This window comes from Mustela nigripes, chromosome 2 (assembly GCF_022355385.1).
Source record: "Mustela nigripes isolate SB6536 chromosome 2, MUSNIG.SB6536, whole genome shotgun sequence".
Lineage (NCBI taxonomy): Eukaryota > Metazoa > Chordata > Mammalia > Carnivora > Mustelidae > Mustela > Mustela nigripes.
Genome location: NC_081558.1, coordinates 143,245,712 through 143,360,743, shown reverse-complemented (window position 1 = coordinate 143,360,743; position 115,032 = coordinate 143,245,712). Strand labels below are relative to the sequence as shown.

At 38.5% G+C, this 115,032-nt stretch overlaps 3 protein-coding genes and 1 pseudogene across 5 annotated transcripts in view; 3 read left to right on the top strand and 1 right to left on the bottom strand.

Moving 5' to 3' along the window:
* The first annotated feature begins 24,190 nt into the window (after positions 1 to 24,190).
* On the top strand, positions 24,191 to 50,699 carry LOC132010546 (cytochrome c oxidase assembly factor 8-like; annotated as a pseudogene).
* Positions 50,700 to 59,567: 8,868 nt separating this feature from the next.
* On the bottom strand, positions 59,568 to 63,636 carry SERP1 (stress associated endoplasmic reticulum protein 1). Its single transcript, XM_059391737.1, has 3 exons — positions 63,169 to 63,636; positions 62,795 to 62,870; positions 59,568 to 61,548 (listed from the first exon to the last, which is right to left on the bottom strand). The coding sequence occupies exons 1-3, from the start codon at positions 63,250 to 63,252 to the stop codon at positions 61,508 to 61,510; spliced, it is 201 nt and encodes a 66-aa protein (XP_059247720.1). The 5' UTR covers positions 63,253 to 63,636; the 3' UTR covers positions 59,568 to 61,507.
* Positions 63,637 to 63,827: 191 nt separating this feature from the next.
* On the top strand, positions 63,828 to 99,279 carry EIF2A (eukaryotic translation initiation factor 2A). 3 transcript variants are annotated; one of them, XM_059391734.1, is made up of 14 exons: positions 63,828 to 63,952; positions 74,757 to 74,826; positions 76,656 to 76,730; positions 79,976 to 80,094; positions 81,723 to 81,822; positions 82,177 to 82,259; positions 83,628 to 83,701; positions 83,834 to 83,978; positions 84,154 to 84,270; positions 86,903 to 87,474; positions 91,064 to 91,177; positions 97,102 to 97,230; positions 98,220 to 98,285; positions 98,884 to 99,279. In XM_059391734.1, exons 1-14 carry the CDS (start codon positions 63,925 to 63,927, stop codon positions 98,947 to 98,949), a joined length of 1,758 nt encoding a protein of 585 aa, XP_059247717.1. In that variant the 5' UTR covers positions 63,828 to 63,924; the 3' UTR covers positions 98,950 to 99,279. The 3 variants fall into 3 exon arrangements, with proteins under 3 accessions (XP_059247717.1, XP_059247718.1, XP_059247719.1); XM_059391735.1 differs by lacking the exon at positions 76,656 to 76,730; XM_059391736.1 differs by lacking the exon at positions 79,976 to 80,094 and having other exon boundaries at positions 63,860 to 63,952.
* Positions 99,280 to 114,493: 15,214 nt separating this feature from the next.
* Positions 114,494 to 115,032, top strand: part of SELENOT (selenoprotein T) — a 25,131-nt gene continuing 24,592 nt past the window's right edge. The window contains exon 1 of the mRNA XM_059391733.1: positions 114,494 to 114,737. Within this exon, the coding sequence (XP_059247716.1) occupies positions 114,601 to 114,737 (137 nt within the window). The 5' untranslated portion in view covers positions 114,494 to 114,600. The remainder of the gene's footprint in view (positions 114,738 to 115,032) is intronic.

The following is a 115,032-nucleotide window of genomic DNA, read 5'->3' as shown; positions in this document are numbered from 1 at the left end:
CTGGAAGTGGAGAAGTAATTTAGGAGAGACAATAATCCAGAAATGATGAACAGGCAGAATTACAAAATGATAAATAGGCAGATTTATGATGCTCATTAGGAAGTTTGTTTTGGATCTTTCTATACCATTCCCAACGTCAGGTGCCTATTTTTCTGCTTCCAAAGAAAGATCTGAAACCCCAAGTTCTAACAGTGTTTAAGTCAAAACTTTTCCTTCCAACATCCATATACCTCTATGAAATGAAAGTCTTTGTTTAATTAATTTCACAAATTCAGCAAAAGGGTAAGAGAATCAGAGGAGCCCTGGCTATCACATTTATGCCTCTATAAATTCAGCCCTATAGGTAAACCAATTTTTTTCCTTTTATGGTGACTAGGATTAGAGGAGCCCAGAAGCATGAGTCCAAAGCCTGTCTTTCAGGGCTATCCCTCCCCAGAAAAGACAACAGGGGTTCTGGCTCCATTGCAGATACCGAAACCCACGTCAAAATGGTTTTGCTGGCTTCAACTTTTTCTTCATTCTTTGACGCAGTTCAATTCAGAAAGAAGGTTTCTTTCTTCCCTGTAAGTCTGCAGCCTAAGCAAAACTGAACCTTTTCTCCTACCTCCTCCTGCCTCAACCTAGTAACTCATGTTTCTGTTTTCTAGCAATACTAATGATTTATTGTTTAGTGACGTATATTTGCTCCCTATTTTGCCGTTTTCAATGTTCTAGGAATCGTCCTTGTTACGTGTATTTCTATATCAAGTCACAGAATTTCTATAGCAAGATCTGTTCTTTGAATGTATGTACTCCTTTTTCAGTGAAGAATATTACTGTACAAGTGCTATTTAATGATTTCCTTAGTGGGCTGCAGTCGGTATAATATGCTATGTTTACAGATGAAATATGCTAAGTGAGGCACTATACAAAATAAGTTAAAGGTCACAGGCCTCTTTAAAAAAACAATCATAAATAAAAGTACAATAGTCTTTCAGGATTGGTAATAGTAAAGTATGAAGTTGGTATTTTGCACTAACATGGTCTACTTGGTCATAAAATATGTTCAACATACTTAGTGAGTTAGCTTTATTTTTTCTTCTTCTAACCAGGGAAATTGGTAGATTAGGTGATTTTGAGAATTTTCCCATGGTCTGATGTCATGGATTGAGCTTTAAAACAGAGCATCTAAATTTATGGACCAAGACTGCCAACAGAAGCTAAAGTTGCCCCTTTGAAAGAGGGAAGGAAAAGGTGCGCTAACTCAGATCATAAAAATAACTGAATTTTAAAACAAGGCAAATGCCACACTTCTCCTTTCCCCCCAAAAAAGTTTTTACCTTTTCATCTTTCTATATAACTAAAGTATTCTTGCCCACTGCAATTCGACTGTTTTCCAGATTACAGTTCTTACCATCATTTCACAGGCAAGCAACGCATCTATAGATAGATAATATCTGAGGAGGTCCCTGGACAGCAAGAGAATATTTTTCCCACACTTGGCATGAGATAATATCAGGTTAGTGTCTTATTCTAGTGTTTCTACTAAAATATATAATATCCAATTTAATCAGGTGTCTGATGAACAGGAAAAAATAAATATGTGTAACTTTGTAAATCCATAAAGGTTTTGTTTTGGAGAAGTTTTGTGTTTTATTTTTTTATTTTATAGAAACATTGTTGAATGCACTTCAAATCTATTTCAATTCAGGTGCCGCACCCTGTACTAGATGTTTGGGGATAGAAAGATAAAATCGAACATGAATTGTGCACTCCAGAGCTATCATCCAATGTAAAAGTAAAAACTCAAGTGCCATTGTTTATTCGAAGTGTATGTCATAGTTTGTGGACCCCCATATAATCTGTTGAATGGAAAGTTCATGCACATCAACAGTAATATTGCCATGCCACATAAAACCGTTTGACATTGCCAGGAAACAACCTTAAATCACCAAAAAGCTTTTACATCAAACAATACTTTCAGAAAGAGGGGACGTGGTGAAAAGCTTCCTATCTCTACATCGAGGCTGTGGGTTGTCCCCTAAAAGAGAGAAGTTTACATATTTTTTAATACTCTAAGTTTGTAGATAATGAAACTGATTTAAATTAAACTTAACTAGAATAGAATTTGTGTGTCATGAGTTATATTATCTATTGTCTCATAAGCAACACACTCAGTATCATGGCTGACAAAACCAGCCACCATTCAATGAACCAAGTTAAGAATAACTCAGGTGTCTGATGCCAAAAAATAAATCTGATAGAGCTGAGAATCCAGAAAAAACTATGTATTGAGTAAAGGATAAAAGTAACAATTCGAATCAGTAGGGGAAGAATGGATTATTAACAAATAGTATTGGGACAACATAACCATTCGGGGGAAAAAACTAGATCTGTAGTTAGCAAAAATTAATTCCAGCTAGACAAGCAGTAAGTCTTGCTTTTTGGTTACATATCCCTTATAGAAATCTCCCTGTGAAAATGCAGATAAAACGTTTTACAAGATTATGAAGAGATGCCCAACCTCAGCGTAATAAAGGGAATGCACATTAAAAAATAAGAAACTATTGCAAATCCAATTGGCAAATACTTAAGATATATGTAAATCACAAGCCTGCAAGGGTGCGGAAAAAGAGGAACCCTACATTGCTAATAAATGTATAAATTGGCACAGCTACCTTTAAAGGCAGTCGAATGATACCCATTAAAGTTTAAAATTCGCATGCCCTGTCACCCAGCATTTCCAATTTTTAATGAAACACACTTTCATACTTGTGTTCTCAGGATGGCTTGTACAATTGTATCTTTGTCATAGAATAAAATTGGAAAAAACAAAATACCCATCAAGAGGATGGAACACTATACAACACTGGGCATCAATGAAAAGAAAAAGATTCATACAGATACTGACATGTATCTCTAAGATACAATTTTTTTTGAAAGTTTGGAGGAAAATGAAGGCTAATACATGCAATACATGTGATACCATTGTTTTTAAGACACATATACACACACACACACAATACTGTATAGTGTACTTAAGTACCAATTTGTATAATATAAAAATGTACAGAGAAGGTCTGGAAGGATACTAACCAAACTGTTAACAGTAGTTTGGTGGAGTGCGTTAGCTTTAACTGTAATATTTGATGTTTTGAGTATGCATTCATGTATTGTTTGTGTAATGACAAATTAATAAATTAGAAATAAAATAAAATAGAAGGTGTTTTCTTCTTGTCTTCTGCTAATGTCCACCGTGGTGCTCTGGATCTCGTTTTCTGCCTCCTCCCCTCCCCTTACCCTCTCTCTCGTTTCTTCTCCTTCCCTCCCTCCTGGGACTTCATAACATCAGTGTTTATACAGGCTTAATACATAAATACATGATAAATAAGTGACCCTCCCTGCCTAACTGGGAATGTGCTTCCTTCACTTGCTTTTTCTGCTACCTATTCCGCCTTTCCATTTCTTCCTCTTCCATTCACTGCTTCTTGCACAAGGTCTGACCTGGTAGGAGCTCCCATTGTGCCCCCAAGCCATTTTTCACAAAATGATCTTTCACCAAAGATCACTGTGTTGCTAATTCTATCCAGGAAGTTTCAGTCCTTACCTTATTGAACTATTTTACCTGATTTTGGTTTATTATCATTTGTTTAGTCTAGCAGATAGGTTTCTACCTGTTCGTTTCCCATCTTTTCATTTCCTTAGGGGTTTCTCTTGTTTTATATATATATATATTTATAAATGTATATATAAATATACATGTGTATATGTATGATATGTATGTATGTGTGTGAATATATATATATGAGAGCTCAATTTCCAATTTGTGTTTAATAGATTAATCCATTTTCATGTATCATTACAGGCAGATTTGGCCGTATTTCCGCCATCTTATTTTGTGTTTTCTCCTTAGAATGCTATCTAGGTCTTACCCCCTACCCTTCTCCCTTTTCCTGGCTTTTAGTCAATGAATTGTTTTCTTATTCATATTTTACCCCTCTGATCTTTGGGAAGTTGTACATTCCATGTCCATTCTTCCAGTGGTCTATCTTCTAAATTTTTTATCATTTTGCTACGGAAATTTTTAGTCATATACAAAAGTAAACAGTATAATGAACTGCTATTTACCTGTCACCCAGCTTAAACAATTATCCACTCATGAGCGATCTTGTACTATTTACACTTGAACCAATTATCCGCACTATCCTCGATTATTTTGAAACAAATTCAAGATCTTTTTTTTTTAAGATTTTATTTATTTATTTATTTGACAGACAGAGATCACAAGGATGCAGAGAGGCAGGCAGAGAGAGAGAAGGAAGCAGGCTCCCCGCTGAGCAGAGAGCCCCATGCGGGGCTCGATCCCAGGACCCTGGGATCATGACCTGAGCCGAAGGCAGAGGCCTCAACCCACTGAGCCACCCAGGCGCCCCCAAATTCAAGATCTTATAACACTTCCTCCATTCCTATTATATCTCAGCACATAATTCTAAAAGATAAGAATTCTTTAAAAAATATACTTTTATCATCCCACTTCGAAATTAATAATTCCTTTAAAAATCTAGTTTGTCTACATTTTCCTGCTTGTCTTAAATTTTTTGTAGTGCAGTTATTGAAATTCAGATCAAAATGAGGTCTGTACAGTGCAACTGGTTGGCATGCCTCTGAAGTCTCCTTTAATCTATAGATTGCCTACTCTCCTCTGTTTCCCTTGAAATTCCTTAAAAATTTGTGTTGTTTGTCCTGTAGTATCCCTTATAGAAATCCCTTATAGAATTTTCCAAATTCTTTGGAAATTCTTTTCCAAAGTCTGATTTTCCCTGATTGTATTCTGGTAGAATCATCTGTTCCCTAGAATTAGGTTAATTAGATCTAGAAGCTTAATCAGATTCGGGTTCATATTTTGTCCAGATTAATTACTAAATGATGGTGTATACTTCCATCATATAATATCAGCTTGTCCCTACTTTGTGATTTGGGAAGCAATTAATAATCCCTGTCTAGACCAGTAGCCTGTTAATTTTATCATTCCTTCTCACTCAAAGTGAAATTACTTCTCTGAAGAGAAACTCGCTCTAATCAGCTATCCAGTTACCCTGAGGTACGGTTCATCTAAGGAAGACAGGGACTTAATTCTTTCTTTTTACTTCTCAGTTTTACTCCTTTGCAAACCTACAAAGGAACAAAAATAAATAAGGAGCGATTAAGGAAGACTCACCCTGATATTTATTCTGAGAAGAGGGAAGAGAGAACAAAGGGAGTTGATTTAGGATGCTGTATTTCAGGTGTTGGAAGGGAGAAGCCAGGACAATAACTCCCAAAATGTTGGGAGATGAGAGAAGGCAACCTAAGCACTGGTCTGTTGGCAGCTGAGTCTTGTGTGTAACTTTGAGTCAAGGGTACCTTCAAGAGAGTATGCGCAGGAAGTTGCAGAGTGGCGACTGGCTTGGAGGCACAATCAGCAAACAGGAAGACCTCAGGGTGCCCTGAGAATCCAGAGAATGAAGAGGTTCATAAACGAGCAGCGGGCTCTTGTGTGCTTGCTTCCTACTACATGGATACTGGAGATACTACCCTTCCAAGTAAGGAGGTTTCCTAGAAACACAGCGCGGATGGGGGATACCCAGCGTATCCAGGATTACTTCTAAGCCATGCAGTGGAGATCAGCAACACTGGTACCCTCTGTCCTATTGCCTTTGTTTAACCTTATCTCGACTCTCCATGAGAATCAGCTTATCATTTTTATGGTATTGCCCTGGACACAAGAGGAGGTTTCAGTGTTGGGACATCAGCTTAAGAACCCAGGCGGCTGAAACAAGACCCTCGGTCTGTACAGCCCTCCTAGAAACCACTCCTCTCATCCACCTTTCTCGGGCCCTACTTCTCTCCATTGCTTCTCCCCTTTCCCGCTGCATCCTTTCATGCCTCCAGTCAACTATCCTTGTGAACCACTCCCTAAGATTGAAAAGACACTCCTTTTCAGGAATACCAGCCTCTTTTTAAAGGGGACTCTTGGGGAGCCTGGGTGGCTCAGTCAGTTAAGCATCTTACTCCTGGATTCAGCTCAGGTTCTGATCTCATGGCTCCAGAGATCCAGCCCAGAGTCTGGCTCCTGGCTCAGCGGGAGTCTGGTTGGCTAGTCCCCCAGTCTGCCCCTTCGCTCACTCCCACTCTCTCGCACTCTCTCTCTCTCTCTCAAATAAATAAATAAATCTTTTAAAAAAGGAAATAAAAATAAGTGGGACTCTTGAAGGCTACCTTGTCCTGTGCTCCAGAAAGAATGAACAAGCAATGACTTGGCACTGGCTGCTGAAACACAGCCAGCCCCTTGCTTCCAGGACCTCGAGTTCCAAACCCGTGAATCTCGGCTTTTTCATTGACTTCAGCTTCCCGAACCCATCCCCTTTCCGGATTAGGTAATTGCTGTGATGACAGCTGACTCATCCGGGCATGCAGCTTTCCTGGAAATTTCCTCTGCTCAGATAATCACACTTGTGGAGAAAGAAACTGGCTATTATACAAGATTCTACTCCTGAATATTAAAAAATGTTGGCACAACATAGAGTGTCGGAGGAGAAGAAAGGGCATCAGGTTTCTGGGACCAATATGTGGGACTTGAACTAAGAAACATGGCACAGAAAGTTGCCAACGCCTAAGGGCCAGAAGCTGAGTGGTATAAAACTAAATGAGAATCCCCCTTTCACCCTTTGATAGCTGGGAACCTTCAAACCAGGTGAGAGCAGAGACCTCCTTTTCTATTCACAGCTGTATTCCTGGTACTTAGTACTGTTACTAAATGGGTGGAAGTCTGGGTGGGTGAATGAATGAGGGTTCATGTTTATGTTACATATTCTTTACTCTTGAGTTTTCTAAACTGAAAATGCAGCCTGAGATAACCAGAGCATAGGTTTGTTGTGAGGATTAAACGAGATAAAATATGTACATCACTTAACTGGGACCTGGCCCACTGTATGGGTGCAATAAATGTTTGTTTTTGCTTTCCTTTTTATCTCTTTCTGGCCATTTGATTGAGGTCATGTTCTCCTTCCACAACACTTTTGGTGGTCACCTCCGGAATCTTTTTTTCCCTCTGATCTCATCCTCATAATGATCCTATCATAAGGTTTGGAAAAGCAAGTACTTTGCTCATTCCACAGATAGGGAAACAGGTTTAGAGAATCCTGAATGCTTGTAACCTGCTGAAGGTCTCAGATCTGGCTAGATTCCAGACTGTGGGGTGCCAAGTCCCATGTTTTTCTCCCCATTGTACTCAAATGGGTTAGAGATCACTAGAAAAAAGTAATTCCTTTTTCTGGAACAAATTATATTGAAGCGGTACACAAATCATTTCTATTCATTGATTCATCTATTTCATTGAGGCAGCTCTGTGAAGATGGCCATACGGAATGAGCAAAACGAGAATATGTGACAATATAGCCTCCTTGGAATGAAGAAAGGTAAGTCACCATCCACAGAATACCAACCACACTGCAATCAGCCACTGATGTCTCTGATTTCTGGAGCCGCAGTGCAGGAGAGAGGTGCTATTTGTTTGTTAGAAATGTGTATCCCTGGAACACCTGGGTGGCTCAGTTGATTAAATGACTAAACTTGATCTTAGCTCAGGTCTTGATTTCAGGATTGTGAATTCAAGTTCCCCACTGGGCTCCATGGTGGGCATGGATCCTACTTTAAAATAATAATAATAACAATAATAATTTATAATAAAAATAATAATTTTAAAATTTAGAAAAAGAAAAATGTATTCCCCTAAGTGTCACATGATCATTGGAGAAGTCTAATAAAGAAGTTTATTTTTTTAAAAGGCAAAACCTCCCCTACCTACTCATTCTCAGCCCTGCTGAGAATTAGCAGAGATTAACTCTACAGTTGAGCTGCATATAATTCAGATACATTATGTGTGTGTGTGTTTTCTACATAAATGGGATCATACTAAACATATCCTTCTTTAACTTGCTTTCTACAAATCTACAATAATCAATAGACTTCCTTTTATAGTACACAGGGATCATCTTTATTCATTTAAATGGTTACATCATATTGTATAATAAACCATACCATAACACTTTCCTATTAATGGACAATTGACACTGGATTTTTTTCCTATAAACAAAATTATTTATCCATACATCTTTATCCAATTGCATGAGAATTTCTTCAGAATAAGAATGACATTAACCAACATTTCTTCAGTCCTTTGCCTTCACACCATGTGATTAGGAAAAGAGGATGGCTGTGTTGTGGCTATTAAGTCATTTCACTGTTAAAAGGTGGAGAAATAAGCCTCGCAAAAGGTAAAACCAGAATGTTGTCTTTGGGGATTTTTTTGCTTTTGTTTTACAACTGTATAAGTTATGCTACTCTACATTTCTTGGCTTCTGAGGAATTCTTCCCTGTTGACACTATGTCACCTTCTAAAAAGTCTTTCAAAATACTTGCCTGGAGCTTATGGTCTGTATATGTGCATGCTACATAAAATCATGCAGAATTAAAACGAGATAAATTTTAACTTGTGAAAAGCAAAGAATTGTACAAGTAATAATCTTCAAACCTAGCAGAGATATGCTAAATAATCATGTTCATTTATTTGTGGTGGGAGTCAGGCTTCAGAAAATATTATTTTATTTTATCATTTTTATTTTTAAAATTGAGATGTGACCTATAACATATATTAGTTTCAGGTACATGATATAATGATCCAATTGTGTACATTATAAAATTCATAAATGCACAATAAAAATGATACTTGTGTATGTTGAAAAATAATCACCACAATAAGTTAACATCTGTCACATAGATTCATAATTCTTTTCTTGTGATGAGAACTTTAAAGATCTACTCTCTAAGTAACTTTCAAATATGCAATACAGTATTATTACTATAGTTACTTGATATGTAATTAGAACAGAAATTTAGTTCCTCAGATCCAAAACTCAAATTCTATTTATCTTCCAAATATATTGATATTCTAATGATAAGATATCAAAAGACTCTTATTTCTTTTATGCACTCCTCTGTCCCACTTACCTACCAAACTACCTGCCTCTGAGGGAAAAGCTGAGTGTAATAAAAAAGGAAAAAATGGTTAAAATCTAGGTGTTTCAAGAAGACTGCTTAAAGCAGGGAAACAATATTTTGAATAACCTCTTTTTGTAATATATTTTAACCAACTTTACTGAGGTATAATCTGTACAATAAAATGCATCATTTTAAATAAATGGTGTGATGAGTTTTGACAAAGCTGCAAGTCACATAACCACAGCCACAGTCAAGACGAACAGTTCTATCGCCTCAGAAATTCCCTCCTGCCCTTTTGCAGTTGAGTCCCCACTGTCCCTTGCCCTACGCTGGGTTTTTTAACACTTTAGATTTCCCCCTTTTTAGAACTTCATTTACATAGAATCATGCAGAATTAATTTTTTGGACTTGGCTTCTTTTGCCTAGTACAATGTTTTTAGAGATTCATACATGCTGCTCTTCAATAATTCATTTCTTTGTACTTCTGAGTGGTATTCCATTGTGAGATGCTCCACAATTTATCCATTCAGTGTGGAATATTTGGGCTACTTCCTATTTAGGGGATTTTAAATAAAGGTACATGAACATTCATGAAAAATTCCTTGAATGGACATATTGCTTTCATTTCTCTTGGATAAATGCCTAGGAATAGTTCCTATGTTAAAGGTATATTTAACTTGATTTTTAAAACTGTGGAAATATTTTCCAAAGTGTTTATATGTGATGAGCATATTAACTGCAGGGTTGGTTTTTTGGGGTTTTTTTGTTTTTTTAATTATTTATCAAAACAAAATGCCCTTTTTTATTTCTCTCTTCATCATGTTAATGTTCTTTTCTTTTTTTAAAGATTTTATTTATTTATTTGACATACAGAGATTACAAGTAGGCAGAGAGACAAGCAGAGAGAGAGGGGAAAGCAGGTTCCTTGCCGAGCAGAGAGCCCGATGCGGGGCTTGATCCCAGGACCTTGGGATCATGACCTGAGCCGAAGGCAGAAGTTTTAACCCACTGAGCCACCCAGGCTCCCCTCATGTTAATGTTCTCTTTCAAATCATTGTGCATACTAATAATAGCTATTTTAAAACCTTGCCTGCTAATTCCATTGTCTGTCATTTCTGGGTCTGTTTCTATTTACTTATTTTTCTCCTGATTAAGGGTAACATTTTCCCACTTTTTCACATGTCTAGTAACATTTGACTGGATTCCAGACATTGTAAATTTTACATTCTTGACTTCTAGATTTTGTTGACTTCCTTAAAAGAGTGTCCGACATTGTTCTGACAGTCAGTTAAGCAAATTGAGGATAAACTTGATCTTTTTTAGCCTGATTTTTGAGCTTTTTAAAGGGCAGGCCTAGCATAGCCTTTACTCTGAAGCTAGTTTACAACCACTTCTAAGGTATAACTCCTCTGTGGTCTCTAGAGAAGACCTGGATGTTCAATGAGGGTTTTATACTCTGGCTGACTGGAATTCAGAATGAGTTCTGAGATATTTATCTCTCAGCTCCCTGGTGATTATTTGCCCTGTCTCATATAATTTTGCTTTACATGTATGCAATTTGATATTGAGCAATATATTCAGTAGGACCTCTATGCAATTATCTGGAGCTGTATCTCCATTTATCTCCTTTCTCTTCAGCACTCCGCTCTACAAATTCCAACCACCTCAGCTTTTCTTTTCCAAATTCCAATCACAGTCTTCTCAGTTCACTGAGACTGCTGTGTCCTATTTGAGTTTTCGCTCCTGGTGCAATGGTCTGAAAATTAACTCTATGCAAAAAGTCAGAGTGACCATAAGGCTCACTTCATTTATTTTCCTTCTGTCAGGGATCACAGTTCTGCAATGTCTTTTGTCCCAGTATGTGGAAACAATTGTTTCATCTACTATGTCTAGTGTCCTACTTGTTTATGACAAAAGGTTAAATCTGATCTCATTTTCTCTATCATTGCCAGAGGTAGAAATCCAATATTTTTTAATATTGAAAATTTACAACCTTATCTAAAACTAAAGCCACTTCTAGTCCTGTGACTCAAATTTATTAACTATCAAGATGAATAAGTTCTGAGAACCTAATATACAACATGGTGACTATGGTTAATAATACAGTATTATACACTTGGAAGTTGCTGAAAGCAGATTTTAACTGTTCTCACCACAAAAGAGAGGGAGGAAGGAGGAAAGAAAGAAAAAGAGAGAAAGAAAGAAAGAAAGAATGAAAGAAAGAAAGAAAGAGAAAAAGGAAGGGAGGAAAGAAAAGTTAACCATGTAAGCTCATGGATATGTTAATTATCTTGATCTTGGTAACCATTCCACAATGTATAAGGTATATCAAATCATCATGTTATACACTTTAAATATTTGTCAATCATTCCTCAATGAAGTTGAGTAAATAAACAAATGAAAAAATTTGTCAATTATCAATATTCTGCCTTCCATTCTACAGTGGGCTGACTGGTGGCCCTCCAAAGATATGCCTACAACCTAATCCCTAACCTGTGGTTAACATTGCCTCATATGGTGAAGAGTGTGTTATAAAACAAAGCGTGTGATTAAGTTAAGGGTTTGAGAGGAGGCACCTATGCTGACTTCCCAGGTGGACTCTAAATGCAATCATGTGTGTCCTCGTAAGAAAGAGACGAGGAAATCTTTTTTTTTTTTTTTTTTTAAAGATTTTATTTATTTATTTGACAGAGAGAAATCACAAGTAGATGGAGAGGCAGGCAGAGAGAGAGAGAGGGAAGCAGGCTCTCTGCTGGGCAGAGAGCCCGATGCGGGACTCGATCCCAGGACTCTGAGATCATGACATCTTAACACAGAAGAGGAGGAGGCAGTATGACCACGAAAGCAGAGCTTGGAGTGACATAGCCACAGTCCAAGCAATACCTGGAGTCGGTGGAAGCTGGAAGATACAAGGAATGAATCTTTGCCTAGAGAATTTGGAGGAAATCCAGCCCCACCAATACCTTGTTTGGACTCTTGGCCTCCAAAATGGAAAGAGAATAAATTTCTGTTGGTTGAGGGCTCCCAGTTTGTGGCGGTTTGTTATGGCAGCCCCAGGAAACGAATGCACATTCCTTCTACTTTTGTTACCTTGCCGAAGTATTTTAAAGCAGATCTTAGCTCCAATGCTATTATTTAATCTTTTCTTCTCTCCTCTCTCCCCTGCCTCCTGTAAATTGGAGTTACCTCTGGCGGCTAGCTTAGATGCAAGCTGTACGTTATTGGCAAGAAGCTTCCTAGATGGTGTTCTGCGCCTCCTGCTGTATCACATTAGCAGACACGCAGTATCTGATTGTTACTTAATGCATTTTTAATGAGACGAGACCCAACTTTCAAATAATTTATACAATCCCTGCTTAAAGACAATTCCCAAACTAATTTCAAACCCATGTTTAAAATGTGTCTTCTAAATCCAGGTATAAAATTGGTGTTTCAAATAATATGCGGTCTGAACATATTTTGCTACTCCTGTTCACACTTAATAAAATCATCCCCAGTCTTCCTTGCTTCTAATTCTAGATTAAATGCTTCTAAGCATCTGTCTCCAGCTATCATTTAATAACTACCCAAGCTTCAAGACACCCCAGAATGATCCAGCAAAACAGGAATTATATAGGGACACCTGAGTGGTTCAGTCGGTTAAGCTGCTGCCTTCGGCTCAGGTCATGATCCCAGCCTGGGATCGAGCCCCACACTGGGATCCTTGCTTGTCGGGGAGCCTGCTTCTCTCTCTGCCTCTGCCTGCCTCTCTGCCTGCTTGTGCGTGCTCTCTCTCTCTGACAAATAAAAAAATAAAATCTTAAAAAATAAAAAAACAGGAATAATATAGATAGCTATCAAATAACTTCATTTTTCCAAGAGGCCTACTGCAATTTTCAAGTATGGAGCTTCATTTTTCCTCCTCAGTTTTATCACAATGAAACAATAGAACCTATGGTTATTTTTTCTGGTCACTGTCTTTCTCCTTGGCACTTTAGTTTTGCTGCAAAACCCCCTGACCTCTCCCTGGAAACTGATTATCCAAGAGTTCCTTTCTCTAACCTTCCCTCCAGAGGCTTCACTGCCAACCACGAACCTCACAGAGCTTCTTCTCTGGACTGGTACCTGAGGTCCAGGTGTAATTATTTCAAAATAGAAGTTCTTTTGTGTTATGGGGAAAGTGTATTGGATGAAAACTCATGGGGATGAAAGGTCCAGCATAGGGAATATAGCCAATGGTTTGTGTTGTGTGGGGACAGATGGGAGCTACACATGTGGTGAGCAGAGCATAATGTATAGATTTGTCGAATCACTGTGTTGTACACTTGAAACTAATATAACATGCATGCCAACTATACTCAAATTCTAGAAAGGGGGAAAAAAGGAAATGTACTATAAAAAGAGTTAAAGGGCCTAGGTCCAAGCCCAGGCCCTTGGCTCTCTATAGCTTAAACCCTTTTCAGGGGAAGTTACCACTTCCCCTGTAGTGGTAGGCTAGCATTTCCCACCCTGTTGGATGACTTTAGGTACTGTGTAGACATTTACCCATAAAAAAAAAAAAAAAAATACTGACTCACATAGAAAGTTATTCAGATTTCTTTAACTTCTAACCCGCATGATTAAGTCACCTCAATTTTGTGTTACTAGGTCTTCAATGTCTCTTTTAACATTGGCTGCTCTTTTATTCTTTTTGTCTTTTTAATTGTGGTAAAATACACAATATAAAAATTACCATGTTAACATTTTCTTTTTCTTTTTCTTTTTTTTTTTTTTTTTAAGTAAGCTCCACAGCCAGCATGGAGCCCAACACAGGGCTTGAACTCATGACCCGGAGATCAAGAACTGAACTGAGATCAAGAGTCTGAGTCTTTGGAAGAAATCCAAAGGCCACCCAGGCACCCCCCACCATGTTAACCATTTTTAAGTGTACTGTTCTGTAGCATAAATTCCTTTCACATCTCTTGCTACCTTTAATATCACCCATCCACAAAACTCCTTTCATCTTGAAAAACTGAAACTCTGTACCCACTGAAGAGTAACTCCCCATTTTTCCCCTCTCCTACCCCAGCAACCACCACTCTACTTTCTATCTCCATGAGTTTGACTACCCTAACTACCTCATGTAAGTGGAATTATACAGTATTTGTCCTTCTGTGACTGGCTTACTTCATTTTGCATAATGCCCTCCAAGTTCATTCATGTGGTAGCCTGTGTCAGAACTTCTTAAGTATGAATAATACCCCATTGTATATGTATACCATATTTTGTTTATCCATTCATCCATCAGTAGATACAATGGATACATCCATCATCTGGATACTCTGGTTACTTCCACCTTTTATCTATTGCAAATAATGCTGCTATGAACATGGTGGTAACACTGGCTATTCTTCCCTTTTAATAAAGAGATAGTGAGGCCCTGGCCAGTCTTTAGTAGATTCCTAAGCATCTGGCTGGAATTTAATAACATTTAAGAGCAGTCTTGTTTTTATTGTATTTGTTTTTATGGTTTTATTTTTATGGCAACTATATTAGTTTATATGGGCTGCCATAACAAGGAACCACAAACTGAATGATCAAAGAAAAATTACTGGTTTACAGTTTTGGAAGCTAGAAATCCAAAATCAAGGTGTTGGCAGGGCCCTGCTGCATCTGAGACTCTGGGTAGAATTCTTCCTTGCCTCTTATAGCTTCCTGTGGTGACCAGCAAGTCTTGACATCCCTGGTTTACCATCAGCGCAGTCTCTGTTTCCCACATGTATGGCTATCTTCATTTTATTTTCCTTTTGTGTATTCTGTGTCTGTGTCCAAATTTTCCCTTTCTATAATGATGCCATCAGACCATATTAGGACGTACCCTAATAACTCCATTTTAACTTGACTATGTCTATAATGACCCTATTTCTAAATACTGTCATATTTTGAGGAAACTGGGGCTAGCAATGTATCTTTTGAGGAAATCATAATTTAACCCATAACAGCAAGGAAAATTGGTTTTCCATTTATATGATGATATAGAGCAGGAGAATCTAAATCTCATAGCAACTACATATCCATTATTAACTAAAGATGAACAAGCTCTCCTTTAAGAGGCAGAAACTGCACATGATTCCTTTTCTCTTTAATTTCTATTTTCCATTTCACTCCCCCCACAAAATTATAACCTAATGCAGTGGTTTTTAACCACTGGTGATTTTGTGCCACAAGGAACTTTTGGCAATATCTAGACACATTTTTGGTTGTCATAACTTGGGGAGTTGGGGGATATGCTACTGCTGTTTAGTTGGTACAGGTCAGGAATGCTGCTAATTATTCTTAAGAACACAGGAAAGCAAACCCCAAAACAACCAACAGAGAATTAACTGTCCTATAATGTATCATTGTTAAGAGACCCTGACTCCGTAACGTACATTCTTAAGCCTGAAAGTCTTTATACCTACTTACTGCAATGAAAAAGTGCTTATAAGAATCAAAATAGGGGTTCCTGGGTGGCTCAGTGGGCTAAAGCCTCTGCCTTCAGCTCAGGTCATGATCCCAGGGTCCTGGGATCGAGCCCCGCATTGGGCTCTCTGCTCAGCAGGGAGCCTGCTTCCCCCCCTCTCTCTGCCTGCCTCTCTGCCTACTTGTGATCTCTGTCTGTCAAATAAATAAATAAAATCTTAAAAAAAAAAGTTAAGGAACTAAAAATAAATTAATGAATTAATTTTTAAAAAAAAAAGAATCAAAATACATTTTTGCTATAGACTGTGGACACCCCCACACCACCACCAAATTCATATGTTGTAATCCCAACTACAGGATGATAGTGTTCAGTGTTTGGGAAGGGATTATGTCATAAGACTGGAACCCTCATGAATGGGATTCGTAGTCTTATAAGAAAGATTTCAGAGAGATCTCTCGTTCCTTCCACCATGTAAGGACACAGTAAGAAGATGGCCATCTATGAACAGGAAGTGGGTCTTGACCAGGCTCTGAACCTGCCTGCACCTTGATCTTGGGCTTCCTAGCCTCTAGAACTCTGTGAAATTAATTCTGTTGTTTGTAAGCCATATGGTCTAAGTTATTTTTGTAATAGCAGCCTGAACAGACTAAAACAATTTTTGTTACCCATGACCATAAAGTTCTAGGCGTTAAAACTTTTTTCAATGAAGTTATTAGTATATCATTGTATCAATATACAATTAATCAAAAAACCCCAGAAGATATTAAAAATTAGGATAAATTTTACACTTAAAAAGCTCTAGTAGAAATACATATCTTAATAGGAGAACTATTGCTGATAATTTTAAGTTAATTAATGTATCCATGGATTAATGTTATTTACTTGTTGAATGAGACAGATTTAGAATTAATTTCATTTTTATTTTTCATTTTTATAGATGTCAGCTCTGAAAAACCTTGTTGGCATAAGTAGATGGGAATGGGAGTTTAGTTATGACAACACCAATCGTTGAATTCATTTGAGCTCTATCTCAAAATCCACATAGTGATTACTCCTCAGATATTATTTTTAGTGATCAACATGTTGAAAATTCAATTAGGTCTTTCTTCAATTTTGTTGAAATAAAAATTGAGAAATTCCCACCTTGCAAAAGGACTTGTTACTCAAACAATCCCTAAGCTGTTTAGACCCCAGAGAATTTTATCCACCAGAGCAAGGCCTCACAGTAAGAATAGGACAGAGAGAGAAGAGAAGAGAAGAACGTGTCCCCAGGTAGACTTGTATTAGTAAAGAATACCTAAGGAAGGGACACCTGGTGGCTCAGTCATTTAAGCATCGGACTCTTGGTTTCAGGTCGGGTCATGATCTCCTGGGTGATGATCTCAGGGTCATAAGATCAAGCCCTACATCTGGCTCCACACTCAGCAGGAAGTCTGCTGAAGATTATCTTCCTCTGCCCCGCCCCTCTGAAATAAATAAATAAATCTTAAAAAACAACAACTACAACAACAATAAACTTCCAACTATGGATGTTGAGGATCTGAAAAGTAATCGCCTTAAAACTATCTTTTCTTGGTTCCTCTTGGAAACTCTTCATTCACCACTTTGAAGATTACTAATATAAAATGTCCTTTTTTTTTTTAAGATATGCTTATGTAAAACACACCAAAAAAAAAAATGAGTCAATTTAAAAGTATATCTTAACCAAGAAATAAAGCTGTAGGACATGCAATGAAAATGTTAATGGTGGGTAAATGACTCAAGCAGAGGGAATCCAGCCATGGTGGAGAAAGCAGCAAGCTTTGACATCACACAAATACACATGTGAATTTTAGGGACCTTGCACAAGTCATGTAAGCCTCTGAGCCTCAGAGTTTTACATTGGAAACTTCTTTCATCCTACAGTGGTCAGTGCCTGCCTGTGAAGCTGCTACATCCATCTAGCCATCTCCTCACACATTCTCTCCAGGACGACAACTGCTCTGCTTAATCCCCAGTGTCTTTTCTCATAGTTGCCATGTTCATTTGAGGTTATTATTTGAGGTTTATTATTAAGAACTTATAACATACAGAGTTGTTCCTCACAGACTGAAGGCTGAAAGAAGAAAGTTTCCAATGGAAAAACAGTCTTGTGGTTCAAAAGCTTTGCACAAATTAAAAGAGCAAAATGTTTAACTGGGTCAGCATAAAAATGAAGCTTGTATGCATCAGCTTCTAGAAAAATCAGCAGAGAGCTATCAAACTATCAAACTTTGATATTAAAGCTATCAATGGAGATAATGGAAGATTTTTAGAGCATCTAAATCAAGAATACACAGAGATTGTAAAATGTTTGTACTGTTTATGCACTTCTTTCCTTGGTTACAATATTTTATGTTTAAAAATGGGATTTTTAAAAATATTGTGTTGGAGACAACATATGTTATATCTTGCCACATATGAGATTTTTACCCCAAAACAGTATTGCAGCTATTAAACTATGTCATAAAGTAAGCCCAAAATGCTATCTTTAAGAGTTTGTTTTTATGTCACATTTTATAACAACATATAAAATGAAAACATTTTACTTAATCTCAGTATGCTTTGTTCTTTGTAAAATGCAATGATTTAATTTTTTTCCACTCTTATTATTCTTCCTGTTAAAACTTTTTTAATGCAATAAATTAAATTTATATCATTTCCTGCAGTATTAATGTGTTCAGGAAACATTGTTTAAGCTGCCTCATTTAATCCAAGCACATGTTGTCTGCCTCGAGTTCTTGTGGATAATTCACTCAAAATACATTCTCAGTTTAAAAGTGTTCTGAGGTCAAATAAGTTTGGTGTATGTTAAATTCAACATTTAAAATCTGCTGCTGTTCAAAAGATTTGGCGAGGTATGGAAAGACACAGGAAAATATTCAGGATCAGTTGTCTCCTGAAAAACTATAGAATGACTTAAATATTAATTTTGTTTTTTAAAGACTATATATATGTCTACTAAAAAGTCGGATAATAGCCTTCAAATTGCTAGCAATAGTTACTTGGGGATTGGGGGCTGAGAATGAGAGGATGTCAGAGAATTTTCAGATATTTATACTTATCTAGTATATAGTATTTTTTATAGTATACGCTTATACTATAGTATAAATAGTATATACATAAAATGTACAGACATTATTTTTCTAACTTATAAAGACTTTACTTTTCATTACAATCAACAGTGAATGTAGTTTAAGCAGTAGCAAAACTAAGTTGATTGTGATAGTTACTTTTCAAAGTGAGGTCTCTACCCCACCGGTGCATTTGAAATTTTGCCTGATTCAGCCATGTAGGAATTTGAGACCATCTCCTGCGACATCTACCCCAAACTCTGGAGCTCAGGAGCTGCTTGCCTCCCCAAGGACTCCATACCATGGGAAGGCAAGGCTCACTGCATGAGCATGTCGTGAGTGCCCACTGTGTGCTAGATCCAAAATGCTGCACAGAACCCCAAGGCAAGCTTTTCAGAGGAGTATCTCCTTTTCTGCTCACTCCAGATGAAAGAAAAGTCATCTCTCTCAGTTTAGAAATGTTTAGATAATTCTTAGCTTTTAGGCTTCTGGTTTGAATGGCTTATTTCCCTGCTTTCAACTTAACTTCTCTAAAACACTGCTTCTGCTCTGGAAAAGAGGTTCTGCAGACTCTCTCTTCTCCACATTCTCCGTCAGGTGTCTCCCAAACGCGACTGATCACAAGCATCCTCAGAGACACTTGTTAAAAATAAGATTCCAAAGCCCCATCCTAGACCTGCTTGGGACGTGAAAAACATTGCCTTAGTTAAATGAATATCTGAGTCTGAAACTTTTGTAACCACTTGGGTCCTAGAGATGCTCGGGGCCAGTGGCTCTGAACCTTAGGACCTCAGAATCACCTAGAGCACTCGTTAAACCACAGTTGCTGGGTTCCAGTCCCACTTTCTGATACCATCTGAGGTAGGACTGAAGAATTTGCCTTTCTAATAAGTTCCCATCTGCTGTTGCTGCTGGCCCCGGGGATGATGCTTTGAGAACCACTCAAGTCCAGTTCCTTCCTACTTTTTTAACCGCAAGCCACAACAGGAGAAACATTTTACGTTGGATCCCATGCTCACATGTGTTCATCTAAAAAGTTTCACGGAACAATACTCAATTCTTGCTCTTCTTGCTAGGAGCCATGCACTCTAGTATTTTATATTTTATTTCACTCTTTAAAAATCCCCTAGTTGTACATCCCAGCAATAGGTTGCAACCACCAGTTTGGAAAAACAAAACAAAACAAACAAACAAACAAAAAAAACAACAACTAAATCTAACCCAATCTTTGAAATGTCTAGATCAGTAATCACACTTTTTTTTATTGGATGCATTAAAAGTAAACATTTTTGAGCAGGCACTTCCCAAATTTGTACATTTATAAATTATACACTTGTGCTCTCATGATCTATATATAAAATATTAGTAGAGCTGAATATATTTCTTTACATTTTAGGTGAAAAAAATGTAAATAAAGATTCTAATACTTCTTCGAGCTCCTGAGTATATCATCTTTGCACACTGTTCCACCTTGGAGAGTCAGAGGCCCAGAAACTTCCAAGGCCACACAGCTGGCTTCCAGTGAGGCAATTTTGTTTTTGTTTAGGGACACTGGGTGGCTCAGCCAGTTAACCATCTGCCTTCAGCTCAGGTCATGATCCCACAGTCCTCGGATCCAGTCCCCATTTAGGCTCCCTGAGCAGGGAGCCTGCTTCTCCCTCTGCCTGACGTTCCCCTGCTTGTTAAAATCCTACTTTTTAAAAAAAAATTTTTTTTTGTTTAAAGTGCTTAAAAAGTAAGTAGAGGCTGGTTTATTAACAAGACAGTGTTGGCTTTTTTTTTTTTTTTTTTTGCTCTATTTTTTTAAATCTCCAAGGGGTATATGAAGAAATGGGAATACCATGGGATTTCTTTTTAAAGGGCCACCAACCTCCACATGATGTGACTTCACAGAAGCATCAAATATGATACACGGTGGTGATTCACAGTACCTATGAGATGGGCTTTTCTAAAACAATGAGACTGGGTGCGATATCCCCACTACTTTCTAGAGTTACAATGACAACTGTGCCAGACAGTTTGCTACATTTCATCTGAACAATGAGACCCTCACAAATAAGTTCTGCGCATAGCTGGGACCTGAGTCCTAATTTTATTGTGTCCAGTTCCTGGTAAATAAGGAGAAGTAAGCTACAGACACGGGGCCATTTCCCCCTCTTTGTGGTGAGCTGTAGTGACTTAAACTTTTGGATCCCTCAAGAGGCAGGAAGCAGGATCTGCCCTTAGCCTATGTTCCCAGAAGAAAATTTTTACCTTTGTTCCTGTCATAGAACATCTTCTCAAGGCTCTAATTAGGCAGCATGCACGTGACCCGCTATGGCTCTCACACACATGCGCAGACCATCGACTTGATTGGCAGTAAGGTTCAGAATAATTATGTGGCCACTAGAATGAACTATAACTTTCAAATATGGTAGAATGAGAAACCTCTAACTTTAAAAATATACATATACAGACCTAAAACTCCCTGGCTGCTTGTGAATAACAAATATCTCGCCCCTAAAGACACTTCTCAAGTTACAGAGGGAAGTTAAAAAGCTTAAGCGATTCCTTTACATGAGGTGGGAAGATCTTACAAGTTCAGTGGGGAAAAAAAAAATCTTCCCTTTAATATTGAACTTTGAAGTTTGCAAATAAAAGCAGACCCGATTCCCAGTTCAGAAAAGGGATGCTTGAAGGTTCCTCAGCTTTTGAAAGAGCTCTGTGGGGTTGCTGACCCGGATACCCTCCCCGCACAGGGACAAGGAGAAGGATCAAAAAAGTGCTGCCCCGGGGCAGTGGGTTAAGCCGCTGCCTTCAGCTCAGGTCATGATCTCAGGGTCCTGGGATCGAGTCCCGCATCGGGCTCTCTGCTCAGCAGGGAGCCTGCTTCCCTCTCTCTCTCTCTGCCTGCCTCTCCATCTACTTGTGATTTCTCTCTGTCAAATAAATAAATAAAATCTTAAAAAAAAAAAAAAAAAGTGCTGCCCCAAGACAGAGGCTGGGACACAGTCGGACTCAGCTCCCATTCCGTGTTTCAACTCAGCCTTAATCAGCTCCATGTTTCACTGTGTGTAGCCTGTGTCTTCTTCTCTTTCCTCCTCTTTCCCATTCTTTTTGCTGTTTTTTTTTTTTTTCTACTTCATCTCACCCATTCTCCACCTGGCCATAGCGTAGAACAGAAAGGTAAATATGTTTGCTTTTGTTAAACGGATTTAAAATATAGGTTTCCCGATGTTAATTTTAAAAGTCATTGATCGAACACCTGATGGTTCTCCTCGAAAAATGTTTGTTTTGAATTTGCATGTGGTCTTGGATCTGTGAGGTTTTATTCCCTAAGAGATCCATCAGTGGTTCACTCATAGGAGGAAAAAAATTCTTTGTGCCCCCTAATTTAGATTACGGAATCCCTCTCATTCCGGATAAACCAGAAGATGCTGGGAACATTTTAATTAGTTTTGTTTGGTCTCCACCTGGTGGTTGGAAATCAGAACACAAGCCGTGAATGGAACTGGAAAAAAGTCGTTTCAATTCCTCTCAAGTATATGAGATCAAATTCTCTAATAAGAAATGTTTCAAAGTGGAAAAAAATAAAAGGTAATTATTATGAAAATGAAGAAAAACTGTTCTATGCATTTCTTTCTTTATTTTGCTTCTTTATAGGAACCAAGAATGGAGAAGGCTTAATTTTCCAACTTCTGGGATGACTTTCTATCAGAGCCTGATATTCTCCCAAACTACCTATATTCATCTAAAAATGTCCCTGGATGCATTGATAGTTTTTAATGGAGATTCAAAATTTGTGACTGAAAAACACACAGTATTGAAAGTCCTATAGACCATGAAGAAGACATTGTTTAGAGTATGAGAACTGAACCAAGAAGGCAACAGTCACCCTGTTCGACTGCAACTGGGAACGTGATGTGTCGGTAACACAAATTTTGAGATGGTCTACTTATGTCTATTAATGACAAGTATGGATTTGGGGGTTAAGTAGATTTTAGGAAGGAGGCTGTCAAGTTTTCAATTGAGACTTCCCAAAATTGACCTGTTGAAGCCCAAACTCCCAACATGATTGTATTTAGATAGGCCCTTAAGGAGGCAATTCAGATTAAATGAGATCATAAGGGTGGGGTCTTACCCCAAAAGGACAGGTATCCTTATAAAAAGAGAAGGAGACACCCTCTCTCTTTCAGGTTCGTGGAGAAAATCTCATGTAAAGGCATAATGAGAAATCAGTCATTGGCAAGCAAAGAAGAGAGGCTTTGCCAGAAATTGAATTTTCCAGCACTTTGATTTTGGACTTAAATCCTACAGAACTCTGAGAAAATAAATTCCTATTTAAGACCCCCATCTGTAGTATCTTGTTCTAGACCTAGCAGACCATACATAGGCAAATTTGAAAATACAGAATCCGCCAGAACTGACTTTTTCTGAGGTTTGACTGTGTCTCTGAGAATTGACTGTATGTTTTTTTAATGTCAGCCTCCCTGCTTAATTGTAAGCTACATGAGGGCAGGAACTGTGGATCTGCCTGTTCACTACAATTTTTTTTTTTAAGATTCTATTTATATATTTGACAGAGAGAGACAGTGAGAGAGGGAACACAAGCAGGGAGAGTGGGAGAGGGAGAAGCAGGCTTCCCACTGGGCAGGGAGCCTGATGCGGGGCTAGATCCCCTGAGCCTAAGGCAGATGCTTAATGGCTGAGCCACCCAGGTGCCCCTGTTCAATGCAATTTCTCAAAGCAGTGCCTTACCTATAATAAATACTTAATAAATAGGGGCACCTGGGTGGCTCAGTGGGTTAAAGCCTCTGCCTTCAGCACAGGTCATGATCCCAGGGTCCTGGGATGGAGTCCTGCATCGGGCGCTCTTCTCAGCAGGGAGCCTGCTTACCCCTCTCTCTGCCTACTGTGATCTCTGTCTCTGTCAAATAAAATAAAATCATTTAAAAAATAAATAAATGAATACTTAATAAATATATCATGAACAAATAGATAAATGCAAGGTATGATATATAGTTTCATTTCCAGTATCTTTCCTTGCCCTCTCATTGTTCCTGTTCTTTTAATATACTATCATTATACTTTTCTTATGTTCTTCTTTTTTCACATATTATTATTGCAGAGAAATCAGAATGAGTCATACAAGTGATGGCCTCCTGTGTTTACTGTATTCCTGGCAGTGGCTGTGATCTAGCTGTCATCGCCTGTGTGTTAATGAACTTGGTTGCGGTTGTCACGTATTATCTTCTGTTAAGCTGTACACATTGTCCTATTGAATGCGTTAAGCTTTGTTGCTTTTTTAAAAGTCTTGAAAATGTTTACACTACAATTCTGTATGGAAAAAGTCATTGGATACAAAGGAAGGCCTGGCGGTGAAGGTGTGGGACCCAAGTTTGACGTCTGTAAAGCCAATATTTATTGTTGGAGGAGTTACTGCAGGCTCTCTCTTGTCTTGCGAAGCAACAAGCAAGTGCTGTCCGAGGCCTAAGAAAGGGAGATGTCCATGAGCAGATCAAGAGGAGTTACATTCTGTTAAGGAGGTCCATGTAAAGACTCCTTGTCACCTCGCTACCCAAAAATTGGTGGACAACCAGCAGCATCATTTATTTATTTGACAGAGATCACAGGTAGACAGAGACAGAATCTGCATTTTAACATGACTCCCAGGCGATTCATGTGCCCAGTCAAGTCTGAGAAGCATCGACATATTACATGCCAAGATTCGCACCTGAATGAATTTGGAGGTCTTGCCAAGTCCTTCGGACTAGATGAAAGAACTGTCAAAGTAATGAGAGGTTTGTGTGCCCAATTACTGCATAAGGACTCCAGCTGTGCCTCAGCTTAATTGGCAGCATTCTTTTTCTCTGCTAGTGATTCACAAAATAATGGTCCTTCCTACAATCAGTAGCATCTTGGATTTAAGGGAATACAGTAGTATTGGTTTAAGACCTTACTTTTGCTCTAAATTATCATGGTCACAGGTGTGGAGACCTAAGAGGCGCTAATTTGTCACAGTTTACAGTCACTCAAGCAGCAAACTCTCAAATCAATAATGTTTTTCTGTTTCAGCTCCTGGAAAAGCCCAGATTAAAGGATCAGCGGAGCAGAGAGAGAGAAAAAAAGAGACAAACAGCCCTTCTCTGGGAAGAAGCAAAGTAATAAGGCACATCTTCACAAATGATCATACTCCATGCTTGAAATGCTTCCATGCCTAAAGATTGATGGGGTATTTGAAAGAAATGGAGAAGAACCATGCACAAACACTCTTCATTTTGGGAGGTGAATCTTTTTAAAATTTTCAATTAGAAAATTTTATGATATTCCTCTTTCATTCTTCATTCTGGTTCACCGTTGGGGTGGTGGTAAGTAAAATGAACAGAGTTGGGGGAAATGCGATAACCGGCTTAATATATTAACAAGGATTGTTTTTCTTAATCATTTCTGAATGTTTACAGGTTCATACACAAGTAAATACAAAATGTATGTGCAAATATATTCATTTCAAAATACTCTACTTGATATCTTGGAGGTTAATTTAAACCCACGGGCTCTGAAACTGACTAGGAAGTTTCACAGCCCAGCACCAGCTCTTACTGTGTGACTTTGGGAAAGCTAGTTAACCTCTCTTTGATTCAGTCCTGAATCAGTCAATTTGAAAACAGAAAAAACTAAAAGCTGTTGTAAAGACAAATGAGCAAAGCTTGTAGAATAGTGTCTTGCATATAATAAGTGGCCAATAAACTAGGAGATGTGGTTCTTTCTGATGTGAATATTTTTAGCCTTGAGCATTTATTCTCGGGGTATGGTCCCTAGACTAGCAGCATTAGCGTCACCCAGGGAATTTGTTAGATATGCAACTTCTCTGAGTCCAGCCCAGACCCACTCGATCAAAAGCTCTGGGAGTGGGGCCTGGCATTCCTTCGCTTCAACATACCCTTCAGTTTGAGGCAGACTAACATTTGAGACGAGCCGCCATAGGGGACCAGCCCTTGAGGAGTGGTGATCTGATGGTTAGATTCCTCCCTCCTGAGCTTCCTGCTCTTCAGCTATTTGGGGTGATGGAGAGCTGGTGGAGACACCCAGCCCATGTACAGCCTTGTGCAGACCTACTCTGAAAGCTCGATGCAAACACTGCACTTAAATTAGAAGAAGCAAGGGACTGAAAAGCAGAGTATAGTCAAGATCAGGCTGCATGAAGAAGAGGAGCCTTCCAGCAGGAAGCCAGAGTCCCCAAAGGACTTAAAGCACAGCTAGGCAAGTATTAGGGTCCGTGATCAAAGGAGAGAGACTGATACAAAGCGAAGGTCAAGCAAAGCTTTATTTCACACCAGCACGGATAATCAAACCAACCAGTCGGGGCCACATCTCTTACAGAGAGCATGACCCCTCCCTGCCTCACAGACTAACTTTTATAGAGCAAAGGCCATGTGGTTGGGCCTGGCCACATGCAGGTGGCCAATGAGATTGTAACACACAGAGAAAGCTGCACAGTCATGCTAGGTCACACACGGGTGGCCAACTGAATTACGATTCACCCCCTAGTAGCTATTTGAACTAGCCTATCACCTTCGTCAGAATTGGCCCCCAAAAGGCGCATTCTTTAGGGAGATAGTGATCAGATGTCTCCACCTGGCCTGACTCATCCTTGCATTCGGGCTCTGTTATCTGGGACTGGTCAACCATATTTTACCGGTTTCCCGGACTTGCTTCTAAGTAAGTTCCTCGGTGAGGGGCGGGGGAAGGGTCAGTTTAAGTTTTACTGCATAAACAACAAAATCACTGTTTAACCAAGATGGAATCACTCTGGCTAAATAGGCCCTTACAGCGAGAAGAAGGAATGGTAAGATTGTTGTAATAATGTGTAATTACATGGCCGCTACCGCAGTGAATGATCAGGTATGAAGAAAATGAGCCAAGAGAAAAGACAAAATGGCCAGAGATGTCAAAGCAGCTAAATTGTGTAACACAACACTTCCCTAGCTCACGGTGAGACACTGAGCCCTACTGTGAATTCTGTGTAGTTATGCTTTGGGGACAGGTACCTTTAACATCTAGGTAACTGATGATAAAGATACTGACAAGGTCTGTGGCTTACTACTAAGGCTGCTGCACTGGTTACTTTCTGGGGCTGGGGGTGAATTCCTTCCTGGAGATTTGCACTTTGTTTCCCTGGTTATTCGACCGCAGTTGCTTGGGCATCGGCTGCCATTCTGTCGATGCCTGTGATTTTTAGTTGCTCCCCTTGGTGATGATGAAGGAAGGTCACTGGAAGGACTTTAAGGTAGCAAAGTATTGTTTACTGAACTTTAGATATAGCGGAGGAGTTGTTAGAGACTCAAAGGCATGTGTCCCAAAGCTAGTTTTTCGTTTTGGGGGGCCTTAGAGAAAATTTTGCTTTGTTTGTAGCATGTGGATTTCATGAAAGGGCATCAGGAAGGTCCTCTCCATCCCATTCTCTCCTCCCTCCCACCCCCCCGGTGCTGCTAGGACAGGAATAATCCGATCTCTTCATCTCCTGTTAGATCTAGAAATTTCACCATCCTCTGCAAGGCATTGAACTGATTAAAATGTAAATCCTCACAGGATTTTTAAGATGCTTGCCTGGCCAAATTGATCCGACAACACTTTGCAAGCATGTGGTATTACATAAAATCTCAACTAGAAAGAAATAGTACCTCTAATAAGTGTCCCTATCTGATGCTGCTGTGTAACGCTCTATTTTGTTCTCCGACAAACGGTCCCAAATTAGCCAAGGGACTCATGTTTCGTTAGACAGTAAGCGCAGAAAAACTGGGGACTGTACAAGGTTGGTAACACAAATGACCAGAGGGTCACAAAGTCTAACCCTAGGTACTGGTGTGGAAAGACTTTCTTCTAAGACTGTTTATCTGCTTAGAATAAATACAGAAATAACAGCAGTGGCCTGCCGTCCCTTCCTGCTCACTTTTCCTTCAAAGATATCTTGTCCCCAAACACAAAAATATTCCTTATAGCACAAATAAATCCCAATAGTCAATAGGTGGAAATTACTCAAGGGCCCGGCAATGGATAAAAGGGTGAACAGAATGTGGTTGAGAGCCACCATGGAGTATTATTCAGCCTTTGAAAGGAAGGAGACGGGGACACGCGCTACAGCAGGGAAGATCCTGGAGGACATGCACTAAGCAAAATAAGCCAGTCACAAAAAGATGAGCACCATATGATTCCACTTATATGAGGACTCTAACATGGTCAAGTCCATAGAAACAAAGTAGAATAGTGGTTGCCAAGGTCTGAGAAGGGGGGGGAATGGGGAGTAATTGCTTAATATAGAGTTTCAGTTTTATAAGACGAAAACATTCCAGAGATCTGTTTCACAGCAATGGGAATGTCCTCAACACTACTAAAGCAAAATGGCTCAGATGGTGAATTTATGAATTTATGTGTTCTTTATGTGTTCTTTACTACGATAAAAAGAAAACCAGGCTTCCCTTGGAAAAATGGCTAAAATGGCAAACTCTGTGTATTTTATCACAATGAAAAATAAAAACAAAAGGCAAAATATAATAGAAATAATCCAAAAGTTGTTAGAATAGAAATAATCCAAAGTGTTACATGAGAACTCTGTGCTTTTTCTTGATACCTGGATCCCAAGAGAGTCCTATTTGACAGTCGCTTCTATTTATTTTTTAAGGTTTTATTTATTTATTTGACAGAGAGAGACAGTGATAGAGGGAACACAGCAGGGGGAGTGGGAGAGGGAGAAGCAGGCACCCCACTGAGCAGGGAGCCTTATGTGGGGCTCGATCCCAGGATCCTGGGACCATAACCTGAGCCAAAGGCAGACACTTAACGACTAAGCCACTTAGGCTGCCCTTGACAGCGGCTTTTAATGAAATAATGAGAAAAAAACTGAAGCCAAGAAAGAATGGCTAACCTAAGTCCTCCCAAAATATAACCTAGGTGGTCTGCCTCAGCATGTGCTTTCATAAATGCTGAACTAAACAATGCTCCTGCAACGGAAAAAGACAAGTTTAAAAAGAAAAAACTCCTTTTTAATCTGGGGGACCCACTGTTGCCTGGAAGAGAGGGGACAACTGTGCCTCTGACCTTGAGTACAGCTACCATAGGGACGCATGTGCACGAATGCCCTGGGAGGGATGGTGAACAGCTGCTGCCTGTTTGATCTGAGACAGGGTGAGCTTGAATTTCATGGAGAGCTTTGGGGTGAATGTTTGCAAGAGACTTCTGTCTCCAGAATTAACCAGTGAAGGGTTCCAGAGAGAGGTGGTGGAATTCTCTGGAACAAGTTCTTCTGCAGTGTTCGTGCAATCCTGTACCAGGTCAAAAAAGAAAAAGTACTCATTAAGTCTCAAATTTTAACTCCAGAACTCTTTTGCTAACTAAGATGATTCACATCCTCAGGGACTTCAGCTGAGGTCAGCAAGAGTCACTACAGTTACCAATCCACTGGAGACCAGGGAAGAAGAGTTGAAATCAGGGTCATGGAACACAACTGCGGTGTGTGTACCTGTGTGACACACAGGAGTGGAGTCGGGCCCGAGACGAGGCTGGAGTAAAAGTGAGTTCATGTCCCAATTTTTGACTTAGTTTTTAGGTATATCCATGGTTCCAAATTTCCTACAATGAACACGTATTACCACTCTGCTGGGGGAGGGGGAAAAAGACCCCCTTCCCGATCTGCAGCAATTAAGCCAGCACAGATTAACCTGGCCCCTGTCAAAGGTGATGAAAAATCATAGACTGTTGTGGATTCCTTCCACTGTCAGAATTTTGATACCATGTGAAAGAAACGTAAAGCTAAATCTCTACTTCACACTACGCATGAAAATAAATTTCAGTTACATTATAGAACAAAACACATATAAAGAATACTGAGAAAAATATAGTAATATTTGTATAACTGTGGATGGGAAGAGTCTTTTTTAACACGGCATCGATGCCAAAAATCGTAAGGAAATGACTGGCACATCTATTCTCATAAAAATGAAAAGCCACCAAGATAGACAGTGATTCTGAAAAAATAGTATTTAAAAATATGAAGACGTTACAGATAATGGGACAATGTCTTTATGAATAAAGAGGGCTGAAAACTAATTTAAAAACCAGATTTTTGTTTGAAAAAAAATTAAAAAGTAGAAGGACCTGAACAGAAAAAATCACACAATACAAATGACAAAACTATGAAAATTTGTCTGAACATCAGTACTAATAAAAGCCAGAAAATTAAAATAACACTTTCACACCTTGCGTTGGTAGATGTTAAATCCTTTTCTTCCATCCTATGAATTGAATTCCCACCAAAGCCAAAATGGGAGCAGTGAATCAGGGCAATTCCTACGTTTGTCACAAGTCTGGTTACCACTGCCCACAGCCATTGCCCACACAGGGAGACCACCTTGATGGCCAAGGTGAGGAAGTGGTTCTCTCAGCCAGTGGTTTAATGCAGCACCGTCCCAGAGAGCAGCTGGAATCCTCATATAATGTTGGTGGAAGTGTTTACTAATAACAGCACTTTCAAAAACTGTTTGACAGTGTCTATGAAAGCTAAACTTAAGCATACCCAATGATTCAGCATTTCCACTTCTTGGTATGTACACAACAGAAGTGCGTGCTTCATGTGTACCCAACACAAGTAATGTACAAGAATGTGCATAATTTCAACAGCCCTTCATAGATAGAAACACTCACACAAGGAAAGGAAGGGAACTTCCTTGACCTGATTAAGGACATCTACAAAAAATTCACAGCTGTGTCCTTCACGGTGAAAAACTGAATGCTTTTCTCCTAAGACCAGGAAGGAAACAAAGATATCTATTCTCAAGACTTCCACTCAACACTTTATTGACTGGACCATTCTAGGCAGAGCAGATAAGCAAGAGAATGAAATAAAAGGCATAACGGTTGGAAAGAAGTAGAATTATCTCTCTTTGCGAATGACATGATCTTGTATGTGGAAAATCCTAGGAACTCTATTATTCTATTATTATTATTATTATTCTATTATTTTTGAAAGTGCTGTTATTAATAACTATAAGAAGTAATAAATGATTTCAAAGGGTACAGGATACAAAAATCAATATATAAAAGTTAATTATATTTCTATACAGTTGCAGTGAGCCAAGAGAAAATGAAATGAACAATTTTATTTATAATAGCACCAAAGAGAATAAAATGTTTATGAATAAATTTAACAAAAATGCAAGACTTATGCTCTGAAAGCTGCAAAACACTACAGAAAGAAATGAAAGAAAACCTAACTAAACCTACCTAATGACATCATGTTTTCATGGATCAGAAGACTTAATATTGTTAAGGATGTTTGGAGGATGGCAGCATCCTCCAGATTGAGCTACAGATTCAACCCAAAAATTTCAAAATACTAAGTGACTTCTTTGTACATATTAAAAAATTCATATGAATTGCAAGGGACCAACGACAGCCAAAACAGTCTTAAAAAAGAACAAAGTTGAACAACTCAAACTTCTAGATTTCAAACCTTACAATAAAGTGACAGTAATCAAGACAGCGTGGTCCTGATATAAATGAGGCATGTTAGATCAAAGGAATTGAATTGGAATCTAGAAATAGACCAACACGATTACAGTCAATCGGTGTTGGACGAGAGTGCCAAAAAGACTGAGTAGGAAAAGAATAATTTTCAGTAAATGATGCCTCAGCATGTTGGTATCCACACACAAAAGAGTGAAGTCTGACCCCTACCTCACAACATCGATGTTATATAAATGTAACATAAATGTAAGAGCTGAAGCTGTAAAACTCTTCAAATGAAAGACAGGCATAAACCTTTGTGGCTGGTTTCTTAGCCATGACCCCAAAAGCATAAGTAGCAAAGGGGAAAAATAAACCAAGGGGACACCATTAAAATGAAAAACTTTGGTGCTTCAAAGGGCATTATCAAGAAAGCGAAAAGAAAAACCACAGGGCGGGACAAAACTTCATCAGATCATGTATCTGATAAGAGACTTCTATGAAGAACGTACAAGAAACGATTACAGCTCTACGATCAAAAGGCAAACCACGAATTTTTTTCAAGAGGCAAAGGCTCTGCGTGGACATTTGTCCAGGGAAGATACAGTGAGGACAAAGCAGCACACGAAGGGATGCTCTGTATCATCAGAAACCAGAGCATCAGAAACCAGAAGGTCCAACCATCAGCGGTCGGGGAGACATCGGCTGCACCAGGTTACCTCTCTGTGGAGGCCTTCGTACTGACCCACATTTCAAACACGAAGTTCCAGCTCGCAGACCCCAGACACAGACTCTCCGACTGTCACTCAAGGTGGGCCTGAGGGGTTCTCGACCTCCACCCTTCTCAGGGTGTTGGGCAATCTCCTCCAAGGGGCCCCTTCCAGCCCCAGGAAACCCAGAGACCTGTGCCTCTGGCCTCTCTCACCCTCCTTAACCCCCAGCTTCATTGCTTCTCTAGGCTTTTGCAAAAGAACAGAGGAACATCGGACTTGTGGTTGCTTCTGCATAGCCTGCAAGCATCCCTGAAGCCTCGGAGCCCTAAAGAGCGAAACTGAGAGCAAACAAACTTGAAAATTCCATAGGTTATCTTGCCATAGGTATTTCCCATCCTCCCTTAAATAACCCACTATATCTTATTCACTAGACTTCAAGGGTATATATATATAACCTTGCATATATATATATATGTGTGTGTGTGTGTGTGTATACATGTGTATATATATAGGCAAAATGTGAAAGATTGCACTCTAAGTCATAATTACAATAACAGTAAGCAAATGCATTTTTTTTTCCTTGTGCTTTACTTTTGCTTTTTAAAATTATCCAGTTGGGTCCCTGGGTGGCTCAGTTGGTTGAGCGACTGCCTTCGGCTCAGGTCATGATTCTGGAGTCCCCAGATCAAGTCCTACATCAGGCTCCTTGCTCAGTTTAAAAAGTTTTTTAAAAATCCAATTATTATTATGGTCACATAGATCAAAACATAAATAATTTTTTAAAATACACAAGTAGAGACACCTGGGTGGCTCAGTCATTGGGCATCTGCCTTCAGCTCCGGTCGTGGTCCCAGGTCCTGGGATCTAGCCCCGTGTAAGTCTCCCTGCTCAGCGAGAGGCCTGGTTCTCTCTCTCCCACTCACCCTGCTTGTGTTCCCTCTCTCACTGTGTCTCTTTCTGTCAAATGAATAAATAAATCTTTAAAAAAATAAAATAAAATACACAAGTAACCCTATTCTGGTTTTTTTAAAAAAAGGGGGAGCGCCTGGGTGGCTCAGCAGGTGAAGTGTCTGCCTTCACCTCAGGTCATGATCCCAGGGTCCTGGGATCAAACTCCACATCAGGCTCCCTGTTCCTTGGGGAGCTTGCTTCTCCCCTCTGCCCCTCCACCACTCCTCCCGCTCTCTCTCTCCCTCAAATGAATACATTTTTAAAAAATCTTTAAAAAAAAAGTTAATAATATCCATATTTCTTTCCCATTTTAGTATGGATATATCAGTGTACATGTTATTTTACATCCTGCTCTTTGCACTTATTCATGATTTCCATGTTACCCTATAAATGGTATTACATTGATTTATAGGGTCTGCATGAAACGGATTAAAATCTGCACAGCTCTCTCAACCTCCTAATTCTATTCCTCAGAATTCTACTTCACACAAGTGTTTAAAGCAAACTGAACAGTCTTTCCTTCCTTGTAAATTTTCCATCGCTCCGCACATTTAAGAAAACAGGATGCTTCCGCCTCCCCCCACCCCCCTTAATCTCTTCTTGAATCGCCAACTGCCTCTGTCGAGGGCCTCTCTGGCAGGACACTGCAGTTGCCTCACAAAGGCATAAAATCAGTGAAAAGCAGTGCCAGCTGCTTGCCCGCTGCTACAGGAAGAGGTCATCTTTCCCGACTTTTATCCCACTGAACAAGGACTTTTCATCCCTCAAACTTCTTTAGAGTTCCCAGGGGCTGGGCAGGAAGGGCTCCCCCCCAAAGTGCTCTCAGCCCTCGGGTAATCATACATGAGCCAAATCTGCTTAATCTTCCTTCTTAGAAACAGAAACCAGAAGGTCCACCCCTGAAATCTAAAGGAAAATCCTGACTGTGATTTCATCTCCCAAACTCCTATTGTGGGTTTCGAAATATGCTCCATAGGAATGGTTCAGAGTAGTAGGTAGCTGGAGAATGGATTGTAATCCTAAAGTATTTGTACTCTGTGCATATTGTATAAATCAACAACTGCCCTCCCACTCTCTATCACCCACTCTTCCATAAATAAAGAACCTGATACATTAAGGTCCCAAGGGTGACTACAATCAAATGCTTATTTATGGCCCCTTCTATTTTTCTGAAACTCCGGGAGAACAGGAGGAAAGATTAAAGTTAATTCCTTTTCTTTCTTTATCCCTGACTCCCACTCCCAAGTCAGGCTCCATCAACTGAGCAAAAGATTGAAGAGAAAATACTCCATTTTTTATTATGAAGATAAGGAAATCATTATGAAGGTAAGGTGTTCTCTGCAAAATTACTTAAAAATCCAAGGCTGTGTTCACAAAATCTATTCATGACACTTGTTAAAGAATAGTAAAGCAGACTTCTGGACCATTTCTGTAGGTGTAGGGAGCACTGGGATGAGGTTTTGCAGTGGGGGAGAGAGATCAGGCTCAACTCCAAATACAGTAAGGAAAAGTGGGAATGTATAGCCAAGGATGGGGCAGGGGTCAGTGAATGGAAAATTACCCAGAGGAAACATCAGGGGATAGGGAGGACTCCGGCTAAGCTGACTTGACAGGATTCTTGCCGAAGGCAGGCAGAGAAATCAGACATCACCTAGGTGATGGTGGAGGCTGAGGCACCCAACCCCATTCCAAGGATAGGGGATTCTGGTCAAACTAACCTGGCAGGATTCTTGCTAAAATCGAACAAGGGAAAGGCAAACACAGCAGCCCAAAAGTCAGGTCCTACTTTAAAAGAGATGTTTGTTCTGTGGGTGCCCCAGGTTCTTGGTCACACATGCTCGAAGAGTGAAGGTAGACCAGGCAGAGTGGTGGGCAGCAAAGCAAGGTTTTTTGAGGGATACCGTAGTGACAGCACAAAGCTCCCAAAGAAGAAGGGAACTCGGGAGGGCAACAGGAGTTTCTAAATCTAGGAGCTTTTCTGGGCTTGTTGACAGGCTATTTTAATCTGATTAAACACCCCCCACCACTCCGCCTGTCATCCAGTTAGATATTTGTCATCTATCTATCCCATGGGAAAGGGTGGAGGACTCCTTCCAGGGTGGTGTAAAATCCTTTTAAGGGTGGTTTCCTCTTGGGGATGGGGTGGGGGACCTCTTCCCTGCCTACCTGCCTTCTATTACCCTTCATCAATAACACAAAGTAGATGGCTTAAACACCATTTATTTCCCATGGTTCTGGAGTCTGGAAAGTCCAAGATAAAGGTACCCTCATATTTGGTGTCTGAGGGGAGCTCACTTTCTGGTTCATAGATGGCTGTCTTCTCCATGTGTCCCCACGTGGGGGAAGAGGCCAGGGGACTCCCTGGGGCCTGTTTTATAAGGGCACTAATCCCATTCACAAGAGCTCTACCCTCCAGTCCTAATCACCTGCCAAAGGCCCCACTTCCTAATATCATGGGGGTAGGGGGGAATGTCCGGAATTTCAACATATGAATTGCAGAGGACACAACATTCAGTCCACAACCGCTGAGATTTGAAAGGAGACTGATTAAGGTTTGGTCATAGAAAGACCGGCAGTTGTAAGAATATTTGGGAAAGAGCAAAAAAGATTATTGGAATTCTTTGAGGCAAAACAAAGCCTTTTTAGAGCCCACTTTTGGCAGTTACTCAGATTCCAGCCTTGCTCTGCCCGCAGCTATGTTACAATTCTGTAAACTTGGGGATGGATGAGTGATTGCAAGGCAAAGTACGTGTTTTCTATACACATGCAAATATACTCAGGGGTGAGGGGTGTTTGGGATTGACTTCCCTCCCTTCCACGAAAAAGCCAGCTTTCCTGTTCATTTGTAAATTCATTTCCACACATCTTTTTGGTTTGTAAATTTGTTTGTAAATTTGTTTGTTCATTTGTAAATTCATTTCCACACATCTTTGATTTCTCCTTCAAACTAGTTAACATCCTACCAACTCCTTCATTAACAATGAATTGAATAAATCTTTAATACAGCCTTGTTAAAAAAATCATCCTGTAACAAGGTCGGGCCTCCCAGTTCCAATAAGAAGACTAGAAAACTCAATCCTTCCATTCAAAGAATTGCCAAATAAAACATAAAAATAATCCCCTCAAGAGAATAAATTCACAGGCTATAAGGCACCCAGTTCCACATGGGTTAAGGAGGTGGAGGTAAGTAAATTGAGACTTTTAAAGGTCTACACCCTCAGTGAAAGAGTGGATCAGAATGAAATGTGTCCACCAAGTCAGGAAGATGTCAAGGAAGTTTGTCTCTATTCTGGACTCAAAAAACACAGTCCCAGCTAAAGATGAGTTTACTGTAAAAAAAATTGTTAAAAAGCCATGAGAAATCATTCCACCACGAGTGACAGTCAGTGAACGGCAAGTACCAGAAGTTGAGATAACCAAAAAGACAAACTGAAGCAGAAGAAAATAATCATCTCTGAAATTATTAAAACTATTTTTAAATAGTCAAAACTAAATAAAACAAGACCCTATTTTTAAAAAACAGGCAGACTGAGAAGAAAATTTGAGAAAGAATTAAATAGAAATTTTAGAAGTGAAAAAAATTATTGAAATTAAGAAGAAATTCATACAACTGATGAGTGAAAAAACCCACTAAATAAAACTAAAGAGATAATGATCAGGTCAAAAGATAGATGTGAAAAAAATGAGCCAAAATACCACAGAGAGATAAAGAGAGATAATGATAAATACAGAGAGATAAAGAGAAGAGATTATGACCAAAAAATGAAGAGACATAGAAGACAGTGTGAGAAGGCTAAACATAGTTGGAATAGAAATTCTAGGAGAAAAGAATGAAAAGAGAGGAAGTTGACGAGAGAGATGGCAGAAAAATGTCTAGTCTTGGTAAAAGACATAAATCCCCAAACTCAAGGATCACTATGATCTAGAAATCAGGAAAAATAAAAATAGATCCACTGTCACAAACACCTTAGTGAAACGGAAAAACACCAAACACACAAAGTCTCTTGAGACTTGAGATCCCAGAGAGAAAATACCTGTAACTCACAAAGAAAGAGCAATAAACTGATGGCTGACTTTATGACAGCAATACTAGAATGGTTGGGAGATGAGAGAATATTATCCTCTCATTGCAGAAGGAGAGTAAGTGTCACTGTGGACATCAGTACCCAACTCATTCAAGAGAGAAGAAAAAAATTAAAACATTTTCATATAAACAAAAAGAATTTATCCCTCACTGTTAGTTACTGAAAGAATTACTGAAGGATGTACTTCAGGAAGAAGGAAAAGGAATTTGAAAGGAATGAGATGCAAGAAAGAATGGTGAGGGGCACCTGGGTGGCTCAGTGGGTTAAGCCTCTGCCTTCAGCTCAGGTCATGATCTCAGGGTCCTGGGATCGAGTCCTGCATCGGGCTCTCTGCTTAGAGGGAGCCTGCTTCCCCCTCTCTCTGCTTGCTTCTTTGCCTACTTGTGTTCTCTCTCTCTCTCTCTCTGTCAAGTAAATAAAGAAAAAGAAAAAAAAAAAGGATGGTGAGCAAAGAAATTGATAAACATGGAGCAATGTAAAACATGCTCATAAAACATGCTGATAAACAAGGAGCATGTAAAAACATGCTCATAAAAAACAATAATGGCTAATTTGGGCAAAAAAAAAAAAATACCCCACTATAAAACAGTAGTTGTATAACTATTGTTCCATAAAATATGGAAGAGGGAGATGATTGAAATCAAAGCATTTGAGCTCTTCCTTCCAGAAGGAAGATTAATTACAGATGAATTTTAGACTTCCATCAAATATACCAGGTTTGGTTTTTAAAGGGTTCGCTGAGACAATAGAAAAGGAATGTTTAATTCTGAGAAAGGTGGAGTGGCACAAAAGGGAAATAATAAGGAACCCCTAACCGGATGCTCTCCCACACATTAACGCTCTCCCAAACGAGGCCCCCAGCCTCCCATGGATCTGTTCCTCACGCAGGAGGGACAGAGACAGAGACCCACACCTCCATTGCAGCTGTGCCCAAGAATAGAGGTGGAAAGAGGTGCAGAGATAAGAATGAGAATGAGCCTGAAATAAGAGAACTAATGTTCAAGGACAATGGGCCAGTATGCCCTATGACCTAAAGGTTGACCTATGACCTAAAGGTTGGGAAATGGGCAATTGGAAGCAATATGTTTGGACAGTCAGAAGAAATCAAGAAAGAAAGGTTAGGATAAGAACTTTGGACATTTTATCTGTGAGTTTACAAGACTCCTTGACAGCAAAGTTACATATTTCACGTTGTCCTGCTGATAAAGCTGGAGAGATGAACTTCCAGGACAAGCTACGGTCAAATGCAGGTTATGTGTGTTCCCAGAGATGGTATCAAAATCTGTTTGATGATGGGGATGATGGTGAAGACGCTGAGCATATCCAAACTGAACTCAACATTTTACATTCTGATCTTTCTGAGGGTTAGAATTTGGACCATAGCCACGATCCTTGAAGAAGTCTTAAACATTGCTAGCGTGAGTGGTTTGTTCAACAGATGGATGTATTAAAGTATTCTGTTTCTTTAAAAATTGATGATACTAAATTACCTTCAGTCAGATGTGAAACCCACTTTGTTCTTTTATTGTAATGGCATTTATTTGGGACAAAACCCCACAACATCTGTTGCTTAGAAAAAAAAAGAAAAAGCATATTGCTAGTTTCCCTGCTGTGGTCACTTCACCTCGAGTATGTGGATGTTTTGAAGAAATTCTAAGCCACGTAATTATCATGGATTATGTGTAAACCTCTAGTTTTGACTACTCTGTGCACTGCTTGGAGTCCTTCTGAATCCTCTATTTACTTTGATGTCTTCTTGCGACTTTGTTAAGATTTAAAGGAGGTAGAAATCTGCATTTGATATCTCTTTCCTTAATAGTTTAGTAGATTGAGCTTTTTCTTTTTTCTACTAATTTTGATATCACACACATTCTTTGCAAGTCTTATGTTGCCATCATAAAGAAATCGACAAAAGCTCTTTCCAAAACCAGTTTTGAGAAATTGGGTTTAATTTGTTAGTTTTGTAGTTGCAGAAATTGAACACTAGGGAGCACCCAATCATCAAAAACATGTATTAAGGTGTGTGTGTGTGTGTGTGTGTGTGTGTGTTTTACTTGCCATGAATGAAAAATCTTAAAAAGAAGCTACCTTTCTAACCTTTTATTAAATATGAAGTTTTAAAACTCTTCCTTTGGAAATAATTCCAAAATTATAAAATATTGCAAAAATAAAAATAGTAGGGGTGCCTTGGTGGCTCAGTGGGTTAAAGCCTCTGCCTTGGGCTCAGGTCATGAACTCAGGGTCCTGGGATGGAGCCCCTGCATCCAGCTCTCTGCTCAGAAGGGAGCCTGCTTCCCCCGCCTCTCTCTCTCTCTCTCTCTCTCTCCCTGCCTCTCCGCCTACTTGTGATCTGTCAAATAAATAAATAAAATCTTTTTTAAAAAAATTTTAAAAATAGTATCCAAAACATAATTAGATCCTTCACCCTGATTTACCTATTGTTAACATTTTATACCACTCACTTTTGTTTCTTTTTAAAGAGATTTTTAAAAAATTTTAATTCCATTATAGTTAACATACTGTGTTATATTAATTTCAGGTGTACTATATGAGTCAACAATCCTATTCATTGCCTGGTACTCTTCCTGATAAGTATACTCTATTTAATCTCCACCCCTATTTCATCCACCCCCCTGCCACTTCCCCTCTGGTAGCCTCTGTACTTGAGTCAGGTTTCTTGGTTTGTCTCTCTTTTTTTTCCCTTTCGCTTGTTTGTTTTGTTTCTTAAATTCTACATATGAGTTACATCAAGTGGTATTTGTCTTTCTCTAACTGACTTGTTTTGCTTAGCATTTTTATACTTTCTAGATCTATCCATGTTGTTGTAAGTGGGAATATTCCATTGTATTCTGTATACCACATCTTCTTTATCCATTCATCTATCAATGGACACTTGAGCTGCTTCCATAATTTGGCTATTGTATATAAGGCTGCTAACAACATCGGGATACAGGTATTCCTTTGAATTAGTATTTTTGTATTCTTTAGAGAAATACTTAGTAGTGCAAATGTTGGACCATAAGGTAGTTCTATTTTTAACTTTTTGAGGAACTTCTGTACTGTTTCCCAGTGCTTTGGCTGCACCAGCTTGCATTCCCATGAACAGTGCAAGAGGGTTCCTTTCTCTCCACAACCTCATCAACATTTATTGTTTCTTGTATACCATTCACTTTTATCATTCCCTCTCTCCCTTTCTTTCTAATAAATCTATGTATGTATATATAGTTATTTTCCTGAACCATTTGCAGATGTTACATACAACATGAATCTTACCCATAAGTGTTTTAGTGTGTATTTCCTAATAATGGCATTATTCAAAAGAGTCTCTTTTGATGGAATTTACAGAATATTTGTAGAGTATAAGAGATTAAAATAAAAATGTATTTTTTCCAAAAAGCCTCATACAGTGTAAGATACAGCTTTGTGTGCTTTATGTACACTTAAATTATGACTTAGAGAGGAAGATAATTTCAAACTAACTTCTACAAAATAAGTTTTTCTCAAATTTTTCCTAAGCTGGAAGAGGACGAAGAAACTACAACTTAATGAAAGGATGGTCTCCAATTTCTTTTCTAAGACTTTATTTATCTGTCAGAGAGAGAGGGAGAGAGAGAGAACAAGCAGGGGGGCAGCAGGCAGAGGGAGAAGCAGGCTCCCTGCTGAGCAAGGAGCTCGATGAAATGTAGGGACCCAATCCCAGGACCCTGACCTGAAGGCAGGCACTTAACTGACTGAGCCACCCAGGTATCCCTCCAACTTCTGAAATAAAAGAGCCACAGGTAAAAATTATAATGAAGAAAATGTCGTGCCGCTAAGGTATATTTCACCCTTAAAATGCCCCAGAAAGCTAAAGTCCCAATCAATCCAAAAGAAGGTAGAAATGGAAGTTAAAACTAAGCAAAATAAAATGATGAGGAGGAGGATGATAAGACAAGTTAAAACATAATCAAATCCAAGTATATGCTATTTAAACAAGACACAAAAAATAATGACACAGAAAGATTAAACATAAAGGGATAGAAAAATATACTGTACAAACAATATCCAAAAGAAAGGTGAATATATATATTTACACACAAAATAAAATAGATTAAGTCAAAAAGCATTATTAGGATGGATACTACATAATGACAAAAAAAAAAAAACCTATCCAAAAAGATATCCCTGAACTAAAATACACCTAACAGGGGCACCTGGGTGGCTCAGTCGGTTAAGCATCTGCCTTCGGCTCAGGTCATGATCCCACGGTCCCAGGACTGGGCCCTGCATTGGCCTCCATGATGCTCAGTGGGGAGCCTGCTTCTCTCTCTTAATCTACCTGCCACTTCCCCGGCTTGTGCTCTTTTTCTCTCTGTCAAATAAATGGATGAAATCTTTAAAAAATAAAATAAAAAACATCTGACATATGCTCAAAATATTTAGAGTAAATATGTATGGAAATATTAGAAATTAAACCCATAAACTTTTACCAAGAAGTTAAAAAATTAATAAAAATATATATTTAAACAACATAATTAACATTTTGACCAAAGGAACAACCATGGGACTGGCACCAAAAACTAGAGAAACATGTTGACGTCCTATATAGCACATTATAACAGGTAACCACATAGGGATACTGGCTAAAAATGTAAACTAGAATGGAAGGGAATTTGTTAATGTCTAACTGTATATATTCTTTCACCCAAAGTTCTCACTTCTAAGAATTTATCTCAAAAACATATTTACACATCTGAAGGCTGGGAAGATGGCCAAGTAGGAGGACCCTAAGCTCACCTCATCCCACGTATACAACTAGATAACACTTACATCCGCGTAAATAACCCAGAAAATGAGCTGAAGACTGACAGAACAGACTCTGCAACTAAAGGCAGAGAAAAGGCCACATCGAAGAAAGTAAGAAGGGTGAAGATGTGGTTTGGGAGCAAAAGGGACCAGGCCATTCATGGCTGAGAGAGAGCCAGGTCTCAGAGAAGAATGAAAAACAGACTATCACAACAGGGAGCCTGCACAGGGAAGACAAATCCCTATACCATCAGGCTTGGAAAGCAAGAAGGGCTGAAATTCACGAGTTCTTGCAACCAGCAGAACATAATGCCTGGAATTTTAAAAATTAGTGGATAACAGGAGAGCCTGAGAGCATGAGGAAGCCAAAAATTAGAGAAAACTAAGTCCCCCCACCTTAAAGAGATCGCTCCATGGCCAGCAGAAAAACAGCATAGAAGCAGCAATTTGAAAAACACATGTGGCAAATGAGACAGAGAATGATTTACTCATGTCAGAGCATGGCCCTGAGAAGCAGTCGTCACAGGAAGACTCCTCTGGGAACAAAGAAACTGGCAGGTGCCGTTTCCCTCCCTTCCCCTCAACATGAGGACAAGGCCACCTGTGGGAACCAGTGCAGTGTGGACACCTGCTGCCTAACTTGCTTACACCAAGCCCTGCCCCCTGCACTTTGGCAGAGCCACTTTTACCAGTCATGCCTTAGTCCCAGCACTACAGCAACCCCCACCCCCATTCTCAGAAGACAGGCACAAACCTCACCAGCACTGTGTCTTCAGACCTGCCTTTTGCAGGACCTCTGTTCTGGCAGCAATGGTGGCGGGTCTCATTTCACAGGCAGACTAGTGCATACCTTCTTAAAATGTGCCCCACCCAGCAGGGACCAAACACGGCCCACAACAGGCAAAGGCAGCTTCTGCAGATGACTGGACTAAAGGAAAAAGTGTCCAGGCCTGAAGAGCAGAGCTCACACAACAAACATGAGAGATGCTCCCTGAAGTGCCAGGTCCCAGGGAACAGATGACACTGCACTACAGGACACCAAAGGACTTTTTCTTCATAAGACCATTACCTTAAAGAACAAGAGACATAGCTAACTTTACTAACACAGAGAGTAGAGAAAATGAGGAGACAGGAATATGACCCAAATAAAAGAACAGGACCAAGCCACAGCAAGACACATAAGTGAAACAGGTATAAGTAATATGCCCCATAGAGAATTTTTTTTAAATTTTATTTATTTATTTGACAGACAGAGATCACAAGTAGGCAGAGAGGCAGGCAGTGAGAGAGGAAGGGAAGCAGGCTCCCTGCTGAGCAGAGACCCCCCCAATGTGGGGCTCGATCCCAGGACCCTGGGATCATGACCTGAGCTGAAGGCAGAGGCTTTAACCCACTGAGCCACCCCCCATAGAGAATTTAAAGTAATGATCATAAAGGTACTCACAGGACTTGAGAAAAGAGTGGAGGACATCAGTGAGACCCTTGAAAAGAACCTTAAAAAGACCCTAAAAAAGAACCAGGGTCCCTGAGTGGTTCAGTGGGTTGGGCCTCTGCCTTCAGCTCAGGTTGTGATCTAACGGTCCTGGGATTAAGCCCCGTGTCGAGGTCTCTGCTCAGGGGGCAGCCTGCTTCCCCCTGTCTCTGCCTGCTTATGATCTCTCTCTTTCTGTGTCAAAAAAAAAAAAAAAAAAAAAGATAAAAAAGAACCAGTCAATGGTGAAGAACACAATAAGTCAAATTTAAAAATACACCTGAGGGAATAAATAGCAGGCTAAAGGAAGCAGAGGAATGAATTAATGACCACCTGGAAGACAGAGTGATGGAAAGTAGCCAAGCTGAGCAAATGAAAGAAAAAATAAATCATGCAAATTGAAAATAGTCTTAGGAAACTCAGTGACTCCATCAAATATAATAACACTCCCATTATGGGGGTCTCAAAAGAAGAGAAAGAGAGAAAAGAGGAAAGAAAATTTATTTGAAAAAATAATAGCTAAAAACTTCCCTAACCTGGGGAAGGAAACAGATATCCAGATCCAGGAGACAACAAAGAATCCCCCTGGAAAAATCAACCCAAGAAGATCCACATCAACACATAGTAATTAAAATGGCAAAAAGTAGCAATAAATTAAAAAATTTTAAAGCAACTAGAGAAAATAAGGTAGTTACATAGAAGGGGGAAACGCCATAACATTATCAGAGAATTATTCAGCAGAAACTTTACAAACTAGAAAAAAGTGCCTTGATCTATTCAAAGCACTGAAAGGGGAAAAAAAATCTATAGCCATCTGGCAAAGCTATCATTCTGAATATAAGGAGAGGTATGGAGTTTCTCAGACAAACAAAAACTAAAAGAGTTAATGACCACTAAACCAGCCCTATGAGAAATATTAAAGGGGACTCTTTGAGTAGAAAAGAGAGACTATAAGTGAAAGCGTGAAAAGAAAAATCAAAACAGCATTAAAAATAAGTATTTCATCAAAGTCAAGGAATTCATAAAATAAAAGAATGTAAAATATGACATCAGATACCTAAAACATGGGAGGGGAGAGGAGTAAAGAATGGATTCAAAGTTAAGTAACCATCTACTTACTATAGACTATTATATGCAGATGTTATATACAAACCTAATGGTAATCTCTGTTCAAAAAAACCAGGAACAGATAGGCATAAAGAGAAGGGAATCCAAATATATCACTAAAGAAAGCCAGCAAACAAGAAACGAAAGCAAAAGAAGTATCAGAGAAAAACTACAAAACAACCACAAAACAAATTACAAAATGGCAATAAATACACATCTATTAACAATTACTTTGAATGAAATGGAACAAATGCTCCAACCAAAAGACATAGGATGAGAGAGTGGATTAATAAAATAAGACTCATCTATCTGCTGCCTCAAGAGACTCGCTTCAGACATCACGACACGTGCAGATTGAATGTGAGAGAATAGAAAAACATCCAGCATGCAAATGGATGTCAAAAGAAAGCCAGAGTAGCAATACTTATATGGTACAAAATAAACTTTAAAACAAAAACTGTAACAGAAACTAGGAAGGACACTATATAATATTATAGAGGACAATCCAAAAGAAGACATATGAATTATAATTACTTACACACCCAACATAGGAGCACCTAAATACATAAAGCAGCTAATAACAAATATAAAGGAACTAATTGATAGTGGCACAATAATAATTGGGGACTTTGACATGCTACGTACATCAGTGGACAGATCATCCAAATAGAAAATCAGCGGGAGTGGCTTTGAATGACACACTGGGTCAGATGGATTTAACAGATATATTCAGAACATTCCACCATAAAATAGCAGAGCATGTATTCTTTTCAACTGCACATGAGACAGTCTCCAGAACAGATTACATATTAGGCCACAAAACAAACCTCAACAAATTAAAAAAGATCAAAGTCATACTGTGCACCTTCTGACCACAACAGTATGGAACTAGAAATCAAGCACAAGAAAAAATCTAGAAAGAGGAAAAATACATGGAGGTTAAGTAACATGCTACTAAACTATGAGTAGATCAGCCAAGAAACCAAAGAAATAAAAAAAAAATACATGGAAACAAATAAAAATGAAAACACGTAATTTCAAAATCTTTGGGATGCAGCAAAAGTGGTTCTAGGAGGGAAGTTTATAACAACACAAGCCTGCCTCAAGAAGCAAGAAAAATCTCAAACAATCTAATTTTACACCTCAAGGAACTAGAGAAAGAGGAGCAACAAAACCCTAAACCAGCAGAAGAAAGGAAATAATAAAGATTAGAACAAAAATAAATGATAGAGAAACTAAGAAAACAAACAGATCAATGAAACAAAAAAAATTAACAAAATCGATAAACCTCTAGTCAGACTCATAAAAAAGGAGGGAGAGAGATAGAGAGACCCAAATAAGCAAAATCACAAATGAAATAAAAAAAAATTACAGACATACAAACAATTGTAACAGAATATTATGAAAAATTATATGTCAACAAATTGGACAACCTAGTGGAAAATGGATAAATACCTGGACATATAACCTACCAAAAGTGAAGGAAGAAGAAATAGAAAATTTGAACAAACTGGTTACCAGCAATGAAATTGAATCAGTAATATAAAGAAACGCCTAACAAATAGAAGTCCAGGACCAGACAGCTTCACAGGCAAATTCCACAAAATTTAAAAAGAGTTAATACCTATTCTTCTCAAACTATTCCAAAAAATAGAGAAGGAAGGAAAGCTTCCAAATTCATTCTATGAGGCCAGTGTTCCCTGATACAAAAACCAGATAAAGAGACCACACACACACACACACACACACACACGCATGCATGCACACACAAACACAAAAGGAGTACCACAGATCAATATCTCTGATGAACATAGAAGCAAAAATCCTCAACAAAACAGTAACAAATTGAATCCAATAATACATTTTTTTAAAAATCATTCAGCACAATCAAGTGGGATTTTTTCCCCAGGATGCAATTGTGGTTCAATGTTCAGAAATCAATGTAATACATCACATCAATAAGAGAAAGAACAAAAATCAAATGATCTTTTCAATAGATGCAGAAAAAGCTCTTGACCAAGTACAACATCCATTCATGACAAAAGCTCTCAACAAAGCAGGTGTAGAGGGAATATGCCTCAATATAACAAAAAACGCCACAGCAATCATCATACTCAATGGGGAAAAACAGAGCTTTTCCCCTAAAGTCAGGAGCAAGACAAGGATGTCCACTTTCACTGCTTTTTTTCAACATAGCACTGGAAGTCCTAGCCTCAGCAGTCAGACAACAAAAAGAAATAAAGGCATCCAAATTGGAAAGGAAGTCTTAAAATTTAAACTATTTGCCAATGACATGATACTATATAGAGAAAATCCTAAAGACTCCACAAAAAAAACTACTAAAACCAATAAAAGAATTCAGTAAAGTCATAGGATACAAAATCAATGTACAAAAATCTGTTGCATTCCTATATGCTAATAATGAAGCATCAGAGAGTGAAACTAAGAAAGCAATCTCATTTACTATTGCGCCCAAAACAATTAACTATCCGGGAACAAACTTAACCAACATGAAAGACCTGTACTTTGGAAACTATAAAACACAGATGAAAGAAATTGAAGATGACACAAAGAAATGGAAAGACATTCCATGCTCATGGATTGGAAGAATAAACATTGTCATAGTGTCTTTGCTACCCGAAGCAACCTACAGATTTAAGGCAATCCCTACCAAAATACCAACAGCATTTTTCACACAACTAGAACAAACAATCCTGAAGTTTGTATGGAACCACAAATGACCCTGAATAGCCAAAGCATTCTTAAAAAAGAGAAACAAAACAACAGAACTGGTAGTACCACAATTCCAGACTTTGAGTATATTACAAAGCTGTAGTAATCAAAACAGTATGGTACTGGCACAAAAATAGACAGATATATGGGGCTCCTGGGAGGCTTAGTTGGTTAAGCGTCTGCCTTCAGCTCAGGTGATGATCCCAGAGTACTGGGATGGAACCCCATGTCAGGCTCCTGCCCGGTGGGGAGCCTGCTTCTTCTTCTCCCTTTGCCTGCTTCTCCCCTACTTGTACGCTCTCTCTCTCTTTCTGTCAAATAAATAAATACAATCTTAAAAAAGAAGAAGAAGAAGAAGAAGACAACATAGATCAGTGGAACAGAAAGAAAATCCAGAAATAGGGATGCCTGGGTGGATCAGTCAGTTAAGCATCTGCTTTTGGTTCCAGTCATGATGCCAGGGTCCTGGGATCAAGTCCCACATTGGGCTCCTTGCTCAGTGGTGAGCCTGCTTCCTCCTCTGCCTGACTCTCCCCCTACTTGTTCTCTCTCTCTCTGACAAATAAATGAATAAAACCTTTAAAAAAAAAAAGAAAACTCAGAGATTAACCCACAATTATATGGTCAACTGATCTTCAACAAAGGAGGAAAGAATATGTAAGGTGAAAAAGTCGCTTCAACAAATGGTGTTGGGAAACTAGACAGCCACATGCAGAAGAATGAAACTGGACCACTTTCTTACACCACACACAAAAATAAGCTCGAAATAGATTAAAGATGTAAATATCAGGACTGAAACCAAAAAAACTCCAACAGAGAGCACCGGCACTGATTTCTCTGATGGTGGCCAGAGCAACATTTTTCTAGATATGTCTCCTGAGTCAAGGGAAAGAACAGCAAAAATAAACATCAAAATAAAAAGCTTCTGAACAATGAAGGAAACAGTCAACAAAACTTAAAGGCAACCTACTGAATGGGAAAAGATACTTGCAAATAATATACCTAATAAAGGGTTAGTACCCAAAATATATAAAGAACTTATAAAAAATTCAACACCCCAAATATGAATGATCCAATTTAAAAATGGGCAGAAGCCATGAATAGACATTTCTCCAAAGAAGACATGGCCAACCAACACATGAGAAGATGCTTGACATCACTCATCATCAGGGAAATGCAAATCAAAAGTACAATCACCTCACACCTGTCAGAATGGCTGAAATCAAAGATGCAAGAAACAACAAGTTTTGGCGAGGATATGGAGGAAAAGGAATCCTGTTACAGTGCTGGTGGAAATGCAAACGGATACAGCAACTGTAGAAAACACTATGGAGGTTGCTCAAAAAGTTAAAAACTACAACTACCCTATGATCCAGCATTTGCACTACTTTCCCCAGAGAATACAAAAATACTAATTCAAAGGAATAAATGCACCTTGTTGTTTTTAGTAGCATTATCTACAGTAACCAAATTATGGAAGCAGACCACGTATCCACTGACAGATAAATGGATAAAGAAGTTGTGGCATATAGATACAATGGACTATTACTCAGCCATAAAAAAGAATGAAATCTTCCCATTTGCAATGACATGTATAGAGCTAGTGAGCATGAGCAGGGGGGAGGGCAGAGGAAGAGAGAGAAGCAGACTCCCCACTGAGCAGACAGTCCTATGCTGAGCAGGGAGCCCAATGTGGGACTTGATCCCAGGACCTAGGATCATGACCTGAGCTAAAAGCAGATGTTTAACCCACTGAGCCACCCAGGTGCCCTCTATTAAGTATTCTTTATTTTTTTTTAAGATTTTATTTATTTATTTGACCCAGAGAGAGATATCACAAGTAGGCAGAGAGGCAGGCAAAGAGAGAGGGGGAAGCAGGCTCTCTGCTGAGCAGAGAGTCTGATTCAGGGCTCGATCCCAGGACCCTGAGATCATGACCTGAGCCGAAGGCAGAAGCTTAACCCACTGAACCACCCAGGCGCCACTATTAAGTATTCTTAATAAACCAAACTAAGCAAAGGATCTCCAAAAATATTTCACTAAAGAAGATATGTAATGGGCACCTGGGAGGCTCAGTGGCTAAAGCCTCTGCCTTCGGCTCAGGTCATGATCCCAGGGTCCTGGGATCAAGCCTCACATGGGACTCTGCTCAGCAGGGAGCCTGCCTCCTCTTCCTCTCTCTCTCTCTGCCTGCCTCTCTGCCTACTTGTGATCTGTCAAATAAATTTTTAAAAAAATCTTAAAAAAAAAAAAAAGAAGATACGTACATAACCAATAAGCATATGAAAGCCATTAGCCATCCTGGAAATGAAAATCAAAGCCACAAATGAGATAACTCTTTATACCCATTAGGACGGCTAGAATAAAAAAGTTAATAACAGAGGATGTTGACATTCTTTAACAAAGGTTGACAAGGATGTAGAGAACTTAGAATCTTTATACACTGCTGGTATGTGAAGTGGTGCATCTACTTTGGAAAACACTCTAGTGGTGCTCAGAAAAGTTAAAACATAGAGTTACCATTTGACAAGCAATTCTACTGTTAGGTATATATCCAAGAGAAATGTAAACATATGTCCATGCAAACGTTTGTACACAAATGTCTATAGCAACATTATTCGTTAGAGTCAAAGGTGCAAAAAACCTAAAATCTCCATTAAATAGTGAGTGGATCCACAAAATTTGGCATATCCTTATACTGGAATATTGTTCAGCCTTAAAAAGGAATGAAGTGCTGATACATGCTACAACATGGGTGAGGCTAGTTACAAAATACCACATAGTCAACGATTCCATTTATATGAGAAGTCCATAAGAGGCAAATACAGAGACAAAAGAAATCAGTGGTTGCATTAGGCTATGGCGTGGGGGATGGCGGGGAATGTTGAGTGGTCAGAGCCCAGAAATACTAGATTTCCTTTTGAGGTTATGAAAATCTGACCGTGGTGATCATTGCACAACTCTGAACACGCTGAAAACGATTTAAGGGCACACTTTAAATGGGTGAATTGAATGATTTGCGAACTACATCTCCAAAAAGCTGCTTTTTAAAAAAACAAATCCTGAAAAGCAAAGTCAAATGGGACAAGTGAGCTTAATTGGATATCAAGGTAGTGGCACAATCCCACAGAGAAGTTTCAGACGATTTAGAAGCTAGTCATCGGCTGCCGTGAGCCGAGGCAGCCCGGGGAGGGCCCTTCTGCCTCGGCTCCGCGCCCAGGCTTCGCGGCCCCAGCAGTCAGCTCCCAGCGAGCGTGGCCCAGAGCGCAGGGAGGCGACCTCCAGCCGGGTCTGCGCTCTCTGCCCTCCAAGAAAATCTTGCCGTGAGTGGGTAAGACCCCCAGTAAACATCCAAGCCTTCGGCCCGTTCACTCTTACTTCCCCGAAGACGAATCACTGTTGGAACAAAAGCCAAGACGATGAGGGCAAGAAACACAAGAATGGCTCCAACAACTTTGGGCAAACCAGAACTCGACATTTCATAAGGAAAAAGACGAATTTATTCACTCAAGACTAACGGCGAAAGGACCGGAACTGAGAGTTGGATCTGGTCATAAAGCAACACGACACGCAGAAGAAATGGCTGACCTTTACAAGGGATTTCTAAGTAAAAATCTTCTGAAGCACGTGTATTATAACCGAGACTGATACAAGCGTAACTTTGCCATCACCTTCTTCATGGGGAAAGGGGCCCCGGGGAGAGCTTGGGACAAGCTTAGACCACAACCAAAGAGGACCAGCTCCTGGGAGCCCACCCTGCCCTGCCCCACCACCGCGGACAGTTTTCCCGGAGAAGCGGCTACTTTGGGGATCCGTTTTACAAGGGCTCTAAAAACCTGCAAGTGAACTGAGTCCCGTGCCTGCTTCATGGGGGCCCCTTGGCTTATGTCAGCACAAGGTAGACTGGCAGAACGGGCGTCCCGGTGGGCCCCAGACCTTGTGACTGTCCTGACTGTGGATTCCAAGCTGGCCTCCGGTCGTGGACATGATGTTAAATAAAACCCAAGCACTGTGAAACGTACATACATACATAATACAGACATACCTACAAATAAAGGCTAATAATTTGGCTCTATATCCCTCATGAAATACTGCCTAAGGACAAAAAGGACTTCAAAGATAAATAAATATATTTTTATAAACTGCTTTCAATAGCCATATTGTTAATAAAATTGCTATATTTTGAAATTATAGTGTATTTAGTAGGATAAAGTGACTAAGCAATCATATTATTGTTGTTAGGAACCAAGATTTTCAATTTAAGGGAAAAAAAAGAATGCAAATATAAAATTCAAGAAACTAGTGAAAACCTGTCATCTTAAGTTTGAATTGGAAATACCAATATAAATCAAGATGTACTTTCCCTTAAAAATACCTATTTTTTAATTTTGTTCACTAATAGTCTTAGTAACAATGAGAACACAGTTGCAAAAAACTCCCCTAGGGTTTAGAATGTAATCTCTAATACCATATCCTGGTATCCTGGTAAAAAGAACCATAGATGACAGTTCCAAGTCTAGGGAAGGAAGTATCTCAGGTGAATTTGGGACACCCTGTTATGCCAGTCTCTTTTCTATGTATATTATCTACATTTGCTCATTTAATTCCTTTGTAAATGAAGAAATAGAATTGAAAAGATTTCCCAAGGTCACTAAGGAACAAAGAAAAAAAAATAATAAACGCAAATGAGTCTAGAGCCACACTTGAAAAGTTGCTCAAGGGCACCTGGGTGGCTCAGTGGGTTTAAGCCTTTGCTTTCAGCTCAGGTCAAGATCTCAGGGTCCTAGGATCAAGCCTCTGGCTGGGCTCTCTGCTCAGCAGGGAGTCTGCTTCTTCCTCTTTCTCTGCCTGCCTCTCTGCCTACTTGTGATCTCTCTCTGTCAAATAAATAAAGAAAATCTTTAAAAATTAAAAAAAAAAAAAAAGAAAAGTTGCTCAACCTTGCTAGTAACCAGAGAAATGTATATTAAAACAACTCTGAATCAACTTACCCTCTTCTTATAAAGGCAAAAGTTAATGTCTGATGAAATAAAGTTTTAGTGAGCTCTCAAGGACATAAAAACTCTTACATATTGCTGATGGAAACTTAATTTTTCACAACCTTTTTTGGATAGTTAATTTACCATACCTAACACATTTGAAGATGCATATATCTCATGCTCAGAAATTTCTCTTCTAGGGGTGCTTGGGTGGCTTGGTTAGTTATGCATCTGACTCTTGATTTTGGCTCAGATCATGATCTCAGGGTCATGGGATCAAGTTCTGCATTTGGCTCCCCCCTACACTGAGTGGGGAGTCTGCTTGGGATTCTTTTCTCCTTCTGCCGCTACCCCTTCTCTCTCTCTCTAAAATAAACAAATAAAATGTTTTTTTTTTTTAAGTTCCACTTTTAGACTAGGAAAATTCTCTATATATTTATACAAGGAGCCAATGTTTAGGGGCTCCTGGGTGGCTCAGTTGTTAAGCGTCTGCCTTCTGCTCAGGTCATGATCCCAGGGTCCTGGGATAGAGCACTCGTATCAGGCTCCCTGCTCAGCAGGAAGCCTGCTTCTCCTTCTCCCTCTGCTGCTCCCCCTGCTTGTGCGCTTTCTCTCTCAAATAAATAAATAAAATCTTTAAAAAAATTTAAAGGGGCGCCTGGGTGGCTCAGTGGTTTAAAGCCTCTGCCTTCGGCTCAGGTCGTGATCCCAGGGTCTTGGGATCGAGCCCCGCAATCAGGCTCTCTGCTCAGCAGGGAGCCTGCTTCCTCCTCTCTCTGTCTGCCTCTCTGCCTCCTTGTGATCTCTGTCTGTCAAATAAATAAATAAAATATTTTTTTAAAAAATTTAAAAAGAGGAAATAAAGTATAATTATCCACATTCATTGCAGCCCAGAGTGTAACAGTGAACACATAAAAACATCTCTCAGGAGTCTGGACACGTAAGTGTGGCTTATTCATAATAGGTAAACTCTATGTGGCAATTAAAATGAATGAATCAGATCCACTGGAGAAACCTCAAAATTATGCTGAGTAAAAAGTAAAATTGCATATAAAATGTACAGTTTGACACTACCTATGTAAATCTTAAAAGTTCACAAGAATATGTATTGTTTATGAATTTATATATGTGTAGTAAGGGTACAAAAATGCATAAGCATGGCCTACAGTGACTTCATAAGGCAAAGGGTGTATTTGTTGTATCTTTAACATTTTATTTATACTTGAAAAAGAGATTTAAAGCAAATATGGCAAAATTTTAACAACTGTGGCATATTGATGATGACATGTAGACATCTCATGTTATTTTGTGTATATTGGAAATTTTTTACAATTATAATATTTAAAACTCCAAAGCATAACATTCTATATTAGGTGCAGTTTACTCATTAAAAAAAAAAGGAATGAGGGCTAAATTGCAGTGTGGTAGCTTGGACTAGATTCTAAAATAGAGAAAGGACATTAGTAGAAAAACTGGTAAAATCCAAACAGAGTCCTAATCTAGTTAATAGTATCGCTCCAGTGTTAATGTCTTAATTTCGACAAGTGTACCATGGTTACATAAGATATTTACATTAGGGGAAGCTGAGTGAAGTGTACAAAGGAACTTTCTGTACTATCTTTGCAACTTCTCTGTAAATCTAAGTTTTTGTTGTTGTTTAAATTCAATTAGCCAACATATAATACATCATTAGTAGTGATCCAAGGGGGCACATGCACCCGAATGTTTATAGCAGTAATGTCTACAATAGTCAAACTATGGAAAGAACCTAGATGTCCACCAACAGATGAATGGATAAAGAAGATATGGTATATATTATATATATACAATGGAATGCTACGCAGCCATTAAAAAACCCGAAATCTTGCTATTTGCAGCTATGTGGTTGGAACTAGAGGGTATTATGCTGAGCGAAATAAGTCAATCAGAGAAAGACAATTATCATATGATCTCTCGGATATGAAGAATTTTAGAGGCAGGGCAGGGGGTCATGGAGGGTAGGGAGGGAAAAATGAAACAAGATAGGACCGGGGAAGGAGACAAACCATAAGAGCCTCTTTTTTTTTTTTAATTAAGATTTTTATTTATTCACTTGACAGAGAAAAAGAAATCACAAGTAGGCAGAGAGGCAGGCAGAGGGAGAGGGGGATATAGGCTCCCTGCTGAGCAGAGAGCCCCATGCGGGGCTCCATCTCAGGACCCCGAGATCATGACCTGAGCCAAAGGCAGAGGCTTAACCCACTGAGCCACCCAGGTGTCCCACCATAAGAGACTCTTAATCTCAGGAAACAAACTGAGGATTGCGGTGGTGGTGGAGGTGGGGAGGGGGGGCGGAGGGGAGAGGATGGTTGGATTATGGACACTGGGGAGAGTATGTGCTATGGTGAGTGCTGTGGGATGTGTCAGACTGATGATTCACAGACCTGTACCCCTCAGGCAAATAATACATTATATGTTAATAAAAAAATACGTCATTGGTTTCAGACATAGTGTTCAGTAATTCATCAGTTGTGTATAACACCCAGTGTTCGTCACATTATGTGTCCTCCTTAATGCCCATCACCAATGTTTATTTTTAAAATGAGCGAAGGTGGGATGCCTGGTGGCTCAGTCTCATTTGAGACCCATGTATCCCCCGGTTTCTCTTCAGCTTTCCAAATGTAATATGTCTTCTTATTCCAATCCTGATTAGCTGGATAGGATTCACAGTCCCGTAAGTTTTGAAAAGCCATTCAGAAGGCAGAAGATTGGGAAAGGGAGATTTAGTTCAAGATATATGAATAGCAAGTGACCGTAAGAAGTAGGTGACTTCTATCAAGTCCAATACAGAGGCTAATGATACTTTCTGTTTTCAACAAGGAAGGCCCCTCAGCCTATGGGAGATATCTTGTTTTTGCAGTTTGTAAAATTAGTGGATCTTATTATGTAGATCATTTTAGCTTTTCAAAGTGCTTTTACCATCAAGTTTTCACAACAGTTGTATCAAATAGAAGGGTAAGTGCTTTCTTTTCTGTAGCCAAAGAGAACAACACCCAAGGAAGTTAGGTATCCATTTCAGAACCAGAACTCTGAGACCTCTTCAGCACTTCTCAAAGTTTAATTTGTATATGAGTTACCTAAGGGTCCTGTGAAAATGAAAATTCTGATACAGTGGGCTTTGGGTGAGGCCCAAGATTCTATATTCCTAACAGACTTCCAGGTTACCGTGGGTCTGTTGGCCCCACTCTGAATAATAGATAAGACCATTAACATAGGCTGGTTATTAAACTCCATTGGTTCACTTTCCCTGCGGGTACTTGTCAGTACAGATGGGCTTTAACATAATGTTTAGAAAAGAAAGGGATCTTGGGGCGCCTGGGTGGCTCAGTGGGTTAACGCCTCTGCCTTCAGCTCGGGTCATGATCGCAGGGTTCTAGGATCGAGTCCCGCATGGGGCTCTCTGCTCAGCAGGGAGCCTGCTTCCTCCTCTCTCTCTCTCTGCCTGCTTCTCTGCCTACTTGTGATCTCTCTCTGTCAAATAAATAAAATCTAAAAAAAAAAAAGAAAAGAAAAGAAAAGAAAGGGATCGGCTTTGGAAAGCATTCTTTTTTTTTAAAGATTTTATTTTGTTTGTTTGACAGAGAGAAAGTGCACAAGCAGGGCGAGTGGCAGGCAGAGAGAGAGGGAGAAGCAGTCTCCCCACTTTGCAAGGAGCCCCATGCAGGACTCGATCCCGAGACACTGGGATCATGACCTGACCAAAGGCAGACACTTAACCGACTGAGCCACCCAAGCGTCTCTAAAGGTTTTATTTTTAAGTAATGTCTACACCCAAGTGTGGCTCGAACCCACAACCCTGTGAATAAGTGGCATGCTCTACTGACTGAGCCAGCCAGGTGGCCCTTGAAAAGCATTCTGATGCTGTTCTCAATCAAGCAGAAATGAATGTTAGACCTTCCTTCTTCATGTAATCCATCTGTGGTTAACAGGAAGTTGTGCACCTGTAACCAAGGGTGGAACTAGGTGGAAATATGCTTGGATATTGCCAGTGTTTATCTTTATGATTTGGGCTTTGTTAGCTCTATCTCAATCCCAGACGCATTTGAACCTTGGCATCTACAGTTGTTCATTAATTGGTGGCTCAAGTGTCAGACAGAACACAAACTCATGAATCTTGGTGGTTCATCCTAGTCCCACGGTGCTCCCGGGTGTAGGAATTAAGTGATTTTCCACATGGCTGCATGGATGACGTTTTCCCAGGTGGGCCCTGAGAGTTTCCTTTGTCCAATGTCGGAGATCTAGTTTGGTAACCACATGACATGATAAAAGCTCACCAGTGTGGTGTGGTGTGGCCTTGCTGTAGGGAATTTCTTTGTGAAGAGAATAAGCTGTCCCTTTCAGGGACTGGATCTGGTTTGGGAAGAACAGAGCCATCTGGGTTTGTGGGCTGGTTTGGAGAAAGGTGCCCACTGTGACATCCTTGTCCCTTTCTGTGCTATAGGATGGGGCCTGGGACAGAGGGCGGCTAACAGCCCACAGGCACCTGCTCTGAACAGTGTTGTCACACTCTTTCCTTATAACTGGGCAGACTGGTGTGGTGAGGTGTCAGCTTTCTTTATAAAGTACATATTATAGTTTTCTCAATGACACTTATAATGAACGGTTCTCAAATATGCCTGAAGGACAAATACAACTGTTGATATATTTCCAAACATCAAGCCTATCCTAAGAGAGTTCATTTGAAGGGTAAACTTGGATTATGGTGCTGAGCCCAGCCATCAAGCAGAGGATGCCAAGATTGGAAGTAGTTTGGATGGCTTTTGTATCGGGGTGGATTATTTTACATGTTCTTAAAGATTATTCTAATATGATAGGGCATTTGGTGCTCTCTTTATCACTCATCTAAAATGTTGAGCTCCCCTCATGTGTGTAAAGTTCCATGCTAGCCTAAGGGCCCCTGGGTGGCTCAGTTGGTTACGCGCTGCCTTCAGCTCAGGTCATGATCTCAACGTCCTGGGATTGAGCCCCCTTATTAGGCTCCCTGCTCAGTGGGGAGACTGCTTCTCCCTCTCCTGCTCCTCCTTGCTTGTGCTAATACATAAATAAAATCTTAAAAAAAAAAGTTTCATACTAGCCTCAAGGGTGGTGGAAGTAGATGAAAAAATTACAAAAAATGTGGCATTCGTTCTTAAGGATTTCATGTTCTAGCTGGGAAACTGAGAATGCTAATAAACATGGCAACATAATAAATGCTAACTAGTCCAGAGTCATCAATCCCAAAGAGAGCGTTTCTAATTCCCATGACATAGGAAAACTTCACAGAGGTGATACTTAAGCTAGATATTGAAGGGAAAGTAGTATTGTAATGTAGGGAAAATAAGCAACAACACTTAGAGCACAGGTATTTGAAAAGTGAACTTTTGGGGCTAACTTGACTAAGGAGAGAAGCAGTGGAGACAAACCTGAAAAGGTAGGTTGGGCCATGCTGTGAAGTTTCCTGAAAAAATCAGAGCTAAAGAGACATTTCATTCCAATGGCAGCAGGAAGCCACTGAAATTTAGTAGGTATTCAGATTTTATCTTCACAGAACTCTTAAGGGTTTCATGAGATTTTAACATGTTATCTTAAAAAAAAAAAAAAAGACATTCTAGAAGAATCAGAATTCTTTAGCACTCAACGGATTAAAAGAGCCAATTAGGTCACCACAAGACTATTTATCTAATCCTTGTTCTGTCAATGGTTCATTGGTAATGGGAAAGATCACTTCTCTAGGCCATAATTTCCCCAAGTGTAAAATAAAAGGGCTATTCAAGATAATTTCCAAAGTTCCTTCTCGGTCTAAAATCAGTTATTTTCATTTCCCTGGTTCAGACTTCCTCATAACGATGAAAAAAGAAAAACCTGTTACTAGTGCTTTTAATGACATTGAAATCATAGTTTTATTTAAATTTGCAAATTTGTTCTATCTGCATCCCAAAGTAGAAGTTCACACTGTGAAAAAAAGTCACACATGATTTATTCACTAAAATTTTGTAATAAGAAGAATCTATGTAGGATATATGACTCCATTTTCCTTCTTTCTTTTTTTGGGGGGGTGGGCTACCAGACTGATTTTTCAACATCACAGATGAAAACTTTTAAAACAAAATACAGTAAGGTTATATAACAAAATACCCTTTAAGAATGTACTCTTGGATATGTTACAGTGAATAACATTACTGATTTGACCTATTTTTTGTGCTGTACAGGAAATATCAAATTTGTCACTTAAATTCATTTTCAAAAGACATTGCATCTATAAAAGGACAAGTTGTTTTTTTTTTTAAGTTTGCAACATGCAAAAATTTTTTTAAATTACTGGTTTTCCTAAAAGCAGAAGTAAAGAGCTCATGAAAACAGAAGTGTTGTGTGTGGACGTTCTGCAGTCATTCCTATGGTTTCTCTGGGATACAGCTGAGTCCGGAAATCTTGATTCTAGTTTCTGCTCTACCTCAACGAGCTCTGAGAGAGTGGACACCATTTATCTGATTTTACTTTTCTTTTGAAACACTAACCACAAATATAGTCTTCATTTTACGGTCTTTTCCCCCCTACTACAGGACTGAAAGATACTTGTGTGCTGGGACTCTGTATTCACAGCTCTAACTCTGTATCTGGCACATAGCTCAATTATTTACAGAATAAATGAATTTTTCCCCCTGTAAACTGGGGCAGTTGGACTAAACTACCCATGTCCTTTCTATCTTTAGGATTCTGTACTACAGATGATTTTACTTTGAATTAACTGAGTCCAGACGGCTGAACATTCCCCTTCAGCTTGGCTTCGAGCCTTTACTGCTCATTATTGGTCTTTTCAAATTAGGAAATTTCTGTTCTAATCCAACCTGAAGCTAACACAGAACAAGTAGCTAGAGTGGGATGAAGTTTTGACAGGAAATGATTCTCTAAGGGAAGGGACAGAGAATTTGCTGTTGAACCCAACTCCTGCTTCTTCAAGTTCTGGTTTGCACCTCAAACAGTATGTTAAAAAACTAAAAAGGTATGTAAAGACAAATCAAACGTCAAAACAATTTCTAAGTGGAAAATCTGAGGCTCTAAAGTTTTAGATACTCTAAGAGCAACAAAATTTTGTTGATGATGAACCTCCCAAGAACACAATCCAGATCTCCATGATATTCCTCTGTGCCAGCAAAACCCCAGTAATCTCAGTGAGAAGAGCAATGGCCCAGCTGTTGAATTCAGATACACACTTTTTTGATGTTAAGTCAAAGCCCATTACAATACATCCTGTTACAATGAAAAGCTTTCCTTATTTTGGAAGCCCACTCAATTATTTTGAGTAACATTATATACAACCCAATGGATACAATGAAATCACTGACAACTCCTAGAAATGTTAAAGGTAAATGACAGAGTAATTGGATAATGTAGACAATCCCCCAATATTATCACACTGTGTGACATAAAATTCAACTGGGAAAGGGAGACCGAAGGAACTATGATTTTTTCTCGAATGAGACTTAGCTAATGAGATGAGGATAAACCCTAGGAAAGGAAGTATTTAATTCACTGTGCTTTTAATGTATTTCTTGCTACTTATTCCCAGTTATAAACTTTTAATCTGTGTCTCTGGGTACTTACTTAACTCAAATACAACATAATAGTAGGCATTCTTTAAAATCATTTTCTACTAACCATAACCATAAAAAGTACACTCCAATAAGAAATCTGTAAAATCATTTCCTTTTAGAAGGCATCAAATATTCAGGGAACTTTATTTTTAAAGGACAAATCAAATAAGACATAGCTTTCATTGACCCAAACATGCATAATCCATCCTTAATATAAAATGTACTCAATTAGGAAATTACACATGAAATACAAAGGGAATGCAACTTTAGATATGTAAAATGATTGCTAGCTATAGCAAATTTAACAAATTAATAAAGACACGTACAATTTAAAAAAAAAAAAAAAAAACCACCCTAACATCTTAAAGCCAATTATCTATAGTAAACTAGGGGATATGGAATGGTTTCACTCAAAGCAAAGAATAAGGCACCTGCTATAAATTTAGAACAAAAACTTTAATTTTTAAAGTTATAATAAAATAGAATTAGTCAACCAAGACACTTGCTTCAAAGAGGGAAACAAGTCTAGGGTTGATTTCCTGGGTGAGAAAGGCAGGTTAATAATGCAGAAAAAAACCCTGCCGATCCAAGGTCAGCTGACTCCTTCCCTGTTCTTGAGTAAAGTTCCTAAACATTCTTACCTGCTCCTCTCCCTCATTCTCCCCCTGTATTTAGGGGTATCAGAAGCTCTCTCTGAGGTTCATACTGTGCATGACTAGGTAGATTTCCCTTCTGTTCCTCTTAAGAGTTTATTTTAAAAGAGATATCCTGAGACAATTAACAAAGCAGATGAGCAGCTTTCTTTCCAATTCACTGATACATGCCTTTTTTTTTTTTTAAATCAAGTTATGACTACATATTTAAATTAGCCTAAACTTTAAATTTTCTGGTACCAGAAAACCCAAAACCTGCCTTCTCACCCTTACCATTAGTAAAAAGAAACTTTGATCATAACCTATAGAATTACAAAACAAAGGGAAGACTAAACACTGATCCTTATCAGTAAATCCATTTAATTCCAGATGGCACTTTAGTCTGATGTATCTAGTACCCTAACAAAATTTTAATCATAGATCTAGAAAATTATTTCCAAACTAAGTTTTTAGTTGATGTGCCTTTTTTGGTATTAAAAGTGCTATTCATGTGCTAAGATGTTTTATGGCACATTGGACTCATCAGTATGTCCCGATGAGACACCCAGTTTTAGTAGTATTTTTCCCTAAAATGTTGTCTAGCATAGTAGACCCTTTTGATATATTAAAATAATTTTGGTGAATTTAATGGTGACATACTTTCCCGACTTTACTCCACCACGGTAGCTTTTGGTGAAAATAAATTGACTAATTAAGTTACAAAATGCTCAATCAAGTTGTTTTCTTATGGCATTTCAGGTTAGTATAATTACTCATGCAAAATCCAAGGTAGTGTAACAGAAATAATATTGTTAAAATAGATGTTGTAGCTATAAGCATCTCCTTTTATATTAAGCATTTAGAAGCTTTTAAAAAATTTAGGTGCTAAAGGTTATGGGAAACTAGGCTAACTGTGTAGTTGTTCCATTATAAGCACTTTATTAGAGGACTGTTACATGACCCTATACGGGAGTGTGCTTTCAATTCAAGATACAGTAATAAAGTGCCTAGCTATATAAAAATTGTAACTCCAAATTTTAAATTAAGCTAATTGCATTTACACATTAGGGTTAACAAAATCTAGACCCTATCTACATAAATTTAATCTAATTATCTAAATTGGATACTGTTTTAATAACCACATTAAAAAAATTTACTCTTTACTGACTGAATAAGTAGGGTCCACTACTGTAGCTTAACAATCAAATTTTATTGCTTTATTCATGTGGTGCTTTTGCAAGGCACTGTGGTATGGACTAGAAAACTTGGAATGACCTGTGAAGAAACCTTGGAATGACAAATGAAGGATGATATGAAAAGTCATTCTGAGGCAGGATGCTTTACTGAATTGTTTTTAACCAGGGTATCAAACATCAGGAATGAGTTCAAGTTAAAATTCACAGGAGAATGGAAACATCTTAAGGTGAGTCACTTCACATGCCCATCCTGATACTTTGAATAATCTGGAAAATTGCTGTAAAGAGAAAGAGCAAATGTTTTAGTAAGCATGCTTTGAATAAAATAGGTCTGGCACGATAAATACTTATTAAGGTAGTTCACAAGAACCCAAGAGCACCTTTTCAATTACTTGTAAATGCTATGCAACTTCACTGAAATAAAAGAAATAAAGACAAGCCTATTCTAAACAACTGAATGTCAAATTATATTTTTAAATTTCAGCCTCTCTGAATTTTATGTCTTAATGTCCAAGAGATTTTGCAATACGCAATCATTTCAGAAAGAACTTCAAGCACCAAAGCAAACAGGTTTTCTAGCATAGAATTATTCTGATTTATCCCCAAAATATTAAGTGTCCTTCTAAGGCCTGGCCTGTAATATAATCATGTTTCCTCATTCTCACAAAGCTGAAATTTGATAATCCTTAGGTTATGTAAATTGCTTGGCTCTTAGCCATTTATCAAGAAAGCTTCTAACTAGTAAGTTTAGGAAGGAGGCAAAGCGAAATGTTTAAGAGAAACCTCAGTAACTTTAGAATATCAGAATGTAAAAAACAAAAATGTGTACTTCAATATCAACAACTTAATATGCAACAATTTGCATATTAATAAATGAAGATAAATGAAGAGAGGAAAAGATATTCTGTAATTTGTAGAGACAAGAATCTATTACTTTAACAGCAGGTTAACCTGATAATTTATTTTTCCTACCATATGTCAAACGTTTCTTTAATCTAAAAACATTTATTTCATATATTAAGTTGCCAGTCAGATCCGTTTTCTTTATACAGAATCAATTCTTTTCAAGAGCTTTCTTTACTTTATAAAAGATACCCAATTCTGACATTAAGACATTAGACTCTGGGACACATTAAACTAAGTTCAACGTCCATAACATACATCATGTTCCTAAGCTTTTTTGCAAATGTATCGATAATGAGGCTGCGAACATTCTGAATTCTCATTCCGTGAGGCTTTTTTGTTTTGGTCTAAATTTCTTCCAACTTGATCATTACTAACTAAGGACCTGACCTCTTTTTCTGATCTCCTGTGAGCACAAATCAACCTGTGAGAAGTTTCTGGAGCACCACCCTCTGTGCATATGTGGGGCAAGTAATTCGGTTCAGATGAAGGGAGACTTATGTGGGGCTCCCGGCAGGTAAATTGAGAACTACGCTGGTAGGAGTCACTACTTATGGGTCACCACGTCATCCCAAACCGTACATCCAAAGCCTTACCCAATGGTAGCCCCCAAACACTTACCAGAACCACAAACAACAAAAATGAAGAGAGCCAATAACCAGGGTCCTACAGACGCCTTCTCTTCGGGAGCATTTCTCTGTAAAAATGAAGATTCCCTTTTCAAATGCAAAACCCCGCTCCGACCCCGGGCTCCTGCAGCCTACACCTCGGTCCAGGTGGCCGGGTCCTCTCAATTCACAGGTTTCCCCTGCGTTCCCGAACCACCAAGCTCCGGCACCCACTTTCCCGAACCTCCCCCACCGCGCTCCAGCCTGCCCCCGCCAGCTCGCGGCCCCGGTCCCCTAGCCTCGGGTCTCGGGGAGAACTCGACGCGGCCCTACGACCCGGGCCTGAGCCTGGGCTGGCGGACCAAGGGGCGCCTGCCCGTTCCTTACCGAGGTCTTGGCTACGTTGCCGCGCTGGGTGATGTTCTTGCTGTGCTTCTCATTGGCCATACGGATTCGCTGCTTGGCGACCATCTTCGCGGCCCCACCACCTGCCCCCGGCACCCCCTGGACGCGCACGCTCGCCTCCCCTTGGGCCGCCGCGACGCTCTGCTCCCGGTGCCTGCGCCGCCGGAGCTAGGAGGCTCTCAGGCGGGGCACTAGCTCCGGCCGCTGGGCCTGGGCTAAGAGAGCACGAGTGCCGAGCGCTAGCGGGGCGCGGGCCGCCGACTGACTGACGACGCCGGACTGGCCGGCCGAAGGCGGGAGCGCGAGACGACAGCGGGCCGCCGGAATATTCTTGCGTCGCCGCTCTGGCCGCCGCCGGGAGCGTGGAGTGAAAGAGGAAGGAAATGCAACGCAACAACCGGGCAGTGCCGTCCGTAACCTCGAACTACTTCGGGTTCGGCTGCCAACGTCAGCACTGAAGGGGCTCCGCCCCGCGGAAGCGCGGGCTCCGCCTGCTGAAACAGAAAAGGGAATACGAAGCCTAGCCTCCCGACGCTCTTAAAAGTGTTGCCCCGGAGCTGCGCGTGCGCTTTCGGGCTCCTTTCCGCTACTCTCTCCAACCGGAAGTAAATTGGCCCCGAGGCTTGTGATACCGGAAACAACTCTGCGCGGTTTCCACGCTTGAAGAGACGTGTTGGGGCCGGGTTTGGCCCTCGTGAACTCTGACCCAAGCGGGTGGATTTCTCTTTCCGGGACAAGATGGCGCCGCCCACGCCGCTTCTGACAGGTGAGTCCTGAACAAGTGAGGGACTGTTTTTCAGAGCACTTTATTTTTGTGTCTTTGCTCTTGGGGATAACCCGAGAAGCATTGGTGTCTGATGCACTTTTCCTTGTGGGTTGTGGAAGATCTCGAAGGCCTTTTGGGTTTCTTGGTGTAGCGTGGCAATCGGAAGTGAGGCCCCCACCTCTGGGCCCCAGCATTCCCCACCCGTTTGGCCCATCCATCATTCCTCCCTGTCGCTTCAAGTTTCACTGGAATTGGGGAAGGAAGATAAGATCAGAAAGTGTTGGTTGAATTTGTTACCCCGGGTCTGCCGCACTGATTTTATACGAACCCTCATCTGGTGACAGACCTTGTTGACAGTGAGAAATCATTCATCCCTTTAATAAGGAACAAACAAAAACATATGATTAAGGCCCTAGAATGAGCACACATATTAAATACATCTGAACTTAAGTAATACCAAATTCTGTGCTCCTTGCTTTAATTAGATTAGAATAGAGAATAGAATAGAGAGAGTAGAGCTGTATTAGTGTAGATTTAAAGTGATGAAAGTGTGCTCTGGGATTGTAGCAGTGAGTATTATAGAAATGATCTGGTAACGTTTGATGTTGAAATGGTTATGAGCATTTTCGAATTTGAACATGAGAGGATTCCTGAAATTTTGAAGTGGAGTTAGAGTTTATAATTTTGGAAAAGATAATTAACTTAGTCTTGGACTGTGTCCGAGAAGACTGGACTACAGTAACGATTGGGATTCTCATATGACTATCAAATAAAGAGAAGGGTGTTGGGAAAGAAAAGAATAGAGGCTTTCTAAAAGTCGTGGACAGGTTATGTAGAAGGGAGAAAGTCATTTTAACAGAAAGGTTGTCTACTTTTTTTTTTTTTTTAAGATTTTATTTATTTATTTATTTGACAGAGCGATCATAAGTAGGCAGAGAGGCGGGCAAGAGAGAAGGGGAAAGCAGGCTTTCTGCTGAGCAGAGAGCCTGATGCAGGACTCAATCCCAGGACCCTGAGATCATGACCTGAGCTGAAGGCAGAAGCTTAACCCACTGAGCCACCCAGGCGCCCCAAGGTTGTCTACTTTTGAGGAAGGGGATTATGTCCCCTTGTGCCTTGAAAGGAACCTTTAAAAACTTGACCTTTTTCCCATTCTTCATTTTAAGATCTTTATTATTAAGCACCACGTCCACTCATATCAGTCTGGTTACCGCAGTTCCTTCATCAGATATTTATCAAATGCTGACTATAATTTATTAGATGATTATGCCAGGCAGATACTGTTTTAAAAGGCATAATTACATAATTAAATGAATTTTTTCCTCTGGCTTCATAAAGATAATTTGTATGTTCAGATTTTTGGAATACTAAATGCTTATTTGAACTCTAATAGAAAAATAGTACATTAAAATTATCTATAAATTTTTCTCCTTTAAAAATCCTTACAGGGTCTTCTTGATGCTTACAAGGTAAATTCCAGTTTAGCATAGAATGTGGAACCCTTCATAATCCTTGAAAAGCTCTTTACATCTGGCTTGTGCTCCATCAGTATTGAACTGCTTATAAAACCCTTGAGAAATAACTTCTTCAGTCTAGGATTATCCTGTTCCTCTTGATTTGACTTACTTTTCATTTTTAAAACACATTTCAAACATCATTGCCTTTTGAAGTTTTTTTCCACTCTTCCCAGATGATCAGTCAGTCCTAGGCTATTTTTGTACTTCATATATACTTGAATTTTTTTTTTCCACATAGGTTAATTATCTGGTTGTTTAGATGCTTTTCTGCCCTGCTAGACTGTGAACTCCTTGGTAGTGGGGGCAGAGTTTTACTCCTCCCTGACTTCTCGTGCCAGGTACAGTGCATGGTAAACAATAGACACTCTAAATGTTTGATGGAGGAATAAGTTAATGCAGGATCATCACTTCATTTACAGTCAAATTAACTAAGAATGACAATTTTCTTATAATGCTTAAAATCAAGGACTTTGTAAGAGTTTAAAGGTCAACTAGTCTTTCTGTTTCTCATATTCTCATATTCATGGAGGCCCAGAGAGATTGTTATTCCAAGTTGGCAGAATCAGGATTATATTTAGTCATTCAATTCCATGGTCCATTTTTCTTCTACTTAAACACACATATTAATTTTGTAAACATTGTTAGCATAGATATTTCAGCCAATAATAGATTCTTTTACTTCTAACATCTTTTTTTAAATTTAGACTCATGGAATTTTAGAGTTTAAAATGATTTGGACATTGTTAAGTAAATTTTGGTAGATATAACTTTTAATTGGAAATGATAAAAAGCCAAAGCACACCTGTGTGGCTCAATCCATTGGGCGTCCAACTGGATTAATCCATGAGATTAAGCCTCTCTTGAGTTGGGCTCTGCGCTCTGTGGGTGATCTGCTTACAATTTTTTCCATTTCTCTCTCCCTTTGCCCCTCCTCCTGCTTGCATGTGTGCACTCTAAATAAATAAATAAATGTTTAAAACAAAATTCATTCTCAGGCTAATGCTCTCCATGTTTACATTCAACCAGCTCAGCAGCCCCAAAGGAAAGCATGTTTTTTGCCAATCTCAATGCTGTCTGTTAGGCTTGACTTGGCCTGGATCTTGCTTATCTTTGAATCATTCAGTTGTTAATCGAATCACCAGGACCAAATTATATTCTCATGCTTGGACAGTTTTCCCTGGAAAATTAGAGTCTTCTAGAAGGTGGATTCTGGATGCCAGGCATGTAAAACAGTGGTCCTTATGTGAAACCCATATTTCTAATCAGCTTACCTGGTTGAGGCCACTGAGTTAATTTATTCAAAATGGAGTCATTGGGGCGCCTGCGAGGCTCAGTGGGTTAAAGCCTCTGCCTTCGGCTCGGGCCATGATCCCGGGGTCCTGGGACCAAGCCCCATATCGGGCTCTCTGCTCAGCAGGGAGTCTGCTTCCCTTCCTCTCTCTCTGCCTACCTCTCTGCCTACTTATGATTTCTGTCTGTCAAATAAATAAATAAAATTAAATTTAAAAAACAAAAACAAGGGACGCCTAGGTGGCTCAATGGATTAAGCCGCTGCCTTCGGCTCAGGTCATGATCTCAGGGTCCTGGGATCGAGTCCCGCATCAGGCTCTCTGCTCAGCAGGGAGTCTGCTTCCTCCTCTCTCTCTCTCTGCCTGCCTCTCTGCCTACTTGTGATCTCTCTCTGTCAAATAAATAAATAAAATCTTAAAAACAAAAACAAAAAAACAGAAAAAACCAAAATGAAGTCATTGTCCTACATTGATAGGTACTGCAGTAGATACAAGGATTGGAAAAAGTATCCCATTATAATGATCACCATATCCCTGGCATAGAACCCTTGTTTGTTGAAACCTAGTAGTTTTCTCATATTAATTGAGGCCTAGAGCAATAAGTGGTACATGAGTATCCAGAAAGGCTACTAATTTTTAAAAAGATTATTTAAATACAATATTTAATATTCTTGATTTTAAACAGTTTTTCTGTGTGAAACTCTGGCATTTATTTTTTGCTTTACTGAAAAGAGCTGTTCACGTTCTAGGTTTTTCTTTCTAATAGAGCATGTTTCCAGATCCCCTTTGATTGCAGGGGGAGATCATTAAAAACAGATCATAGCAACTCTCAGTACACTATATTAAACTATCTCTACAGTCTATTCAATGTTTTGCATTTAGTCATTTCTAATTAAAATGAATTCCTCGGGGTGCCTGGGTGGCTCAGTGGGTTAAGCCTCTTTCTTCGGCTTAGGGCATGATCTCAGGGTCCTGGGATCGAGTCCAGCGTCAGGCTCTCTGCTCGGTGGGGAGCCTGCTTCTCCTCGCTCTCTGCCTACTTGTGATCTCTCTCTGTCAAATAAATAAATAAAAATCTTTAAAAAATAAAAAATAAGAATAAATAAAATGAATTCCTCATTAAAAGTAATGTAGAAAAATTGTTTTCATTACTGAAAAGAACTTTATATTCATATTTATATTTTTGCTTTTGTTAACTTGTAATACAATTTATGTTCTGTTATGAATATGATTTTGTGTCTTCTAATACACTGTGCATATCCTTTTATTCTTGTATAAGTTACTAAAACTGATTAAATCCAGTAAAGTGGTTCTAAAATGTCTTACAGCACTTTATGTTATTTTATTTAAGCATTTTAGTTATGCTTCTGTGTAGGGAGGTGTTAAATAAAATATTTGCTTTAATAGTGATTGTAGGGGTGTCTGGGTGGTTCAGTGTGTTAAAGCCTCTGCCTTTGGCTCAGGTCATGATCTCGGGGTCCTGGGATTGAGCCCCGCATCGGGCTCTCTGCTTGGCAGGGAGCCTGCTTCCCTCCTCTCTCTCTGCCTGACTCTCTGCCTACTTGTGATCTCTGACTGTCAAATAAATAAAATCTTTAAAAAAGAAAAAAAATAGTGATTGTATGTATGAACAAGACTGTAGTGACCATATGATTTTTATGATGAATTCAATTGATAATTAATCCCCCTAAAATAGACATATCTGTTATAAGATATAACCACTAGTATCACCAGTTTTTTAAAGTAGCTCTGGTTTGTACTTTTGTCTCATGGACTTTATCTTAGTACAAAAATCTTGATCTATTCAATTTTTAATTTTATTTATTATTTTCTTTTTTTTTTTTAAGAGTTTATTTATTTATTTGACAGAGATCACAAGTAGGCAGAGAGAGGTGGGGGAAGCAGGCTCCCCACTGAGCAGAGAGCCCGACACTGGACTCCATCCTAGGACCCTGAGATCATGACCAAAGGCAGAGGCTTTAACCCACTGAGCCACCCAGGTGCCCCCAATTTTTATTTTAATGAAACACTTTTATTTGGTATTCCCAAGCAAATCCATTCTTGAGAAATGTTGAATAACTTTTTTCCAGGGGTATCTGGATGGCTCATTCGGTTAAGCATCTGCCTTCTGCTCAGGTCATGATTTCAAGGTCCTGTGATGAAGCCTCACCTTGGGCTCCCTGCTCATCGGGCGGTCTCCTTTTCCCTTTCATTCTCCCTCTGTGTGTCTCTCGAACAAACAAAATCTTAAAAAAAAAAAAAAAAAGGAAGAAAAACTTTTTTCCAGACTTTTGATTGGCTTAATTTCTTGCCATATTTTGAAAAAGCATTATAAAAAATGGTGGTCTTTTACAAAGCCTTATATTTTGGTATAATTTAAGACTTATAAAAAGTCACAAAAACAATAAAGGGAGTTCTTAGTGTACCTTTCACCTAGCTTTCTCCAGTGATAATATATAACCATAGTACATTATTAAAACTAGGAAATTGGTGCTTGTACAGGAGTATTTACTAAACTATAATCCTTATTTGGATTTCACCAGTTTGTGTGTATATATGGTACTAAGAAATTTTATCACATATGTAGATTCATGTAACCACTACTGTCATAATATAGAACTGCTCCATCATTGCAAAGAAGATGCTACCCTGGGGATCCTGGATGTCTCATCCATTTGAGCATCCAACTCTTGATTTTGGCTTAGATGATGATCTCAGGGTGGTGAGGTCAAGTCCCATGTCAGGCTCTGCCCTGGGTGTGGAGCCTACATAAGATTGTCTTTCTGTGCAACCCCTACTCCTTACCCCTCACTGTATGTGCGCTCTCTCTAAAAAAAGAAGAAAAAGATGCTACCCTTTTATAGTCATACTCTTCTTTCCACTCTGACCATGGGCAGCCACTGATCTATCCTCAGTGATTTTGTCATTCCAAGAATGTTATATAAATGGAATCAGAACATACAACTTTTTGGATTTTTGTTTTAAAACTATTTATTTAGAATGTGAACATGTGCATGTTGAAAAGAAGTTGATCAATTTCACTCAAGATTTTGCTTCTCCAGAAGCATACTAAAACCAGGAACTGAAAACCACATGAGACTGAATGCTTCTTGAGTGACACTCAAGAGTGACACTTTCTTACACGGACTTTTCTGTCCAGTGTTGCCTTTTAAGATTTTGAGTTAACAATCTGTATGAAAGAGGGTGGGTTAAGTAGTTTTTGTTTCTCACTGCTACTCTGTCTCAGTCCATTCAGGCTCCAGTAACAAAAATACCATAGAGTGGGTGGCTTAAACAACATTTATTTCCCATACTTCTATTAGTCTGGGAAAGTCTACTTCAAGGTACTGGAAGATTTGATTGTTTGGTGAGAATCTGTTTACTGATTCAAAGAGAGCCATTGTCTGCTGTGTCCTCATAGGGCTAGGAGGGGCGGTGGAGCTTCCGGGAATCTCTTTTATATGGGTGCTAATCCTATTCCTGGGGGCTCTGCTGTGGGACTCTAATCACCTCCCAGAGGCCTATCTCCAGATACTACCACCTCGGAGATTAAGTTTCAACATTTGAATGATTGGGTGGTAAATGGTCTGTAGTAGATCCTTTGGAGTTTTCCACCTGTCTTAGTTTGGTATGAAGATATGAAATATACAAAATATGTGTTAATCATTTATATCAGCAGAAAGGCTTCTGGTCAGCTCTAGGCTATTAGTAGTTAAATATTTGGGGGAGTCAGGTTATTGACGCATTTTGAGTTACACCAGATCCAGCATTCCTAACCCCTCTGTTGTTCAGGGGTCAACTGCATAATGTACAAAAACTTTGAATTTCACCCCAACTATAACATTGTGGTTGCTGATAACAGAAAAATGAACAAATATGGAGGACCAAGTCACTAGTTCCAAGTTCATGAGAACACAAGAGGCTGAGATGAGATCGATAAAGCTTGTTTTTTCTGTTTTACCAGCCACTTCAGGCATTATGTTCTCAGGGTCAGCAGAACATAAAACAGAACATGGTTTGATTGCATCATCTTGTGGCACATTTTCTCATTACACTGCAACTTCAATGGGACTTCACTGACCATATGCTGTTTTATTTTCCTAGGCCTATATGTAAATTCTGTAAGAAAGCCCTTAGTGTGTTAAACCACAATAGCAGCTTGTGGGAGGGACCTCATTAGGCCCACAGTTGTATGTAGCCTAGTATTAAAGTGTAATCTGGAAACTAAACTCTCTAGTTTGGTAAATTAACTTTTTATTAAACCCTGAGATAAGTGTTAAAGCTGTTATTATAGTATTAAGAAAAGAATGGCCTGGGGCGCCTGGGTGGCTCAGTTGGTTAAAGAAAAGAATGGCCTCTTCTAAATGCTGATGAGTTGTACCTGGTTACAACAAATGATTCCGTGATGAGAAATAGCACTGTTTTGCCTGTTTAGTAAAAGAATTTTGATGCTACCCTTGATCTTAGCCAAAAAACTGAGAAGCAGTTGAGAATTTTGATGCTAGAGAATTATAGTTCATAGTTTTAAAATCTCAGTGTTTCATTCAAGGCATAGCAATAGACTGAGCTCCTTTGAAATTATTGCCTTGAATGCAGTTATGGATTCATTTTTTTAAATCCCTCATGCCTAGCACACAGAGCTGTGAAGGGACCAGATCATATAGAGCCTTGTCTTGTAAGCTGTGTAGTGTTACAAGTTTAGATCTTGATACACGCAGAACACTTCGCTAGGCTTCACTCTATTCAAGGCCAAATGACCTGTAACAGTTTGACCTTTCAGTCTAGTGCTTGCATGTGAGGAAACATGGTATGGACTTGTGTACTTGTAGATATCTAACAAGCAACTCATCGTTTAGTTGTGTGTTTATTTATCTTGGTCCCTCCACTAGAGTGGAAGCTCCATGAGGGCATAGTTTTTTTTTGTCTTATTCATCAGTGGTTCTTTTCCTTAATAACTTCCTGACTTTGAATTACTTACTTTGAGACTATAAGTTATATTACTTTCAATATCTGAAAATTGAACTAGTTAATTCTCAGGTAGAAAATCAGTGTAATGATGGGGCTCCTGGGTGGCTCAGTTGGTTACGTCTCTATCTTTGGATCAGGTCATGGTCCCAGGGTCCTGGGATCAAGCCCTGAATCATCAGGCTTCCTGCTCCATGGGGAGCTTGGTTCTCCCTCTCTTCTCCCCAGTGCTCTCTCTCGCCCTCTCTGTCTCTGTCAAATAAATAAATCTTTAAAGAAAAAAAAAAAAAGAAAATCAGTGTTATGAGAACTGTACCTTGAGAAGGAAAATGGAGCCAAGAGTGGCCCTGTTTACCAACTGTGCTGCTTTCTCACTAAAAGGAAGAGTGGAAGATTTGTGAACAGCTGGCAGAAAAAGAAGCAGATAGAATTACAACCATGAACCTTAGTATAAGTGTTTCTTCTATTCAGTGCTTAACTGTTGCTGCTAGCAAGAATTTTAGCTGACAAAATAGTTAACTCATCACCAGGTTCTGCCAGTCTTATCTCTTAAGTATTGAACACACACTCACCATTTCCACTGTACCCCACCAGTCCAATATCCATACTCTCCTATGGGACCACTGCAGAACTGTCTTGAATAGTCTTATCCAGTCTTTCTTCCAGTTTTATTCTCTATGCTGGACCAGATTGACCTTTTCAAAATGCAAAACTGGTTCTTGAAATTCACCTAGGGGCGCCTGGGTGGCTCATTGGGTTAAGCCTCTGCCTTTGGCTTGGGTCATGATCTCAGGGTCTGGGGCTCGAGCCCCGCATTGGGCTCTCTGCACAGCGGGGAGCCTGCTTCCCCCTCTCTCTCTCTGCCTGCCTCTCTGCCTACTTGTGATCTCTTTCTCTCTCTCTCTCTCTCTGTTTAATAAATAAATAAAATCTTTTAAAAAAATGTTTACCTAAAACCCTTTAGAAGTTTCCCACCTTAGGCCACAGACCAACGTTGCCTAACTTAGGCCACAAGAGATCGTGCTTGGTCTGAGCCCTGTTTTCTTCTCCAGCTCAATTACTTCCATAAAGGCCTTTAGTTGCTTCTGATGCTCTATCATCTCTTTTTTTTTTTTTTTTAAAGATTTTATTTATTTATTTGACAGAGAGATACCACAAGCAGATGGAGAGGCAGGCAGAGAGAGAGAGAGAGAGAGAGGGAAGCAGGCTCCCTGCTGAGCAGAGAGCCGATATGGGACTCCATCCCAGGACCCTGAGATCATGAGCTGAGCCGAAGGCAGCGGCTTAACCCACTGAGCCACCCAGGCGCCCTCTATCATCTCTTTTGCCATGGATTTTTTGCACTTGTTGCTGTTCTCTTTGCTTGTTAACTACTATCCATCCTCCAGAACTCAGCACACAAATCCTGTACTCCATGACACTTTCCCCAACCTTTCATTTTTAGATCAAAACTCCCTGTTATTCACTGGATTAGCTCCATAAATCTTTACTTTATAGCACTAAGCACACTTACAGAATTCCATGTATTTGACTGATTATGTGATTAATGAGGTTAGGGACAAGGCTGATTTTTCCTCCCTGTTGTATCATCAGTACTCTACATAAGGTTTGGGAGGTAGTTTTTATTTTTGCTCAGGAAGCATTTTTCAAATGAACAAATCAATTTCTTTGATTCATCTTTAGAAGCTTCTAAGTCAGCCATTTAAAAATACATAATTAATCTGCGACACCTGGGTGTTTCAGTCGTTAAGCGTCTGCCTTCAGCTCAAGCCATGATTCCAGGGTTCTGGGTCCCTGCATTGGGCCCCCTGCTCAGGGAAGAGCCTGCTTCTCCCTCTCCCTCTGCCTGCTGCTCCCTCTGCTTATGCTCACTGTCTCTCTCTGTCAAATAAGTAAATAATCTTTAAAAATATATATATATATATAATTCTGTCGATGTTTTTGCTTAATCTTGAATTCTGTTCTGACTTTAGTTTTTAGGATTTTACCATTATTGGAAACAAAGTAAATGTGTTTCATCCCACTTGTTCTCTTAGTTTGAGAAATTGTAAATATATTAATAATACCTTACTTTTTAAAGAACTTTGAATATATTCTGTATCTTTATGGTTTTGTTTTTGTTTTGTTTTTAAATAACGCACACAGCTACCCTGCTTTCTCTTCTATATCCTCTTCTTCCAGGTTGCAGACTGCCAACTTTTTATTATATCCTTACATCGCATAAAGAGAGCTAGCTAGCTCTCTGGAGCTCTTCTTAGAAGGGCACTAATCTGATTTATGAGGTCTCTACCCTCATGAATTGGATTACTTCCAAAAGGCCCCAGTTCCAAATGCTATCACATTGGGATAAGTGTTTCAACATGAGAATTTGTGGGGGGACATAAACATTCATTCCATTGCAGTACCTATTGATTTCCCAGCAGTTGCAGGATTTCATGCAATAGGGTTAAGAAAAATGTACCTATTTATTTATTTATTGAAAAAGGTACCATTGGGTGCCTGAGGGGCTCATTGGGTTAAGCCGCTGCCTTCGGCTCAGGTCATGATCTCGGGGTCCTGGGATCGAGTCCCGCATCGAGCTCTCTGCTCAACAGGGAGCCTGCTTCCCTCTTTTTCTCTCTGCCTGCCTCTCTGTCTACTTGTGATCTCTGTCTGTCAAATAAACAAATAAAATCTTTAAAGAAAAGAAAAAGGTACCCTTTTAATGCTAACATTCTATAGTTCTAGGAAATGTTTAATAATTTCATTGATACTTTGATAGCTTTTTTTTTTTTTTTTTAAGATTTTATTTAAGAGAGTGAGAGAGCACATGAGCAGGGTTTAGGGGAAAGGGAGGGAGAAGTAGGCTCTCCACTGAGCAGCGAGCCTAACTCAGACTCTATCCCAGGACCCCAGTACCTGAACTGAAGGCAGATGCTTCAGTTGACTGAGCCACCCAGGTGCCCCTGAAAGCTTTTTGTTTTTTAAAATATTTGTGATTACTGAGTATTTATTAACAAACTGATGATGGTTTTTTCCATTTTGTTTCTTTAGTCCGAGGATCAGAAGGACTGTACATGTTAAATGGACCACCACATTTTACAGAAAGCACTGTGTTTCCAAGGTATGGTTTATATTGTTGACTAAGGTTGTAGGGAACTATATGATACATGCTAAATTATTTTTTTGCTGTTTCATTCTGAACAAGAAAGAAAGAACAGATAGGCTGGTTTCTTGGGGTATGTTATGTAATATCAACAGAAGATGGAAAGAATGCATAATCTTTATCGAGAAAAATTATCAATCTTTAGATTTGAAAATAATAATTCAGCATGTTTAAAAGAAAAAGTGTAGACATTAGTATATTTGAGTTCAAGCCTTTAGTTTCGAAGAATCTTATCTTGGGGGATGAAGAAAAACTTGCAAATGTGATGACCAAACCACTGGCTATAGTCTTCATGAAGTCAGAGAATGGAAAAGGTATAGGAAAGGAAGGAAATAGAAAATACATATATATATAACTAGGTAGATACAGATATATTTTTTCCTAGAAAAAAAACAATGAATGGGTAAACAGAAAATTATAATGAAAATACTAAGTGTAAGTTGGTGGCATAACCATATGATGACATGCAAAATTCTGAAATGCATTCAGTTGTTTTCTTGGTAACAGAAAATTGATACGCCATTCTAAATCCATTGTATGATATAAATAAATAAATATATAACATATTAAAAATCATTAGAAACCAAGTTTTTTTTTTCAGCATGAGAATGAGAGGATAGACTTGCATATATCAATATGGACTCGTGATTTTTTTTCTTTCCATTGCTCAAAGTGTCCCATCTTAAGGTTAGTGTGACCCCCCCGCCAAAGTTGATTCCTGTGACTTTAGTCGAGATTGTAGATGAGTGGCTCTCAAATTTGGCTGCACACTAGAATGGCATGAGGAGCTTTTAAAAACCTGTATATCCAAGGACTGGGTAATAAATGAAATAAGTTGCAGCACAGGTGGAAGATGGAGGGACTTCTTGTTCATAGTTGTTTATGTGAGAAGAGGGACAAAAAATAATGTTTTAGTAACCACAAACCGAGATAAGCTACCATTATTATGTGATTACAGATACCATCTTCAGATGAATTAGTAATGTAAAGATAGTATCCAGTTTAAGGGGGATGTCCTGGTCAGTTCTCAATGCTTGTTATTTAATAATTCAAATGCTTGTTAGCTGATGAAATTCTGGTTTTATATGACTACACATATGGACATTCTGCATGTGCCCACATACACATTTCTGTTTGTATGTTCCTTATTGCTGGGAGATGTACTCCTAGTAGCCATCTCCAGTTGAGAGATACAGTATGTAGAGTTTTGATCATTGGATAGAATATTGCCAAGAAGTCTGGTTTCCTAGGTCTGTTCTTATAGAGAATCTTGCATCCACAGTTTAACGTGAAGATCCTCTTATTGTTGTTACACTTCTTGTCTCTGTACATCAGAAAATGATGGAAGATCTTTGTCCTTCAAATCCAGGGGCACTTATTGGTTTCTTGAGGGTATTCTATCCATAGTTAGGTTGTTGTGCAGGCGATCTGGGCATTCTTTACAAAGTCTCCATTTTGAAATCCTTCAGCCCTCACAAGCTGACAGCTGGTGACTTCTATGTTCACTTACATTTTTGAGTTTTCACACAAATTAGTTATTCACCCAAAAGGGCTTTCTTTTCTTCTTAAGATTGATCTGTTGATGTAACATCAGTTTCCACCTTACTTTACAGTGGTTGTTGGCACTGCATTTTAAGAGATAAGGCATTTGGTAGACTAAGGCATTTTGGAATTACTTCTTAAATTTGTGTAAGTTCATTATCATTAAATTAGTAAGATTGTAAATTTTTAATCATTTTTTTGAAAAATAATAATGCTTATTAAACTTTTTTTCTTGTCATTTTCAGGGAATCTGGGAAAAATTGCAAAGTCTATACTTTTAGTAAGGATGGCACCTTGTTTGCCTGGGGCAACGGAGAAAAGTTAGTGTTCCTTTATATATTTTTATCAGTATAAAACATAAGTGGCAAAAAAAAAACCCATAAGTGGCATTATTTGAATAACAGTGTTTTGATGTCATTAGTAAATTCCTTCTTTTAATGTCATGATGTAGTTAGATATTATCTCCAGTGTAGCTCCCCTAGAACTCTAAAGTTATTAACTTCTATTTATATGCTATCACTTGACTTACCATAGTTTCTTAGGATTAAAAAGTAATATATTAAAAGAGGCAATTAATTTAATGCTGGAGAAGCTGAGTTGTTTTAAATAGTGCTCTATGTTATTGGTAAGGGTTTCTTCAGTTCTGCACTAACACTTAGAGAATAACTTGTTTGTTTGTTTACCTTAGACTTAGATACTTATATCTTTGCTTTTAAATTAGTAACAACAGTTATTTCTTTGAGTTTTATTATATATAAAAGTATGTCATTGGGCGCCTGGGTGGCTCAGTGGGTTAAGCCACTGCCTTCGGCTCAGGTCATGATCCCAGGGTCCTGGGATCGAGTCCCGCATCAGACTCTCTGCTCAGCGGGGAGCCTGCTTCCTCCTCTCTCTCTCTGCCTGCCTCTGCCTACTTGTGATCTCTCTCTGTCAAATAAATAAATAAATTCTTTAAAAAAAAAAAAAAAGTATGTCATTTAAGAATTTTATAAATTATTCAAAAGTACATTAGTGTAGTTTCTGTTTCATAAAATAATCAGATTACAAAATCGGTTTTGCAAAAAAAAGTATTCTGATTAAATACTCATAATTTCACGAAGAAAATCACACACAATTTTTCCATAGTCACTATAGCATTTCAGTTCAAAGAACCAGGAAAATGCCTAAGTATTTGTTGCTTGATTTAAAGTTATTCTTGTTGTTGTTTTTAACCAGATGTAATACCTTAGGTTTTTTACAAGGTAGAAAATGTATTCATTAAAATGAAAAGTACATTTTAAATGTTGTTTGTTACACAGTGATGATGGATTCTAAAGTCAGATTGGATTAAACACCTGATTTTTAAAAATTAATGCTAAAAAGATTGTGTTGAATTAGATGATTCACTTTGGATGACTATGAGTAGCTGGCAGAATTAGTTTTTGTAATTAAAAATGTTAATCACCTTATTTTTTTAAGTTATTGAAGCCAACCAGTAAACTACTACTCATAAATTAGTAAGAATATAATAATATTGGGGGTGCCTGGGTGGGTCAGTCAGTTGAGTGTTTTCCTCTTGATTTTGGCTCAGGTCATGATCTCAGAGTTCTGGAATTGAGCCCCATGTTGGGGTCCGCATGTTAAACAGAGTCTGCTTGGTCCTCTCCCTCTGCTCCTCCCCCCACACCCCAACTCATTCTTTGTCTCTCTTAAATGAATGAATACAATCGTAAAAAAAAAAAAAAAGAATATGATCATATTGGGTCTTATCCACAATGTTAATAGAGTCTTAATCTCAGTCTCAAAGAATGTACTCTCAAATTTTCTTATTTTTGGTGTGACCTTTTGTCAGTATTTGAGTTTTATTTTATTTTGTTTCATTCTTAAGATTTTCTTATTTATTTGTCAGAGAGAGAGAGAGCACAAGCAGGGAGAGCAGCACGTGGAGGGAGAATCAGACTCCCGGCTGAGCAGGGAGCCAGATGCCGAACTCGATTCCAGGACCCTGGGATCATGACCTGAGCTGAAGGCAGATGTTTAACTGACTGAGCCACCAGGCATCCCTTATTTTTTAAGATGTATATTTTAAGGGTAATTTTGAAAAACAATTAAAATCTATATTTTAGTTTATACTGTAATAAGCTAATAGAAATTTACTAATGAGACATAATATACTTCCTTTCATTGTCTATTATCTTTTTGAGGTATCCCTTACTCTACTAGCTTAGGGTTGTTTGAGTAAGTCTGTTTTCACCTTCACAGTTCTTTATTTTATGTATTTCATATCCCTAATTGGTTTTCTATTGTATTCAGCTCTCAGACCTTTTAATAATGTGCCCATTTGTTGTGTCCATCTTTTTAATAGATACTTTCTATCCCTGGTTCTAGCATTTATTTCCTTCAATTTCTGCAACCACAACAACATATAATGTTTCTGGGCACAAGAGAAACAGATGTAGTGTATTGATTGTGGTCTTTGCTGAGGTCATAGTTAATTAATCAGAAACTATAACTGATTTTTCCTTAAATATGTGGGGTTTTTAGTGTAAATAAATACTCTGTTAAACTAAGAATAACTATTAAAGGCTATCAACAACAACAAAAAAACAAAAGTTTCATGTAATTCTAAAATATATAATTTATAGTAACTTGTAAAAAATCCTGTGTATTTGTGTGTGTGTGTGTTTAAACAATATGCAGTAATTATTCATTCTTAACAACTTCGCTTATCCTAAACCAGTGGCTCAAACTCGAGTAGAACAAAGTAACTTTAAGCAATTTTCTAAAGTAAGATGGAGTATCTTTTTTTTTTTTACCTATAAGAATACATAAGATAAGTCGAGCCAAACTGGTTTTAAAACTCGACTTTGGCATTTATCAATAGTATGATCTTGGACAAATCATCAAATCATTTATTTTTCTAAGCCTCGCTTTTACCATTTGTAAAATAGAGACAATGATACCTATTTTTTAAGTCTCTTGTGAGGATTAAATGAGAAAATGTATATAAAGTGGTTAGACCAGAACATGGTTCATAGAAAGCATCCAAAAAGTGGAACGGCTTTTATTATATAATTATTATAATTTTTATCATTATCATATCACCATAATTCTTAGTCTTATTTTTTGGAGATTACTTCTGAGATTTTAATAGACATCAAAAGTCTCCTTGATGATTTCACAGCCGCTACAACTTCCATTTAGTCAAATTAAAAAATATACTCTCAGTTTAGCACTTCTGTTTTCCCTTGGTTTGATACACGTCAGCTTATCTGTATCTCTGTGTCCACTTAAAGGCCTATTTTCTTTTCAGCTAAAAATGGAATCATCTGTTATATCCTTCTGCTAAGTCTGTGTTTCCCAATACCAACCTTATATAGGGGCATTTTGGTAAAATATACACTTGGTTTTTGTTGTTGTTTTTAAGGTGTTCTTTAGATATTTTCTAGAATTAACTGAAAATTGATTTTTATGAAAATGACCACTTTATAGCAATTTGTATTTGAAAAGAGGCATGAATGTTTTGGATCTTGCTGGCTATTTTAAAACAGTATTTCATTGCTGAAGTACTTTCTTTTGAAACCAGAATAAATGTTATCAATGTCACTAACAAGGGACTCCTGCACTCCTTCGACCTCCCAAAGGCAGTTTGCCTTGAGTTCTCACCAAAAAACACTGTCCTGGCAACGTGGCAACCTTACACTAGTAAGTATTTTCCAATTGTAAAAATATTGACAGGACCAGTTCAGTTCAGTGGGGGGAATAAAAGAGAGAAAGTTTAAAACCTTATATGAAAGTAATTAATCGTTAGATAGTAAATAGTGTTTGTGAGTGTCTTCACTGAACAATGAATCTTGTATGGCCGCAATATGATGTACTTTAAGTAATTTGAAGGTATAGTAAGTAAGTGAAAAGATCCGTCGTAAGATAGAGAAAAAGAAAAAGCTCAAGTGAATACCACTGGTTGGAGAAGGTCTCAAAAATTAAGGATAATAATGGCCCTTAAATGAAAAATATTTTAAATAATCATTGCCAGGTGGTGCCTGGGTGGCTCAGTGGGTTAAAACCTCTGCCTTCAGCTCAGGTCATGATCCCAGGGTCCTGGGATCGAGCCCCTCATTGGGCTCTCTGCTCAGCAGGGAGCCTGCTTCCCTTCCTCTCTCTCTGTCTGCCTCTCTGCCTACTTGTGATCTCTGTCAAATAAATAAATAAATAAAATCTTTAAAAAAAAAAAATCATTGCCAGTCAAGGGTGCCTGGATGGCTCAGTGGTATTAATCCTTCCTCTGCCTTCGTCTTGGGTCATGGTCTCAGGGTCCTGGGATGGAGCCCTACATCGGGCTCTCTGCTCAGCCGGGAGCCCCCCCCCCCCCCCCGCGTACCTGTGATCTCTCAAATAAATAAATAAAATCTTTAAAAGACAAATAAGTAAATAATTATTGTCACTCAAAGGAAGTAAATAGACACAATAGGTAAGAAATGCATATGGTGTGACAAAGAGTAGGAAATGTGCCATTTTTTAACACATTTAAAGATAATATGTTATATGAACATTTTATATGAATGTGCTTCATAGGTGAATAATAATTTAGAACTGGTGTAGGGGCTTTTTAAACATGTTTTAATAACGTGGGCATATGTTAAGTTAAATATATTAACCCCTTGTTGGGTTATAAACCCTCTAGGTTTGTTCTTCCAAGAGGCATAGACTTGAATGAGTGTTCATTTTCAAGTAAATAAAAAGGAAATTGAGGATCATGAGTAGTTAATATAATTTTGTGTGTTTATGTGTGTGACTTACAGACATAAGATTTCATAATAACAGGGGTGTCTGGGTGGCTCAGTGGGTTAAGCCGCTGCCTTCGGCTCAGGTCATGATCTCAGGGTCCTGGGATCGAGTCCCGCATCGGGCTCTCTGCTTGGCAGGGAGCCTGCTTTCTCCTCTCTCTCTCTCTGCCTGCCTCTCTCCCTACTTGTGATCTCTCTCTGTCAAATAAATAAATAAAATCTTAAAAAAAAAAAAAAAGATTTCATAATAACAGAATTTAATGCATTTAACTGCAAACCATGTCAAACTTAATACAAGTTTCTTAAGTATTCTTAAAATCTATAGTAATTAACTCATTTCACAAATGCTAAACTTTTGCTCAAACAGCTGTCAAATTGTGGCTTTAGGAAGGGATGATTAAATCCATAATTAAAGTTAAAAGAAAAAGTTGATTCAAAGCAACTCTTTCACTTGATCTTTATAATCTTGTTCAAAGTTGTTCTTTGAAAGAATTCTTTTTACTACCGTTAGGAGACAATTACTGCAAAAAAATGTTTTTATTTTAGCTTCTAAAGATGGCACAGCTGGGATACCCAACCTACAACTTTATGATGTGAAAACTGGTACATGTTTGAAGTCTTTCATCCAGAAAAAAATGCAAAATTGGTAAATAAATGCTTTAAAATACTAATTATTTAAAAAATATTTTAAATGTATTATATAATATTTTTTCTCAGGTACTAAAATAGAAAATAACTTATCCAACCAAAATCTAGATCTTGAGGGATTTTGTGTGTGGGAAAGTAACAGAGGAAAACTTGATCTTTCTTTTGTTTAGTATTTGAATGAAAGAGAATGGTGTCTTTCTAGTGCAAATGCTAATAACTAAAGCTATTGGGATCTGACTTGACATATTTATCAGTAATTTTCCTTAAATAGTAAGCAATATCAAACTTCAGCATGTTAACACTAAGGTTATACCTCTCTAAATTTTGTTCATACTCTTTCTTTTCAACATAGGTGTCCATCTTGGTCAGAAGATGAAACTGTCTGCGCCCGAAATGTTAACAACGAAGTTCACTTCTTTGAGAACAACAATTTTAGTATGGATATATGAACTAAGTTTATTATTTACTCTAAGTGTATATAGTTTTATTGCCTTATATAGCATCATAGGGTTCCCCTAAATACTGTTAATATTTTAATAATCATTGTTAAATTAATTCATTTGGATAACTTTTGTAAGTCTAAGTGCCAACTAAAATTCTACAACAAAGATTTTTTTATAATAAGCTTTTATTATCTAATAATTACTATTAAATTAAAACACTTGCATACTCTTTCTGTGTTTAGTTGCTATCAAAGTTCTGTGATATGGATTTTTTAAATGTTTTGTTATGTAGAATTTGAAACATAAAGGTCGACACCTAGTCCCAATAACTTTCAGTGCATTGCCAGTCCTGCCTCATCCATATATCTCTCTACCTAACATCTATCTCTCTTACTCTGCTAAAGTAAATCCTAGACATAGCATCATTTTACCTATAAGCATCTCAGTATATATCTTTGAGGATTAGGGCTCTTTAATTTTTTAAGACTTAGGCACAATACCATTATCACAGATTATAAAATATCTGGTCAGTATCCAAATTCTAATAATTGCAAATGTTACAATTTTTTTTTAAACTTGGACTCCAAATAAGGCTCCTCACATTGTAAATTGGTATATATATCTTTAAGTTTCTTTTAAGCTATTAATTCCCACTCCCATCTCCTCTGTCCCCCATTGAGATTTATTAGTAAAGAAACAAGGTTACTTGTCATATATTGTTCTCATAGTTGAATTTTGCTACTGTATCCTATCCTGTAGTTTACCATGTTCATCTGTCCCCTAAATAGCTACTTGGATCTAGAGCTGGTCAGCTTCAGATTCTTCTTTTTTGGGATAACGAGGGTAAATCTACCTCATAAGCGGTGCTCAATTCTTTTATCAAGAAGCACATAACATCCTATGGTCTTTAATTTTGTAGGATTAGCTGACATTAATGTTCAGTGCTTGGATCCATTATTTTATGAGTGGTTGCAAATTGATGTTCAAAGTCTCCCCAGCTCCCCTGTCACTTATAAGCTACATTACTTTTATAAAGAGAAATTCCTCCATCTACTACTTGGTTACCTAGTGGGACCAATTTTAAAAGAAAGAACACTGTTTTCGTAAAATCATCAGTGGGAGTTAGATGTGCAGTCCCATTACTCACCAAGGTCACCCAGCTAGTAAGTGACTGGGTAGGAATTCAAATCTAGGTCTGTGTTGTTCCCACTCCACATTTTTCCACCGTACGCCTTACCTACATGAGACTGTAATGAATAGTATCAATGTGTAGTTAAGTTAATCTTTTATAATGCATTCAGAATTGATCATGTTCCTATTAGCTTCTCTCGTCCATCTAGCACTGTTTGCTTTTTTTCAGACACAATTGCAAATAAATTGCATTTGCAAAAAATTAATGATTTTGTGTTATCGCCTGGACCCCAACCATATAAGGTAATTTCTTTGTTTTTGTTCATGTGGAATGTGATTAAACTTTTTCCTGGTTCTTAGTGACTGTAAAAACATGTCCATCTTAGTTTACATGCCTGAAAAAACTAAGTAATGATTTATATGTGTGTATTTCAGGTGGCTGTCTATGTTCCGGGAAGTAAGGGTGCACCTTCATTTGTTAGATTGTATCAGTACCCTAATTTTGATGGACCTCATGCAGCTTTAGCTAATAAAAGTTTCTTTAAAGCTGATAAGGTTACAATGCTATGGAATAAAAAAGGTATGATAATTATATTTCATTTATGAAATATTGACATATTCCTGTATATTTAGAAAAAAAGAATAGCGATGCTTATTTAATGAAAATGTGCTCTGTTACATTTTTTGGAATTTTTTTCTTATCAATATTAGGTTAATTTGTGTTTTAAATCTAACTAAAATTTTTACTATTATAGCTACTGCTGTGTTAGTAATAGCTAGTACAGATGTTGACAAAACAGGAGCGTCCTACTATGGGGAACAAACACTGCACTACATTGCAGCAAATGGAGAAAGTGCTGTTGTGCAATTGCGTGAGTATTCATTTGTCTTCTTATGATAAAACAATAGAGCACTATGCCATAAAAAGGATCTAATGCAAATTCTTGACCACATGACAAAACTCAAATATTTTAATAACCTTTAAAGTAAAATTTCTCTTAATTAACAAACCTAAAATCATCCCCAAACATAGATTATTTTGACAAAATCCAGTTTATTTGGTTCTGGGGAACTTGTCGAGTGAGGTAATTTCATTGTAGTACTCTCTAGGGACTTGCTTATTATGACAGTAAGTTGGTCTAGTGAGTTTAGCACTGTCTTCAGAACTAAGGAATGTTACCATTTCATCTTTTGTTTTGATGAGCTAAATTACTGAGATTATTACAGTTCTAAAATTCTGGCAACTCCTTGACTTTTCTTTGCTTTTTTTTTTTTTTTTTTAAGATTTTATTTATTTATTTGACAGAGAGAGATCACAAGTAGGCAGGGAGTTAGGCAGAGAGAGAAGGGGAAGCAGGCTTCCCGCTGAGCAGAGAGCCCGGTGCGGGGCTCAATCCCAGGACACTGAGATCATGACCTGAGCCAAAGGCAGCGGCTCAATCCACTGAGCCACCCAGGCGCCCCTGACTTTTCATTTTGAACATGTAAAAGTAAGGTACTTCCTTATAAAAAACTTCCTTATAAAAGAAAAAGTTTGTATTCCCTCTGAAGTCATCAAGGATTCTACTATAATTTAATATTGTGGAAGACCTAGTCAGTGTAACTGATCAAAAGAATAAATATACAGTTCTGAAAGGAGAAAACAGAATCATATCTGTGCATGTACATGAAGTCACAGTATAAATAGCCACTTGAAAAACATAATGAAAGGAAAGATCCCATAGAAACTAACAAAAGGCAAGAAATACATAGGACTAATGGGAAGAAAACTTCAAAACTTCTAAGAGGCAAAATGTGACCTTTATTAAGAAGAGTTTCATAGGGGCACCTGGGCGGCTCGTAGCATCAAGCTCCCTACTCAGCCAGGAGCCTGCCCTCTCCTGCTCCCCCTGCTTGTGCTTGCTCTCCCTGTCAAATAAATAAATAAAATCTTTAAAAAAAATACAAGTGTTTATGAAGATGTCATTTCTCTCCAAATTAACCTAAAAATTAAAAAGCCAGGGTTTGTTGTCTTTTTTTTTTTTTTTAACTAGATAAACTGGTCCTAAAGTTGATTTTTTTCTCTTTTTTTCTAATCTTTTTTCTTTAATTTATTTGAGAGAGAGAATGAATGAGCATGAGCAGGTGGAGAGGCAGAGGGAGAAGGACAAGCAAACACCCAGCTAAGCAGGGAACCCAAGACAGGGCTCATTCACAGGATCTTGAGATCATGATCTGAACTCAAGTCTGATGTTTAATTGATCTGCCACTCAGGCACCCTAACCTTCTCTTCTAATCTTGAAAGTGAAAAAAGATTTTCAAACATGGCAGAAGAATAAAGGAAAGCAAATATATAAAATACAGATTTCTACATAGGAGGAAGAAAAGCCCATAAATTAAGCAAAACAAAAAAAAAAATTGGGGAAAAATTTTTAGACAGACAAGAGATAAATGTGAGAAAGGTGAATTTTGTTACTCTATGAAGTAAATCAGTAAAAGAACAATAACTGGAGAGAAAAATAAGCATGGGACAGTAAAAAACAGTCCACAGAAACAAACGAAATTATGTATAAATATATTAAAAGGTACTTAGTTTATAATAAAAGAAATAGAAAGGTTTTTCTCTTAGTAGCTTGGCAAAGATAAAAGTATGAAACTACACAGCGTGAGGGAGACTGAGGGGAAAATATGTACACTCAAGAACTGCTCAAAAAAAAAAAAAAAAAGAACTGCTCATGGGGCACCTGGGTGGCTCAGTCAGAAAAGCATGTGATTCTTGATCTTGGGTTGAGAGTTCAAACCCCACACTGGGATTAAAGATTGCAAAAAAAAAAAAGTTAATAATCTTTAAAAAAAAAAATGCTTTCGATAGTGTAAAGTGGTACAGCTTCTCTGAGGGGCATTTTGGCTTTATCAAGTAAATGTACATAACCTTTGAGCAGCCAGGTTCACTCCTGCAGATGTATTTGTATACACTCATAGTTGAGAGTATACAGGAATATATTACCACTGGAAGAGTGAGGCAGATCTTAATGTGCTCATGTGGAAAAATCTCCAAGATAGAGTACTAAATGAAACAGCAAAGAACTTCAGTGTGAGTGTATATGTGTATTCAAGAGAGATGCTTAATTTCAACAAAAATATTTTGAAAGAATATACAAAGAATATAACAGAAGGTTGCCTTTGTGTGGAGGGACTTATTTTGTGGCATATCATTTTATATAATTTGTATTTTTATTACTATGTCCCTATATTACCTCTTCTAATGAAAACTAGCTTATTAGTAGGACTAATAATATATGTTTCTATGAGCCTACATTGCCAAAATATTTAAAAGAAATTAAGATAAAGCATTAATTGCCATAGTATATCATATAATACTTTAATTGTAACATATCTTGAAATTTTTGGATTTTTTTTACTGTTTGACATGTTTATAAGTATTATACAGTTATAACTTGGCTAATAAATATTGTATTCATGTAATGATTTATTGCTAATTTGGGTCTTTTATTTTTTTTCTAGCAAAAAATGGCCCCATTTATGATGTTGTTTGGAATTCTAGTTCTACTGAGTTTTGTGCTGTTTATGGTTTTATGCCTGCCAAAGCAACAATTTTCAACTTGAAATGTGATCCTGTGTTTGACTTTGGAACTGGTCCCCGTAATGCTGCCTACTATAGCCCACATGGACATATACTAGTACTGGCTGGATTTGGAAATCTGAGGGGACAAATGGAAGTATGGGATGTTAAAAACTACAAACTTATTTCTAAACCAGTAGCCTCTGATTCTACCTATTTTGCTTGGTGCCCTGATGGTGAGCATATCTTAACAGCCACGTGTGCTCCCAGGTTACGTGTTAATAATGGGTACAAGATTTGGCATTATACTGGCTCTGTCTTGCACAAGTATGATGTCCCGTCAAATGGAGAATTATGGCAGGTTTCTTGGCAGCCATTTTTAGATGGAATATTTCCAGTAAAAGCAATAACTTACCAAGCAGTTCCAAGTGATGTACCCAGTGAAGAACCTAAAGCTGCAACAGCTTACAGACCCCCAGCTTTAAGAAATAAGCCAATCACCAATTCCAAACTGGTAAGCAGTTTTACTACTTTGGTGGGAAAAGATTTTTCAGTGCGTGGAGTTCTGGAGACCTTTTTCTCATGCATTTTCTTGCGTTACTTAGTACCTGATTAGAATATAAACCCTAGAGTAGAAATCATGGAGGACCTACTGCTGAAGATCATGAACAGCTAGCATTGTCAAGTTGACAAAGTAGCAATTGAAAGCAGTTCACGTTTTACGTATGTGGGAAAGAGAACGGAGTATAACATACTGGCTTTATTGAGATCATGGGCTCAAATTCAGATGCTTGTCAGGCGAGGCTGGTAATGTAAGGCTTTGGTGACTGGGGAAGAATGCAGGGGAGAGACCATGCCCTCTTTAAAGGCCACCGCAACTACACAGCAGCAGCTGATTGTTTCCATAGGAGATTTGGGCACAGTTTGCCAAAATGTCTGATTTTTCAAGACAGAACAAGTCTGGATGCTTACATAAAATTTCTCAATTTTTAAAACACTGTTGGTCAGACAAAACGTATTTGTTTTCCTTAGGCTGTTGGTTCCCATCTATATCATAAATTTAGGACCAGAGCATTGGTCAGATTCTGATATGCTTTAAAATGTTAGCATCTCAGAGCTCAGAGAAGCATTTACTAATGACCTGAGTCTCTGGGATGAGGTTAAGGAATGAAGCTGTTCTGCAAGAATGAACAATAATATTATTAGTATTATAGTGGTGACCATACAATCAGTGTAAGTTGGAACCAAGTAAACAGGGCTATATAGTCACTTAACTATTAGGCAGTCAGGGAAGTAGATACTTTTTCAGAGGATAAATATTCCTATGCCTCCCTCATGCCACTCCTAACCCTCTCAAAAAACAAAAGAATAGCCATCCTCCACAAAACCTAGCAGTAGTCTGTAACTTCTTGACTTCATTGAAGTGTCCTGTTTAAACATCCTTTTGTATTATTTACTAAAAACATAAAAATACATGAACAAATTAAGCCCCATTTATGATACTTGGCATTTAGAATAAAAAAAGAGAGCTACAGTAGTCTTTGGATTTGTCTTATTCTCTATATTAAAATGTTCCTTGCCTAAGATAAAAACAGAAACAGCCTCAACATATCCTGGCTTCTAAATATCTGTAAGGTTGCACAAGAGTAATAAATTTTAAGTCAATATGTATTTTTATTCTCTGATTCATAAAACTAATTTGTTTTGATAGGGAGAGGAAGAGAAAGATAAACTTTGAAAATAGTGATAAAACTTGGTAAGAACTTCTAAAAAACCAGCATTGTTGTAACATTTAAGATTTCCACTAAATTTTTGTTTTTGTATGTGACATGGTGATTATGTGATCCTATCAAATCATTTTAGTTGAAGGAATTATATGTCCAGTGAGAAAGTTTTGTTTGTATCAAATTCTAGAAATGAGCTAAGTGGCAAAAAAAATAGTCAAGAAATTAATAGAAACAATGACATTCTTGTAAATAACTTCACAAGGGAGGAGGGTTAGATAGCAAAAGGGACAAAAAAGAGATGGGATTTTCTCTCAAGAAAAAACTTCCTAGCTTTTTTTATAAATAAAAATTCACAAATGAATTCTACTTAAGTATTTCTTGGCTTTCCAAAAAACCTTCACTTTTATAGTGTACTCATTAAAACAGTCTGGTAATAATTGACATAAATGAAAAAACAAATTTTATTAACAGAGATGAAATTGTGGTGGGCACAGTACTATGGCCAGAAAAGCTCATGATCCGTAGTAGCCATGTGGATTTTTTGTGTGTCTGAAATGAAAGTCTGTCAGTGACTACATAGTGTTCATGGTATAGAAGAGCCTTATTACTCATCCTTCCTTACATCATTTTTAATTGCTTTGTCATTTTTTTTTTGACATTCTCATGACTAGAAGCTTCTCACCCAAAGCAAGGTACTGTAGGAAAGCCCACTATGGAAAGAATTTTGATGTATAAAACACATGTTTAGCAAATACTGCTATGTCTTAACTAATATTGTATGCAGTGTGGATAACAAAGAATTGAAAGAGAATTGCCATCAAATTGTCTGTTCTACAAATACTCAGTTACTTCAGGTAGAGCATGTACACACCGAGAACTTTGATGACCTGAAATAGTTGATGCAGCTAAGATAAAGTCACAGTATGGTTTCTTATTTCTTCCTCCTGTACCTTCAGTGTTTGAGCCCTGCCCATCTCCTTACAGCACTTACAAGTACCACAGGGGTCTGATATCTAGTACTTAGGAAACTTCATAGAGAACTGGTTCTTTAGATGTGCCGAGTATGATAGAGTGTAAGAGACAGTTAACACTGAGATAACAGCAGTTTGGAGGGAAATCAATAAGTAAACATGAGCCTGATAAGAAGCTGTGGTGCAACCACGCATGCTTCATGTGGCCTCCAGCAACTGTGGAGATGACTTAAACCTGTGTATATATATTTTTTATTGAAATATAACTGACATGTAGAATGATAAGATATTTAAGTATACATCATGGTGATTTGATACATGTATATATTGTGAGATATAGTTAATTAATCTAGTTAATTAATGAATCTACCACCTCATTATAGTTTATTTATTGTGGTGAGAACATTTGAGTTCTTAGCAAATTTCAGCAATTTCAGTTATATGATACAGTGTTGTTAACCATAGTCACCATGTTCTATGCTAGCTTCTCCTTGATCCTATCCTTAAGTGATCCTTTCTGTTGTGGAATATAGTTGATGGATGGTTATATAAATATCTCCTGATGGAAATGATTTTCTCTTTTTATTATTATAGTCTGACCAGTTATTTAGTTTTTTGTGAGCTTCTTCATTATGTTAATCCTGGATTTCCAAATATACAGTTACCACTTGCTGTTTGTTTGGATGTTTTTTCCTTCTGATCTGTTTTAGTTTTTAATTTGCTTTTATTTTTAATCTTCTAATCTCTGATTTTGCATGTAAAGACCTAGCAAGTAATTCTTTGTGTAAAGAAAGCAAATGAGGGGCGCCTGGGTGGCTCAGTGGGTTAAGCCGCTGCCTTCGGCTCGGGTCATGATCTCAGGGTCCTGGGATCGAGTCCCGCATCGGGCTCTCTGCTCAGCGGGGAGCCTGCTTCCCTCTCTCTCTCTCTCTGCCTGCCTCTCCATCTACTTGTGATTTCTCTCTGTCAAATAAATAAATAAAATCTTAAAAAAAAAAAAAAAAGAAAGAAAGAAAGCAAATGAGGTAACTGGGTTTCAGTTGGCAGTAGTCAGGTCCAAAAAGAGCCTGGAAGAAGCTGTTGTTAGTATCTGATTTCCTATGAAGCATGTGTCAGTAGTAATACTAAGAAAAGTTCCATTGTTTTAACGAAACTATACTGTGTTTTGCCAGCACTGTATAACTGAAAGACATCATATATCCACTAATAATAAGATCCTCATTAAATCCATCCTGATAGTTAGAATGTGCCTACTACTGAGTTTTAAAATATCCTTTGCCAGTGATCTTAAAATAAATTTAATAAAATACATTTATCCCACAGTAACAAAATTGTATAATTTCTGATACATGTTTTTAAAAACATGGATTCCATTTCACAGTTGTTTCTTTTACATTTTCCACAGCATGAGGAGGAACCACCTCAGAATATGAAACCACAAGCAGGAAGTGATAAGCCATTATCAAAAACAGCCCTTAAAAATCAAAGGAAGCATGAGGCTAAGAAAGCTGCGAAACAGGTATTTGGGGCACTAATCTTTTTGAAACAAAATAAAACCAGTTAAATTAGCTTAATTTAAGCCTCAAAGTTTAAAGATTGTAGTCCTAAAGACTTGACTATTGTGGGTTTTTTTGGTGTGTGTGTGTGTGTTTTTCTTTTAAGATTTATTTATTTGAAAGCAAGTGTATGTACATGCACATGAGCAGGGGCAAGGGCCAAGGAGAAGGGAGAGAGAGAATCCTCAAGCAGACTCCCCTGCTGAGCATGGAGCTGGACAACACGGAGCTTGATCCCAGGACCCTGAGATCATGATCAGAGCCCAGTTCAGAAGCTGGCCACTTAGCCATCTGAACCACCCAGGCACCCTAAGATTTGACTACTGTGTTGTAAAATGTAATTGAAGTTAGACTTAAATAGTGAGAATGTCTTTCTTTTGTATTTGCCCATGATTTTCTGGGTAGTTCTGTTTATATAATGAGGCAGTGAGGGAACTGGATCTTAAAACCCGAAACCTTAATGGGATTATGTGGTATGTTACTTGTTATAGACCCTTCTGTTGGAGTGTGAAGTGGTATGGTTTGCTCTCTGAAAGCATGTTTGTTAAGAGAGATCAGAAATTATATGACCATAAAGCCATTTTGTTACTCAGTATTATATTACTGTAGGAAATTGTTCAACTGGGAGTCTAAACAACAGAAGTACCCAAAACAATGGAATTGTTCTAAAATAATTTTTATGTGGTTTTATTTTATTTTATTTTTTAAGATTTTTATTTATTTGACAGAGACACAGTGAGAAAGGGAACACAAGCAGAGGAGGGGGAGTGGGAGAAGCAGGCTCCCTACCAGCAGGGAGCCCGTTGCGGGGCTCGATCCCAAAACCCTGGGATCATGACCTGAGCTGAAGGCAGATGCTTAATGACTGAGCCACCCAGGCACCCCTTTTCTAAGTGACTTTATAGTTAAATTACACCAGTGTAATAATTGATAAATGACGATTGTATATGGCTTACGGTGATATTGCAGTCAGCCAAGCTAGGAGTATCTGGTTAGTGAAGTCATCATGATCATATTTTAAGATTCAGATAATGCAGTCTTGCTGGTAATGCTGGAATTTTGACATATCTAGGTTGCTTATGTTTTGGTAGGGAGTTCCTATTTTAAGTCATAGAATTGTATTATGCAACCAGTCTGCTAAAATCTGAGCTTAAAAAAAAAATCAGTGTGCTCTTTTGTACTTGATATATTTCATCTCCAGAGATAATCTTTAAATAGGTCAGGTTTAGGTCATTCTAAGTATAATGATCTATTCCATGTATTTGACTTGTATAAAAGCAGGAATTGTCCTTTCATCAGTGTGAGTAGAAATCCCTTACTGGCCCTGAATATTACAAGTTAGTAGTATCCTTTTAAGTGCTGGTAGATTAGAGTTCTTTTTTTTTTTTCCTAGCTAATATTTTCAGGCATAACTGACAAAAATTTTTAAGTGTACAATGTGATAAGCTGTTATAGGCAAACATTGTGAAAAGATGCCCACAATTGAGTTTATTAACACATCCATCACTTTACATATTTGCTTTTTGAGAGGTGAGGACACTGAAATTCTACTCTTTAGCAAACTTCAGTTATCCAATACAGTATTATCAGCTGTGGTCACGTTATATATTAGATCCTCAGACTTTATTCATCTTGTAATTGGAAGTTTGTATCCTTTTACCAGTCTGTCCCCAATCCCCCCACTCCATAGCCTCTGGCAACCACCATTCTACTCTTTGTTTCTAAGAGTTTTACTTTATTTTTAATAGATTCCACATATGGGACGCCTGGGTGGCTCAGTTGGTTGAGCAGCTGCCTTCGGCTCAGGTCATGATCCCAGCGTCCTGGGATCGAGTCCCACATTGGGCTCCTTGCTCCATGGGGAGTCTGCTTCTCCCTCTGACTCTGCCTTCCACTCTGTCTGCCTGTGCTCGCTCTCCCTCTGAAAAATAAATAAATAAAATCTTTAAAAAAAAAAAAAATAGATTCCACATATAAGTGATACCATGCAGTATTTTCTTTCACAGTCTGGTTTATTTCACTTAGCATAATCCCACCATGTTCATTCATATTATTGCAAATGGGAGGATTTCCTTTTTTTTCCTTCAAATATTTATTTGTTTATTTGAGAGAGATTGGGAGTATGCACTTAAGAGAACACAAGCAGGGGGAGCGGCAGAGGGAGAGAGAGAAGCAGACTCCCCACTGAGCAAGGAGCCCGAAGTGAGGCTCAATCCCAGGACCTCAGGATTGTAACCTGAACTGAAGGCAGACGCTTAACCAACTGAGCTACCCAGGTGCCCCTGAATAATAGTCCATTTTATATGTATATTCCACATTTTCTTTATCATTCATCCATTGATGGACACTTTAGGTTATTTCCACCTTGGCTATTGTGAATAATGCTGCAATGAACACAATATAGGTATCTCTTTGAGATAATGATTTTGTTTCCTTTGGTATATCTCCAGAAATGGGATTACAGAGTCATATAGTAGCTCTGTTTTTAGTTTTCTGAGGAACCTCCAATCTGCCCATAGTGGCAGTATAGGATTCCTTCTCGTTGAGATGGAAGGGCTTTCTGAAGCCCACTCAACTTAAGAATCTTATTTTTGTAAATGGTGTTTCTTCCTCTTTATTATAAGATTATTTATTTATGGGGGCACCTGGTTGGCTCAGTGGGTTAAGCCTCTGCCTTCACCTCAGGTCATGATCCCAGGGTCCTGGGATCGAGCCTCACATCAGGCTCTTTGCTCAGCAGGGAGCCTGCGTCCTCCTCTCTCTGCCTACTTGTGATCTCTGCCTGTCAAATAAATAAATAAATAAGAAAAAAGAAAAAAAAGATTATTTTAAAAGATTTTCTTTAAATTTTTATTTAAGTTCCCATTAGTTAACACACAGTATAATGTTTCAGGTGTACAATACAGTGATTCAGCACTTCCATATATCACCCAGTGCTCATCACAACAAGTGCCCTCCTTAACCCGCATCACCTATTTAACCTATCTACCCCACCTCCCCTCTGGTAACCAGCAGTTTGTTCTCTATAGTTCAGAGTCTGTTTCTTGGTTTGCCACTTTCTCTGTCTCTTTTCCCTTTGCTTGTTTGTTTGGTTTCTTAAATTCCACATCTGAGTGAAATTATATGGTGTTTGACTCTGACTTACCTCACTTAGTGTGATACTCTCTAGCTCCATCTGTGTCATTGCAAATGGCAAGATTCATTCTTTTTTATGGCTCATAAGTCCATTGTATATATATACCACATCATCTTTATCCATTCATCAGTTGACGGACACTTGGGTGGGCTATTTGCATAATTGGCTCTTGTAGGTAATGCTGCTATAAGCATCGGGGTGTATGTATCCCGTTGAATTAGTATTTTTGTATTCTTTGGGTAAATACCTAGTAGTGTGTTTGCTGTATCTTAGGGTAGCTCTATTTTTAACTTTTGGAGGAAACTCCATACTGTTTTCCAGAGTGGCTGCACTAGTTTGCATTCCCACCATCAGCGCGAGTATTCCCCCTTCTCCACATCCTCGCCAACACCTATTCTTTCTTGTGTTGTTGATTTTAGCCATTCTGACAGGTGTGGGGCGATATCTCATTGTGGTTTTGATTTGTGTTTCCCTGATGATGAGTGATGTTGAGCATCTTTTCATGTTTCTGTTGGCCATCTGTATGTCATCTTTGGGAAAATGTCTATTGAAATGGATGGTTGGAGTTAGTTAACGTGGGTGATAGAACAAAGGTAAATGGTCCGTGACAATAGCTACTTTCTCAGCCCTGACTCTTGAGTTAAGTAATCAAAGATAAAGGAGTTAGAGACATATAATCTAACCAAGTGCTTTTATAAACTAGTGATGACTTTATAAGCTTATGAACTCTACCAAAAGGAATTGAACCTAAGAATTTAATCTTACCATATATATATATTGTTTTTAGAGAATGACCAGAATTTAAGTATAATAATGCAGACATTTTAACTTATTCTTGGTTTTCAAAAATATGGTAGAAAGTCAAATTTCATATTTCGCTTAGTAGTTTTTCACATGTATTGACATTAGTCTTCTTTCCTAGAAGAAAATTTTTCTCAGCTCTTTGCAAACTAAATTTTAAAAATACTTACTTGATATCAGAAATGATTTTTTTTTCAAGATTTTATTTATTTATTCATGAGGTACAGAGAGAGAAACAGAGGGAGAAGCAGGCTCTCACTGAGCAGAGAGTCTGATGCAGGACTCAATCCCAGGACCCCGGAATCATGACCTGAGCCGAAGGCAGGTGCTTAACCATCTGAGCCATCCAGGTGCCCCAGAAGTGAATTTTGATAGGCGCAGTACCTCTCTTCCCCTTTTACTCACTCTTCTTTAGTTTTCTATTATGAAAGTACCAAACTACATATTATTAGAATAAATGGGCTTCTTAGGAGAAGAATCTAAACAGTTTCTTTCTATTTATTAAAGTGCTTGCTCAGTAATGCATTTTCACATGGAAGGTTAGAAGTTAATATTTGTTGAACTGGAATATACAAAAAGTACAACTAACATGCTTTAAAAAGAAAAAGTGACTCCAGTTCTATGCTCTCCAAAAACTCTCAGGCAAATATTTCTAGATACGAGTGATACCATGTTTCATGTCCCCCTAGGATGCTTTGGTATTCAGAGCATTTTACCCAGAACTCTGAGTAAGAGTTGTGGCCTTGGGGCTTTATGTATTCTACTGGGAACTCTATAAGGAAGAAATAGAAGTTCTGTTTTGGGGCTAATAAAGCCTTAAGTAACCTTTTACCCCCCCCCCCCCTTGTAAAAATGTATGTCTTGTCATAATTACAAAAGCAGAGTAGTTCTTTGACTACTTCATTTATTTAGCATGTGCCATAAAGCAGGTCTTGTGCTGGGGGCACAAACAGAATAGTGAACAAAGAAACCTCTGGTACAATCTAATGGGAGATAGTGTAATATACTGTTACAGTAGGAATACATAGCACGTGTTGTGCAACTAATCCAGTCTTCTGGGTTGGGAGAGAATTTTTCAAAAGGCCTAAACAATAAGTAGGGTCAGCCAGGCAACCTGAAGTTGTTCTAGCACACACGAAGGCCAGAAAACAAGAATATGGCACCTGAGGGGAAAGAGAAGTGGTTCAGAATCAGAGGTCTGATTACATGGAGAGCAATATCCCTTTGAGTTTTCCTTAGGAATTTGTCACAAATTTAAATTTGTTCAGATCAGCTGAACTGATCTGATTATAAATAAATCTCTGCAGGGCTTATCTAGTAACATTATCCATTACATGTACTTGATCATACATACTTACTAGAGTTTTTGGAGGACATCATCAAAGTAAAACTTCAAACACTTTAAATTAGAAGGGCCCTCTCATATTTCTAAACCATTCATATAGTGGCATATCCTAAAATACCCAAAAGTTTGGAATGCTTATAGGCTGATACAGAAACCTCCTGTGTTTTTCTGCTAAAATCATTTCATTTCTTTTCATATATAGGATTATTCTCTATTTTATTATTTTATTTTTTATTTTTATTATTTTATTATTTTTATTATTTATTAATTTATCATTTATTAGTATTTTATTATTCTACTTCAACTCCAAATTTTAGACCTAACAAAGTGTTCCCTATGACGATTGCATGGTAAAATCCTTTTGGGTGTCTCCTTATCTGTGTTTTTCTTTCTTTTTTTTTTTCTTTAAAGCTGTATTGTATATTTCTGTTATGGGACAATGTGGCTACTTCATGAGACTTTCAATTCAGATCATTTATATAAAATGTAGTATAAAAGATAAAATCACATTTTGGTTTCTGCATTTTATATACCAAGACTGTGTTGGTTGAAGTACTTTAATGTTTCATTTTAGAAAATTGAATTTTTGAAAATGTTTCCTGCAGGAAGCAAGAAATGAGAAGAGTCCAGATTTGGCACCTACTCCTGCCCCACAGAGCACACCACGAAATACTGTCTCACAATCAACCTCTGGAGACCCTGAAATAGACAAAAAAATTAAGAACCTAAAGAAGGTGAGACACTTAAGTAAAAATCAGATGTATTTATTGAAAGAAATCCATGAGAAATATATAAAGAGAGGCATCTAAGAAGTTTGTAGCAGTTCTGATTATTGCTTTCTCTCTATGAAATTCTATAATTTGGGAACTGATTTTAGTTCTAGTCACAAATATCTGATAGCTATTATTAGTTTTTATTATTGATTCTTGGAGTAATAAGAAATGTACATTTGTACAGAAATACACTGAACACTTATACTTAGTATTTCATCAGACATTTGTGAGATAGGTAGGAACAGATGTTTATCCCAGTTTTGAAGATGAAGAAACAGAGACAAAAAGAAGTTTATTAATTTGTCTTATTGCAGCCAGTTTGTGATGATGGCCCTGGGGTAAAACCAGGTTTCTAGAGCCTTCCCAGGCTGCATTACAAAATACCTCTTTTTTTTTTTTTTTTTAAGATTTTATTTATTTATTTGATAGGCAGAGATCACAAGTAGGCAGAGAGGCAGGCAGAGAGAGAGAGAGGAGGAAGCAGGCTCCCTGCTGAGCAGAGAGCCCGATGCGGGACTCGATCCCGGGACTCAAGATCATGACCTGAGCCGAAGGCAGCGGCTCAACCCACTGAGCCACCCAGGTGCCCCTACAAAATACCTCTTAAAGCCAAACACATTGTCTGGGTATAGTGAAGTGCTGGAAGAAGTAGTAAAGTTGGTGATATATTTACATACTTAAAGATGTACATATATAATAATTTCTTGAGAGCTTGAAAATTTTTTTGCCAAATCCCATGTTCTTAACATATTCAATTTTACATATAAGTTAAAAAACAAAAAATTTTGCCTTAGCATTTTAACAGACTATCCTTGATCCAAAGGTAAGGTAATTGTTTTTTCTTACTCATTTTTCCAATCCATGTGATTGCGTTATTACTAAGAAAATTTGCATTCTGAAATTACTTGTTCTTCCTTCCTCTTGACTTGTAATATATTTGATATTCACAGAAACTGAAAGCAATCGAACAACTGAAAGAACAAGCAGCAGCTGGGAAACAGCTAGAAAAAAATCAGGTCATTTTTACATGTTTCATTTATGCTTGTAATTACTACCACTCTTCTTTTTATTATAAACAATTATTTAATCAAGTGGGAGAGCTTATAATTGAAAAACTTAATTTGAAAACATATGCCATATATTTGGTAAAATGTTTTCACATTTAAAAGAGGATAGGGGAAGATAGGATGTAGATCATGGCGAAGGAGAGAATCACTATTCCCAAGAGGTATACTAAGGCCATTGCTATTAAAAATAAAGGCAAATTATTAAAATAGATAAACATAGGATTCTCTTCCTTTCTGTATCTCGGGTTATACTGCCCTGTTTGCTCTTTTCTCTCCTTCTGAGGGAAGCCCAAGTGTAGAATGGAAAATTTCTTGGACCTTCAATGTTGCAATAAGACAGCATCTGTCCTTTGCCCCCTTGATTCATACCAGGAAAAAATTAGAGCTTGTTTCCCTGTATTTTTAAATCTGTATTTTCCAGTAGATCTGTTAAAGTATCAGAAATACTTTTTATAAACTTTTTCTCCTTTGCTGTTCTGGCTGTATATCCAGTAATTATTTTATTTCATTTCCTATTTAATAACTTTGTTGTTTTGAACTTTTCTAGTTGGAGAAAATTCAGAAAGAGAAAGCCCTTATCCAGGAGCTGGAAGATTTGGAATTGGGTGTTTAAAGATTCACAGAAAGCAAGTTCTTACCAGAAATCAGCAAAAACACGTTTTCTGTTAAACCCATTGGTGGACATGAAATATTCATGTGCCCACATTTAATGTTCATCTATAATTTTAACCATTTATCCAAGATTCTGCATATGTTTGAAATTATTTAATAATGTCTGTTAAATTGATTTTTACAACCTGCATCCTTTATCATGTCAACACATGATACAGAAAAGAAACACATGAATTTTTTAATAAGTTTGAAAGATTGAAAGACAGTGTCATTGCTTTTTTATTAGGGGACAGTATTTACCATCCATGTGAATAAAAACATTTAAATTTAATCATTGTTGGCTTTGTTATAACTTCCTAAGTTAACAAGTCCTTTATTAACTAATAACACGAGTTTGGAAATTTTTCCTTTGAATGTATAATAAAATGGCTTTTTTTAATCCTAAAGAATTATTATATTGTCCAAATTTTAAATTAAAGCCTTAAAAATCTGATAGTGCTAAACATTAAATTGATTATATTATTTGTAGTATTTGAAATAGTTTTTGTGCTTAGTTCTAAAGTAAATACAGACTTTAAAAATAGAAAATAGTAAAACATTTTATTTTGATATTTCAGATAATAGATCTAGTGATTCAAGGATGAAGTAAATATTTTTGAAACATGAACTATGATTATTTTGCTGTAGTCGAGTCTTATTTTGATTGTTTATTCATATGGTGAGAAAAAGATGTAATGATAATTGGACACTTACCTATGAAAATGAATTTATATATAGTTTTAATGTCTATTACAATTTTTTTATCAGGTTTACATTTGAAGTCACTTTTTTAAAAGTTTGATTAATTTAACTAATCTGTACACCCACCTTGGGGCTTGAAATTGGACCTTGAGATCAAGAGACACACTCTCCTGACTGAGTCAACCAGGCACCCTAACATTTGAAACTGCTTTTATTTCATTTGCCTTAATACAGGTTTTCATTTTCCAGAGGTAATCTTTAAACTGATAGGTAAAAAAATACAGAAACAGCTTGAGAGATAAGAATAAACGACTGAGTTTACTGATATCCCAGAGTTTCTACTAAGATTTATCAGTGATTCATTACAATTCATTGCAAGGATGAATTCATTATTCATCCTTTCCCCAAAGGGCAAGGATGTAAATGTAATTCATTACAATTTTGAGTGGTATTGACAGGGAGGGATAGTCCAAGATGGCGGAGGAATAGGAGACTTAGTTTTCGTTTGATCCCAGGAATTCAGCTACATAGCTATCAAATCGTTCTGAATACCTGTGAACACAACCAAAGAGCTAAGAAAATAGCTGCAACTGTGCAAATGGAAAAGTGACTACATTCTGCAAGTAAGAAGGTGCAGACAAGTGAATCTGAGGCAATAAATGGGAAGATAAACCGTGGGGAGAAGGAGCTTCTGTCAGCAGCCTGGGCAAGTGATAATAGCAGCGGAGCACAAAATCAGAACTTTTAAAAGTCTGCTCCAGGGTATCTGTCACAGTGGTTTAAGCATCTGTCTTCAGCTCAGGTCATGATCCCGGGGTCCTGGGATCAAGCCCCACGTTGGGCTCTTTGTTTAGCAGGGAGTCTGGTTCTCCCTCTCCCCATTGTGTCCCCCTACCCTAGCCTCTGCTCATGCTCTCTCTTTCTCTGTCAAATAAATAAATAAAACAAAGTCTGCTCCAGTGAGGAACGTCTGTCTGAAAGGTGCTCAGGTGGTAGAGTGGGGCAGAATCTTAGGTGGGACAGCATGGTCTCAGGATCCTTGGGGTCACAGGAAGGGGGAGGTGCCCACGTGGCAGAGTTCCTAGGCATTGGAGCAGGGAAGCTGGCTGCAATCAGCAAGCCCAGGAATAGGTTCTCAGCTCAGGGTTGCTGTAAACCAGGAACTGTGGCACAGTTGGGTGACCACTCTCCAAGCAGGGGCCCAGCAAGTGGCAGAACTGTGGCAAAACTATCTCCTTACCTCCCCTGGGAGGAGCTGCATGGGTGGGCACTGTAGGAGTCTACAGGGTTTGAAGACTAGAAACCGGATCATGTGCCTGAGATAGAAACGCTTGGTCACAGGCTGGGTGAGCACACTGGATGGAGACCAGGGAGACAGGAGTGATCGCAGTTTTCATTTTTACACTTATATTCTATGCTTTCATTGTATTTTATTTTACTACATATATAAGTTTTTCTTAGTTTACAATTTTGGGATCTAGCTTTCCAACAAACAGACCAAAATACACACAAGATCCAGTCTGGTCTGTTCATCTGATTATATTCCTTTTTTTTTTTTTTTTTTTTCCCTTTCAAGTCCCTTCTGATTTGTTTAGTGTATATTTCTCTGGGGTCATTGTTGCCATTTTAGTATTTTTGTTCTCTTGTTCATCTCTTCTCTGGACAGAATGACAAAAAAGAGAAGAAGCAGTACTGACTGCCAGGGACCTAATCATTATGGATATAAGTAAGATGTCAGAACTAGAGTTCAGAATAATGATTTTAAAGATATTAGCTGGGCTTGAAGAAAACATAGAAGACACAAGAATCCCTTTCTGGAGAAATGAACTAAAATCTAATCAAGTCGAAACAAGGGCTATTGATGAGATCCAATAAAAAATGGAGGCTCTAGATGTTAGGATAAATGAGACAGAAGAGAGGACTAGTAGATATAGATTAGTATATAGAAGACAAAAGTGATGGAGAATAAAGCTGAGAGAGATCAACAACTATTATACACAAGAGGAGAATTCGAGGGATAAGTGATCCATAAAGCAAAACAATATTAGAATAATTGGGATCCCAGAAGAAGAGGGGAGGTGGGCAGAAGGTATACTGGAGCAAATTATAGCAGAGAACTTACCTAATCTGGGAAAGGAAACAGGTATCCAAGTTCAGAGAACCCCTCTCAAAATCAAAAATTGGTCACACCCTGACATATAGTAGTGAAACTTCAAAATCAAAGAGAGAAAATCCAGTGAAACTGGAACTCAATCACAAGAAGAAATTTGGAAAGAACTCAAATATATGGAGGCTAAAGAGCATCCTACTAAATGAATACGTCAACCAGAAAACTAAAGAATTTTTAAAATTTATGGTAACAAATGAAAATGAAAACACAACTGTTCAAATCTTTGAGATGCAGCAAAAGTGCTCCTAAGAGGGAAGTATATAGCAATACAAGCCTTTTTCAAGAAATAAGAAAGGTCTTAAATATACAACCTAACCCTACACCTAAAGGAGCTGCAGAAAAAAAAACAGCAAATAAAGCCAAAACCCAGCAGAAGAAGGGAATTAATAAAGATTAGAACAGAAATCAATAAAATAAAAACCAAAAGAACTAGAACAGATCAACAGAACTAGGACCTGGTTCTTTGAAAGAATAAGACTGATAAGCCCCTTGCCAGACTTATCCAAAAAAAAAAAAAAAAAAAAGGACAAAGGACCCAAATAAATAAAATCATGAATGACAGAGGAGAGATCACAACCAACACAGGAAATATAAGAACATATGAGCACCTATATGCCAACAAATTAGGCAATCTGGAAGAAATGGATGCAGTTCTAGAGACAGATAAACTACCAAAACTGAATCAGGAAGGAATACAAAACCTGAACAGAACTAATAGCAAGCAAGGAAATTGAATCAGTAATCAAAAATCCCCTAAAAAATAAGAGTCCAGGGCTGGATGGCTTCCCAGGGGGAATTCTACCAAGTATTTTAAAAAGAATATCTATTCTTGTGAAACTGTTTCAAAAAAATAGAAGTGGAAGGAAAACTTATGAACTCTATGTGGCCAGCGTTATCTCGATCCTCAAACCAGACAAAGACCCAACAGAAAGAATTACAGACCAATATCTCTGATGAACATGGATACCAAGATACTGGCCAATAGGATCCAACAGTACATTAAAAGGATTATTCACCATGACCAAGTGGGATTTATTCCTGGGCTGCAAAGGTGGTTCAACATCTGCACATCAATCAGTGTGATACAATACATTAACAAAAGAAAGGACAGGGGCACCTGGGTGGCTCAGGTCATGATCCCAAGGTCCTGGGATCAAGCCCAGCATCAGGCTCCCTGCTCAGTGGGGAGCCTGCTTCCCCCACACTCTCTCTGCCTGCCTCTCTGCCTACTTGTGATCTCCGTCTGTCAAATAAATAAAATCTTATTTTTTTGAAGATTTTATTTGTTTCTTTGACAGAGACAGATCAGAAGTAGGCAGAGAGGCAGGCAGAGAGAGGAGGAAGCAGGCTCCCTGCTGAGCAGAGAGCCCGATGTGGGACTAAATCCCAGGACCCTGAGATCATGACCTGAGCTGAAGGCAGAGGCTTTAACCCACTGAGCCAACCAGGCGCCCCTAAATAAAATCTTTCTAAATTTTTTTTTTAATTAAAAAAAAAAAAAGAGGACAAGAACTGGATGAGCCTCTCAATAGATGCAGGAAAAGCATTTGACAAAGCACGGCACCCTCTCTTGATTAAAACTTCCAGTGTAGAGATAGAACATACCTCAATATCATAAAAGCCATATACAAAAACCCACAGTGAATATCATTCTCAGTGGGGGAAAATTTCCCCTAAGGTCAGAAGCATAGCAGGGATGTTCACCATCACAACTTGTTCAACATAGTACTGGAAGTCCTAGTCTCAGCAATCAGACAACCAAAAGAAAGAAAGTCATCCAAATTGGCAAAGAAGTCAAATTCTCACTCTGCAGATGATGTGATGCTCTATGTGAAAAATCAAGAAGACTCCACTCCCAAAATTGCTAGAACTCATACAGGAATTCAAAGTGGCAGGTTATAAAAAATCAATGCACAGAATTTAGTTGCATTTCTATACACTAACAATGAGACAGAAGAAAGAGAAAATAAGGAACCGATCCTATTTACAGTAGCACCCAAAACCATAAGATAGCTAGGAATAAACCTAACCAAAGAGGCAAAGGATCTGAACTTAGAAAACTATAGAACACTCATGAAAGAAATTGAGGAAGACACAAAGAAATGGAAAAATGTTCCATGCTCATTAATTGGAAGAGCAAATATTGTTAAAATGTCTATGCTACCTAGAGCAAGCTATATATTCAGTGCAGTCGCTATCAAAATACTTCTTTCACAGAGCTGGAACAAATAATCCTACAATTTGTATGGAACCAGAAAAGACCGCAAATAGCCAAAGGAATGCTGAAAGAGAAAACCAAAACTGGTGGCATCATGATCCCAGACTTCAAGCCTGTTACAAAGCTGTAATCATCAAGACAGTATGGTATGGTATGGTATTTTTATGCTATTTTTATACCAATAAAAATAGACACATAGATCAGCGGGACAGAATAGAGAGCCCAGAAATGGACCCTCAACCCTAATCTTCGACAAAGTAGGAAAGAATGTCCAGTGGTAAAAAGACTCTTCCAACAGATTCTGTCAGGAAAATTGGACAGCCACATGCAGAAGAATGAAATTTCCTTACACCACATACAAAAATAGACTCAAAATGGGTGAAAGACTTCAGTGTGAGATAGAAATCCACTGAATCCTAGAGAACACAGGCAGCCTCCTCCGTGACCTCGACTGCAGCAACTTCTTGCTAGACACGACTCCAAAAGCAAGGGAAACAAAGGCAAAAATGAGCTATTCATCAAGATAAAAAGCTTTTGCACAGCTAAGGAAACAGTTGACTAAACCAAAATACAACCAACAGAATGGGAAAAGATATATGCAAATGTCTAAGGAGATAAAGGGTTAGTATCCAAAATCTATAAAGAAACCCAATACCTGAAGAACAAATAATACAATCAAGAAATGGGCAGAAGATATGCAAATAGTCAGCAGACACACTAAAATGTGCTCCACATCACTCAGCATCAGGGAAGTACAATCAAAACCACAATGAGGTACCACATCACACTGGTCAGAATGGCTAAAATTAACAAGTCAGGAAACAATATGTTGGCAAGGATGCAAAGAGAGGGGAACCCTCTTACACTGTTGGTAGGAATGGAAGCTGATACAGTATAGAGGTTCCTCAAAAAGTTGAAAATAGAGCTGCCCTACCACCCAGCAATTGCACTATTAGGGATTTATCCCAGATATACAAATGTAGTGATCTGAAGGGGCACCTGCACCCCAATGTTTGTAGCAGCAATGTCCACAATAGCCAAACTATGGAAGGAGCCCAGATGTCCACTTGACAGATGAATGGATAAAGAAGATGTGGTATATATATATAGACACACACAATGGAATACTACCAAGACATAAAAAATGAAATCTTGCCACTTGTAACCTACATGGATGAAACTAAAGGGTATTATGCTAAGCAGAATAAGTCAATCAGAGAAAGACAATTATTGTATGACCTCACTGATATGTGGAATTTAAGAAACAAAACAGAGGCTCATAGGGGAAGAGAGAAAAAAAGAAAATAAGGCAAAATCAGAGAGGGATGCAACCATAAGAGACTTAATCATAGTAAACATACTGATGGTTGCTGGAGGGGAGAAGGGTGCACGGATGGGGTAACTGGATGATGGACATTAAAGAGGACATGTGATCTAAGAAGCACTGGGTATTATATAGGAAATTAATAATACATTATATGTCCATTGAATTTAAATTAAAAAAGAATGAAAAAAACAAAATAGAAAAAAGTTGTGGTATTTTAAATGTTTTAAAAAATTTTTAAAAATTAATTACATATTTATAGCAAGAATTTACAGTAAACATTATCTTTAAAATGTTTATCTCAAAGATAGTACCGTTGACTTTTGTTTTAGTCAAATGCGTTTAAATTTTTCCAGGCTAACTCCTCCTACCAAAATTCTTCAGCTTATATTTTTAGAATTGTCTGTATTTCTGTAATCATTTAATCTATTCAACTCTTTCAAAAAAAAAATGTTTCCTTTCTGAGCATATGTCAAGATAAAAATCACTGATTTCTTTGACTACATATTTTTTTATTTTAAACATATTATCCTCTCGGAGTAAGAGTATGGTGATAGAAAAAAGAGGATAAAGTGATGAAAGTCTGCTTGAGAGTGAAATTTTAAATACATTGCTATATTCATTATAAAAGAAAATCTATAAATCCCAGATTCTCATAAAAATCTCCCTTGCTTACTTATCTCAAAAACGTTTTTGGTATTTACCAGAATCACCTCTAAGGACATTATAGTCTTGAGGAGAGGCACTTAAGTAGACACAAAGGCTCTCCTTATCTTTTATGAGTTAAGCAAGTTTCCCAGTGAGGGAAGAGAAAAAAACCAAAACCCAACTCTATTGTTTAAAAAAAAAAGGAATTCTTTTCTTAGGAAAGAAAAAAGAGATGATCATTTGTGTCAAAAATGATATTTGTGGGGCACCTGAGTGGCTCAGTGGGGTAAAGCCTCTGCCTTCCTCCCAGGTTCAGGGTCCGAGATCAAGCCCTGGTACCACCACTTTCCTGGCATTTCTCTGAGATCCTGAGACAGGACAGAGCCAAATACATGTCCTATTTTTGCTGTCTTAAATCAGGAGTCATAAAAGTGCACTTCTAAAAGTGTTTATAACATATTGAATCATATTTTAAGTGAATTTGAAAATTCAAAGCCTTTGGTTTTACCTAAACAATTCCTGATATGGCCACTAGAGGGCTCCAAAATCAGAGCGTTGTATAAGGGAATTAAAGAATTAGAAATCTTACAACATATACTGAAAAATATGCTCACTCACTTAAAAGTTACCAGTCTAATAGGCTGGTTTGCTGTTTTTTCTTTTTTTCATTGCCGAGTTCCTTGAATTAACCTTCTTTACCCTTGCCATCAGACTTATTTCTTCTACCTTTCTCCTGATTCTGTCAGTTATCTATTGGCTGCAAATGAATCATGTCCCAGGAGGTTACTTATAGGTCAAATATTTACAAAATGGAATGTGTTTTCCTAGAGAGGTAATAATGGAACTAGTTATTGGTGCTGAGGTGAGCCCATGAAGTATTAAATGGAAAAACTATGTATACATTTTTTTTATTTGAGAGAGAGAAAGAGAGAGAGAGTGGGCGCAAGCTGGGGGGAGGGGCAGAGGGAGAGGGAGAAGCAGACTCTCCTGCTGAGCAAAGAGTCTGATGTGGGACTTGATCCCAGGACCCTGAGATCATGACTTGAGCTGCAGGCAAATGCTTAACTGAGCCACCCAGGCACACTACTTTTTTTTTTTTTTTTTTAAGGCAACTTAAAAATTAATTTTAAAAAACTAGCACCAGAATAAGAAATATATACAAAGAGAATGAGAATTCCTTTAGAAATTTTGTATGCTACTTTAAAAAAAAAAAAGATTTAAATGAAGAAAAATATTTTTTAGGCTATTACTAAGGACGATTTTGGTCATTTTTGTGTGTTTTAGATACTCATTCTTTACCGAATACATGCAAACATATCTTCTCTTTTCTTTGATACAAATTTTCACTATACTTTAATTACAACTGAGGTAATTTGGTGTTTACAAATGAAGGAAAGAAAGGAGATTCCTTTTCCTAAGATCACTAAGCAAAAAATGGAAGCAGTAAGAAAAGAAAAAGGAATTACAGAGAAAAAGATATACAGGAGATACACAGAGGAAGACGGAAAGCAAGGGAGAAGTGAAGGAAAGACATTGGAATTGGGTCAGAGTCATCACACCCAGGCAACTTCTCAGTTGCTTATTTGAGCCGGGGAGGAATGGAGGGTTGGTGAGCACACCTGGAAGAGAAAATAGGTACTATGTAACCCCGAGATAGTTGCAGATCAAGCCTGATGTGACTTGGGAATACCTTCAGAAATCTCTTAGGAATTTAGTTCTTTTTCGAAGAAAATGGAGCTGTATTTTTAGAGTCCTAAAAGACTAGCAAAGCACAGTTGCTTACATTTCCACTAAGGCAAAATTACTCCTAGGCACAGTTTTGTTTTCCATGTTCATTTGAAGCTAAACAAGTCAAGTCCTAGAATTGTGATATCACCAGAGAGAATCTTTTATTGTGCCCAGCCTGTTTTTTGTTTCTGTTTTTGCCTCCTTCTCCACATCCTTTGACATCTGGTACCCACTTAAGGAACCTGAAGTCCCTGGCTTGTGCTTCCTCCCCCAAGCCCCTGATTGAAATCATATGTTTGGACCACAAAACCTAGGCAGACATCGCATTTGAACACTGACAGTGAAAGACTTTCTCAAGGAATTTAAATAGTTTGGTAATGATGAAAGTAGGGATGCGATACACCTTGGGCATAGAAGGAATGGCCCCAGTGCAAAATAAAAATGTGGAGTTCCTTGTTCAAAAAGAAGAATTTCAAGATGGTGATGGCGGTTAATAAGCTGAGTACAGACCCCCTCCCCCCCTTTTTAAAAGTGAATTCTATCCCCAAGATGGGACAAACTCATGACCCCAAGATCAAGAGTCACATGCTCTACTGACTGAGCCAGCCAGTCAGCTGGCCCTTCTAAGCACTGAGTCCTCTGAAATGGACTCACAGCCATGAAGCTAGCCTGTGTAGAAGCTACTGGAATTTCATCTGATGTAAAGTCTACTTAGTTTATAGACATCCTCCCGCTCCCTGGAGGAGGAAGTGATAGTGCCTGACCATAACAAGACTGTTATGGTATTGGGTTGGCAGCTGCTGAGGAAAGGAGGATTTTTTTTTTAACTTTTTTTAGAGTAGTTTTAGGTTCACAGCAAAACTGAACTGTAGGTACAGAGATTTCTCATATATCTCCTGCCCCCACACATGCATAGCCTCCTCCATTGTCAAATCCCCACCAGAGTTGTACATTTGTTACAATTGATGAGTACAATGACACATCACCCCCAACCCAAAGTCCATAGTTTGCATGAGGCTTCATGATATACAACACTCTTGACATATGTTCTATGGGTTTGGACAAATGTTTAATGACAGGTATCCATCATAGTATCCTACAGAACAATTTCACTGTCCTAAAAGTCCTCTGCTCTGCCTATTCATCTCCCCACTCCCACCACTGACAACTGCTGGTCTTACTGTCTTACTTTTGCCTTTTCCATAATGTCATTTAGTTGGAATCATACAGTACGCAGTCTCTTCAGATCGGCTTCATTCCCTCAGTAATATGCATTTAACATTCTCTCATGTCTTTTATGGCTTGATAGTGCTGAATAATATTCCACTGTCTGGATGTACCACAGTTTATTTATCCGTTCACCTACTGAAGGACATCTTGGCTGTCTCCAAGTTTTGGCAATTGTGAATAAAGTTGCTATAAACATTAGTGTGGTTTTTGTATGGACATGAGTTTGATCCTAGGCCTTTTATCCTAGGCCTCTTGATGCCACCCCTTCAGGAAGTCTGAGGTCTGGCCTTGATTCTTAGCTTGGTGACCAGGGTTTTCCCATCTTTCTAATGGAAAGACCTTCCTGAGAAACCTATAGCACTTTTCTTCTATGCTCAAGATACTGGTGCCTGGGTGGCTCAGTGGGTTAAGCCTCTGCTTTCAGCTCAGGTCATGACCGCAGGGTCCTGGGATTGAGTCCCGCATTGGGCTCTCTCCTAACGGGGAGCCTGCTTCCTCCTCCCTCTCTCTCTCTCTGCTTGTCTCTCTGCCTACTTGTGATTTTTCTCTGTCAAATAAATAAAATCTTTAAAAAAAAAAATCTGTAGTACCTGTGACCATCTGCTGAATTTGTTGTTTTCCAGTGCTGCTTTCAAAGCCATCAATCGTCAGACCCTTCCTCACACTGCTAATTGTATTAATTGTACTTGTCAAAGAAACTTCCTCAGGCCAGCTCTGCTGACCTTATTATGGATGTCGACTATTTCTTTGAATTAGAAGATTAAGAAAATTCATAACTTGAATTTCGGATCAAACTACCAGCCTCTGAGAATAAATGGAGTACATTATTAATACCAACTTATATGTTACTGGCTCTTGGTTCTACATACAGATCCATTTAATGCCTGCCTCCCTTTTCAGGTGTGACCTGGTTGGCTCTAAATGATGTCTGACTTACGTTTGGTAAATGAATTCACTCTTACCAGGTGTCACAATTACCCCACTCACACCACAGGTTTTCTGAATAATGCTACCTCTGCTCTGCCAGGCACTACGCCCTCTGCTGGCACACTTCAGCTACTTCACTGAACCCTGGGGTCTCTGTCAGTATCTGGGCACATCCAGCCCATCACAACCCTAATATGCTAGACCCCTTAAGGTGCCATACTTTGTGTCTCTGGATAGGATGGAGAATGTCTCTCTTCTCTTTGCATTATATTCTTTTCTTGGAGAACTGTTGTTGAAAGCTGCACTTCTGGCGTTCCAATGTTGTGCCTCATTCTTAAACATTTAGATATGTCAATTTTTGGAATTTAGTTGGGATGAGGAGAAATTTGAGTGCAGATCACTGTGCTGGGGTTGTAATCATCTTTTCTCCAGAGACCAGTGCTCTTTTGCTGACTGGGCTCCTGTTCTTCGACCTCTTCTCTTAAAATGCAATATTTCCCAGAAGCATTAATTCCATGTTCCCCTAAAACCCACCTAAATATACATCTGTCTGTTTGCCAGTCACACCCCCACACAACCTGAGTACCGGCTGTGGAAATCTAGGCTTAATGAGATTCTCCACTTACCAACTTTTATACATTCTTTTAAAGATTGATTGATTGATTTAGAGTGAGAGAGTGATCGAGAGCTAGCGAGAGCTAGCGAGCATGGGGGGAGGGGCAGAGGGAGAGGGAGAGAGAGTCTCAAGCAGATCTACACTCAGCACAGAGCCCAATATATGGGGTCAATCTCACGACCCTGAGAGCACTACCTGAGTGGAAACCAAGAGTTGGACATTCAATTAACTGCACTACCCAGGTGCCCTAAGATTTTAAGTAATCTCTACACCCAACGTAGGCCTCAAACTTATAACTCCAAGATCAAGAGTCACATGTTCTACTCACTGAGCCAGCCAGGGGTCCAAACTTTTGCACATTTTATGGGTCCCACTTGAAATATTTTCTTACCCAATCATGACCTTCTTTAAGACCAAGAACCCACCAAGTCTTATTATTAGACTAGTTTTTTGCCCTAGTTTTGCACTATGCCTGGTGGTTTACAATAAGTGTTCTGTGTTAACTTTCTCCATGTTGTATACAACTCCTTCCCTTTAGATATCTGTTACTTCAATCTTTACCCATACTGTTACCACATTTGTCTTCCAAAGATAGTGCTTTGATAATGCCACCAATCTCTAATGGCTCCCATTTTTTTATGGGAAAAAAATTCAAACTGCTTAGCCTGGCATTTAAGACTTTCCATCATCTACCCTACCTACATTCCCATTCTGGCTTCCCATTAATTTCTTATAGGATATAAATAAAAATAATATAGGTAAAGCCCTTAACATCACCTTGTATATGGTAGACACTTAGTAAACAGTATCTTTTTTTTTTTAAAGCTTTTATTTATTAATTTGACAGAAAGAAATCACAAGTAGATGGAGAGGCAGCCAGAGAGAGAGAGAGAGATAGGGAAGCAGGCTCCCTGCTGAGCAGAGAGCCCGACGCGGGACTCGATCCCAGGACCCTGAGATCATGACCTGAGCCGAAGGCAGCGGCTCAACCCACTGAGCCACCCAGGCGCCCCAGTAAACAGTATCTTGATAGTGTTTGTTTTCATTTTATCCTCATTGTTACCGTTACAAAAATTCCATGGTCACCTGGGCTACAAGGATAAATGACATTTCCTGCTCTTACCAAACTCCGCTAAGAGCAGAAGAGACTAATATAGTAATAACTGATTACTATGAAATATGATGACTAAGTAGGGAGGTCAGTTCTCAGTGTTAAAGGGCCACAGTGCAAGGAAGGCTCAGTGAATTTGCCTTAAAGCATTAGTAGAAAGGTTTAGAATTTTTTTTTTTTTGGAGGGGTTTACACATTTCATGTAGACTTATTCTAGAAAATATTGTTAAGAAATACCTTTTTTTTAAAAAAAAACCCTGCATTTTCTAACTATTGATGAAAGATAACTATTGGTATTTGTATATTGAACTTTTATCTAGCAACCTTTCTGGACACCGAGTTTGTAGGTTCTTTTTGGTTTTCTATGTATAAAACTACATTGTTTATAAACAGTGAAAGTTTTGTTTCTTTCTTCGCAGTCCTTACATGTTCTACTTTTTCTTATTATTAAATTTTAAAGGTACAATGCACAGTTGTACAATTAAGAACAATGCTGAACAGGAGCTGTGAATGTGGGTATATTTGACCTGTTTCTGACTGAACTGGGAATTTCTTGGGATTCTAATGTTTCAAGTTAAGTATGATATCTGTATTTTTTGTTAGACAACTTTTATCAGGTTAAGAAAATTTCCTTCTAGGGTGCCTGGGTGGCTCAGTGGGTTAAGCCGCTGCCTTCGGCTCAGGTCATGATCTCAGGGTCCTGGGATCGAGTCCCGCATTGGGCTCTCTGCTCAGTGGGGAGCCTGCTTCCTCCTCTCTCTCTCTCTGCCTGCCTCTCTGCCTACTTGTGATCTCTCTCTGTCAAATAAATAAATAAAATCTTTAAAAAAAAAAAAGAAAAGAAAATTTCCTTCTAAGTCATTGAGAATTTTATAATAAAGGAGTTTATCAAATTCCATGGAAATGATCACATGATATATCTCCTCTAATCCATTATTGCAAAGGATTCCCACAGACTTCTTCTTTTTTTTAAAGATTTTATTTATTTATTTGACAGACAGAGAGATTACAAGCAGGCAGAGAGGCAGGCAGAGGGGCGGGGGGTAGGCTTCCTGCTGAGCAGAGAGCCCCATGTGGGGCTTGATCCCAGGACCCTGGGATCATGACCCCAGCCGAAGGCAGAGGCTTTAACCCATTGAACCACCCAGATGCCCCTTGTGATGTATTTCTTAACACAATAATTTAAATCTATTTCCTTTCTCCTACTGCAAGGTCCCATTGCCACTGACACCAATATAACCACTCACTTGCTTTATCCCACATTACATGCAGCAGTCTTAGAATAATAATACAAACAAAATAGTATCACCATCAGTGGGGTTACTGAAAAAAAAGTTTTGATTTTGGTTTTGCAATTCCTTTTGTCCTAAGATATATATAATGTTTATATTAGTCACTTAAAGTCTAAGTGAACTGAAATTAACAGCTGTGGAATGTTTTCAGACTCTCACTGCATCCATCCTTAAATAAGAAAAAAATTTTGACCACATGTTACAATTGAGCTATTAGATATAAGCAACTTTGGGCACACACTTACTGAGACTTTCCTATTCCACTGTTTATCAAACTCCTATCTGATGTATTTCATAATTGAAATAACTGGCATAAACGATCCAGAATGACCTATATTAATACTGATACTTTAAAAATTATGATCAAATTTTCCATTGCTACCAATAAGACTGTTCCCCAAATCATCAAACTGAAGCCCATATACTGTAAGGGTCTTTCTAATACCACCTTTCTGAGACTCCCCTTGGTTCCCAAAGGTGTGTGTTTGCCTTTACTGCAATAAATGATAAAAACTCCCAATCCCTGGTATATTCTTCGTTTTAATTGCTCTATCATAAATTAAAAGACCTATCAACCAATGGCACCGGATTTTATTTTGGTCCTGATTTTAGAAAAATATTTATCAAAACAAAACATTTCAAACTGGATATGTGGTATCAGAGAATGACTGTGTTTTTGTTTTTTTTTTTTAAAGTTGGGATGATGGTCTCGTTAGATTTTTCTTTTCTTCCCCAAAGACTAGTTATTTTCTAGAGATACATATTTAAATACCTACAAGTGACATAATAGGATGTCTGATATTTGCATTCCTGGAGGAAGAACAGGTTAGAGCTATGCATAGACAATGAAGACTGTCAAATGCCAGTCACTGTTGAAGGTTGTTAATGAGTAATTATTCTTTTTTTTTTTTTTAAGATTTTATTTATTTATTTGACAGAGATCACAAGTAGGCAGAGAGGCAGGCAGAGAGAGAGAAGGAAGCAGGCTCCCCACCGAGCAGAAAGCCTGATGCGGGGCTGGATCCGGATCATGACCTGAGCCGAAGGCAGAGGCTTTAACCAACTGAGCCACCCAGGCGCCCCATGAGTATTTATTCTATTCCTCTACATGATCAAAATTTTCCAAAAGTCTCTTTAAAATAATTCATTGTTTTAAGAGAGAGCAATACTGTAAGATCAAAGAAAAAGCCACCGTACGGCACTCAGAGAGCGACGCTTCAACCGTTGGGAAGGCTTGGGCTCTTTCTTTTTATCTCCCACACCTGCATCAAGGCTGCTAAATGGGCTCTCCTCAGTGTCTCAGGCAGATCAATGTCTGAATTAAGTGACACTGTATTTAGAACCCGCACGTCCAATGACTAAGGCTTCTCCGACACCCCACCAGCTACCTCATTCCCTCCCCACGCAACTCACTCCATCCCAGTCTCCGCACACATCCAAGATGGTGGGTCAGGGCAGCGAAACAGGTCAGCTCTACCTCCCAGAGCGTGCGTTGGCGCCGGCCTGCGCAGGCGCATTTCCGCTTCCCTCCCGACCTTGCCGGATCGCGCCTGCGCGGTGGGGAGCTGCTCGCAGCTCCCGCTCGGCCTTGGGCTGGCTGGCTGCAGTCTCCGTTTGAGCGCGGCCGAAGCGGCTGGCTCGCTTAAGATGAGGTTTCTGCTAGTTCTCCTGGTGGCGGCGGCGGCGGTGATCCGGAGCGATGCCTCGGCCAACCTGGGCGGCGTGCCTAGCAAAAGATTAAAGATGCAGTACGCCACGGGGCCGCTGCTGAAGTTCCAGATTTGGTGAGTATGTGTGCCGGGCCCCGCAGCGCCGTCGCGCCTCTGCGAGGCCCCTGTCGCTACGCGAGGCCCCGGCTTCGCGGCCTAGCGGGCTGAACCTCCCTCGGCCCGGAAGAACGGCGCCGGGAGCCTTTCGTAGCTTGCCTCCCCCGGGGTCCTTGCCGGGACTGCCAGGCCGCCCTTCTCTCCTCCAGGCATAACCGTTCTCTTGGCTCAGTTCTTTTTTGCCTCCTAGAATGGTGGGAGTGGGGGAGGAGGGCACGGGAAGGTTAAGTACTGAAAGGCGAAGACGTGGGGC

What these genes read in the sequence shown, in the direction of transcription:
- SERP1 (XM_059391737.1), bottom strand. Translation starts at nt 63,252, where the DNA reads ATGGTCGCCAAGCAGCGAATCCGTATGGCCAATGAGAAGCACAGCAAG. An exon ending in GCAACGTAGCCAAGACCTCG is followed by an intron (nt 62,871 to 63,168) that starts GTAAGGAACGGG and finishes TCATTTTTACAG; the next exon opens with AGAAATGCTCCCGAAGAGAA. An exon ending in TTTTGTTGTTTGTGGTTCTG is followed by an intron (nt 61,549 to 62,794) that starts GTAAGTGTTTGG and finishes TTCTCTTTACAG; the next exon opens with CAATTTTCCAGATTATTCAA.
- EIF2A (XM_059391734.1), top strand. Translation starts at nt 63,925, where the DNA reads ATGGCGCCGCCCACGCCGCTTCTGACAG. An exon ending in GCCCACGCCGCTTCTGACAG is followed by an intron (nt 63,953 to 74,756) that starts GTGAGTCCTGAA and finishes TTGTTTCTTTAG; the next exon opens with TCCGAGGATCAGAAGGACTG. An exon ending in AACAGCTAGAAAAAAATCAG is followed by an intron (nt 98,286 to 98,883) that starts GTCATTTTTACA and finishes GAACTTTTCTAG; the next exon opens with TTGGAGAAAATTCAGAAAGA.